This window comes from Drosophila subobscura, chromosome O (assembly GCF_008121235.1).
Source record: "Drosophila subobscura isolate 14011-0131.10 chromosome O, UCBerk_Dsub_1.0, whole genome shotgun sequence".
Classification (NCBI taxonomy): Eukaryota; Metazoa; Arthropoda; class Insecta; order Diptera; family Drosophilidae; genus Drosophila; species Drosophila subobscura.
In genome coordinates, this window is record NC_048533.1 from 10,802,095 (window position 1) to 10,946,273 (window position 144,179).

Below are 144,179 nucleotides of genomic sequence, written 5' to 3' on the forward strand. Positions count from 1 at the left end.
CCACAGGCAATGGGAGTGGCAGGCAGGCAGCATGCGGCATGCGGCAGCATCTCAACTTTGACATATGACAGGAGGAATCTCTAACGAGTGGGAGACGGAGCAGAGGCAGAGATGGAATCTCTAACGAAATCTCAAGCTAAGAGGCAGAGAGCGAGAGATCTGTCTCCAGGGCTCATTAGGAGCAGGAGCCTGCTTTGCGCCGCTTAATTACTCTTCCAGGAACTCTACAGTTTCAAGGATTGTGTTGCCAGGACACCGCGGTAGAAGTTCTAATTGGGATTTAAGGACACGACGGGCACTGGCTTGGGCACTGCCCAGCTCACTCCCCCTGACAAATAATTTCAATTTAATCGCTGCGAAAACTTTTACCTAATTGTTAAATCAATGAAAAGCCAAAAGGGAAAGCGGGTGAAAATTCAACAATACAAAGCAATACACTAATTACCGAAAAGTTCTACACAACAGTGGGGGGAGGAGTAGGGGCCGGAGCACGCTAATTAGAGGATAACAAAATAACGAGGAAATCAATACCCAACGGAGGCGCCCCACCAGTGTGGACCGGGGGCAGCACATGCTCTGGGCAGGAACTGAGCAAAAGTCCTTGGCACTTTCAAGTGGGTTTCAATCAAAAGAAAAGTCCTGCCTGGCTGTCCCCCTGCTGGAGCCACTGCTTAAACTCAATCTGAGTCTCTCTCTCTCTCTCTGCTGTCGGGGAGTCAAATCAAACTGATATCCGAGTGAGAGAGAGAGAGAGTGAGGGCAAAACAAAAGCTGTGAAATAAACAATCGGTGGAGCAACAAATAAAATAAACAACACATGGATGCAGGGCAGGAAAAGGGACAGGGAGGGACAGCAAGGGAAATCCTGCGAAATGCGAAACAAACAGAGTTGCCAGGCAAACACAAGAAACAAATAGACAGACAGACGGCAGCAGATGGCAGGGGAAGAGAGCAGGAAACTGAGACACGGCAAGACAGACAGAGCCAATAAAAAATCAACGCCAAGCAGCTGCCAAGTGAGAGACAGAGAGAGAGAGAGAGAGAGCTGCCAAAACCAAAGCAAAATCTTGGGGATCTACGAGCCAAGACAGGCGCAAAAAAGAGTCAAGACTTTGCTTTGTGTTTTTGTGCGACACCTTGGACAGCTACTGCGACTCTACCCACTGTTTGTACACGCCAAAAGACTCTTTTGGTACCCCACAAAACCCTCTCTGCTGATGCGAGGTGTCTGCCTTTTGCGTCTAGAAATTACACCGAAATCCACAAAAATCCACAATGAAATGTCATGTAATTTATTTATTAGTGATTGCGGGATAAGAGAAGCAGAGCAAGGGAGTAAGGGAAGTGGAGGAAGAGGGAGTGAGAGAAGTAGAAGAAGACAGAGCGAAGGGAAGCACAATGACAGCAGCAGAATGACCGAAGCAGACTCGGAAACAGAGAGAGCAGGGGAAAGGCCAAGGCTACTTACAGCCAAACAAAAAATGTATTAACTAATTGCTTACATTCAAGGTCATTCGAGAGGTGCCGCCACACCAATCCGCAAGCAGTTCCCCCCCGCTGCCCTGCCTGAAACATTCCCAAAATCTGATTCTCGAGGGCATCGCCACTGCCACTGCCACTGCCGTGTCCTGCCTGTCTGTCTCTCTTGCTGATAAATGAGAATATTTCACTACCAAAACAAACAAACAAAAAAAACAACAACCCACAAAACTTGGCCAAAAATGATTTGAGGCTTCGCTCTGTGTGTGTGTGTGTGTCTGTGTGGCTTCTGATTATCTTTTGGCCCAAGCGAAGGCACCTAATGACCACTTGGAGTGGGCCGAAAGGAAGGGTGAAGAGCGGAACGGCGCTGGCAAGAGACTAACTTAAATATTAATATTTGTTTTTTGCTTGAATCAAGGGCAAGGGCATGGGAAATGGTTAATGGATAGTTTTGTGGCATATTACATATTTGCTGGGGATTTTCCATTATGTACACATGAAAAATGAAACAATAATTAAAGCTCGCTTTTGGTTTTGAGAGCGAAGAAAAATTGTGGCTTAAATGGGTGGGAAAATGTAATGGAAATTATACAATAATTAGATCTTTGAAAGCACATTGGAGAATGATTTTTGAAGCTGGAAGATTTTTTATTTGGCATAATTGTTGTACACTTTTGCCCTCCGTTTTCTCTTTTTGTTGTACGAAAATTTAAACAAATATTTCAAGTAATTCTTCGTAATATTTTTGGCGTATTAAATATTGATTTAATGTGTGGGAAAATTCCCGGAAATTATTTGTTAGGAGCTGTCAAAAAATGACACTTTGGCAGGCATTTTGATATGAAGGATGTTCAATCTCTTTGCCATTTTCGCCTAATGGCGTATTTATTAGTGTGAATTAAGAGGAGAGCAAATGGAAAGCATAATTAGGGCTCTCATTAGCATATTTTCAGCGGGGAAACAGTGCTGAAATATTAGTGAAAATGCGCGACATTTGCAGAATGAAATTAAATTTAATATGGGCTTCAATTTCAAAAGGGTTTTCCGCTGAAGTTTTCTAAATTAAACCAAGGAAACCCACACGATGTTGTGGGCTAAGCTAAAGTATTTTTGGCTAATATTTATTCCTGTGAATAATCCATGGAAGAGCCTCATGAATTATCAATGAATTACTGAATAATTTGCCTGCGCAAATATTTACTTTTAACTAAAAGAAAATGGAAATAGATTTCCGTGAATGAAGGGGCTGAATCAATAATTAAATTCCCCTGCTAAAGTTTCATCTGTTTCAGCTCTGTGTGTGTGTGTGTGGCATGCAACGTTTACTGTTGCTTCACTGTTGCTGTTGCATTTGAAAGTCATTTAGTTATGCCATGCAACGCCCGTTCTCCCTCCTGCGGGGAGAATGCCCCCAAGGACAGAGTCTTCGGATTGCCAGTGACATATTGAAATTTGATCCCGCATACGCCTCCCCTCGGTGTGTGTGCTCCCCCGTGTCCCCTGTGGCATTACATTTTATCAAAGTCTCAACGCTCGCTTTGTGGCCGCCGCTGCTGCGTGTGGCTGCTGCGTAGGTGTGTGGCAAGCTGTAATTTGATCCGTTGCATGGCGGACACTGTTACAAAGGCTTTTTTCTGCACCGCTTTTTGCCTCTCTCCCTCTCCCTCTCTCTCTCGTGTCTCTGCGGGGCGTCTCTGAGCCGTTGCCTCGTGCTGGTATTATAAATCAAAGTCAGGTGTGTGGCATGCGGCAGCATCCTTTTAATTTTTCGCCTACGTGGAAATTAGTTGCGTAAATCCCAACACGAGAACGCACTCCGGCACTCGGCACACTCGACTCTCTCGACGCACTCGTCGTCGTCGTCGTTTCTCTAGGCAACAAATTAGGCAAAAAGCTTATGTAAGCATGTGGCAAGAGTGTGTGTCTGTGTGTGTGTGTGTGGGGCAGTGGCAGGGGCATAAAAATGAAAGCGGCAGATGGTAAACTATCCGCTTAATAGTGCGGCAGGCAAAGGCAGGGGGCAGGGGCCAGGCGGCAGGCGGCAGTCGTTGTGCAATAAACCAACACAGAAAAAGAGCCCCAGAAATAAGTCCCCGAAGGCGGGGGGAAGGACATACCTACAGAAAGAGAGGCAGACAGGGAGGAGGGGAAGCAGCCAAAAAGAGGGACACACACACACGATCGGTGTTGAGGGGTGGGTTGGGGGGTGGCTACCGTCTTTGGGGAAATTAAAGCGTGGCAAAAAAGTGCCCAGGCTTCATGTTAATTTTCATTAAAATTATATTAACTTGTAACGTGGCTCTGCCACTGGCACTGCCACCTCTGCTGCTGCTGCTGCAAAGGATGGTGCATGCACGAGCGAAAGAGAGGCACAGAGGTGGCTAGAGACAGACAGAGAGAGAGAGAGAGAGAGAGAGCGAGCGAGAGACAGACGCAGAGGAGCCTAGAGTGAGGCAGCGGCACACACATGGATGGAAAATGCGACCAAGCGACTAATTTTTAGTGTCCTTGCAAGTTTATCCATGAAGAGGAGATGGGAAGGAGCAAAGGGGCAGCAGGTTGCAGGGATGAAGATGAAGAAGGGGCGGACCATAGCGAATGAAAAGGGTGGTTGGAAAAGGCGGGCTTTCGGGGGCGTGTGTACCAGCATATCCTGCGGGACACTTAAAATATTTAAATGCGCAAAATAATAAATTAGAAGAGTTTTTTTTATATATTTTTTTTGGGCAGAAGCTATGGAATTTTTCGCCTTTTGTGTGTGGGTTTTTGGAAGGTTAAGCAGGACAGAAGGAAAGGTGAGAGTAGAGGAGGGTAAGCCGTGGGAGACCTTGCCCCGTGTTCATGTACAGGACTCTCCTGACACCTAACATGACAGGCGCCGCTGCCACTGCCGCTGCACGGTGTGAGGTTGAAAGGAGACTGGCAAGTGGGTGTGGGGCTTGGGATACAGCAGGAGGGTTAAGCGTGTGAGATGAGGTGAGACGGCCACCAACTGGGTCACTCGGTTACTAGCAGAAGGATACAGCGAAGTGGAACCGGACACAAGTTAAATAATGAAACTACAACTTAAATAATGAAAATGCTCACGAGTGGGACAGAAAAATAGTCTCCTGAATGTGTCAGGAAATGCGAAATGGGAATACAATTTAATGAGTCCATAAATATATATTTAGCTTATTTTATTTGTTATTAATTATGGATGCAACTTAATGAGAAAATAAATTCTGATGCAAGGAGGGGGAAAGATGAATGTGGGAACGGCTAACCTAAAGGTGGAACTTTCGCATTTAATTCATGAATAACTCAAACCCCAAACCCTGAGGCACATATACTTTCAATCTGCCTTTAAACATTCTTCCACTGCCACACACCACAGGGTGGCCGCTTTTTCTGTGTCTCTTCTGGCCATTGTTTGGCCAACACAAACAACGAGCAGAACGGATAACGGATAACCCGCTAAACATTTATTTATACTTGAAGCGCGGGGCGAGGCGCCTGCAACTCCCTGTAAACGTTGGACACATCTGTCATTATTGTAATTGTCAAGTGCCCGAACCGCAGCTACACAGATACAGATACAAAAGTTACCCAGATACATTCAGGCTCTCCGAGATACATAAACCATTATGAGTTCTCTTTTGGCCCCATAATAATGTCGATGCGAATGGGTCTGATGGGGAAATGGTTCGGGGAAATGGTTGGAAAATGCCATGGTGGTTCGTGGGGGGTGTGCTTGGGGGAATGTCTAGGTGTGCGCTTTACGAGGAGTCAGTGAGCGGCGGCCATTTATTATGTTGCCACATAAACAATATTTTATTTAACATCATTACCAACAAAGCACATACACATACACATGTGTGTGTGTGTGCATCTGTGTGTGTTTGTGTGTCCATAAAAATTGTCAGCTTCTGTGGGTCTTCTTGGCTGCTGGAATTATTTCACGCTTTGCTTTATTATAAAACACTTTTATGTTTATGTCTTCATATAACCGCCCCCCGAAAAACATTTTGAGTGTGCCACACACACACACACACACCCGTACACACATGCCACGTATCAGCAGCAGCAGCAGCAGCAGCATCCCACTTCCGTTTCCGTTTTGGCATTGTTTCTGGCTTTTCATTGCGCCTCCCACTTGTGCTGTAAACATAAATTTCACGCCACAAGCAAGCAAGGGAGGACGCTACACAGGGATACACAGCCACAGATACTGCCGTATGCCACGTCTCGGAACTCTGCGACTTCGCGTGTGACAATAAAGCGCATCATAATCACACACAAAGGGGGGGACAGGAGGCAGCAGGCTGAAGCAGTGACTGAATCATCGACTGGGGCTTGCTTTTCCCTTTGCTGAGAGTAAAGCCTAGAAGTCACACCCCACACACACGCACACACCCGCACTTCCCCCGTCTGTCAGCTGTAAAAATTCGCTTCAGTTAATTAAAACAAAACATTTTGCAATTACAAAAAGCAAGCAACAAAAAAAGAGAGTAAAAATGTTATAGGAAAAGCAACGAAAGGCAACGTTAAAAGGGACATGGCTGGCGGCATGACTGCAGCTGCTGCTGTTGCATAGACACACACAGACACACAGTCTGACTTATGTGTGTGTGTGTGTGCGTGTGTGGCAGCATTATAGTGATGCAGCTTTGCTCTCTGTTTGCCATAGGTGTGTGTGTGCTCATATCTCTGTCTCTCTCTCTGTCTGTGTGTGGCCAACACTGCCAGGAGTTATTGTCATTGCAGCTGTTGCTCTTTCTGCCTGCCTGCCGCCTGCCACCTGCCACGCCAGCCTGCATTTTATTATTATTGCTGCTGGATGCTGCTGCACCTCTTGTCAACGAGGCAGCCAAGCATCATGAATATATTATAAATAATATATAAAATTATGTGTGTGGGAAGTGCTGGGCTGTGTGTGGCGCTGTGGATGTTTTCTTTAAAGGCATCCGCTCTGGATGCGGCTCTAATTTGTGATGCACAATGAGGAGAGCTTAAAGGCAAAAAGAACTTACACTAAAGCAAAGAGGATAGGATTTACACGCTTAAGGATTTTTTGTGTATTTTGTTTTTAGATGCTGCTGACCGAAAGTATTTAGAAATAAAAATACTTCGATAAATATGGGAAATAAACGATACTTGATGGATAAAGCAACAGATACCTCATCCCAGGTGTTTCTCATTGCATTTTACTCAAACAAATTCCTCAGAAAAAGCTTCCCAACAGATTAACAAAACATTTTCATACTAAAACGTGTCTCAAAATTATTTAAAATAATTTTCTAATCATTTGTACACCCATAAATGTCCGTTTAGACATGCAGAAAAATCTATAAATATTACGGATTTATATATCTAATTAAAACAGCTTTCTAGAGCACAAAATTACCAGCTTTTTTCTTAGCAAACATTTGCCAAGCGACCATAAATGCCCTTCCTAAAAGATAGCGCCCTTTCCGGCTGCCAAGACACAAATCCAAGTCCCTTTCCTCCTCTATGCTTTGCTGTCTCACATGTCTCATGAGCCATGCAATCAATCAATCAATCAATCAGTGGTCACACAATCAACATGATTAGACGACCCCGCAACGTGCCGTTTAATTAGTCTCCAAGTCTCCTCCGCTGCTGCCGCTGCCGCTGCCGCCGCGTGGAAAAGTGTGGAAAAGCGTGAAAAAGTTGTTAACACCATTTTGAGCTGTGGCTGGTGTGGCTGCCACACGCGGCAATTGTGCTGTTTGTGCCGTGTCCAAAATGGTTTTAGATTAATGGTTTTTGTGCCTCTCTGTGCCGCCGCACTCTGTGAGGTCCCTTCGTGTCTGAGTCTCTGTGTTCCCTTCGTGTCTTAGGCAGGGTGGCGGGGAAGGGCAGCAGAATTAGGTCATATTCCATTGGGGCATGTGCATGTGGCTTATCACAGCAACAGTCCTGGAGCGGAGTCTCAATTTCTTTATTAAAAAATGAAACTAAATTTCATAATTTACATTTTCCGTGGAAGCGGCCAGCAAAAGGGGAATCGGGAAAGAGAGGTAGGGAAATTCCCACCAAAAATAGAAAGGGAGCGTCGGAATTCCCTGGCAAGTGGATGGAGGTTGGAGAATTTAGCTACCAAAAAAAGAAGCGACATAAATAGCCTCCAAGTGCCCGCCCCGCCATAGATAAGCCCTGAGCCAGACAGGGGGTTTCCGGCGGGCCTCAGGGCACCCCCCATGGCTGTTACACTCCCCCCTCTAGCACACACTCTTCTAGGGTTTTTTCTGTGTGTCTGTGTGTGTTTGTGTGTGTGTGGCAAAGACGCAGACAAATTATGGACAAATTATGTCGACCTGGAAATGAGCAAAAGCGGCGGCTGCTCGGGCCGTAGAGTGGGAGCGAGCCTCATTATGTAGCTACCTCTCCCACTACTGCTACCCCCGCTGCCAGGCTGTACCTCTGTCTCTCCTCCCACCCCCCTCTGCTATTTGCATGCGTTGTCCTTTGGCTTTGGGGCTTGGGTACACGCTGCGGCTAGGCCGCATATTTAAATCGCAGGAAGTCAGCAGCAACAGCGGGCCGTAGGTTTATCCTATGGGCAGTAGTGCCCCATCCCCCCATGCATACGAGTGTGTCTGTGTGCGCGTGTGTGTGTGTGTGTGTGTGGCTACTTCCGGTCGTTTGTCGCCATTTTCCACCATAATGTGTCGTCTGCCGTTTGGCAGCCGCGGGGCATTTGTTGATTTAGTTTTTTCCTTCGCCTCCTCCGCCCCTCGTCTCTATTTGCTGTTGCCTGGCTCTTTTTTTATGTTTCATTCTTTTAATTTAACAGCATGGCAAATATTTAGGTCGCTCTGCGCCTCGCTCCCTGCCCCTGCTGAGAGCCGCTGCTCAATATTAAAAATGCAACAGAAATTCGTGCAATTTTTTGGTTTTTTTTTTTTTTTTTGTGTGTGAAGTAGTCGACAGCGGACGCTGCACAATTTTTGTTGTATTATTTAGTAAAAAGTTCACTTGGGCGTGTAGTGGAAATGAAAGCGTGGGGCAGGGGGCAGGCCCAGAGGCGTAGGCACAGGCTGCAGGATGGGGCAAGGATAAGCCGTGTCGGCAGTTTTGCCGGAAATTGAGGCTGTGCCACGAAAAAATAAAAGCTAAAGAAATTGTTGCAGTGTTGCAGGTGCAAAAGTGTATGCCCCCATCCCCCTCCCTCGCTCGTAGATTCTTGGGTGGCAGCAGCCTCCCCCTCCCCGCACCCACTGCTGCTGCTGTAAAATATAAACCATGAAATATGCAACAGACAGGGAGGACGGGCCGAGGAGGCTTTTAAAATATTGCTTAAATTTTGATGCGATGCCCCGGGCAGCCAGAGGGGCGGCAGGGGGTGTCCATGGGGGGCTGCAGCTGGCAGCAGGACTTAATTGAAATGTGGCAGCCACCCCGCACGAAATAAAAAGGGTTTCACATCTACTACCAACCCATCCTTCGACCCCGCTGCTATCCGATCTTTAAATTAATTTTCATTTAGTCAATCAATTTGCATTTCCCTTTCCTCTCTTCCATTCTGCACCATTTTGTGTCCCTTCTGCTATGTCAAATAATGTCAAATCATCTGACAAATGCAGATGGTTATACGGATACGGATAACGGATAGCGGATAGCGGATAAATATCCAACTCGTGGTGGGTTGGGGGCGCTGAATCGCGAATGGGAGCTTCGAGAATTGAATGCAAATCAAATTTCGAATGTCTGCAAAAACAATGGCAGCGGGAAACAGCGAAAAAGGGGCAGAAAGGGCAAAGCGGAATGCGGGCAGTAAATGAAGTGAGGGTGAGGCTAAGGGGAGAGTAGGGGGAACTCAACCGTTTGTGTCAGTTATGTTGGAACGGAGCATGTCAAGCGACTAAATTACCTTCCACATTTCCACTCACTAAAACAAGAAAAGAAAAGGAAACAAAACAAAACGAAACGAAACACAACTCCGCCGCGCGCTCTCTCCCTTCCCCTTCCACCCTGCCTTTTGCTTCCTTCTCTTTTTCCACATATCTTGTCGTAGAAATCTTTAACTCTTTTTTCAGCTCTTGCTCTTGTTTTTCCTGTAGCTCTTTCGCTCCTACTTTTGCGCCTTCTTTCTCTGTGTTGTTTCTTGCTCTCTCTCTCCCACTTCCTCTGTTGTTGCTTGCTCTTTCGCACCCTCTTTCCCTGTGTTGCTTTTACCTCCTTCCTTTGTTTATTGATTTGCCTGTGAGACAGTTTGGTCCGCGCTGCATAAACTTTCCCCGCCAGCTCCTGCTCTGTGGCTTTCTGCTTCCTGCCTTTCAGGTGACTCTTTTTTTGCCTGCAACCGCAAATTCATTTCAATTGCCACAAGTGTGTTTAAGTGTGTGTGTGTGTGTGTGTTTGTGTGTGCTGCACTTCCGGTTCAGCGGGGGGCATGGCGGGAGGTACTGTCATTCCGGGCCCCTTCCCCTGGGCACACTGCTGCTCGCAAATTTAATGTGATTTACAATTTAGACGATGTGCAGACATAAACGATGCAGAAGGAGACGGCAAAGCAGTGGGAAATGTTAGCCAGCAGGAGAGGGCAACACAGAGGGGAGCCGGGGAGGGGCGAACAACTGCCTCAAGGGTCATGGAACTAAGTTTATTGTGCACATTTAAACGAAATTGCTGCGCTCAATTTATGCGCTAAACGCCAAAAGGCATTGGCCCAGGCCCAACACACAGGTACAACAAAAAATAAACACAACAAAAAAGTGAAGAAAAAAGAACAGCAGCGGCAGGGCGGTGGAAAAACTATCATTCCATGGGGCATAAAAACATTCACACAGTTGAAAACTGCAACTCCAACTCCAACTCGAAACTGCACTCCGTACTCCACTGTAGTTTGTACAGTAAAAACTCCGCCCCCCTGCCCCAGCGCTGCCCATCGCTTATTCATTTCATTTCGTTTGGTTTTTGCATTTTGTTGACTTTTTTGTTCCGTGCTGGGGATACTCTATGCTGGGGAGGAGCTCTGTGGCTTTGAAGAGCTGTTTGGAGAGCATCAAGGAGGATAGGATTTGTGATTACTTAAATATGTGGCATTAAGAGAGTGTATAGAAGAGGATTGACAGGCTTTGATAAGAGCAGGAATATCAGGAATTGAGTTTTCATTGATAACAAAAATCCGCAAAATCAGTGGGAATTATTTCGTTGTCTCTTAATCTCTTTTCTGTATTATTTTTCCATCATTATTTTGTTTTCTAACAATTAAAGCCTTTTAAATTCATGATTGAATGCCTTTTAGCAGAGTTTTTTGTTAATAAAATAGTAAAAAAAATGAATTTAATTTTTTGCACTAATTATTATTATTTTGATGTATGCATTTATATTTCTATTAATTGTTTTTCCACTTATTATTATTGTATGTATTTATTTGTATTTTTATCCACTATTTTTTTTTAAATTTAAAACACAGAAAAATGCTTCAAATTTTAATTAAAAGTGCATTCAATATTCCACCTGCAGCAATGGCCAGTTCTACCATTTATTATTGTTTCCAGCATGAGCCCTGGCTATAGTTTTATGGCAGAATGGTATCCTCAATGTCCTTGCCCACTCCTGCCGCTTGCTGGCAACGTTTTATGAAATGTGGTGCATATTGTTGGCATAATTGACTGGGTTTTTGTCATAGGTTTTTGCTAGACATTTTTTGTTGTTTTTGTGTCTTTTTGTGTGTGCTTTCATTTCCGTTTGCCTGTTCTGCCATCCGCCCATCCGCCATCTAATGTGCCATTTGTTGACTGTTTGTTGCCATAGGCATTTGCCATTTGCCATTTGCCAGCTGCCACATTCTGCAGGCTGCCTGCAACCAAATGGGTTCACTGGCTACACAAGTGACTTGGAATTTGTCGAAGAGCACGCGGGGACACACGACTTATGACTAGATCAATATCTCCTCGCAGCGAATGAGGAGCAAATGTATTTGTTCCCCCTTAATTTGGCCCCCCTCTTTCTTTTCCCAACCACTTTGTGGGTGAGTTTGGTGCTTGGTCTTTGTCTCTGTTAAGTTTTAGTTACCTCTTCGAAGTTTAGTATTTGAGCGCAGAGGCGGAGGGGGAAGCCACCGCGCTCAATCTCTCAATAAACACTTGCCACACACACACACAAACACAGCTCTTAATTACCTTCAATGCAAAAAGTTCTTAGAGCAGGCAGCAGCAGCAGCAGCAGACCTTGCCCCAGTCGTAGGCAGTGACCTGCCACACACCTTGGCAGCTTGCAGCCACTTCCGGTTAGCTGCTCTGCTCCTTCCTGCTCCTCCTGTTTTTTTTTCTACTTGCTCTTCACTTCAGTGGCTGTCATATGAAAGTTTTTGTCAGGCTGCTGGCGGACAGAGGGGAGCAGGGAGCTTGTTCTGGCTGCGTGTTAAACAACAACAAAAACGTGTGCCAACAACTTTGCAGTCAAAGTTTTCATGACTCTTTTGTCAATTACCGTTAGTTAGGCAGTGGTTGTGGTGGGCGGGGCAGGCAGGGGGTGCTAATGGGGTGTAGGGAAGGGTGAGGACGCTACCTGCAGAGGCGGAAGAATGTGGCAAACATTGACAAGTCGATTTGGTGTGGGTGTGGGAGAAAGCGCAAGAAACTTTCACTTTTTCTCTCTTTTTTTTCCCTTCCTCTCTTTACTGTCACCCCAAAAATTAATGCCGCAAACAAAAGTTTCGGCTATTCATTTGCCTAAGACAGGCAGACAGTCGAATAGGAAGACATTCGGATAGGTGGACACAGCACGGGGCATTCCTGCTCTACATGCTCCCTCGTGTAGCCCTCGCTCTCACGTGTGTGTGTCGTGGCCTAATCTATCATTATTGATTGGCATTAAGTTGTTGGCAAGGATGAGGCCTCTGTGTCTGTGCGTGTGTGTGTGTGGCGGCATTAGGTAATGGCCTTCAAATTAATGAGCATTTATTTATGGCAGAAGCGACGAAGAGAGCCCTGTAAGCCCCCAAAAACCACAGCGGCGGCTACCAGCGAGGAGAGTGGCTTAGTGGCCCGTGCAAATATGCGAGCAAATTGTAATTAAAACTCAACTAAAATGTAGGAATCCTTATAGTACACAGTCCCTTCCTTTAGTCAGGGTTTAAGCCACATTCCCTTTTGCTGTTTAAGCCTGTCCCCTCTTTAGCCTCCTTTTTGTCTCTTTTATGTGCCCACAAACTAATTCCACAATTCCCACTCACTCTTCCTTCTCTCTCTCTGTAATTGCAGTTATCACAGGAGCGGACAACAGGATGTGAGCAGATGTGGATAAAAAAGGATTTGAAATTACATTTTTAATGCTTGCAGCAGGCAGCGGGGGGCCAAGCCACCAAATGAGCAACACGTGCGCGTTTTATGTTAAATATTTATAAAAACAAAAGCAGCACACGCAGCAGAGAGAGAGAGAGAGAGAGAGAGAGAGAGAGAGAGTACAGCCACGTCGAAATTCTATTAAATATTCATCTTAACGGTTATGCGAGGGAGGACTTGTTCTTGTTCAAACAGCGGCTAAAAAATGGATGTTTGTTAATATTAAAATGAATTTATGTGCCAGTGCCAGGCGCCCGAAAGTTTTTAATTAAGTGAAAAGCCAGCAAAAAAAACAAAACCACAAACAACAAAAAACGAAACGGCAGAGAGAGCTGAAAGAGTGAGCGTGAGTGCGGAGAAGTGAGTGACACCGAAAAACGTGAAATGTTTGAACAGAAAGCCGCAACAATTTATTTGCATATTCAATGCTCATGCCATAAGCTGGTGTCAAAGTGAGCTTAGAATATTCGTCAGCGCTTAGAAAGCGACACTAGGATCAAGCAGGGCAGGATCAGCTATCAGCGGAAGGAGCAGCAGCAACAACAGCCAGCAATCATGACTCTGACACTGATGCTCTGCCTGATTGTGGCGGGCGCCCTGCACCCCACGGACTGCCACGAGCATGCCGATGGTTTTAAACCAGGTGAGTTTTATTCTTTAACAAAAATTAAGAGAATTCAACACCTAAAAATATGTGTTACAACATATTTTCTGGCAAATTGTTCCTTTTATTTTTGAGTAACCAAAGCGAGAAGATTTTTTTTATATAAAATATTAATGAGGAGCAAAAACCTTTACGGTGCAAACTTTTAGGAATGCAAACGAATATTATTTAGTGTCACGAAACGGGGGATCCCGTTCCTGCTGCTCTCTGTTGTATCCATTTGGTTGATAATTCACACTGTTTGGCTGCGCCCAGCCACCGACCCCAAAAACATTTTAATTACAAAATTATTTATTTAAAATGTGTTGAAATCTGTTTCGCCTTATTTTGTAATTTTTTTTCCGTTTCGTCTGTGCTTTTTCGAGTGCAAATATTATTTATTACTGGTGGATGGATTCTTTGCCCTGCCATTTGCTGTATTTGCTCGCACCGAGCGGCATTTCATTTTCATTTTCATTTGTGTTTGCTCCGAAGGAAAAAGCGCTCCGATGCCACATTCGTTTTTTCCAAGTTGTGTTGTGAAGACAAATAAAATTTAATTATGCATCCAAAAAAAGTTATACACACTTTTAATTAGTCATTTGTTAGCTTTTGTTTTGAAAAGCGTTTATGGCGCAGAGTCACGAGAGGGGAGAAAAGTCTGGCAAGAGATAAGGTTTATTATATGGCTAATTAGGCGGGAAAACGAATAACGACGGGAATATTTTTGCCAGCAAAGAAGAAAATTATTATGGAATAAAATTATGCAATCAATTGGAGTTGGAAAAGGAGCGCCGGGTACTTCCTTGGGACTTCGTTCGGTGAATTTTTAGAGATTTTTTTCTTGCTTGAATTTCTTTTGGGAATATTTTCTTGTGCATATTTATGTAGAAATATTCAAAATAGCAATGGGGTCTTGTTTTTGATGGAACATTTAATGGAAAGAAAGTCAACTTGGAAGCAGAATTTCTCAATAAAATTTAAAAGAATTTCCTCTGCTTATATTCCCCCCTACAAACTTTGAGGCAATGTTCTCCTATAATCTGCCTGAACTTTTTTATGTACGAATATTTCGTTAATATTCTCTCGTGTCATTTTGCTTCTTTATTGAACATTTACTGAGCCATTTTTTGTGCGCTGACCGAAACATTTAAAAGTGTGGTTAAACAATTTTTTGTCCATGCCATCCAGATATTGTTTGCATAAATGAAGAAAAGTTTAACAAGAGGGGGAGCGGGTGGTAGAAAGAAGAGAAATAAAATTATGCAATTTTATACAACTTCATTATGGGGACATGTGCGGCTGCTACAACCGTCCCTGCCCCTCCCCACGCCCACTCCCCTTTTGTAATAAACGCCAATGTTGGCCACAAATCCACAAAAGCGTCACCTGTGTCACCGGTGTGTCCGCTCCTGCCACCGCCGCAGCCAACCCCCCCCTGCCAGTCCCTACGGCGTCTACTTGCCAGCACCGAAAAAATGCATAAATTCTCATTTTTATGTGTCTGCTGTTTGGACTTTACATTAGCTTTACCTCCGCCTGTGCCCCGCCCCTGATGCTGCCCCCTCCCGGATCATCCCCAGAGAGCTATAAAAATATACACACACACACACATCTTACATATATTTACTACATAAACTGATGTTGTGCCACAGCGCAGAATGTGTGTACAAATATCCACATTTTGCTGTCCATTTTGGGTTGCGGGTGGCCGAGTGGGAATTTGCAAGCGGCGAAAATTGAGTTAAAACTGGAATATTATCAGGCAGAGTGGGTGGGCTTGGAGTGTGGCATTTAAACTGAAGGTTAACTATACTTTATGTGTGGCACACAGTTCATATCTAAACGGGTTATAAATTATCGATCACGAAGCAATAGGGAAATGTTGAGCACACAGCTGCCACACATAAATTATGGAGCAGCAGCAGCGGCAGCATTAGACAGAGGGTGGGGCATGCCCCACTTTAGCAAACGCTTTAATTTCATTAGCAAAAAAACACTTGATGCCGGGCAGGAGCAGGCAGCTTGAGGAGAAAGCGCTCGTCCGCTTACATAATAATTAGTAAAATAAATTTCACCTAAATACACAGAGCGTAAAGAGGGTAGGGAGAGGGGGGGGGGATGCAGGGAGAGGCAGCGATAGCCAGGTGAATTTTCACAGGGAAAACGCACGTAGCACTTACTCTTTGGCGCTGCTTCAAGGCGACAATGGCAGGCGGGCAACCCCCAAAAGGCTGGCAGGCAGGACAGCATCGTTGACGGTTCCACGTCCACGTCGCATGTCCTCGTTGTCCTCGTTGTCGTCCTCTTCCTGGGTTGTCGTTGGCAAATTATTTCCCATCATTTTTCACGCAAAAAGCGCAAAAATGTTTGCCATTGCCCCAACACAGAGTGGGGGAAAAAGAGCTGCAGAAACGGGTAGCTAGAGAGGGATAAAAAGCGAGTGAGAGAGAGAGCGAGCGAGAGGAGTGTCCTAGTCAGACAGCAACGCAGTTGTCAACGTCGAGCACGGCGTGGCCTGGCCTGCCATTGCGTTCGTGCCGCTGGTGTCGATGTCCATAGACAGGGACAGGGACAGGACACCCAGCAGACAGGCAGGCGGAAGAGACAACTAGCAGCAGCAGCAGCAGCAGCGAGAGCAGTTGCAAGAGGGGACCTGCCATGAAAGAACGCTGTCATCCTCCAAATGAAATCTAATTAAAGCGTGCAGCAAACGTGCAACAGCAGCAGCCATCTCTCAGTGCCGTTAACGGGTTGCATCGACGGGTCCCGCCGTGCCGCCCAAAAATGCATCTGCAACAATGATGGAATATTTTGGTAAGCAAAGCGGTCTTTTATGGCTGCCAAAACGTGAGCCATTGATGTCGCGGCCGAATGGCGGGTTTAGGAGGTCGTTTTTGGGATTTAAGAACCAAAACTTTAACTGAATAAAAGCGATGAGAGGCTCTTGCTGGGGGTTCTGGAAGGCTGCTTAAAACTTTTGTGGGCTGTGGTGTGGGTTAGAAAAGGAATTTAAGACGGAATTCTTTGGGATATTTCATCAGTTTAAAGCAGTGAATATCTGCACCTCTTTTGACAATATTTCCCCTGTAAATATCTGCTATTTACTCACATTTAAATGCCAAGTATATTCATGGAAACTATAAAGCAATCGTAAGGGTTTTTTGGGGAGTTTTTGGGGTATACAAAGTTGACTTTTCTCTTTGAGTCTTTCAGCTCCAGTGAGCGGCTCCCAGGAGCAGCTGAAACACCTGGAAAATATAACCAATTAAAATCAAAATGACACATAAAATTAGTATTTATTGTGATCCCTTCCTGCTGTCTTCCGCTCTGTCATTAAAAGCCCCGTCTGCGGAAAACAGCAATTAACATGCCGCCACCAGCAGCAGTAGGCAATGATTTTTTAACGAAGTGAATCCCCGAAAATGTCCCGACACAACGCTCGAGCGTTCTTCTAATTCAATTTCTGTGACAGACACATAAATAAAAGATACAGATAGGTTTTTAAAGCACAAAGCAGTAGGAAAAAAAAGCAAAAGAAATAGTAGAGAAAAATAAAAAGAGAAGCCAAAAGCAAAAGCAAACCAACCAAAAAAAAAGAAATACTGTAAAAGCAATTCCTTGACAAGAAGAGAAATAAAACAAGTGGAAAAGGGCGCCGCACAAATGTCAGTTTTCCCATCAGCAGCAACTACTGAGGAGCTGTGGAACTACAGCCAGAATGTAGCTGTGTATCTTTGTGTCTGTGTATCTTTGAGTGGTGGCAGGCACTACAACATTTCGTCGAATCGTTTACCAATTTTCTGTGACTGCTGCAAATCAAAAAGAAAACCCAACCTCGCCCCACAGCCCGCCCTGCAAAACTTTTTAAATTAACTAAAAAAAAAGAAGAGAATAAAACGAAATGAAAGATGGCCCAGGAAAGAGGCGGAAAGGGCGAGTGTAGAACACGTTGTTGTGTCGCTGGTGTTGGCATTCGGTTTGAGTGTATTTTAGAGGCAAAGTGGAAAACTTTTAGTGGCATGTTTACAAAATAAACTTGCCTCGGCTTGGGCCTGTGCCCGTTGCCAAAACGGCCAAAAACGAAATAAAGAAAAATGCTGATTGCCCCGGCGCACAGGAGCAGCTCAGCACCACCTAAAAAAAAGATGATTATGATGCGTGGGTGGTGGGACAGTGGCAGTGGCAGTGTCGCTCAGCTGACACACATTTTTCGGCAACATTTTTTTTGGGGGCAAGGTAAGAGAAATACACCGAAAAACTTTCGTTTTGTTCGCTTTTCTCTGCCTGTCTCTCTCTCGCCTGAACTTTTGTTTGGTTTGTTGTCACTCTCTGTCACTACCCCAACACAAAATACTAAAACAGTTTTTTACACCCATTTTTTTATACCCTCCAGATGAAAGGGAGAACGAGGGTGGCTTGATTGAAGGGAATTCTTTGGAATAGAGTTAGGACTTGGCACGAATTTCGATCAATAGTTTTGGGAGAGTGTTTCTGTATCAACGGCCACTGGCGATCTAAATTGTAACTAAATTTTGATTAGGTTTATGGCTGAGAAAAAGCTGCATGAGTTCGTCAAAAGTTTTGAGTTTATTTCCCTTTAAATTGACAGATTTATAACCATGTAAAATATTTATTCGGGAACTATGACTGCATACTTATAAATCCCCCTTAATACTTACTGGGTATCATCACTGTCTCTTCTCTAAGTTCTCTAAATTTTCAGCCAGTTTTCCATTTTTTGTCCGTTTTGTTGTTACTGTTGTTGCCTGCCGTTGTCTGTGGTGTGGCTGTGGCTGTGTTGTGCCTGGCGCTGCTTTTTCTGCTGACAGTTGGGCAAACAAAGCATAATTTTTAATCTGGCCCAAGCAAACATTGTTACATATGCCGCACACATGCTCAAACATGGAGAGTGCAGAGAGTGGAGAGTGGAGTGTCGTGTGTCGGGGGCCCTGCTCTACCACCTGAAACGTGGCTTTTAGCTTGATTGTTGATGGCAGCGACAGCAGCACAAAAAAGAACTCCTCGCAGCAGCAGAAATTATGTTTATTTGGCTTTGGGCACCCGTCCCGCGCTTTGTGTGTGTGTTGCGCATACGCAGCGTATGCTGCACGTACGTGACAATATCATCGGAAACGCAATCAAAGTAATATTCGCCAGCGCTTTGTTGACTTAAGCCTGTCTGTCCGGGTATCACAGCGGAACTCTAATTAACAATCATTCAAAATCGATTTACCTCGAGGGAGATTCTTCTCTTTTTTTTGTTTGCAATTTTCCATCAAACAAATTTTGACAATTATGAGCAACAATTTTGCGAAGGGTTTATTAATGCGTGTGTGTGAGTGTGTGTGTCTGTGGCATTGAGTTGCCATGCGGCTGACATTTAATGACCACACAACCTGCTATTTTGCGGTAGGGAAAATGGCTATGGCTTGCCATTTAAAATTCAAGTTCAGGACTGACAGCAGAACAGCAGCTGCCACTGACAGGTGGCCACACACACATCAGACACACATGTGTGTTCGTGTGTGTGCCGACCCTCGTCTAGACTTTGCCACTGCCTCTGCGCCTCTGCGCCTCTTGCCTCTTTGACTCGCTTTAAAAATGCCCAATCAGGCATGACAAATGTGCAGCAGAGAGTGGAGCGGAGAGCCCTGCAGGAGCTGCTGCTGTTTGCAAATTTCTTAGCACGAAATTAGTCGCCATAAACAAATGGCAAACACTAGGCTGGGGGCATGCTTCCCAGACAGTTAGCTGCTCTAATCGAAAGCAAATAAAATGCATGCCACATACCTGCATGCCATAAACTGTCACTTGCACAAAGACACAGATAGATAGAGGGGGCCAGAGGGCGATGGCTGGAGTCAGACATGCCACAGAGAGACCAACAGACAGGCAGTGGCAGTGGCAGTGGCAGTGCCAGTTGCCTCGTTGCCTCGTTGCATGCCAAGTCCTCGTTTTGCTGTACGTTTCTGTATGTTTTAGCATAATTTGCCACCAGCTTGTGTGTCTGCCCCTCAGGCTCTTTATCGGAATGCAAATGCAAAATGAAAAAAAGGACTTGCAGCTGGAAATTAAAATTGTTTACGCAAAATGAAATTAATGTGCCCCGCGCTAAACCTTGTAAAATATTTACAACGAATCGCTTTTAGTGGCTGTGCCCCAAAGTAATTGTGTGGCAACAAGGCAACATTCTAATTGCCACACAGCAGAGCAGAGTTTGTGGGCCAAATGAGCAAAACAATTCACAAAATCAAAAGGAAAAAATGACAAATGCATTGGAAAAAGTTTCGCTTTTGCGTACATTTGAGCTGCAAAAAAATATATGGAAAAAGCGGGAGGGAGGGAGAGAGCTGTAGAGTGTGGAAATAATTGAAAAGGTTTTGTGTGCACACACACACACACACCCATAAATAACAACACACACACTCGGAGAGACAAACAGAAGGATCTGGCGCTAATCCTAGGGCTGTGCGGCAGTGGCCGTGGCAAGTGTCGGTGCCAAAAAGGGGTGCCGCTGCCTGCTGTTCGAAAAAGGTAGAATGAATCGCAGAATCCCGTGCCAGAATTTCATCCCGGAATCCCCTCACAGAATCCCTGTGTCAGAGTCAGAGTTGGTAGCTGAATTTTTGGTGTCGTTTACATTGTCAGCGCATGTCGCGCTTTAAATGCTTTGATTTCATTTTTCATTTCGCCTGTCACACACACACAAGAGCTGCACACACACCTGACAGGGAACGATGGGCAGGAAGCTCTTACATAGGTAAAAGATTGGGTTCTGGGCTGCTGCTGCTCCTTCTGGCTCAATTCAATCACAAGCTACTTACAGGCAAAGCCATTACTCCTGGTTCCATGTATTCTCGTAGCTCCTGTAATGAATTTCCACGTGTGTGTAGCAGGCATCCCCTGGAATGTGTGTGTGCGTGTGTGTTGTTATTGTTGCCATAAATAATCCAATTGAACTGCAGACTTTTGGGAGAGAGACAAAGCCACACACATCTCAGGACACGGGGTCTATAAATAAAGAGCGAGCGGCTCGTCGTGACTCCATTTTGTGTGGTTGCAAAATAAGCAGGATTAAGGATGCTTAAAAGCAAAGACTCTCTCTCTCTCTGCACATTGTTTGCTCTCGTGCTATGATTACAGAAATTAAACGAAAAACGAACGACACTCAACGCGCAGACTTCACCTTGAGCAAAAAGGTGCGGACCTGCCCCAAAATGTGAATGGCAGTGCGTGAAGGCGTCGCAAAATAAACCAACAAACTGTAAACATGCAGGGGCAAGGCTCTCGACGACCTGTCTGTGCTTTAAGGAAAAATCAACGAGAGCGGGCAGCGTGGCACTGGCCAAAAATCGTTTATTTAGTTAGTGATTTTCCTAGGCGAAGGGAGCTCCTGAGAGCCCGCCCTGGGGTTACAGTTGGGGTTCTGAGGAACAAACAACAGGCACAAATTGTCGTTTCGCGCTTCAGTTGAGCAGCAAGCAGGCAGCAGGCAGCAGGCAGGCAGCTTAAAGCCCAAAACGAGTCAGCCCACAGAGCTGCTCCAAGTGCTGGCATTCCTCGAAGCCCACAAAAAACGAAGAACAAAAATCCCCACACATTAAATTGTGTAAATTTTTCCTCATGCCCGAGAAGAGCGCAAAACAAACCAAAGAAAATGAAGCAGGAAAAGCTGAAGAACAAAAAGGAAAACACTAAGCTTCTGAGGCATTTTTTCGGGCTTTTTTTTTAAAGCTGTGCCCTTGCCTTTCATATCTTTGCCTCACATTTTTTTACCTTTTCAAATTGTTTTCGGGTTTTTATGTTATTTTATTTATTTACTTGTGTGTTCAAAGACACAGAGAGAGAGAGAGAGAGGCCGAGAGATGGAGTGGGAGTGGCTGAGCGGTTCCTGCTGGCTGATTGAATTTTCCAAGCGAGTAATTTTTAAATTGTGCTCTGGTCAGAAGGGAAGATAATTCAATTTTAGTGTTTAGGTTTCTATTACCAGAAGCACTCGCTGAAAAAGTTTCCGTGGCTTGTGGCTTTCCCTTTTTGGACAAAGATAAAGAGAGAGACAGAGAGAGAGAGGGAGAGAGGGAGTGTGAGTCCATTTACATTGCAACTTTATGAACCGCTGCTGGTTTTTTGGTGTAGAATTTTTCACAGGGTGAGCAAACAATTGGCTGTAAAATCGTGGAGTACTTTTTTGCCTTTGAGGGGTTTCAAGTACATAAATGTGTGCATAAATGTACATAAATACCGTTAAATATGCTTCAAACTACCCTTCAAATATCATTTCATAAAACTTATCAATTGTCTCTGGTAATTTCTATTATTTGTATAACGTTTATCGAGCCTTCTTTTTGGGTAGTTGAGTTTTTCTTCTAATAATATTTCTTGGATTTTTGTTGCCGAGTTTTTCCTGCTTTTTCAATGTTCTAGTATTATTTTTGCAGCACCCTTACGGTGGTGGTAGCGGTACTTGTACCTGTCATAAAGTACACCCCACCCACCGCTGGGCCCCTCTGCATCCACACAGTGCACTTCACGCTTGCAGCCCAGCCCAACCTTATCGCATGGCCAATCGTTAAATGTCATGTTCAATGCCACGCCTTTGCCTTTGCCTTTGCCCCCAAAAGCATACAGCAGCAGCAGCAGCAGCCGGCAGGCAGCAGATCTGCAGCAGAGCATGCGAATGCGAACTGCGAGCAAAATGCCACAATTTGTATGCATTATGCTTGCTACGAGTAACAGATACTGCCACACATATCGTGTGGCAGCCACACACAGAAAGAGAGAAAGAGAGAGAGAGAGTGAACGAGAGACAGAGGCTGCTTGGAGCTGCAGGCAGCAGAAACTAAGCCAAAAATGCCACAAAACATTTACCATATATCATGCATTTTTACGTACACATTTTCGAGGGCCACTTGTGTGTGTGTCTGTCTCCCACTATCTCTCGCAGTCTGCTCTTATCCCTCTCTCTCTCTCGCTCTCTCTCTCTTTCTCTTTCTCTTTTCTCTGTCGTAATTTACACATGTACTCGTAGCACGACTCTTGTGGTTTGCTGTTGCCTCTGTTGCATGCAGCCGTCCATGGCATTCCGCTTTTATCTGCGAAAAGCTCTGCGGGTTAGCTCCTGGCTTCAACTCACTTTCCAACCATTCTCTGTGACTATCTCTCTCGCTCTCTCTCTCTCTCTCTCGCTCTCTCTCTTTCCATTTATCTCCTTCTTTATGCTGTCAGCTATAAAGTTCTTTACTTTGGTTGTTGGAGTACCCTATTTTGGCTTTTTTTGTTGCCTGTTTTTCCTATTTTCTCTCTTTTGATTGTTGTTACCTGTTTTATTTTTGTGGGCTTTGGTAGCGGATTAAAGATTTATTGATTTATCTGTGCTTTTGTTCAGCAGCTTCATTACTGCTCCCCCATCCCCCCTGTGTCTGTGTGAGTTAAGCCGTTTATGCTCCTCGGCTACTATTGTCCTCCAGCCTTGGTGTATTTTTTGGGCCCTTCAGTTGTACTATTCGGCAAACAAATCCAAACAAATTTAGTGCCAAAATAAAACCAAAATACACATTTATTTTTGTGTGTTTGTGTTTTTTCCTGCTTTTTCGTAACTTTTTCCGGGTTTTTTCTCCGCTTTTGCCTGTTTTTGTCGCTGCTTTTGCCCAGCTTTTGCAGTTCTTTCTTTTGCTTCTGCCTTTTCTATTTATATACATTTTTTTCTATTCTTTTGTAGACGACAGCTGAGCCGCAGCTTAGGATTTTCTGTGTATTTTCCTGCTATTTTTGCCTAGAATATTGATCCGCAGGCTGGGCTCTATTTTTTGCATCTTAAAGCAGCGCAAAAACCTTTAAGACAAAGCATTTTCATTAGCACACTGTTTCCCCCAGTGCAGTGCTAATGACTGAAGTCTAGGAAGCAAATGGGACTACGCCTTTCCACTCTTCACTCCCTTTCGCTTTTTGCCAAATGCCACTTGTGGCCCCTCCTCAACATCCATCTCCATCTCCATCTCCATCTCTGTGGCAAGTGCAAGCACAAACGACTCTGAGCCCTGGCCAACACTTTATTGCCATTCCAGCCAAGGTTTCTACACACATTCTTGAGCTCTCTGCCCAGGACTAGGACTTTTTTCAGTGCTTGTAATTTACACTCGAGTGACATTTAGTCGTCATCAGCTTCAGGCGGGGAAGGACTCGGCCTGCAGCAGGCAGGAGCAGGGACTGAAGTCTCTTCTATCTGCTGACTTTATCTACTGCTGCGAGTATTTTCTTATACACTAATGTGTGTCCTGTGTCTGAGTCCTGTGTGTCTGTGCCCACCCTCCCGCCATGTCCTTTGGCTTCTACTTTGCCTGACAATTGCCTGCCATATATCTCTCGCTGGCTATCTCTCCGGTCTTGTCCTTTCTTTCTTGGCTTTACCTTGGCAGGGAGTGGAGTGGAGTCCTCCCCTGCCTTGGCTTTTGCCAGACATATCAATTTGACCTCGACTAAATACTCAGCATGTGACGAGAGCCACAAAGGCCAAGGACCACGAACTGAGAGCTCAGGTAATGCACCTCCCAACTCCGACCCCTCCCCCGACCAACTGTAATATCTTAGGCGAATTTTTAATGATTTTTCTCTTGGGGGTTTGTCCTTGCCTTTTGTTGGCCAAACATTTTTCTTGTCGTACACTTTAAGCCGGCGTTCCCATTATTAAAATGCCTGATAACAGTTTTTGGCTGCAAGCCCAAAGGCAAACACACAGGACGCCCTCACACACACACATACGCATGCCTTATGGCTGTCTGGACATGTCCTTTCTGGTGCGTTGAACTTGTCCTTTGCATAGTCCTTTTCCCCCGGCTTGACTTTTGCGCCGCGTTGGCAGAAAATTCTCGGCGAAATCTTTGGGAAATTTCTCTCTCCATCTTTGTGCCTTTTGCAAGGTCAGCCTTTGGGGTGGCATTCTGCTGCTCTGGCAGACCACAAAAACGTGATAAAGTCAATAACTAAACCAATTTTTTATAGCAAAATATCTAGAGCCGGAAAAACATTACACAGAATAGAAAATAAATCTTTTGACACACAGCAATTGGCGGTCAATTAAAATGTTTGGCAGACTGATTGAAATTCAAGGCCCACCCACTGAGGGTTGTTCTGCGGGGCGTATGAGTAATGTGCTGATTGCTTTGGATGATTTTTTTCATGGTTTTTCTCTCTTTTTTTGGAGTCTCCTGTGCCGCCCCATCCCACCCACAACCACAACAAAGTGTTAGAGCCAGGTTAATTGATTCACAGACACCGCAGAGCAGACACCACTCACACCTCGCCCCTGCCCCGTGGCACCTTCGATAAGCCCTCTTGCCTCCCCTGCCACCGGCCACATGCCATGCGTGTGCGTGGAACCTTTTGAAATATTCATGAAATCAATTTTGAGGCAAGTCCCGGGCCCCAAAGGCTGACTAATCTCGCGATGGATCGTGGAATATCGCGGGATATACACATACACATATGAGTGTGTGTGTGTGTGTGAGTGTGTGTGTGTGTGTGCCTGTGTGTGTTGGCGATTATATCAAAATATGGCTATGGTTATTACTCGAAATGGCTCTGTTTCCCTGCACTTTGACTTTTCGGCTGCGAAATTTATTTTAATTGGAATACAGAAATTTCCTTCGGTCTTGGCTTCGGAAAGTTTTACTTGGGATTAATATTGTGTGCAATTTAAAGATATTTTTGGGTGCCTTTCGGGAGGAGAACTTTAGGGGAAAACTTCGCTGCTTTGGGTATCAATTTCTGCAGTTCTTTGAGAAGTTTCTCTGGCGGGAAGCAATATGGGAATCTGGATGGAATATTTATAGAATTTTTGTAGATACATTTCAACGGCTTTTATTTTATTTATATTTTGTAATATTTTTCATTGTTTTTCTTGGGGTTAAAATTAGATTTCTTCAAGCATTTATTAGAGCAACATTTTTTGATGAAGTTGCCAAGCAAAAGTTGGTCCATAAATTATTTAAAATGTATCTAAAAATATCTAAAATAATATTTAATGTGTCACCAGCCATTTGGAAGCCAAAAAGCTTACGAATTTAAGGAGTTTATTTATATAAGCTGCTTTAAAGTGCCGCTCAAAGTGTGGTCTATCTTTAGAATTGTCCTCTAGCCTATTTACGGACTACTCTCCCTCATGAACTGGCTTTTTGTTTGCCTTTCGTCGGCTCTGCGGCTCTAACCCTTCCATCAATTTCGATGCCATTCAATATTACACCTTTTTTTTGTGCCCCAGCAATTAATCAAAGAAAAGGGCACACACACACACACATGGCAGTGGCCGTACAACATCTGTTGCCACATTAGCCACAAGTCGAGAACCATTTGCCACATGCCTCATGGATGCTTGCAACCTTTTGAAAGTAGCCTCAGAGTCGCTCTCAGCTGCTGCTGCTGCTGCTGCTGCTGTGGCTAAGCGCAAAATTAAGCAAATTAAAAGCCGCACCGAGAGGAGAGTCGGAGCTGCATAACTCATGTGTGTGTGTGTGTGTGTGGCATGTCCTTTCTATGCCAGGGGCTAACGTGCAACAAGAACAGCAACAACTGAAACCGCAGCGGCAGCCACACAGCCCTCTGTTTGCCCCCCAGCGTCAGGGTCACCTACAGAAAAATTTCCAACCAAAGCGGGTACAAAAAATAAAATAAAACTGGTGCAAAAAAAAAACTCGGGCAAAATGCCATTGAAAAATGTTCGCTTTTGCCGGCCATTTTCAGATTTTTCATCAAGCTCAGGTTTGTGCCCGCCCCGCTTGCCCCACACCGCCCACCGACACATACAAAATCAGCGCATAAAAGCCACCAGTCCCCCCAACCCCACAGCCCTCTCTCTGCATGTGGCATGGGTGGCGGCTGCTGCTGCTGCTGCTGCTGCTGCTGCTGCTGGTGTGTGGGTTGATGTTTGTGTTGGTGAAACGCTGCGAAAAGGCTGCCAAAAACATTTAAATTAAAATTTCTCTATATATATACGGGGCACACTCTCGCTCGATATATATAAAGCGGGTTTAAATATATATATTTATGCGATTCAGGGGCAGCAACAAAGGCGGCAGCAACAGCAGCGGCAGCGGCAGCGCATGAAAAAAATACGAAACGAAATTTCATGGCCTGGCCTCAACCGCTCTGCTCCGGCATTAACTGTTCTGTTGGTGAGGGGGCTATAATGCCTAAAGGGGGGGCGGCGTTTCGCCTTTGTGGGCGTGGCCATGTAAGCCGTTTAGCGCTCTTTGATGGGGCGCACAGCAAAAATTTATAGCATGCTTTTAGGCCGGAGGGCCATCAGCAAAATGAATCGCAGAGGAAGGAGAGGAGTCGGCCACAATCGGAGACAATTGGGCAATAACCAGAAATGCACGGCCACAGCACACACAACAAATGACAGTTTAAAGTGTCTGTGGAACAACGCACACCACACACACGACACACACACACATGAAAGTGTGTGCTAGCCACTAGTTTTCCCGCTGCTGCTGCTGCTGCTGCTGCTGCTGCTGGTGGGGTGCTTAGGGGAAACACTTTGGTTGCATGTTTAATGGCATTTGTTGCTAATCAATGAATAATTTATGTGCCAAGGTTTTGCTGCTGCTGCGACACACACACACACACAGGCATACGCATATGCAAAGCACTCATACACTCATACATGTGTGTGTGTGGGCTGTAAAGTGGTTGCTGTTTCGGCTCTGTGCTGCGCTGTTTTCTCTATGTGCGTGTGTGATGTGTTTTTGCTACTGCACTACAACTAAAAGAAGGGTACAGCTCCACAGAGCAGGCGCTGGAACCGTATGCAGAGGCAGCAGAAGCACTTCAATAAAGTTTCAAAAACAAAATCGAAAAAGTTTTCTGGTGAAGAATTTTTATGGTATACAAATTATGTCTGTTTCAGGCAACAATTTATTATTATTTATAAACATTTTAATTTGTAATTAATTTGTTGCTACAATTTGTCATTTATGGCATTGGAAACTGTGGCGGCAATGAGCAACAGCAGCATTAAGACCCAATCATGTAGTTTTGGGGTTTATTAGAGTTTGGTCTATCGATTTTTGCAGCTGAATTTTGTTATAAAACATCCATGAAAAGGAGTATATGATGATGATTAATGATTAATGATTCTTTCAACGATGAGTACTGCACATTAGCATAGAAATTGCTTGAGTTGTATAATAATTAAAAAATGTTCTCACATAGATAGGAAACTGGGAGCTACTCCCATTTTTACTGCGATTGGTAGACATTTCTGTACTCTCCGAGTTGATCATCTACTACATTTTACCTAAATCTGTAGATGATTTTCAATGGAATACCGAATGATAGTTTCCATAAATTAATTCAATTTCTTTATTTACACATTGTAAGATAACATTTTGCTTGCTTTTTGGGAACTATTGGGAACACTTCTTTTGATTTCAAAGAACTTAATTAAGTACTTCAAATATATTTTATAACTTTTTTGTTGCTTAAATGCATAAATGCGCATAAATGTGATCTTTCAGAGTATTCCCAACTTCGTTTCACAAATATCTTCAGCGTGCCTTTCCTGAGTGCCTTGTAGCAGTAGCTTGTGTGTGTTTGTGTGTGTGTGTGTGTTGCATGTGGCACCGTCTAAGCCTAAAATGTTGTTACTGCCCGTGTGCCGTTACATACATTCCCGCCTGCCACTTGTTTCGCGTAACGGGTGCTGGCCGCTGCCGCTGCCGCTGCAGGTTGCAGCTTGATGTTGTACTCGTGTCGCATTTAATATGCAACTTTTAATAGCGCAATTATTATTTGCATGTTGTAATAGGGTTTTCCTCTTGTTGCTGCTGTTACACTTTACCCCCCAGAGCGAGGCTGTTGCCTTAAGGACCTCGGGAATTCTAGGAAAAAGCGACAGCAACTTTTCATTCGAATAATGAAATGTCGTAAAGAGCATATCGATCGATCGTTGTGGCCAAAAAGGAACTATTTAAACAGGCCACTAAAATATTTAACAAAAAAAAGAACAGGCAGCGGAAGGAGACAAAGGCCCAGCCCCCCCGAAAGTGTCGCTGCGGGGGGTGGGGGCAGCGTACGAGTACGATTTTCCAGCAATTAATCTTGATACAAGACTCTTTTCAGGCAAGGCAATAAACACGGCCATAAGCATAACTAACGCAGAGCAGAGAGACAGAGACTGAGACCCGAAAATGCTTACATTTTGGCAGGCCAAAAACTTTGAGACAATAGAAAGAGAATAGAGGCAGAGCCACAGAGCCACAGAGCCATGTGTGTGGCTCTGTCGGGGGAGTGGGTGGCATTTAACCATTAGATAAATGTTGACGAGGTCAATGGGCGACAAGCGGAAGTTATGGCCCTGTGGAAGAGGGCCAGCGGGGCGACACGTACAAATAAACTCCACTCGAAGGAAGGAAGCTGCAAGGAGCAGCAGCAGGAGCAGGAAGGAAGTTGCAGGCAGGCAGGAAGAAGCTGCCAGTCAACTTTGGCCCATTAGCAAAAAAAAGGAGCAGCAGCAGCAGGAGAGTAAAGCAGGAGGCGTGTCCGCAGGGAGTGGGTGTGGGGGGAGCCGCGCAACTTTAGCTGCATTACGTGCCCGGCCAATAATCTCTGTCAACATCAATTTGCTCAACAGCCTCAGTCGCTGCCTCAACGGTGGCCCAGCAGCCCAACAGGAAACTAATTAAATGGTGTCCCATAAATTGCACATTAAAGTGAATTTATTGCAAAGGCCGCGCTGCCGAAACACACGAAATCGAAATTATTGCCAAAGTCGCGTGATAGAGAGAGAGAGAGGGAGAGGGAGAGGGAGAGAGACGTTTAATAAACTTTGTGTGGCAGGCAGAGAGGCAAGCGGCAAGCGGCAAGCGGCAGAACGTGTCGCGATCGTGAGGCCATGTGCAGCGCGACATCAATTGTGATTTATTTGAAGACTTTGCAGGGGCGGAGTAGCAGAGGGAGTAGCAGAGGGAGCGGCAGTGCCGTAATGGCTTTTGGCTGCAGGTAAATTTAATCAAGCAAACTTTTGGTAAACGTTTTCAGAGCGGGGGCAGGAAAGGTGTGGGAAAGCGTGTTGCCCATAATCCTACTGCTACCATAAGCTGCTGCTGCATATAGGAAAACCCTATTAGGAATACGTATTCATGGGATATTAATGATCAACACTGATAACAAATAAACCTGATGGAAGAGGCAGAGTAGCGGCAGGAGTGGCAGTGGTACTAGGAGGAGTCCAACCAGTGATAACTCATCAATATCACTGGCATCTAACACCTAAATTATGGCTGTAAACATGTGAAGTAAATACAAAAAAGCACAAACTTGCGTCTGTCATGGTTCACATGATTTTTTCTGTATATCTAAATCCAATAAAGTCGCTGAGCGTTTTAAGTTTGAAATATTAGATAGACATTCGATGATTATCTATGCTATTTGTGTGTCTGCCATTTAGCCAGAGAAGCAACTCAATAAATCAGCTAAAAGCTGTACCCAGATCTAAATCCTGCCTTTGCACCCATGAAAAGTCTTAAAAATTATTTCAAATTCCATTTAAATGGTGAAAAATTGATGAACATTTCCCAAAAAAAAAACATAATATTATTTTTATTGTATTAAATAAATTACATAAAGCATCATCAATGTGCGCAGAGGAAGTAATTATTGTTGCTCTGTTGCAAAAGCAGAAATTCCCAGCAAGTCTCTGCATTTTCTTAGCTTCTCATTGCAGTAGAGTTTCGCTCATATTTTACCCTTTTGCTTATAGAGATTTAGCGGCATTATCTTCCTACCTTTTCGCCTTAAACTTAGTAGCAAATACTAACTAGCAGCAGGCAGTCAGTCAGTCAGCAGCTGGCAGCATTCTTTGAACTTAATTTCGCTTGACTTCCCTGCGATTTTCTCATTCATTTTCTGGCTGTTGCCTTTCCTTTTGACTTGAGGTCTGAACCTGCTCGTTACCTTTCCTCGCTGCTCTCTCCTTTTGGTTTTTGTTGTGCAGCAACAATTTGTGCTAACGATGTCCGTGAGCAATGAAGGAATAATACGAGCCAAAGCAGCCACCGCACTCGCAGCAGCCACAAAATTCACCAAAGTCCTCGGAGCAGCACGTGTCTGCAGTGATCCATAAATGGAAGTCTCGCATTCCGTTTCCCATTCCCATTCCGAGGCGGAGTGTAAAAGTAAAAGTATGGCAATGCGGTTGAGGGTTTCTCTTCGCTTTTTTTTCTCGGTTGCCTTTGGGCGTTTACATGTAACCCACACACATGTGTGTGTCTCTCTCTCACGCTCGCTCTTTGTCTCTCCTGCGGCTTTTATGCATTTCTGATTTTTGCAATACTTTTGCTGATTTTGTATGCTGCCCAAAGATATTAATTTGTTCCGAAAACACAGACAGAGAGACACAGAGGAAGAAGCTTGTTCATATTATCGCTGGCAAAAAGTGCAGGCAGGACTGCCTTCAATTATCGGGATAGTTGACAGGAGCAGCAGCACAGCTGCCACTGCACCACACACTCCCCTCCCTCCCCTCCCTCTGCTCTCTGTCAGCTTTTTCTTTGTTATTCCTGCGGCTGGCTGGCTCTGTGTGTGTCTGTGTGTTATTTTAGCTGTTGTTCCCGTGTCTTGTTATTCGATTTAACGAAGTGCACTGACATGTGCCACAATTCCCATGCACTGTTTTGCCTCTGTCTGCACTCCGCCCTGGCAAAACAGCAGCTTAAATCCAAAGGGAAACCCAAAAGGTAACTGGAAGATAATTTAGCTGGCAGGGCGAAACTTGAAGGTTGTTTGCTGCCAGAATGTGCTGTACTTAAAGACATTTCCCCACTTGCAGCGTTGCAACTTTAACCGCAGGAGGTGCACCTCCAGTTCTTGCCTGCCTGCAGCTCCATTCGCTCCTTAATCAATCGTTATCCTGGCCATCCATTATCTCTGGGCCAAGCGGGGCGCTGTCTTGGTTTTGCCCATCTGCCAGTTGTCCTGTGACTGCTGCTCACAGCTTGCCACGCTGCCAGTGTTGCGGTTGCCATTCTGCGAATGTGGCAAATGCGACACAAAGTTGCCTGCCAGCTGCCTCACACACTGTCTGTGGCACCCGCACCCTCAGTAATGTCTGGCATTCAAACGGAATACTTCCAGCTACTCCCTCTCCTCAACCAGTACTCCCCTCTGTTCCCCGTTCTTTCTTTTGCGAGAGAGGGAGAAAACATTGTCACGTGGTTTTTGTATTTAGTTGTGTCGCCTACGCCTGCCCCTGCCACCGCTCCTCCTCCTGCCCGTCCGTTGCCAAGGACTCCACCACTTCTGCCACTGTGCCACTCCACATGCCACTGTGCTACCTGTGCGGCAAAACTCCTGCAGCTTTTTCTTTGCGGTGACTGCAACCACTAGGATTCGTGGCGCCCACCCGCCTGGCCCCCTCCTTTCATTGTTAATGTGCGGGGGGACGCTGCTTTTCATTGTCCTACAACTTGCTTCAGTTTCCATTTGTTTGTTTGCTGCCTGCCTGCCTGCCACTGTAGTGTCTCTGTGTCTGTGTGCCCCATTGTTTCGTTTGTGTTTGTGTGGTGCTGCCTGCCTGCTGGCTGGCTGCTTCTTTGCTTCTTTTGTTGTTAGGGAAATTGAAATAAATGTATGTGTAAATGCGTCAAAATTAAGTTTATTTCTTCTCCTACTCCTTCTTGTTGTTGTTTTTATACCCGGTACTCGAAGAGTAAATAGGGTATATTGTATTTGTGCACATAACGGTTGTATGTAACGCACAGAAGGAAACGTTTCCGACCCCATAAAGTATATATATTCTTGATCAGCATCAATAGCCGAGTCTCTGTCTGTCTGTCTGTCTGTCCGTCTGTCCGTCTGTCCGTCCTGATGAGCGCCTAGTACTCAGAGACTATAAGAGCTAGAGCCACCAAATTTTGCATCCAGACTTCTGTATGCTCACACTGTTACAAGTGTATTTCAAAATGAGCCACGCCCCTTCCGCCTCCGCAAAGGGCGAAAACCTCCCAAATCTACAATTTTGAAGATAGCAGAAAACTAAAAACGCCATTCCGTAGGGAATGACCATATCTATCAGATCACCAAATTGGGATACGATTGGATCATTATTATAGCCACAATGAAGAAATTAATTTGCAGTAGCCAAACCCACCCCGTCCCGCAGCATTCACAATCTGCTTCGCGCTGTTTATGGCCTGGCCCCTGACACGTCACTGCCTCTGCCTCTGCCGCTGCCTCTGCCGCTTCCTCTGCCGCTGACTCTGCCGCGACTCTGCAGTGTGTGTCTATAGGGGAGGGTGGCGAGCTAAAGGAGCGTGTTGGCGTGAGTAGTGTTGTTGATGTAGATGACAGATGAAGAAAAAATGTAAAATTTGACAAATAACCGCTAAGTTGCAGATGTAGTACTGAGTGCCGGGTATAAAAGTTGTGACGCGTAAGAAGCGTCTCACACGTCCCTTCTCGTTTTATTTGTGTTTTTTGCTTAAATGTCTTTGCCAGTGACAAGTGTCAATTAGAAAAAAGTTCAATTACATTAAAGGCAAAGGGGGGGCGAGAAACTACAACAAGGGGAAGGCTGTGTGGCTGTGTGGCAGTGTGGCAGTGGCATTGTTATGGCAGGGGGCTGCTGGCATCATCATGAAGGATCATTGTCAGTGCCGTGGCTGTAGCTCTGCCGCTTTTGTCTGTAGGCAAAACAATGCGATGAGAATTGTGGCTGGAGATGTGACTATAATTGGACTATAACTTTGTTTTTTTTCCCCTGTTTTTTGGGTGTAAGCAGCGGCATGACTCTTGAGCACATAATTAAGGACTCAAAGGAATGTGCGCGAGGAGAGAGAGACAGAGAACTATGAACGGGTAGGGAGATAAAGAGATGTGGAGGGACTCTCATATGTTGGCATGTAAATATGGCAAAAGTTAAGCAGTTAATGGCGTACACAAGTGGCTTTTAGGAGGTTGTTTTGGAGGCAGAGAGGCGGCTCCTTCCTGGTGCTGCCTTCCTGTAAATTGTGTCTCCAGCCCGTGGACTCTGTGGCTCTGACTGTGGCGCTGACTGTGACTCCGATCTAGTGCTCTGGCTGTTGCTGTGCTGCTGCACATGACATTGGCATTTCCTGACCCAACTCCTAATGAAATAAAATATTAATTAAGCAAATGCAGAGACGCCCACAGACAGCAGGCAGATCCAGCCAGAGAGACACTCCGTCTGTCCCTCCGCCTGTCTGTCATCAACATTTTGGACACTGCGTCGCCCCCTCCTTGTAATGTTTGGCATGCAATTAAGCAAAATGATGAATGATTCAATGCGTTTGAATGAATCATGCCCCATGTCTGGAGACGAGACGCCTCCTCCTTCGTCGGCTAACCCTGGCGTCTGGGCAATAATTTAGTTTAGGAGCAAACATTGGCGGGGGCAGACGACACTCGCTGGCATTTATAATTTGATCATTATTTATATTTAAATAGGTCTCGTACCCCACTCCCCCCTGCTGTCAATCCGCCCTAAAACACATCTGTTGGCTGCTTATTTGTTGTGGGGTTTTTTTTTGCTGTTGCTGCCGTTGCTGGGCCCCTGTTTTGGCCCTGGCTAACAACAAATTGAAGGGAAATGATTCCATTTCATGCTAGATTAAACATGTGTCCACATAATTTATCGATTATTTATCATGTGGTCTCCTCTGTCGCCTGTGTGTGGGTGCGCTTAGCTTTGCTTTTGTCGTCGACACAAAGTGGAAGTGTAGCCTCAGGACTCCAGCTCCTCCTCCTCCCTGTCTCTCCCTCTCTGTGGTGTGCTATCGGGGGGCTACGTGTGTAGGCCTTTTGCGGCCACATTGCGCACACAAGTGCAAAATTAGAAACAAAAGCTCTGCCAAAGGCGTTTACCATCCACTGGGATGAGGCTGAGGCTGAGGCCGAGTAGTGGAGGTGCCGAAGGAGCAAACGTGACGCTGGCTATTGCTGCCATTTGTGGCACTTGTCGCTGGCTGTTGGTCGACTGAAAGTACCCCAAGGAGCGAAGCCAGAGAATGGCATGGGGCAGGGGAATGTGTGTAGCCAGCAGCAGAAATCAGGAAGGAGCAAAACAGAGGCAGAGCGGCCAGAACTCATAGTTGAAGCAGCTGCCTCTTGCTCGCTACTATTCGTGTGCATTTTCCCAGGAAAAACTTGCCCTATTTAGTAATTTTTCAACAGTGGCAGGCCATTGGATATATTTTTGTATGCTGATTAGTGTCAGATTTTCGAATGTTCCTTTTGCTTCCATATCGAATATTCCCTTTCCCTCGCTCATCCTTTAGGGGCTTCCCTCGCTCTATGATTATATTTCTAATTTAAGCTCCTCCCTAACGGCTCTCCCCTTTAACACCATCGCCGCATTATAGGAGCTTCCCTGGGTTCATCATTTCGCTATATTTTTAGCATCGCTCGTATTTGCTTCTGCCTGCTGGCAGCCTGCCTCGCTGTGATTTTTTCCATGCCACACGCATTTGCCATTGCATTTTTACCGCATAAACACACACACACACATACACACGGAGACGGGGAAAGGACCAGTGTTGGCCACCAGGAGCATAACACGAAAATGGCGGCCATTTTGTAATCCGCATGTGGCTGGGTAATCACCCCTAAGCCTCGCTTTGCCACTAACCCCTGGCCATCACTCTTCAGCCAGCACTCGGCACTTGCAACGTGTGGCAGCTTTTGCCGGGTTTTGCCTGTAACATTTTTTGTTTGCTGCTGTTTTGTTTTTGCAGCATTATGCGGTGGTCGCTCCCGTTCCAGCGCCAGCTCCAGCTCCAGCTCTCTGTTCATCTCTCACTCTAACTAACTGCCCCTCTCCCTCTCTAATTCCCTTCAGCTGGCTCTGCTCCCTGCCCATTGCTGCTCCGATTTTGTTATACGATTTTTGGGCTATTTGTGGATTTCATTTTTAGCCAGCCGCAGATCGATCGATATTTTAAAGCTTAGCCAAATGCCAGTGCGAATGCAGCGAACTTGGTCAGATTTTGGGCTAATTAGAGACAGGGATAGGACGGCTAAAAGGGGCAGCTGGTATCCCCCCACCACTATGTTGGGTTAGCCAAAAGGCTTTGCCACATTTTGTGCCCCGCGTTGACTGGCTGCCAGAAAATAAGAAAATATTTCATACTAAATCTTTCTCCAACTTCATAACTGTGGCCGCTGTGGGCGTGGCTGTGGGTACACTTTATTTTTCTATTTTGACAAATTGCTGCGGCAGCCACTTGAAAATCAATTTGCCAGCACAAAAATTGACTTCTCCTCGTTGCCAGCCAAGAGCCAAAAGTAAATCGAGTTTTCGCTCAACTTTCGCTCAACTCGTTTCTCATTCTCTCCTTTCTCTGCTCTTTTCAGATGGAGAAATTCTGCGTGTGCTGGTGAACAGCTCGGCGGAAATCAAATGCGATGTGGGCTCCAGTCTGCCCGATGACAAAGTCCTTCTGGTTGTTTGGTACAAGAATAATTTACCCATTTACAGGTAGGGTCGCAGCGCCACAAGAAGCAGTTCCTTTGGCATCTCTGTATCTCCATCCTTTTCTTTGTTTTGGACAGCTATGACACACGTGGCGCCCACGCGGGCACACCGTCGCATTGGCGCGACGAGGAGGTCCTCGAGAATCGGGCCGTCTTTCGCACGCACAAGGAGCCAGCGGAATTGACTATAAATCCGGTTAAGGTAAGTCGTCCACCCCGTTGCTGCGCGCCGGATGAAAGTGTCAACCTCATTGAATTTTATAATTTAAATTTTCTACGCTCTGCGTTTCCCTTTTTTGCAGGAGAAGGATGCGGGCAACTTTCGCTGTCGCGTGGACTTTAAGCTATCGCAGACCCGCAACAGCAATGTCAATTTGGAGGTTGTCGGTGCGTACAAACGAAATAAACAGCAAGAAACCAGGGATGACACATTTGCACAGCGATTTTAAGTCGATTTAGCGATGGAAATTGAGGAAAATATTTATTTTTAACATAACAATTCGGACATTTATTTTTAGGCAGCTGCCGAAATCAAACTTTAAACTTTGATCAATTAATTTTCCTTTCCATCGATAGATAATTTTAAAAAAGTGTTGGCCTGAGCTTTTGTCATAAATTATATAATATAATTTAGATATTTTAACAATGAGGGAAATGATTTTATCAAGTTTTAGATACACTTTTCGCTTAGAGACTCATTTAATCGATTACAATCGATATTTCTATAGAAATTTATTGTAATTAGACGTTTGTGATCGATAACTTGATCGTAAACCATAATGTGTGAAATTCCACAGCTGATTTATTGATTCAATCCAAACTCTTAGTCAGATACAAGAACAACTTCATGAGCTTAAAAAAGTTCAAAGTTCGCTTCAGCCTTTGCGGCGTCTCTGTATCGCAATCAAACAATTTTCCACTTGAAAAAACAGCCGCATTAATGCGAACGAAATATGTGTATAAATAAATAAATATGTGTACATGTATTTTGCAGCCAGAAACGATTATAAAAGCAATTAATATTTTGTTTTTGTAAGGGTAGAGAGAGCGAAAGCGAAAGCAAACACGCGCTGAACATAAATTAGCTGAAATGATTTTCTGGTTAGCCGCAAAACTTACAATTTATTATTCGAATATGCCCATAAAAAGCATATTAATACATATATAAATATATTTATATATAATGTATGTACACATATATGGCAGAACCCTTTGACAGTTCAGTTTTGTTTGTGCAATTGAAAAATCTGAGTGCAAATTGTTTCCGATTTGCGGCTGGCCGAATGTCAGAAATCATTGCAACTAAATTCGAAAAATGTGATTCCCTTTGACGCTCTCTGCTGTTAAATGTTTGTTAATTAAACTAATTAAACGCGTTCACTTCTCTCTCTCTCTTTTTGTGCAGTGCCACCGATGCAGCCGAATATCTTTAATGAACGCCGCATGAGAATCGATTCGAGGGCAGGGCCCTACGAGGAGGGCGGCAGCCTGGAGGTCACCTGCGTGGTCTACGGAGGTAAGAAGTCCTTTAAATGTTCGTGCGTGGGTGTTGGCTCCTTCCTTCCTCATAGGATGTGGCACCATTAATAATTAAACTTTTACAAGTGGCTGTAAAATAATAAAATATAAATAGAGAGCACACAAACAACAGGCACAACAGGCACGCGAATATTATCAGGGAATTTTGAATCCAAGAAAAACAATTGAATGGGAAATGCCACAGTGGAGAGCGGGGGGCAGGGGCCAAAGGAAAAGCCAAACCCCCTAAGGCCAAGAGGCATAAATAACAAACAATAAATAAAAAGTTAAGCAAAGAAAAGTAAAGGTTCAATTGTTAAGAAAAGCGAACACAAAAGTCACTGAAAACAGAAGCCAATTGAAAGGGAAGTAGGGGGAGGAGTGGGGTGGGGTGGAAAGTGTAGTGGGTGGAGGGGTGGGGCGAAGGCCAAGTCAATTTCTCAAATGTGTCGCCTTACAAAAGGATTAAAAATGGCTGCAAAGGAAAAGCGAAAGCAGAGAGGCAGGGAAGCAGCGATAAAGAGAGAGAAAAATGAGTGGGCGAAAGAGAAAGATTGTGGGCGTGCGAGAGGAGTGGCTGGGAGGAGACCAAACAGTCAACAGGCTTTGTTATCGATGATGATTCCTCATCAAGCCTTTGGCGAACAGGGCGACAAGCCAAACACTGAAAGAAAAAGTCAGAAAAAGGGGGAAAACTTACACCAAAATATGCTCAAGTCGAATACAAATATCTTCGCTTATATGCATTCCCTTTGCATATATTTTCCCTTAGTGTTCAGTCTCATTTTCTTAGTTTTTTCCTCACATATTCCACAGTGTACCCACACATTACGCATACAAGTTCAAGCGCTGCTTTCACCCACTTGCAATGCCCGGAGTCAATTGCCGTTAATGAAAACCAAAACAAAGATTGAATGAAAGAATAAAATGACAGTCAGCCCCACAAACAAGCAGCAAAAAGAAGCCCAAAAAGCAAGAGAAATGCGAGGCTGGCAAGGCAGAAACGAAAGAGTCCGAACGAGGTACAGGAAGAGCAGCAACAACAGTGCCTGACATAAGTATGTCACAGCAATCGCGTGCTTTATCGCTGCTGCTGCTGCTGCTGCTGCTGCGTACTCTTTTTGTTTCCTTCTCGCGTGGGGGGAGTTCTTTTTATTCGGGGGTTAAACGGAAGCGAAACCACTTTGAATGGTTTGACATGTCAACGTTGACATAAAATAAATCACCGAGCGACCAAGCGAGTGAGGGAGCGACGGAGGAGCTCGACAGTCAGGAAACTGCACTTGAAACTGCCTTGGCAAACTGTTAACTGCTTCTGCTGCTGGCCAGCTGTACTAGTTGCCTGGGCGTTCACAAGTGGGAGTGACTGTGTGTGGAGCAGGGCAGGGCAGAGCAGAACGGGCCAAAATTGGGCACTCAAAATGTTGTATGTGCCAATTAAATGGGGACAAGGCAAGTGCAGGGCAGGGCGAAGGGGAAATGTTGCAAATGTACAAATGTGAATACATGCTACATGCGGCAGTCCTCAAGTCGTTGACAAGCTGCAAAAAAGAAAGAGGAAGTCCGATCCATTGAGCGTGGGGGAAATGTAAAGGGAAAAGCAATTGGAATTGTTCTAGGGGAGTGCGGGGGAGTGCTGGTCAGAGCTGACATTTGGAAGGGAACAAATTGAGGAGCATTTCCCAGAGCCCCTGCCCAGCAGAGTAAAGTGAATGTTGAGCCCTGTTTTTCGTGGCTAACGCCCTCCCCCCCCCCCTGTGATATCTCAATTACTGTACATGTCTCGATGGCTTAATGCCCAAACTGCTGTAAAATTGGTAAATTGAAGAGGGGTAAAATCTTAAACCGAAGGGGGACATAAATTACCAGCAAATGCCTGACATTATGCCTAAGTTTGTGGCTTTGGACTGGCTCTGGCTCCGGCTCTGGCTCTCTGTGGTCCCTGGTCTTTGGGCATTCAACATGCAATGTCCATTACAGAGAGTGCAATTCTGTGGCCAAAACAAAGCCAAAAGACAGCGACAGACCCACAAAGTGCTGCAAAAAGTTGCCACTTAAACAAGTGCAATCAGCAGAAAGTAAGTCAAAAAGGAGGCAGCAGGCAGGCAGCTGGGAGGCGACAGCCGACAGCCGAGTGCTGCACGACAGATGGAAATGGCCCAAGAATTGTAGCTGCTGGAATGGGCCTTAAGAGTGTGCCAAAATCGGCCAAGGAGCTGTAAATTTTATTGGCGGTTTTCTGTTGCAAATGAACGCGACACGCCAGCATGCCCCGCCGAAAGACGGAGCTGGAGAGCAGAAATAAAGTTATAAACCAAGCAGCAAAGAGCCAAGAGGCAGCTGCAGCCACAGTCTGTGTGGGTTATAAAAATTACCAATCTACCGAAGGACTCTCGCTCTGCACCCTTCCTGCCGTCCTAAATCATAAAGAATATACATTTAGGGTGGGGGAACTCTTGGGGGACAGCCCATTGTGCGGTGGCATTGGCTGTTGTCGGGGGTTCAGTTCGTGTTTTGGCCTGGGGCCTGGGGCATGAGGCATGGGTGGCTGCCTTTATGTGGCCACTAATGCATAATATTCAACGTTGCCTTCTTTTGCACGTCATGAATTTTACACGCGGCTTCTTCCACGGGATACTGGAACCCATTCTGCCATTTGTTCCTTCGCTTCTTCGCGCTCCCTGGAGCATATACTGCGAGTGCTCCAAAGCACTAAAGGGAGAGAGGGGAGGTCGCCAGCAGGGAAAACATTAAAGAAATAGAGTGGCTAAGGGGTGGGGAAAACGTTTTTTGTTTAGATTGTGAAGGTACCCCTTGGTATGGGGATATTTATTGGTTGTTTGGCTTTTGTTTTGGCGATTAAATCAATTGAAAATGTAATCAAAGAGTTGGTTTGTTTTGTACATGCAAGAAAATGTATTTTAAGAGAAAAACCTATCCATAATTAATGCACAATAATCTCAATAATATGACAATCAATAAGGAGGAGATATTCCTAAGTGTAGAAGGAACGTTTTCCTCCCAATCTTCAGTCAAAAACCCAGCATACCCTCTTAATCCCATCGCGAATGTCCTGCCAAGCAAAAGTGTGCTAAAAATGGCTTCCACTTCCCCTTCTCCACCACTCCCTCTGCATCACGTCCTCACCCACCATAAGTGTGTGTGGCAAACGGAAGTGCAGGCGTTTTCCGCTTTTGGCCCAAGCTGAACGTTGGCCATATTGTTATGGCTGTTGCTGTTGCAGGCAGGTTTGCCGGCTACAAAATTGTGTGCATTTTTATATGAAAAAAACACATTTCTCGCGCTCTTCTACCCTACCCTACACTTTTTATTCGCCTCTTGTTATTATTATTATTATTATTATTATTATTTTTACCCCTCTTGCTGTTGTTGTGGCTGTTGTTGTGGCACATTTTGGAGCACGGAAGTGCAACAATAAGGGGGAGTCCAGCAACACAAGTTATTTACCACAAGAATAGGAAAAACTATGGAAAAAGTGGTGAGAGTAGCAGAAACGGAGGGGGAGAAAGGAGTGAGCAGCTAGGAAAGTGGCTTCAGCAAGGTGGGGCAACAGTGGCAGCAGTGGTGGAAGGGGGATATTTGGTAAAGTGGCAAGACTCCTATGCCACAGCATTTCGCATAATTCCGAGCTCATTTATATTTCATTTATGACCACATTGCCATCAACTGGCATTTTGCTGTGTGGCAGGCACTTTTAAAGAATGAAATGAATGAAAATTACGGCAGGAGGTAAAGGATTTTCACAGCAAAGAAAATGATGAAAAATCTACTTATTATGGCCGAACCTTTTAGCGCTATTTTTGGGTAATTTCAACACAGCTTTTGCTGGGTTTCTTATGATTATTTGGAGATATTCCTTAGAGCCTTAAAACTTTCAAATAATAAATTTCAACTGAAAACTTCTATCTGCTAGGTGTCGCCTGGCTCCTTGTGGCCTTTTGCTCTCTTTAGGAAGCAACAACAAATGACAATTGAGTGGAGTCTCCGCCCAGCCCCAGTGGAGCTGCAATTTCTGTTCCTTAAAGTCAGATCGAGCTTTAAATTTATTTAACAACTTCCTCAACGAACAAAAGGCCAAATGCCAAAACAGCAGACACAGAAGAGAAGGAGAGAAGGAGGGAGCGAGGAGCAGACACTGCGTGACACAGAGAGAAGGAGACAGCCGCTGAAAAAGAGAAGCAAACACCCACTGAAGGAGGGAAGAAGAGAGGGAAACAGAAGGAGGGAGAGAGGAAGCGGTGCAGAGTGTGGGAGAGAGCGTAGCTGAGCAAACAGAAAGTGTAGCTACAAAGACAGCAACAAAAAACATAAAAAATATTTATGTGGCATGGCAGATAGAGAGTGGGTTTTCCCCTTGCTACTTTTATTTTTATTTTTATTTATTTTTGTATGTGTAACTATCACGAGCAGCAGCAGCATGCAGCATGCAGCATGTAGCATGCAGCAGCAGCATTCCCGAAATGGTTGGTTGTTGCTGCTTTCTCCATCTATTTCTTAAGTGCTTTGTTTGCTGCGCCACACCCTCGGTCTACCCCCTTTTGTTTCGGGTACAGGGTATGCATGCCAAAAATCCAAAGCAAAAGCCAAAAGCAGATGCACAGAGTGCGACTGGGAAAGAGATGCAGAAAAGATATGCAAAACTAAACAAGCAAATGCGAGTATTTCAGCATTGCATAACTAAGCCAGAAGTTCCACTTTCTGTGTACACACGGCTGTGTGTGTGTGTGTGTGTCTCTTTTTATACATGTGTGTGCAAGCTGAACAATAAGCAACAAGAAATAGGGACTCTGCTAGAGAGAATAAGAGTCCTGGAAACCCTGGCAACGTTGTGTGCAAGAGCACATAAGTGAGTGCCCGCCACACAGCAAGGCAGGACTGTGGAATGGATACGTAGATAAAGGATAAAGTAGAGAGTCAGCACATGTGATTTTTGCTTGTCCATAATTTGTAAGAGGCTAGAAATTACTTAAAATTCAAGGAGCAGCACCTCTAACAGAGCAGCAGCGGTAAGCAGCAGCGGCTCTAACAGCTCAGCAGCTCCAACAACATAGCAACAGTTCTGTTAACATTCCACGCTAACTCCCTGTTATCGCTGACGGGCACCTCTCTCCGTTAACAGCATGTGGCCGCTGCCACTGTTACAGCGTTCTGTTAGCGCTCTCTCTGTTGGCGCTCTGACTGTTAACGTTCTCGGAGAGCGCTGTTACGATCCACAGCTACCTGCGCTTGTAAGCTAGCATTAATTACGTTCCAACCGCCCGATTTATTTGATTAGAAAATCTTAAGAAATACAAACTACTTGCAGAAACCAAAAAGGAACAAAATTAATGTTCATTAGGAGTAAGGCCTAATTAGGTTCAACAAAAATATTAAAATTTCTGCCAAAAGAATTACTAAAACAGTCCCATTGTGCCGTGCAGAACGAGTATCAGAGTACGAGAAATAGGCGGCGAGGCTTGCTTTAAGGCTGGCAGCTGCTTTTGCTTAAAAGAAAAGCGCTAAAAACTGGCACGCAGTTGAATGCTGCTGCTGCTGCTGCTCATTAGGAGCCGGGGGTGCGGAAAGGATTGTTGGCTGTGGACTGTAGACCGGTGGGTTTTCCCTCATGCCTGGACAGGTGGCAAAGAAATGCTAATGTCGCTCTCTTGCATCCTTCTCTTCCTCTTTCTGTGGCACAAAAACCCGTTTTTTGATGCCTGCTCTAAAAACGGCGAAGCACTCAACAAAAATACAGCAAAAAGAAAAAAAGAAGAAGCTAAGAAGAAAAGGAAGGACAGCAAAAAAAAATAACTAGTGCAAACTTTAAGTGTATGCGTGTGGGTGTGTATGACTGCAGCTGCACATGTGTGTGTGTGTGTTTGTGTGTTGACATTAAAAGAAAAGAAAAAACGGAAGAAAAGAGAGGAGACCCGCAACAAGACTCCTTGGCCAGCAGAAACTTCGAGCGGAGGCTTTAAAAACGAAAGCGAAAAAGAGTTGACCAAAACTTTGGACTCGAAGAAAGTTTAAAGCGGAAAAGTATTGAGAAGAAAAGTACTCCTAACAGGCACTTCAAGCTGCAGTTAAAAGCTGCATTTAATGACCTTATTATGAAGACATTTTAAGGCAAAAATAAGATAGATTTTGTATAGCTAAGAGGCTAGGAAAATGCTACCAGCTACAATTTCTTTAAAGTACAGAGAAGCATAGAAAATGCATTGCCAAATTCTAAATTTGCATCTGGCTTAACCCCTGGCTAACCCTCCTCCCTCAGACCTTGATCACCCTCTGCTGTGTCTGTGTCTTTTCTCTATGTTTTTTTTGTATGCATTGTTTTGCCTTTAGCAGGGCAAGGCTAATAAATCACAGGCAACCATTAAGCCGCCTTGCTACACATGCGCTAATCTACTCCAACAAAACGCACACACGAACACGGATAGAGGAGAGAGTGGGATAGAAAGAGAGAGTAGCAATTTCTGTGTGTTCGCTTGCGGAGTATGTGAAATATTTTCATAAACAACATAAAACTCAACCGAAATGGCAGTGTTATTAATCAAAGTAATGTGTGCTGTGGCTCCTACCTAAAACTGAATTTATATTTGTGCATGTGTGTGTGTGTGTGTGTGTGTGTGTGACACAAATCAAGTGCAGTTTTTGGGAACAGCAAATCCTAGAGTTGGCAGACCCCGTCGTGGCTTTAGTTGAATTCTCTCTTGTGTGTATTTATTTTTTCGCAGGTGGATTTAATGGCACTTGTGTTTGTTTGATGGCCGCTCATCAAGCATTTGGCTGCGGCAATAACTATTATATAATAATACTCGCAGAACACAAAATACACCCACACACACGATATTTGTGTCACACACTTGAGCAAATACTAGAGCCAGAAGTGACACAGAAATCATGCCTTGCGGTGCCATTTCTTGTAGTGTATTTATTTGCTTTTTGCCCCTCTCTGTTTGAGAGAGAGTGAATAACGCGGCGGACCACCCGTTGCGATTAAATTAATGTGCGCTCATATACGCACACAAAAGCTAATTTCAGCGCTTGATTAAGTTGAAGTCGTTAAAAGCGGCCAAGTGCTGCCGCTGCTGCCACTGCTGCTGCCGCCACACGCTGCGTATGAGTAATGTGTGCTGCCCGATTGTACATAGAAAAGAGGGAAAGAGTGTGGAAGTGCGTGTGTGTGCGGGGTGAGCCTCTTGACTCACTCACTCACTCGAGCAGCGAGTGCAATGCCATGGAAGGTGCTCGCCGCTCTAACAAATCAGTTAACAAGCGTGTAGTCAGTCAGACTTAATTAGTAGCTTGCATTAAGTGGCGCAATGGATACATGCGTGAGCTGTGGCAAGTGCAAGATGTTAGCTGAAGGTTGTGTCTACTTGGGAGAAGGCAGTCAAGGCTAAAGAAGGGTTCAATTGAAAGCTTTAAAGTGTCTATAAATAAATTTAAAATTTAGTTTTAAGTGTTGCACAAATACGACTATAAACATTAACAATTACTTAAAACAATCAACGAAAGTTTGTTTCTCACCCAAACATTGCATTTGTTACATGATAACTGCAACAGAGATTAAGTTTCAACAGCCAAACGATTACAGAAAACACTCTAAAATGTGAGGATTGCAGGCACCTAAAGATGATTAAGGATTGGAAATTTAAGGCAATTTATTCCCACAATTATGAGCAATTATTTATACAGAAACGCAGGCCTTAACTTGTAATTCATTTCTAAGTTCTCAACCAACTTTAAGCAGCTTTAATAATCACTCCCACTCTGCTCTGCTTTGTAGGTTCACCTCCACCCACTGTCACATGGCTGATGAATGGGCAGCTGCAGAACAGCGTTGTCGATTACACCTACGATGGCACCATCAACAGCAAACTGGTGGTCCGCAACCTGTCACGCATCCACCAGCATGCGGTCTACACCTGCCAGGCGAGCAATTTCCACAAGAAATTTGTGGCCACCAATATAACCATTGAGCTCTACCGTAAGTATATCCTTCAAGCAGTTTCCTTTCTGCCTTTGCTTTCGATTTTTCATCAAATATTTTTACGTTTATAAACATATATTTCGGGGGGTTGTCGGAATTGCGTTTCCCCCTGCGAAATATGGTGCTAAAAACGTTTTGGGCAAACAGATTATTTCACTTTTGTTTTTTTGTTGAAGGGTTTCGCGGGGGTTGGCGGAAAGCGGATACTCTTTGTTGTTTTGCTGTTCTTTTTTTGGGTTTTAAGCGTTGCCGATAAAAGTTTTAACAAATAGCTGCGCAGATAAAAACGAAAAACGCAGCCACCCACACAAACAGAGAGAGAGAGAGAGAAAAACAGAGAGAAAGGAAGTAGAAGCGAAAGTGGGTTGAAACAAAAAATAGATAATAAAATGGCTTATGCAAATATAACAAAATGCAACAGAAAGAGTGGGTGAAAGAGCGGGGTAGAGCGAGAGGGGTGAGGCGCATACAATACACAAAAATAATTGGCAAAATGGGAAAATAGAACATTTTGGTGCGTAACTTTTTGCAACCTGCCTGCACCTACACGCTGTGACCCCTGAACCGACACACATATTGTTCGAACACTGCTGCCCCTCCCCAGCCCCAAATGCCACCCACCCTTGCGCTGGGTTAGCGGAGTTAACCCATGCCCTGCCGGCGCCTCACAGCCCGAATGGATTTATTATTTTGTGACAATTTTTTAAACGCCGCTAGTGCCCAACCCACTGCCACACGGTGCATGCCACGCGTTGCGATGGCCATGCAAATTGTTAAATTGAATTAAATTGTTGCCAATTCCAGGCAGCCGAAAGGGGGGAGGCTGTGCCGGCAAACGGTTAAGAGATTTGTGTCAGGGCAAGCTGTTTGCAGCGAGAGTTTATTTGGAATGACAAATATGCCATGAAAAATAGTCTCGCATCCCATCAACTTTATTAGTTTTAAAAGTCACGGAACAGGGACAGGGGGGTGGCGCATTTTCAGGGCTTTGCATTCCATAAAATCATATAAAAAACATAGCTGAAAAATCGGGCAAAAGCTGCTGCCGCCCCTTAAGCGGAATGATTGGGGATTATTTTGGGGATGTTTTGTGAAATATTTTCTGACTATTTGTGCACTAAATAAAAGGAATGAAAACATTAGCTATGGGGTTAAAGTTTTGCCTGAATGGGAAGTAGTTTTTAGATATATTTTGGACACACTTTTCTGTGGTTTTAGGAACTTTTTAATCTCTCCTGAGAGATGTTCCTTAGATTATCTCTGCTGCTGTTCTTCAAGCAATTTTCTGTGTACCCAAAAGTGATCCCAACAACTTCTCTTCCTCTCGCTGTCCCCCTAAACATATAAATATTTGTTGTTGCTACTTGATTATTAGGCCCAAGGCATTGGCGCTAACATCCAAAGATTGGCCATAGAATTTTATGGCACTTTCGGCGCGTCTGTCATGGCTCTCAAAATGCCAAAGCAATTGATGTCAATTCCTACTTAGGAGAGGCCTCCTGTGTGCCCCAAAAAGCGGCAAGAATAAATGTTCAAAATGTTCCTGCGACAGCAGCAGCAGCAGCAGCAGCTGGTGATGCGCATATTTGATATTATTGCTCAGAGGCGACAGATACGTACGGACATCCGTGGCATGTGTGGCAATTGCGCTGGGGCATAAAAGTTAACACGTCAATAATGAAGGCCGGGCAGGAGTGGGAGGAGCTGGCGGGAGCCCTGCCACGCATTGACTTGGTCAATTAATGTGCACAAAGTTCACTAAAGACATTACACCATGAGGCCACCAGCCTTATTAGCGGCATGTGCAATAGCTGACCCTGAAAAAGGGGAGCAAAAAATGAGAGAGAATCGGAGAAGGTGGGTTTACGCTTTGCGTGAATGGAAAATTCGCTGTGCGTGTAATGCTCCTAGAGAATAAAGCGAGGGAGAGAGGGAGAGCCCGGGAGTCAGCGCCAGGCAGAAGTTAGTTGAATAATAAGTATGACCTTAATTAGTTAATTTGATGGCCACTAACAATTAGATTACGGCCGTCACGATACCCAGCACCACCAGCGCCACACACTTGAATCTACTGGCGGGGGCTGAGCCACAATTATGAGGTAGGATAGGCCTCATTAGCACACACTTTAAGGATTCTCCCACGAACAACAATAATAATAATGGAAGTTATTTTTTGGGAATTATTTTTGGTATTATATTTAAAGTGGATTTTATTTGCGTGTTCCTGGGGCATGCCTTTGCGCCTTTCAGTGGCTTTTTATTTGTGTTTTTGGGATACTCTTTGGGCTGACTAAATGTCGTTAGAGATGCATCAAAGTAAACCTGGATGCCTGTGGCAGCTGTAGCACTTAGTCATGGATTTTTCAATGTTTTATTTTAAATCCTGAAAAGAGGCTCCTGGCTCCATGCCTTGTAGATTTCTAACTACCTCACCGTACCCTTTTGTTGCTCTTCTGTGGGCCACAAAGGAGGCTCAAAAGTGTACAAAAATCACTCATAGATCTCGTTGCCAGCTTACACCAGTGTAATCCGGCATTGCCCTTGCAGCTGTGTCTACTTTACTCGTTGATTTGTTGCAAGCATTTTTTGTTAAACAATTGAACAATTTAATATGCTCGTTTGCATAATTGGACACTGTTTGGGCGCCCTTCTTTTGGGTGCGTTATATACATATTCTATGCTATGTCTGTCGCTCGGTGTAGTGCGTTTAATTAAACATTTAAACGATTTTCCAATGCAAACGTGCATAATTAATTTAATTACAATAAAACGCTGCAGCAGCAACACCAAAAACAACAACACAAAACCTGTTCAATGGCGAAACAAAAACAAATGCAATAATATTGTAATATATGCAAGTAAAATATATAAATGCTGCAACAGCATCAGCACCATCAAGAGAAATAAAATAAAATAAAATAAAAAATAAAAAAACACACACAACGAATGAATTGGCATAAATAAAATGGTAGATAGTTTGCGCTCTGTCTCCTTCCCTCTCCCTCTCTGCCGCCCTTTACTTTTTATCATCGCATTTGGGCTTAACTGAAATGTCACGCCTTTAAATTAACGCACAAAATGCGCGGCCAACCGCAGTAAATGTTGCAACAACAACAACAACAGTGGGCTCTGCCTTGGTTCTTTCGGTGTAAAAAAAAAGGGGAAGGCGTGAGAAGAGAAAGGAAATTTTTGTACCCAGCTGATTGTATCAATAATGCGGTGAAAGCGGTTTAGTTGGCAGCTGAAATAATTCGAAAGAATCATAAATGATTTATTCATGGCACGGTTTAGAGAACAATGAAATAAAGCGATGTTTGTGGTTAAGTGTGTTTAATTGAAGCCTCGATGCACAGCAGCGACAACAAACCCACAAAGGAATCAAAGCTGCAACTGACTTAAGAAACTCTCACACAAAACTCTCCCGGAATGAGTTCTTCCCTGTAAAGAAAAGATATCTCCCGCTTGCAGAGACATTTTCTCCCTTTCATTCAACCCATTGGCGAATGCCTTTAATTTATTGTTCAAAGCCTTTAATAAAGCACTTAAAATTTGCATAAATTAGTACATAACCGAAATGGAAACTACACAATTAAAGAGCTGCTTAAATGCCCTTTATATATTCATATTTCATATGTGAACTCGCAGCCAATAATCTACACAACAAATCTGCTCAAAACAAACGTTAAACAACTGCACAAACATTTGATTTTGCGCAAATGATTTTGTCCACCCCAGCAACAAATGCCATTTAAATATTTAAAATAATTTTCAAATTGAAAACCAAAGGAGTAAAATTGTAACTGAATGCAGCAAGCAGCAGAAAAAAGGTAGAAATAACGCAAATATACAAATACATACAAATAATAATAATAATGATAACGATAACGATGCTGAAAAATGGTAGAAAATTGTGTAATGCTGATAATGAACCTGCATCAAAATCCGCTACGTGATATTTGTGTTTGCACAAGGGGAGAGTGCAGAGAAAAAAATAGCCCCCGATATTCCTGATAAATGAATGAATATTTGCAGCTTTCCGTTTATTTGTTTTGTTTTTGTGTGGGGGACTGGCTGGCAGTTTTTCAATTTGGTGGGTAAACAAATTGCTGTCAGCATATGAATATTAACAAATATTCAAATTACAACATAAATGATAATTGCATGAATATTTATTGGCCATTGGCCTGGCCATTGGCTGCTGCTGCTGCTGCTGCTGCTGCTGCTGCTGCTGCTGCTGCCCCCAAAAAGGATTGCCAATTGTCGGGACATATGGCAACTATTAATTGAATAGACAGACAGACTGCCGGCCACAGATTCGTCATTAAAGTTGATCCTTAAACCTTTTTGGATCCTTTTGCACAATTATAATGGGATTTTCCTGCCCCACGCTTGATTAACTTTTCATTTTATTTTCTTGTGGATTTTCTCTGTTGCTTATTTTAATTGGTATTTTGTGCGCTGATATTTTTGCCTGACATTTGGCTTGGCTTCGGCTTTTTGTAGTACTTTCCACCGGCATTTATCATAGCGTTTATGCAACCCTTTTGTGCCATGCCCCACATTGTTGCCACACATTTGCCTTGATTTTTGTAGCTGCTGTTGCCATGGGAGAGAGAATCGTAATTTGTTGCAATTAATTTTAATTGCATTGCCTGTCATTTTCATTTTCCATTTCCATTTCCATTTCGTTTTCGATTTTTCACACACAATTTGAATAAATCAACAAAAAGCTGCGCTGCACCGAACCAAAAAGTGAAAGAGAAAAAATAAATAAAAACGCAAACCTTAAATGGCATTTAAGCAAATAAATTAACTATGGAAATGAATGCCCAGCGCTCATAAACAAACTGTTTGCCTTTGCCTTTGCTCTTGCAGTGCGTCCCCTTTTGGTGGAAATCAGCTTCAACAATCAGCCCATGTCCGCGGACCGCAAATACGAGATTGAGTGCCAGGCCATCGGCTCACGGCCACCCGCCAAGATCACCTGGTGGATGGGCAATCTGGAGCTGCACGGACACAGTCAGAAGGTAAAGCGGACAAGAGAGAGTGACTGTGAGAAGGTCTCATATATATTTCCTGTTTCTTTGTAGGTCTCGGAGGATGGCAATGTCAGCACTTCCGTGCTATCGATTACCCCGACGAGGGAGGACCACGGCAAGGCCCTGTCCTGCCGCGCCACCAACGAATTGGTGCGCAATGGCATACGGGAGACGGCCATGAAGCTGAATGTGTTCTGTAAGTATGCAATAAATACAACTTTCAACTATACATTACATTAAGCTTAAATTCAACTTTAACTCAAAGTAAAATTAAACTGGAAACAACCTAAAGTGGTGGCCGAAAAGTGTCTGTAAAACAGAAGCTAAAGTTAGTTTCAGAACTAAAGAAATTCTTTGCCCTTTTAGCAGATTTTAAAGTCGTTCTTTAAGGGGTATAAACCGCCGCCTGCTGCTTCAACTTCGTGTAGATAAATCGAACAAAAATAGAAACAGCAGACACAGCGCTTACCCTGCAGCAATTTGATTTTATTTTCTATATTTAACCCATTTAGAAGCTTTCGGAAAGTAAAGATAAATCATCGAAGCCTATTAGCCATGAACTCTTATTTATTTCAACCAATTCTCATTCGAATTTCAAGCAGCAAAGAGTGAAATAATTAGCTACAAATATTTAGAGCCTTCCCTGCTTAAAGTACATGCCCCTTCCCTTAATATTTCCACCCCCTCTTAGCACTAATAACACCCCCATGACCCCTCCTGACATAACATATGCCACTGGCTTTATGAGTGGTGCGCCCATAAACCATCAATGGACCTCAGTTCTGGTTCTGTTTCTGTTTCCGTTTCTGTTTCCATTCGATGCCATAAACTATGTCAACCGCTTATCGCCCATGTCACTCCGCCCTCTCCTTTGCCCTATTTGCTGGGGAGTGGAATCAATATTCATTTGCATACCAATGGGCCTGGACGCCTACTCCATACTGACAGACAGATGGAGGGAGACTGAGTTTTGTGCCAAATGTTTTTTTGGAGGCCAAAAACACTCGTATGTCAATCGTTTGTTTTATGCACGCGGGCTGCGGCAGGGGCAAAAGTTTTTTAATAAAATTGCTATGCTAAAAACGAGGGAGAGCGAGAGCGAGGGCGGGAAAGCTCACTTTCCAGCAGCTAAAGCACACACTCCCGCCCCTTACGGGTAGCTGCTTAATGTTTCAATAGCCTCGAAGAGAGTCCTGGCAAGGAAAGGGGTGGCGCTGTCGCTGTCGCTGTCTTGGGCAAACAGTTGCCACGTTGCTATTATCTAAAAAGCTTGCCGCATCGTTCCGTGCCGTTCCCCAATGCCATTGAAACTTTTACTCCTTTCGGCTGGGGGGCGACGACGGTGGAATGCTGCTGCCTGCCACTGTAGGATGCTGCTGGCTGGGACTGGGACTGCTGGATGCTGCTGACTGCTGCCTGCCTGCCTCTTGCCGCTGCAGGATGCTGCTGGCAGAAGCTTCTTCCTCGCGTCTCGCTGATATAAAAAATTAGATAACAATTTCAATTTCCATGCTCATTTACATGTTTATAGCGTGCTTAAAATATTTTGCCCTCCCACTTCCTGAGATTTCATATTTCCAGTAGCTCCACGGACCCTCCCCCCGATCCTCTTGCCTTCGCAACAATTTTGTGTCTTTTTTAAGAACGTTCTTTGTTTGCCTTTTCCTTTTCGGGGGAAAATTGAAAAGTTGATGCAATGATGATGGAAAGGGGGAAGGGGAAGAGGGAGTGGGAGCAGGGCATGGGGCAGGGGCAAAGGCTGAGTGGATGGGCTGCCAATAATTTTCTCATTATATCACAGGAGGCCATAAAAGCGCGTTATCTGCAATAAATCTTAATTCGCTGTCTCTCCCCCGCTCTCACTCATTTTCCACACAATCAGCCACAGGGAAAACCTCTTACCTGCGCTTGGGGCACAAATTAAAATCATATTCCAGCATTCACCCAATGACAAGGCAGGAAAATGCTGCAGGAAAAGCTTGTGCCCCAAACTATATTTGCAATTAATTGTGCGGGTCGTAAGCCAATTTTGTGCAGTGAAAAATGGCAGAGAGGAAAGCGGAAAATCGAAACTTTGGAAAACATAATGTAATTTATAAGGCAGGCAGGACAGAGGACAGACAGGAGGCAGGACAGCTTGGGGAATCAATTTAAGGGTCTGCTAACGAGAACTTGTACAAGTTTTGTGCAATAGACAATGACGGGGGGCAAACGCACACACACACAGATACACACAGATACACAGCAGCAGCAGTGGCAGTTGCAGCTGCAACATAATGTGGCAGTAGTGGCACTGGCAGTGGCACTCAAAAGTCGTTACGTTAAGCTGCAGTTTTGGGTTTCTTTTTATTCGGACTTTGCTCTTGCGGCGCGTCTCTCTCGCTCTCTCTGGCTCTGGCTCTGGCGCTGTGTGGAACCATAAAATGCATTAGCCAGGACGCAGTAGTTGGCCAGCTTTTGCGTCCAGTGACAGTTATTACCACTTAAGCCCATCCTAACCGCAACAGTGTGGCCAGCCAGCAGAGTCCAGCCACTTTCCAGTTTGGCCTCTCAGACGTGTACCCTCGGGGCATGGGGCTGCAGCCTCAGCTCTGGCGCTGCCCCCGGAGAATGGTCTGTAGCTTGCTCCTTGTCATTGTGTGTGTCTGTGTGTGTGTCCTTGGTTTTTCCAGAGTTTCCACTGGGCTTAAAGTCATCGCTAATGAACTTGTTGAGCGGACAGCGGCAGAGCCTGGGAAAAGGCTTTAAATTATGCAAACTGCTTTGACTCCTTCTTCCTGTCGCTCATTGTGCCTCCCACTCCATCTTCTCCATTCTCTCTGTATCTGTGTGTGTGTGTGTGTGTGTGTTAAGGCAAGCACTTTTCATTTTCATTAACAAGTCTTTGCAAAAGACGAAATCGGCTTAAAGGAAACTTGGCCATAGCAGAAGAAGAACCCCCTGCAGGGTGGAGTGGGAAAGGATCCAAAGATTCGACCAAAAACTACGAGCTGGCAGGGAGAAAAGTCGCCAAAAACAATGTGGAAAATAATAATAAACAAAAGGGGAAGAAGGAGAGTGGGAGCGACAGGAGAGTGGAAAGAGAACACAGATAGAAAAGTGGCAAAAGAAGGCGAAGCGACACTAATCACAGATAAGCCTAGATTAACCCCCTTCCCAGTGCCCCCATCCCCACACACACACAGAGCAACGGGCACTTGGGTTGGGGCACGGGTTGAAGGATTGTCCAAGACAGCAAATTACAGCCGATAGCAGGAGCTGGAGGAGCAGCAGGACTAGCCTAAGAACAAGAGTTCTTCCAATCTTAAGCTCTTGCTGGAGGAAGCTCTTGCAAAATGCAAATGAAAACAATGCTCATCCCTCGTATTTCGTTTTCTTCCACCTCTCACTTTCTATTTCTCTTTCTCTTTCTCGTTCTCGTTCTTTTGCAGTCATACCCACATTGCAGCTGGACCTGGGCTCCAATCTAAATCCGGAGGATATCGAGGAGGGCGATGATGTCTATTTCGAGTGTAAAGTGCATGCAAATCCCGCTGCTTATAAAGTTGTATGGAAGCATAATGTGAGTAACAAACAGCCAAAAAAATAAACTTTTATTCCGGTGAAATATTTATAAACTGTACGAGGGAGAGAGAGATACACGGAGAGGGTGCGAGAGAGAGATAAATAGCTAGATGAATGGCACATCAACTTTCGGGGGTCCGAAAAGTTTTATTCCGTGTACGGGGCCACTGCTGACTGCTGACCTTCAAACGTACTTCAAACGATGCATCAGCACTCAAGGCAATTGAGCGTACAGGTCGGACGGACCGGTCCGTTGGTCGTTCGTCCCGTAACGGAACTTCCGGCAATTCCCCAAAGATTGGCGTGAGACGCACACACACGAACGAGACACGAGAGCAGGAGAGAGCGTGGAGTAGTGGCCTCTCTCTCTCTCTCTCTCTCTGCTGGTAAATTATTATGAAACCAAAATTAAGTGGTCATTTTTACTGAATTATTGGCCAATTATTTTAAGGCAATTGAGTCAAGTGGCGGCAGCCCAAGAGCAGCCAAAGTAAGACACTGCCCAGGCCCTGGCATTGGCACTAGGGATGGGTTCTCTTCCGCTTCGGCTTGGACTGTTTTATGGGGTTGGGTGGCCACCATACAAGTTTACAAGGCAAATTATTTGTTTATTAGTTGTAAAAGAGGCAGGCAGCACAAAGAACTCGAACTTGAACAACGGCAACAATGGCAGAGGGCAGGCGGCCGGGGCAGGGCAAATAAATGTTATTCAATGTTGAGCACACAGGAGAGCGGAATGTTAGATGGGAGAGGGTGTGGAAGCAGTTAATACCCTTGCTTGCGGATGAGCTAAATGCACGCCAACGGCAGAGCAACAGCCACTGGGAACGTGACAGAGCGAGAGCGAGCGCGAGCCACGTTCAGAGAGTGATAACGGCGAGCTGTGAACGGATTTGGCTGTTAGTGGTGAGCGCTAACAGTGTGCTGTAACTGGATCGGCTGTTAACGGAGAGCTCTAACAGTGCGCTGTAAACGGTAGAGGCCGCAGGCTGTGAGCGTTTAAAAGCTGGGAACGGCTACGACTGTTAACGGACGGCAGTAAGAGGCAGTTAACTTGAAGCATTAACAGAGCTGTTGCTCGGTTCGAACTGCTGCTTTGAACATCTACCATTGATCTTTGCCACTGCTTTATACAAAGGTGAATGATAATTTCAAGCAGTAACAAATAGAAGAACACACTAAATGCTGTCCAAGATGGTTTAAGATGCTTCCAACTGTCATATGTATATACCCTCCTCTCCACACAGGGTAGTACCTTAACAAGACCGAAAAACGTACGACCGAACGACGAATCAAGGGTATGAATAATATGAATGCTAATTGAATTCATTCACAATGCCAGCAACAACAATAACAACAACAACACAATGAAGTACATGGGCAAACAAGAAGCTAAGCTAAGCAACAACAACAACAACAACAAATAACCACGAACAAGCAGATGAACAACACACAACAAAACAGAACAGAAGAAGAACAGAACAGAAGAAGAACTTAACTTGGTCATAACTTTCACCGAAAATAACAACAACAAAACAAATACTCGTCCCGCTTGTCGTCCCCCCACCCTCTCTACTACACTCGAAGATGCCCAAAAAGTTTCGTCAGTGTGGGGTGGGGGGCGTAATTTGAGTACAAAAGAAAAGGGGTGGGGGTGCGGCGTGCTTAGGATAAGAGGGGCAGGGGAATTGAACATAAAGGTAGATAAAAACTTTATATGAAATAATAATTTGTACAAAAAGAGAAAAGGCAAAGAGGCAAAAAAACTGCAAAGCAAATATCTAAGAGATAGATTTGTGGGGAGATTATCCTATAAATGTAGGTAAATATTAAAAAGAAAAGGCAAAAGCAAAGGATTAGATACTAGACAGGGAACCAATGGGAAGGTGTGCACTGTACCAAAAATGTATTTCCAATTATTATAAGAACTCCAAGAAACAGTCGTGTGATGCTTAGATTTCTAGCAGCAGCTCTCAAAATGCCAACCAATGGCTGCTGCTGCATGACGCGTGACGCGTTTCAAGTGCCTCGTTCTGCCCGCTGAGCAAAAGCAGCCATGAACACGCTGAATCCTTGCTTACTCGTTATCTAACATTGAACCAAAATGCTAATTATATAAGCGAAAGACCAAGAGAGGGAGAGCGAGAGGGAGAGAGACAATCAATGAGCTTTAGAAGTCAATGTTAAATGCAAATGAACTGCCAACAAAGCAACAAAAACGGTGCCAGAGCGGGGGGCAAAAAGTGTGTGCGTACGAGTGGGCTAACAAGCAGGCGACAGGCAACAGAGCCGTAGCCGTAGCCGTAGCCGTAGCCATACAGTTAGTTAGTCGTCGGCAATCGTCACTTACATTAGACTACGAGCAGCAGCAGCACCCAGCACTTTGAGGCGCCTCCCCCCTGCTGCCACTAGTGCGAGTGTCATAACAATAAAAGTTGACTACAGCACCGTACACAGAAATGGAAATGAAAATGAAAATGAAATGGAAATGGAAACGAAACTAAGCCAAAAAGCAGAGCAAAGAATGGCAGAGAGTGTGCGGCAGTGTGTGGCAGGGACAGGCTTAGACAGACAGACAGACAGACAGGGCGACACTCAGCGTACCGAGTGGTAAGTGCCGCACCCCAACCAGCACACATGTGCGGCGTGTGCGTAATGAGTTCAAGGCTAAGGCGCAAAATTGCAAGTGTCTTTTGGCCACAAGCAAAAGTGAAGCCAAGTCAAGACGAAGCCAAGTCAAAGTCAACGCTCGGTGCAAGGCAAAGTAGCACGGGGCAAGGGGCAAGTGGCAGGGGGGTGGCGGCCTTCATTAAAAGTCAATTGTTAATTGGGAAAAACGGAGGGGCAGCTGCAGCTGCCACAAATGCAATTAAAAGTCCAATCAAATTAAAATAAACTCGCTTGCATTTGGCATTCAGTTAACAAGTAAATTAATTTTTGTATTTCCATTAGAGGGAACTAGAACCAATCCCCCCACCAGTTGGCATCGATTCCAAGTCAAGAAAGGGTGGGACTATGGGTGCTGTAAGCTGTGGGTGCTGTGGAGGGAGACCTTGTCATTTCTCTGTGTTATTATTCAATTATACATGCTGACAATTAACGACGAGCTGGCAAATTAAATTAACAATTAGTTTTATTAAACTTGCGCACACAGACACACATGGTGGGGGGGAAAGTTTTATGCTACATGTGTGTGTGTGTGTGTGTGTCTATGTGTTTGTGTGGAAAACTTTTGCATGCTCATTAACAACAACAAGAAACAGTGAAGAAAGTGGAAGGCAACAAACGAAGACTAAGACGAAGACGAAGACCGAACTGCGGTGCCTGCTGGCGGCATAAACTTTGATGGTAAAACGTTGCCAGCGCAACTGGGGAGTTCAAGCTTCAAGTCAATTCTTACTGCCAGTAAAAGTTATTTAACCCACACACATGAAGCACACACAGACGCACATGTAACCGCAGAAAATAGCAGAAAACATAACCAGAAAATTTGATTAGAAAACTCAAGTCAGTGGAAACGTCTTTAAAAGTTTCTTTAGAGAAGAGCAGAAGAGAACTTGCTTGAGTTGAAATATTTATTCAAATTGAATATGCAAATGTGCTGATGAATGGATAGTGGAAGTGGAAATAGGAAATACAGATGAGGAATAGGTTTTGGGGCAAAACTATGGCATGCGAGTGTGAAAGAGAGCCCTAGGATAGGGCACACATATAGTTGATGAATCAATTTTGTATGCAATATGGGAAACTAGAAGTTTAACACACAAAAATGCTGCCTAAATAGGAGTATTTATTGATTAATACATATGTACATAAACATACATTATTCATATGTACATACATACATAAACCTACCAACCTTTCACAACATTTATTAATAATTTTTTACTTTTATTCTCCCAACCTCTAACAACCTATCGACAAGTGTGCTATTAATTGCGATTAAATAACAAAATTGCACAGTAAAAGAATATAATTGTATTTATTTTCTCTCTTGTTAAAGTCAAAATTCATAGATTTATTTTATAGATTTTTTACTCTTAAGTTAAAAGTATTTTTAGGGATATTTTCTGCACTTATTCGAACCTTAGACTTGCTAAAGTCCATCATCATTTAACGATATTTTGTTTATAGTTATTATTAATTTTAAATCTTTATTTTGCAAGGCTTCCTTCAGTTCATTTTTTTGCTGCAAGCAAAACTCAACCTTAAGGCACACAAAACTTGGCCCAAAACGGACTGACAAAGGAAGAAACGTAACAGAAACGAAATGGAAGGAAAACGAAAATGGCACGGGAATGTAGCATAAAGCAAATCCACCTCAATCAGTCAAAGCCATCAGATAAATTACCAACACTAATTGGGTATTTATAGTCGAAACAAACATCAATGACAGACCATCACAAGTGGCGGGGCAGGAAGGAGGCAAGGCGGATAGGCAGTGGCATGGGCAGGGAGGGATGGGCAAGCTCTTCAGAGAGGAGTGGCTCTGCCTGCCAGCCTGCCTGTGGACGAGCAAACATGTCAGACAAGGAGACAGACAGACAGAAATGGCAACGCATAAAATGCGCCATTAGCATTGAGGGGCTGTGCCCCAAAGGGTTGTGCAGACATCATCAACGTGAGGCAGAGAGAGAGACAGGATTGAGGGTGGTAAAGGTGCCAGAACCCAGGGACAATGAGCCAACGTGGCGGAAAAGCTGCAGCGGATGTGCCCCCAAACTATTTGGAAAAATACTCGGGCCTTTTTTTTGTTTTCTTACCTAACCAACATTATTTCTCCTTCATTTTTTCTGCCTCTCTTTATTTTCTTTTTTGAGGCATTTTATTGTCTCACACAACCTTGAACTTTGTTTACTTTTTTGTCGTATGCGCCTGGCGACATTTTTATTTGTTTTATGACAACAAGGTCGCTGAGCCCCCAGGAGCAGCTTCGCTCTGCCTCTGCCTGTGCCTCTGCCTCTCTTTCCTCCTCCCTTTTTTGGCCATTTAAGCCCCCGAAAACCCCATGGGAATTGAGGCTGTAATGGGTTTGGGGGCCGAACTAGGCCCTTGGGGGGTGTGTGCTCTACTCTGGTGCGCTTTAAGTAGGTCTTTAAAAATTTGTAGAGTGTAATGCAAATATACGGGAGAGTAGAGTCCCCCGGCTGTAGGTAGATCCATCCACATGTATTCCCCGTATCTCTTGGCTGTAGCTGTATCTGCGCTATCAATTTCGTCGTCCAACCAACAATGGGGCATATCAATCATTGTCTGATTGCGTATTGAATAGCCCGAATGTCACTCAAATACAAATATTGTTTGGGGTCAGGAATTCCAGTGCTCCGGCGCTGCCTGCCACTGCCTGTGCTTCCTCGCTGTCTCAGCCACTGTCTATCCAGCTATATAATTGTTGACATCCATATAATGGAAAGGGCACACAAATAGCAGTGGCAGCCAAACAAAAGACGGGATTTACCGCCAGGAGGAGGCTCCTTCGCCTGCCCCTGCCACCCGCTGCATTATAGTCTGCTGGCGCTCGCCTTTCGCTTGGCCTACATCCGATGAGAGTTCAGAGTTCACAGATGCTCGTACTCGCATTCTACCAAAGTGTTGCATTGTTTCTATTTGCACACAACACACCGAGAGTGTGCACTGTACAGTGTGTACTGTCTACGAGTGTTTTTGCTACTCGTTTTTATGCTAAGGTCATCGAAGGCTTTGTTCTGGCTCTGACTTTTGTCCGTTCATATTTATGCACATTTTTATTTCTATTTCTATTTCTATTTATTTCAGTGCTCTTATTGTTGCCTCATCCCACACTCCTCTCTGTGTGTATTTGTTGTTGCTTTCTGTGGGCAAAGTGCGAATTTGTTTTGCTGCTAAATGGCACAAGGCTCTGGGGAAATGCGTCAAAATGTTGTCGAGTGTCGGGGCGTTAGGCCCAATGGGGAGAAAAAGGCTACAAAAAGCCAAAAGGCAAACCGACGCACGAGGAGCAGCAGCTTCGAGATGGAGGGCGGTCGTGGCATTATTTCAAAATGAGAGCAAGCGAAAGTGGCAGGCCGCCTTCGCCCAAGAAGAAGGTCAAGCACTGCCGCTACAAGTATTGGGTGGGGTGTGAAAGATTCGCCATGGATGGTAGTACGTGTAGTGTGTGTGTGCGGTGGAAAACTTAAAGTAAATATTGGCTGATTTGCCGGCATCGGCAGGCACACTCAAAGATGCCAAACACGTAGCTTAGCGCCTGGCGCCTGGCGCTGGCGACTCTCTAATGAAGCTGCCCTGCCGCTCACTCATGTGTGCACATTTATGAGTGCTACGTACAGAAGGTGGCACAAAAATGTGTGACCTTGTGGCTGAGAAATGCTTACTAAGAGCAAAAGAGCGCGGCGAGAAAGTAAGCGAAAGGGAATGGTCTTCAAAGCTGCAGATGGGAGTGGCTAAAGTCTTCGAGAAAGTAGATTTTTAAAGCATAGAATTAAACTACTGAAATGACAAGAAAGGCACCAAGAAAAGAGCGCTTTAAATGCAGAAATTTGAGCTATGTTTGAGGTAATTTGTGGTACCTTTTCCGACTTCCCGCTTACCATTTTAATTACTTAATAATTCCATTAATTTTTTCTTTATTTGTTCCCACCCAAAAGCTCCCCTTATATTTATGATTATCTTTTTAGCAGCACACAAAACGTCAGCTCAACAATACAGAAAGAAAACTACAGGGAAAACTGCAGAGAGAACTGCAGGATAAAACTTATGTGAATGGGTTGAAAGGAGCTTTGGCATTGTCCTCGAAAGCAGCTCAAAGCGTGCATCTCCCTCTCGCTCTCTCTCTCTGTCTTTGTGCCCTTTTGTGCAGAGTACTTAATATGCTTAACTAGCGCTAATTAAGTGAACATTTTTGTGTAGAGAGCACAGTGCATTCACTTCAGCTCCCTATGACTCTCTCTCTCTCTCTGATGACAAAACAAAAGCTGATTAGAGGGCTTAAAAGTTCCCCTTTCTCTCTCTGCATGTCTCTCGCTTTTTTGTCTAATTATAAGCGTTTTAAATACGAATTAATGTTGATGCCCCATTTACCATTTCCTATTTGCAGCATCAAATCATTCAGCACAATCAGCGCGCGGGTGTCATCGTCAGCAGCGGCGACTTGGCCCTCCAGGGAGTGACCCGACATCAGGCGGGGAATTACACCTGCACGGCCTCGAATGTCGAGGGCGATGGCGACTCAAATGTTGTCGAGCTGAAAGTGATGTGTAAGTATGCCGGGGTCCACATACTGGATGGGTTAGGGTTTGTTTGCTCTGTGAATAGGTTGATTTGTGACCCCCACTCGATGCCACACACGATTTCGATTGGATTTGGTGTGCGGTGTGGGCGGTGTGTGTGGGGTGTGTGTGGGGGGTGTGCGGTGTGCTGGTATTGTGTGACACATAAAAAAATATAAAACCCAACTGCAGCGCTCCTTCTCGCTCGCTTTTAGGGCCATTAACAAACGGCTGCGGGCTCGGACTGTGAACGCTTAAATAGAAAATCGAATCGTGGCTTTTACTCATGGAGCAGATTGCCATTCAAAGCACGCCCACTCGTAGCCTTCGACAGTGGGGTTGCTGCTGCTCCTGCTACTCCTCTTGCTGTTTGGTTTCTCGAGTGAACCTTTGACACACAAAAACGAGCATTATTGAGTGTTCGAGTGTGGCTGGCCAGCGATGAGAGCGACTGCGAGGACGAGAATGGAAGCGTGAAGGAGTAGGCAGTGGCAGGCATTGTGCGGCGGTGGCCTCTTGCAGTTTTATTGCGTATGCGCCCCCCTACTGTGTCCCTCGAAACCTGTTCGGCTTCTCTATTGTGTATGTTGAGGGTTCCTTCTGTGGACACTGCAGCGCTGAGCCTTCATTCACGCGGCTCAAGTGGGAAAGCAGCGGGAAGGGCATCCCAAATACCCTTTCTGAAGGGGCAATCTATGCCCTTTCTGTCACTCGAAGACACTTCCTGGCGATGCTTTGCTGGCAGACCTTTTCGGATGGTGCAAAAACCGCAAATCTTCTGCTCAATTTGTGTTTGTCCGAGCACCGAGGCAGGAGGCCGAAACGAGGCCAAAAGTTTGGTTAATTAGTTTGCCCTTTTGCGAGCAATTTAGCACGGTCGAGGGGCAGGGCAGAGGGCACAGGGCACAGCCCCACCCCACAATCATCTTCGTCCGCTGGCTGCATGCCCCCTGCTGTTGTCCCGCTGCCTTGTGCTTTGGCTTTTCCGGTGCCATTTCCCTTCTATCACTTGTACTTTTCTCTGTGTTTCATTTTTTTTTTTGCTGCTTTGTTTTGGCTTTTGTTTTAAGCACAACTTCCGCTTTGGCCACAAAACTCTCACTTCCATCACACTCGCTGTGTGTGGCGCCACAACTTCCGCTCCTTCCTCTGTGCAGCTGTGGGTTAGCCTAGCAATATCGACGGTTGTCATCGGAATGCGGCACACAATAAATTCAACCTGCAGCAGGGGCGCAGCGACGGTTGGAAACATTTGACTGGCGCAAAGGATTAGAAAATTGAATTTTACTTTGGCCACAGCTTTCGGTGCTGAAACTTTTACCAAAGTTTTTGTTTTACTTAACGGTTGGACGGGGGCCTATTCCAGCAATACACTAACCCACACAGCCTCCAGCTCTATCCTTTCCTTAGTCCTACCCTAGCACCAATTTTCCTACACTTTTTTTGTGCATTTTCTGTGCTCCTGCCTCTTGTTTCTGTTTCGGTTTTGCTCTGTTGCACTGCTGCTTTGTGTTTCCTCTGTTTAGTTAGCCGCTTGAATGGGCAACAAGGAAGCCGAAAAGGCCAAGTCCCAAAAATCCCGCACACACACACACACTGAGGGCAAAGTTTTCTACTTAGAAGATGATGCCAGTGGAAAGGCATGCAAAAAACAAAGCAGCCGCTCAATGCCCAATCCTGCAGGCTCCACTGATGCGATTATCGATTATTCTGCCATTCTCTCCGCCGCTGCCTGAGCTGCTGCTGCAACAGCAAAATGCACTACAAACATCAAGGAAACTTTTGCTAACAGACTTTCCCGCTCTCCGTCTCTCTCTCTTCCTTTTGCAGATAAACCAATTTGCCGGCCCGATCAAAAGAAAATCTACGGCGTGGCGCGCAATGAGGCCGCTGAAATTGTGTGCGAAGTGGATGCCTTTCCGCCGCCGGAGAACTTCAAGTGGTCCTTCAATAACACAGCCGAAACCTTCGACATGCCACAGAGCGGCTTCCGGCCACACTCGGCGCAGGGCTCGACACTCACCTATACACCAGTGAAGGTAAGTCCAAGCAAGGTCCAAGGAGGAAGTGGGAGCAGCCACTGACAAATGTCAAATGTGAGTGCGTGACCCCAAAAGGCACAGCCACAACTAAATGCTAAACACCCCGCGACATTTTGTGGTGTGGCTGACTGCCTGCTGCCTGCCTGCCAGCCTGCCTGCTGCCTGATGAATTTTTCATTTCATATTTGGCTGGTCGCTCGTTTTAATGTGGAAATTGTTATTGACACATTTGACATTTGGGCTGGCAGGCAGAGGCAGAGGCATTTTTGTATGTGTTATTGAATAGCAAAAATTTTAATTAATAGGCGGCAACATGGTCGCTGTTTTGGCCTGTGTGCGTGTCATGTTGTCAGTGAGTACAAAAAGCACAAAAACAATGCTCCCCCCTGTTAGACAGAGAGAGAGAGAGAGGCGTGTCCCGGCAGTCAAGCAATTTTAATTAAAAATTCTATTAGCACTGCTTTCTAATTAAAAAATCCAATGCCACGCAGGCACAGCCAGCAGGCAGCAGGCAGCAAGCAGCATGCCACATCATCATCATCGAACAACAGCACAAAATGTCAAAGGTTATAGAACAAAATGGAGAGTAGCAAGTGGCAGAGGAGAGCCAAAGTTATTGGGTAGTAAATGGCATTTGCCATTGACTTTAATACGAGTAGTTATCAGGCGGGGGGACCGAGCAAATCAAGCAGATAAAGGACGATGAGTATCGCTCGCTCCCTGTCGCCCGTTTTGTCTTTCTCTCTACATTCTCCCCGGCAAACATTAATAGCCAAAAATGTCCATTGGCCATTGGCGATTGAGATTGCAAGTTTGGACGCTCCTCCCCGGCAATTGGCCAAGCAAATTGGCCCTCAATGAGGCTGTGCATTCAGCCACTGCCAGCAGTGTGTGGCAATTTCTGTGCAGTTTTTGCATCCGCATAGCCACACAAACACAAACACACACAAATATCATCCATGTATTTGCTACTCATGATGGCCATCATCATCTGCCAAGAGACAGAGACACAGTCAGCAAGCGTGTCTGCTGCTCCTTCTCCTATTTTTTTGGGTGTGTAAACTTTTATGTTCTGCCAAAACAAAGTCCAATGTGCAACTGCAAATGGCAAGAGTCTGCTGCTGCTGCTGCTGCTGCTGCTGCTGCTGCTGCTGCTACTGGCTACTCGTAGGTGATCAAATTAAGAAGCCATTCTACGAAATTGGAGCCAAGTGTTTTGTGTTATGGCAAGGGAAAAGCAGAGGAGCGTTGGAGCATACCAGGAAGCGGCATTCAATGGCTTTTCCTGGGTCATTTCGTACCAGTTTTAGTCGGCAGAAGTTTGTTTTTAGCTGCTTTTTGACATTCGTTTAATACTCAGCACAATTGTGAGACTTATTCGTAACTTACTGATATCTTTTCCCACATTTTAATATCTGTACTCTCCAATCCGAACCCTGCAACTGCTTTCTTTTTGTCGCACAAATCCAATTCAATGTTTTTTTGCGCTGTCCAAACCTGTCCACTGATTCGTTCCAAAGCCACTCGAGCAGATCTTTCATTTGGGGCCTTCATTTGTAGCTGCTGCCTCGCCACCTAAAACATTTTCAGCAAACGTTTCAATGTCTGACCACAAACGTGTTAAGTCTTTTCGGGACTGCAACTGGGACGGGAACGGGAGCGGGAGCGGGGACTGTGGTGTGTCTGTGTCGCTTGTAAGCCAACATGGCTGCCCCAAAAGAGCTGCAACGACAGCGAGTAGATGCTGCAAATGGAGGCAGGCAGTCACGAGGCAACAGCCAGCGAGAGAGGCACTCAACACAGTTGTTCAAGTTGCATTGCACCCCAGATGGGGTTTGGGTTTGGGTTTTTGGTTAGACTTCTCTCTCCCTCTCTCTCTCTCTTTATTTCTCTGGTTCCTTTTTTCATTTTGCTGACCCAGTTTAAAATGTTGCGGCTTCTTCTGCTGCTTTTACTTCCTTCCTATTGCCTGTTTTTATTTGGTTCCTGTGGCATGGGGAACTAATCAAACTGGCGACGACAGCTACAGCTGCACAGAGGCTCGCATTTCGGCGATCAAACGAACGAACCAAAGTCCCAGTCAAACGGAATTCAAATGAGTTCCGTTCACAAACACTCCGATGACGATGACGACAAGGAGAACTGATTGGATGAACACACAGACACAGACACAGTCACAGACACAGTCACAGATACATGCATACACATGGATGTACATCACATAACATCACATAAATCATTTAGCTCAATTGAATATGAAAAATCCCATCCGTTCTGTTGTCATATATGCTGTTTCCGGCTTCCGCAACCGCAGCTCAAACATCGCTCGGTCCTTTGCTCCTTTTGGGGCGGTTTTTTCCTCCATTCTGCCTTGCCCCATTTCGTTGCCCAACTTTTAGCTGGCTTGTGTGTGTGATTTGCTCAAAGACCGTCGACAGAGCCAAGTTCTCATTAATTTTGTTTTGTGCACGAGCATTTTTCTGTCTTTTTCCCGCTTAGATGAGAAGTGGGTGGAGCTGTAAGGACATTCTTTTTATTTAATCGTATGTGTTAGTTTCCCCAACGCTTATTTTAATTTATTTCTTAATTTATCAATTTAGTTTCCCTCATTATTGATTATATTTACACATTTTTATTTATTTCTTAATTTTCCTTATTTTATTTCTTTATTTTTACCTGGCAAAATAATTCAATTTGACAGGCAGACTGTTCCAAATCATTTTGGTTCTTCAGAAACACCAAGAACAATGCCTGTTAGGCGGTGGTCAATTTTTCCGAACCGTTTCAACAGTCGGCCGCATTTCATGTCAAGCAATTTCCGCTGCTGACATAAACATAAATTTCTCAAACTATTTCCCGCACATTTCAGTGCCTTACTCCACCTCTCTGTGTTGAACATAAAAAATCATATTAAAATGTCACTTAAACGTTTAAATTTTTAATTAAAATGCATAAATAATTGTATTTGTGCCACAGAGAATGCAATGTCTTGTCAGAGCTGTCCCCAAAACTTTAGATTCTTAGCCAGCACGCAGACACGTACATATACATATGCACAGATTTATGTGTGTGTGTGTGTGTGTGTGTATACCCGAGTATATTTCTCATATTTTATGGATTTTGTTTGTGTTTCTACTGCTGCTGCTGCTACGCTTGACAACTGCAACAATATTTACCCTTTTCTGGCTGCTGCTGCTGCTGCTGGCGCTGCAACATTAAAACAATATAAACAAAATAAAATAATCATAATAAATAGATGGGGCATAAATTTGCAGGCTCTCGGTGTCCTCGGCTTCAGGCAAAAATTATCACAAGGATTGTCGGGTGTTGACAGTTGCACCAGGGAAAGAGAGAGTGAGAGAGAGTGAGAGAGAGTTCTGGAAAGCATTTGCCAAAACACAGTGGCCCCAAAAAGTGTGCTATGCTTTTTGCCACATTGATTATTACTTAAAATTCTATGCATTGCTGTGCGTGTGTGTGTGTGTGTGTGTGTGTGTGTGTTGCTGTGCCTTGTGGCCCTGGCAGCTCTATTATTATATTGCCATATTCTGTCTCTCTCTCTATATTTCCCCAGTCGCTCGTTGTTTGTTGGTGTTGATGCACAGTGTTGGCAGCTGCCATGTTGGCGCCTTTGTGCCAACACTTTTACACACAGCAGCAACAATAACCAGAAGAACACAACCACAACACACACTAGACACAGACACACATACAGGCACAGCCACAGACACACAGACAGAAATACGGGGAGTGGAGTATATTTTAATTTTCATAAATTTGTCATAAATTTGCATAAATACTTTTGCCCCCAAGTGCTCGCTTCAACGTGGCTTCAACACGTTGAATTGTTGTTGAGGAATACACGCCAAGGACTTGCACAGAGATACGCACACGGGAATGTTACTTTGGGGCAAGGACATAAGATAATTGTAAAGGTTTTTCCTATGTTATGTGGCTTTTAATTAGCAGACAAACCTGCTGGGAAGTCAGCAAAGGAAGGGTAGGCTTAGGTCTTGATACACTTTGTCTAAAAGGAAAATCAATCAGCGCTTCAACTTTGAAGATTTCCCTTTCTTTTGTCGCATGATTAAAGTCTCTTCCTCCTCCCTAAAAAGAAACTTTCTAAAAGAAACATTTAAAGCCAAATCCCTGCTCGTTCCCGCTATCTGCCCCGTATCTGCGTGTAATTTTTCACTGTTTTTCCTCTTGTGGCCCTAATTAAAATGACAACCGCGCACCCAGCACAAAAGCAACAAGAAAAAAACGGCACACAAGTAGCAAACGAGTGGGTGGTGGGCCGGGCCAAAGGGCAGCGCTCATGAAACGCGTGCCGACTGATAAATAAGCTGCAATTTGCGTTGACATTTTGCTGTGCACCGAAAGTGATTTCAATTTTTAATGAGTTCATGTCGCCTGAAGTTGATTAAGTGCGTTGATACTTTGCCAGGGAAACAGAAACCGAAACAGAAACAAAGCCAGCAACAAACCGTAAGCCCAAACGACAAAGGGGAGACAAAGGTAAACATTCAAGAGATACACAGATACGTACGTGGGCTGGTGACATGTGCCTCCTCCGTAAAGCAAATCAATTGTTGCGAATGCTTAGGCCACTCTACAGCAGAAGGGTATACAAATTATGGGCAGAGGTTTGTGTTGTATTATAGATGGAAATGTGTCTATCAATCTGCAGAGAGTATCCAAAAGTGTTTCCTTATTTTCGTGGTGTGTGCACTTGACCGTTTGTGGGAAGGATTTCATTAGCACAACATTTGACAAAATGCAAACAAATAAACGACAAGGAGACAAACAATAGAGCGACAGACCGCAGGCGGCCACTTAGCACAGAAATAGACAGGATACACAGGATGTCTATAGACAGGCAGAGGGAGGGAGAGCGAGACACGCAGGGAGGCAGCAGCATTAAAGCCATGTTAACATTGTTTCCCTTTTGTCTTACTTACATGCGATATACATATACATATACATGTACATGTATGTATGTATGTATATGTATGTTTGTGTGCATGTTTGGCACACACACAAAATGCTTCATTTGTTTTTACTGCCGTTGCCATTTCTCCGCCTTTCTTGGACGGTAAAAGCATTCCGTCTGCCGTTCGCCGTCTTCCGGCTCCACATTCTTCGACCACCAAGTGGGTGGGGGGGAGTGCTGCCCCACTGAGCGTATTGACCCGACATGAAATTATATTAATGAAAAACTTATTGACAGCGGCGATCAATCAGTGCGTGGGCAGCGGCACACTTGACACCCCTAAAATACACTGATATTGATTTAATGAATTAAGTTCATACTGATGTTTGTCCTCACTGCCTGCAAGAGATGTCCATTGAGAGATTGAGGGGGCTGCAAATGCTTTGTCTTTTCTGTTGAATGAAAGTGTTTTGCAAGTTACATTATTCCTTTCAGCGGTGGGAAATATAATAATATAAAATAATATTAAAAAAGATCGAAATAAATAATAAATACTAAAAGAAAAGTCTCCCAAATCTCCACCGAGAACTATTTCATTTGTTGCCACCGCATAAATCGTTTGACAGATTGACGAACTGAACTGAAACCCAACCCTCACACCTTCTCATCAATAATCCGCCTGTTCAAACTGCTGTTTCAACCACTTTTTGCTGACTTGTTCTTGGTTTCTTTTTGTTGTTGCAGGAAATGGACTTTGGCACCATCATGTGCTGGGCGGACAACAATGTGGGTCAGCAGAAGGAGCCCTGTGTGTTCCATTTGATAGCCGCTGGCAAACCGGAAGCGCCCACCAACTGCACGGTGGTCAATCAGACGTCCGACTCCCTGGAGGTCTACTGCATCGAAGGTGAGTTATCCACACAGATACACACAGAGCCATGGAGCGGCAGTCGTACATCAAATTGCCTGGCAATTTGTTGGCCCTTTTCTTTTTTTTTCTTGTTGTATTTTTTATGTTGCGTTCTTGTTCCAATAATTGTTGATGAGCCAATCAATGGCCGAAAAAAGGCAACCGAGAGAGAGAGCCAATGGTCAAGAGGGAAAGAGGGCAGTGGAGGGGGAGGGGCACATCCTTTTTCCTGGATAAAGCAGAAATGTTGCGTTGTATATTTTGTATGTTGAGTTTCCTGCAACGCTTTTCAGACTCATTTAAAATACATGAGCAACTTAAGTGCACTTTGGCAGCGCATCTACGAGAATGTCTATGCACACAGAGAGCACACACAGATACACACAGATACACACAGATACAGCTATGCCACACACAGACAGACAAATAATAATAAAAATGCAATGAAAGCATAAAACTAGAAAGGAAACAGCAGAGCAGCAGCCGGAGAACAGCAGAAATAATGTTGCTCAAATTTGCAGTTCAGTTTCCAGCTTAAACATTTCTGAGTCCAGTAATAAATAAAATAAAAGCAGCAAGCGATGAACTGCCAGTGGAGTAAGAGCTGGAAGATGGAGAGAGAACGAACTCAGGAGGCAGTGCAGTGGCAGCAAAGTTAAGCGCAAATTTGTACATACAAAATGTTTTGGCTTGTTATGCAAGTTGCTGCCAAAGAGGGAACAAGACGAATGCCAAAGACTACAGGAGCAGAGCCAAAGCCAAAGCCGGGGATAACTCTCGAGTGGGAGAGTGGGGAGCGAAAAAGCGATGTGAAAACTTTAAATACAAATTCAATTCGCATATTTTATGCGCAAAATGCAAAGACAGAAAAATGCCAGCAAAGCGCAAAATAAGCAGCAAGCAGCAACACAAATTGCAGCAGAGCAGAAAGCAGCAAGAAGCACAGTTCAAAGTTCGCGCGGGGAGAGAGAGAGAGAGAGAGAGAGAGTGAGAGAGGAGCGAGAAATGTCCTCGCAAATTGCAGGGCAACTCGCAGGGCATCAGCTTATGATGCATTTATGCAGCCCTTGAGTGCTGCTGCTGTTGCTGCTACGCGATAGAGAGAGAGTCGCAGTAGTCGCGGAGTCGCGGAGTCGCAGAGTAGTCCCCGGCAAATCAAAGTGCAGCATAACGAGGCGGCTGCCAGCAAAGTGCAACAAAAAGCGCATAATAACTGCATACTTAATGGCGCTCTTTCCCGCTTACTGTTTGTGGCAATCTCTTCGCTTTCCCCCCGTCTACTATCAAGTCATTTCCCCATTAACCCCCTCCGTCTGCAGTGGCTTTAAATCGCTCAAAATGTTTTCCAGCAATTGCTGCGGCCAATTGTTTTGCTAAATGTTTGTCTCAAGTGGGTTTGCAGTGCCTCTTGGATTAACCCCCTCGATGGCTGCTGCTGCTGCTGTACAACATTGCGTCTGCTTAATGTGCAATTAAATTAAACGGCAGCCGGCAGCAGTGGCAAAAGGTAACGTATACCCAAAGCAGAGGTCCTGGCCGGTGGCTTAATTTTGTTTAAAAACTGCTTAAAATAGGGGGTGGAAAATGCATTAGAAAAGGTGGAAATTCGTGGGCCTGTAAATTAGTTTAATATTGAAATATTTTCCACTAAAAGAAATCTTCATTTAACCCTGTAAAATCCCCTCTTAAAACCTTAATTTTGTTCCCCATGCCACGCATCTTTCTCCAGAGCTTCTTCTCTGATCACCCAAAGCGCGCACACGTATACAGTGCGTATACTTGATGGCCAAAACTATGGCCAACATTACGTATGCAATGTGCACTGTGGCAGACTTTAAGCTGCCGCCCTATCTACCTCTCACTCTCTCTCCCTTTGTGTCTCCCTCTCTCTGCCATTGTTCGCCTTATTACCGCATCAGCAGCACCCGCACCCGCACCACCCGCCCCCGCTGGCTGCTAATTTAGTGGCTGCACATTATTATCATAGTCATCAGCATCATTAAAACTTTAACGCAAGTTGTTTAAGCACAACACAAGAGCAGCAGCAGCAGGGGCAGGGGCAGGAGCAACGGGGGCAGTGGCAGCGGCGTTGGGCGAGCGCACAATGCGATACTTTTTATATTGCACTTTACATTAAGGCAAACGACTGCTGATGTGCCACACCCCCCCACACACACACACACACTCACAGTCCATCCACAGTCCGCCCACTGCCCGCTATGGCACCTCCCCATTCTCCATTTTAGTTGTAGCCATCAGCCCTGCCCCTGCCCCTGCCCCTTGCCCACAGTCAGTGCTCTGTGCTGCGAGGGGTGCTCGTTTGGCCTTTTGTTGTACTCTTTTTTAGAGAGGGTTATCATGGCTGCAGGCAGAGGTTTGCTGTGAGAAGATGGAAGCTCTAGAAAATATATTAAAAAATGTTTAGGCTATAGATTTGTGTATGAAATTATAATTATAAATTACAATAAATCATTATCGTATACAGTTTCCCAAAGCACAAGCAAGTCCCAAAACAATTTCCAATTTATTTCTTAATTTTTGTTGCATTTATTTCTGTCTCTGCAGAATCTTACAAACTTCCTTCGACTTTCTTTAACGCCCTTAACCCTTAAGTTAGCTGAATCGAATTTCTGCTTTAACCTTTCTCAGAAATCTCAGACATCTTCCAGTGTATCTTGCACTTCGTCTAAGTCGCTCAGCTTTTGCTTTATTTTTTTTTTATAATAACTCAACTTTAGCTGTGCTGCGGTCGGTGCACGTTTCGACTTTAATAAGCCAGCACGCAACTCTTGGCCAACTCAACTCGACAAGGCCCCGTCGCCTCAACTCAAACTGCAGAGCTGAAAAACTGCAAAAACCCCGAGCCAGAGACCCCAGAACCCCACTGGACTCGAATTGAATTCAATGTGCGGGCGGCAGCGGCGCTTCTGGCTGCGGAACTTGGGCTGAAAGCTAAAGACAACTTCGGTCGCTGCTGCCACTACCTCTGCCTCTGCTACTCTCTGTTTCTCTCTCTCTCTCTCTCTCTCTCCCTGCTTGAGTCGGTGGAAAACAACAACTAACCAAACTCATCAAGCGTCGGTTTAATATAATAAAATTTCAGTTTATAACATTTTGCTTGGCCCTAAGACTCTCCTCCACTTTCCGCTGGGGTTTTCCACCGGTTTTTCCCTCTGCTGCTGTTGCTCCTTTCTGTTGCTTTATTATTTTTACTCCACTGTTGCTGTTGCCATTGTTGCCGCTGCTGCCTCTGCCACTGCCGCTGCTGGTAGCAGACGAGTAAATAAAATTAACCCATTACAATGAAGTTTTTTTTTGTTGCTGTTGTTGAGCAAAATTTCATTAGCTAAACGTTTTAAAGTGCGCACAAAATGGCCGCCAACGACAAGGATACAGCAGGACAGAGAGAGACAGAGAGAGTCCCCTAAAAAAGGGATAAAGGGAAAGCAGAATGGACAGCGAACAATGACGGGAGAGAGAGAGCGCAGCCTTTGAAGCAAAAGGCCAAGCCGCATTCTTTTCACTCTCTTTCCTGGGCGGCCCCTTTTTCCTTTGTGACGCAAGAGGCTCCACGGCTAAATTCATAGCCAACATATAAAACATTTGCCCCCACAACAATTTCCCCTTCCTTCTTATGGGGGTGTCCTGCCTCAAGTAGTTCCAGCCGCCACTTGGGGCATAAGCAGGGGAAAACCTTTTCAGTGGCCGCCGCCGCCTGACCGTCCTTTATTACAAAATATTTTAACATTTCGCAAGTGTTTTAAGTCGGCTTTTGTGTCTACAATGAAGTGCCATTTGAGCAGTCAAAAAAGCTAAGCAAAAGGCGAGCAGCCAGCAGTCAGCAGCCAGGATATTAGCCTGCTCTTTGGCATAAGGCTGTGGCTCTCCTCTCGAGCCATACCCAAAAATAAGGCAAACCCTCCTCAGCCCACCTCCTAGAGAGTGCTGGGTGGAAGTTCTTTTGTGGCGTTATTAAATGGCATTTAAAATGTAACTTTAGATTACTTTAAATACACACACAAACACACACACACACACACACACACACAGAGAGAGTCTGTGTATTTTTTTGGGTCTGTGAGGTCAAGGGTTAAAGGCACTTCAATTACGAGTGGAGTACTTCATGGGCTCGGGGCAAGAGTCGTAGTGCCTAAACACTTGATGACGCTGTTGGTAGTTTCTTTTTTTTGCTGGGTGAAAGTTGTGAAAGGAGGCTGGAAATTTGAGCAGAGCTTTGAAATTAATGTGGGGAATAGGAAAAGGTTAAGGAACGGTTTTTAGGTAGTGAAATATTTAGTTAAATGTTGTCAAGAGAACCTTTTACTGTGCGCTTAATTTGTTGCAAGAATTAGTTGTTAGTGGGGAATTTAATACATCGAGTACACAGCGAGCATACGATCTGCCAGAGCTCTCAGAGAGCGTTAACAGCAAGTTAATGAAGTAACAGCCGAGCGATAACAGTGTGCTGTTACAGCAGCAGCGGCCAAAGGCTGTTAACGAAAAACGCAGCGGTAACATGCAACGACTGTTAACGTATGCTGTTAACAGCGCCACGACTCTGTAAGAGCATCCGCCAACCCAAATGTGTCAAAGACATAACAATATCTTCTATGAAAATTAATCTGTGAACTTCCGTACAAGTCGGTAGCTTCATTAAGCAAACAATTAACTCAATAAACAAATAAAAAAAATAAAATATATAAATAAAGGCCTTCGTAAGAACAGGTTATCTCTGCTTAAAATTTAACCCGCTGCAGATACATTTCCTCCTACAAATCCAACGGTCATTATATATTCATTTCATATTAAACAATCCATCGAATGAATGATAATAAACACGCCATAACAAACCCCTCTGAAGCTTCCCAAATCTTCGAAAACTTGTTTCACTTTTTCAGTCAAATCGCGAGCTTAAAAAGTTGTTTCACAATAACTTTTGTCCGTAATGTAATTCCATATTATCAAAGTCGAAAGCCAGCAGCAAGTCCTGCAGAGTCATAAATAAATCTTTACCTTTGCGGAATCCCCGAGCACAAAAACAATCAGCGGAATCGGAATAGGCCACAGTCAAAGCCACAGAGAGGACAAAACAGTCAATTCCCGGCAACTACTTAATAAACCCCCACTCCCTGCCACCCCGCAAATCCTCGGTTAATATGCTAAATAATCCGCAGTTCGTGCCAAGTTATGCAATCAGCGTGTCTGAGTGTCTCACTGTTCTGTTTTTCCTTTCTCTTTGCAGGCTTCGATGGGGGCATGCGTCAGTGGTTCCTCATGGAGATCTACGATCAGCACAGCGGGCAGCTGCAGGCCAACATCAGTGCCAAGTTTGCGGCTTTGGCTGTGACGGGCCTGGATGCGGGTCGTCTATTCCGGATCTATGTCTATGCGGTGAATGGACGTGGCCGCAGCGAGGCGGTGGCACTCGATGGCTACACCCTCAAGGCCGCTGAAAAGCAGACGGGTGAGTGCCAAAGAAAAATATATATGTAACCCCCCACCGTCCGCTTTGCTATGAATTTTTAATGCATTCTGTGCGGCGCGTGCGTTTTGCTTTTTATGCATTTTTTATGTTAATAATTTCGGTCCGTTCGCCCGCTCATAAATTGCATAACTTTGCTGTCCGGCTGTCCCCGTATCAGTTTCGCTTCTCTCTTTATGATTATTATGCCACCTCGCCATTTAATTACGCTAAACTGCTCAATGAATTGTAAATTCTGCGACACAAAACTTCACTCGCTGCCTGCAGTTTAACGCAGGAAAAGGCACGGAAAAATAAAAGAGAAAAAGTAAAAGTAAAATGCAAAAGCGTCGAAAATTTTATGCACAAAAAACAGCAAAAAGTAGCGAAAAAAATCTGAAATGATTAGCATTAATGAATTGGTTTTTTTTTTGTGGGTGGGCAGGGCAGGGGTGGAGAGAATCTCTGCCACATTTTGGAAGAAAGCAAATTGTAATGCTAATTAGCCAAAGCGGCAGCAGGAAGGCAGACAAGAGTTTTATTTTCCTTTTTCTTGTATTTCTTTTGCTGTTGCTTTTCCTTGGACGGAAAAGGTTGTGGAAGCAGAGTCACATTTTGTGTAAACAACTTGAGCCGACATTTCAATTTTTCATAAAGTCACAGGACGCAGCAGAAGGCGGCAGACGGACAGACAGACAGACGGACAGAAAAGTGCAAAGCAAACAACAGACAGGCAGAAGGCAGCAGGGCAGTACAGGCGGAAGGGCAGGCAGGAAAGACAGAGGGAGGACAGTGGAAAGGCAATGAGAAGACACAGAGAAAACGAAGAGCTGGCAAGATGGAAATGTCAAAAGGAATGAAATCTGTCTCTTGGCAAAAAGAAAGTCAAAGTTTAAATGTCCTGACCAAAAAGGATAAATGCTGAAAATTAATGCCGAAAGTATTGGCCTTTTGGGAATAATACGCAGGGATTTGATTGGTATTGATTGCAGGCAGAGGCAGGGAGGAAGTGAGAGCTTATAAAAGCTGAGAAGAGAAAGAGTAAAACAGCCGTAGAGGCAGAGACTGAGATTCAAAGCAGAGAGCGGGAGGCATGGGCTCGCTAGTGCTATGTTAGTTTGTATGTTAGCTAAAGGTTAGTTTTATATGCGAATGTTAAGCATGATGTTATGTTAATGAGGTGATAGTTGTCGCTGATAATTTCAGCCTAATGTTAAGATAGCAATTCACAGGCGAACATGCTCGACGGAACTTGTTGAATTTGTACTGCGGCATAGAACCTGTTCGATCTTTCGTGTGTTCGATGTTCGACGAGCACATTGACCGAGCATGTTCGCCTGTGGATGGCAACATTAAAGTCACATTATGTTGATAATTGCACACAATAATGCTACACATAATGCTCTGCTGATTGTTCCCATCGCCCATCCATATAACTCATTAATTTCCTCTTTTTTCTCCATAATTTCTCTCTTACAGTTGCCCTCACCTCGTACAAAGGCAGCGCCCAGAGCCCGGATAACTTTGAACTCACACCGATCCTCTCGATTGGCATCTTTGTGGGCATTCTGGTGGCCATCGTTTGCATTGGCATCGGCACGATTGCCGCACTGAAGCTGCGCTCGCACAAGCACCAACAGCAGCAGAAATTTGTACATCCGAATGCGAAATTCTCACGTCCCGGCAATTTACAAATTAAGGATAAAATCTCATTGCCATTGAGTCACTCGGAGGAGATGTACGATGAGAAGAATCCCGATGTGGTGCCCTACAATGAGGGTACGTTTGGGGCACTCAAGATGAATGTGTCTGGGCCCTGCGACGACTTCTGTTTGCAATTTATGGACCCTGGCTTAAGGCTGCTCCTGCTGCTGCTACTGCTGCTGGCAACCCTTTATGCAAATGCATTTGACAGGCCCAAAACAAACAGGGAACACACGGGACATGCACACACACACTCCTGAAGGACTGCCCCTGCTGCTGCCTGCACATTTTTGTGCTGCATTGCTGCTGTTTTGCCAGTGTTGAAATATTTAAATGACAGCTAATTGCTGTCATGCCTCCGTGCCAAACGGTTAGGGCTGACTCTGCTTGTTTGCTCACGTGTCTGCAGTCGAGTGCAGGTCCTGCTCCAGCTCCAGCTCCTCCTGCTGCTTGCCTTAAAGCGGCTTCATCTTAATGATGGCATGATGGGCTGAGACCTGGGGGCTGCTTAAAGGGCAGCAGCAGAATTTCACTCACTGCACGTTTTGCTCCTCCTTTTTTGGTTCTTGATTAATGGCAATCAAGAAATCAAGCGGCAGCCGAAGCGAAGCTCAACTACAGAAGCAGGCAGCAGGCAGCAGGCAGCAAGCAGCATCCAGGCAGCAGCAGCACAACAATTTAATCAATTTTCCAAACGTAAAGCAATTTCATGGCCAGCAGAAAAAAAATGAACAAGCAGTGGGGGTAATGCCAACAAAATTGAACCTAAAGGAAGATGGAAAACTTGCTGCCGAAAATCACCAAAAAGATTTGAGCGGGACGGACGGAGGCCAACGGATCGGCCATGCGTCCGACCAAAAACTTTTCCCTTGCTACTTAACAACAGCAACAAGAAGGGGGAAAGGGGGGAAGAGGGGAAGAGGGGGATGGGAGCTCAAACTTTTTGAACTAACCAACCGTTCGTCGTTGCTCTGTATCTCTCTCTCTTACACACTCTCTCGCTCTCTCTCCGTTTCCTCTTCCAGTGGATGGTGAGTATAAACAAAAATCAGCAACACAAACGCCATCGGGACATCTTTCGACAACCAGCGAGGTGGAAATCAGCTGCAAGCCAGGCTCAACATCCGGTGGCACTGGCAACGTTGGCGGCGGCGCCTCCACCAGTGCCAACAACTCCAACGACAGTGGCACCTATCAGAGCAGCAAGGTAAGCGCAGGGCAGGGCATGGTCTGGGGCGGGGCGGGGCTGTTGACAGCGCAAAACTGTCATCATCAAAAGTTTTCGGCCACGAAAAGTTTTAATTACAGTCGAACTACTCTATGACGAACTCTTGCGCCCCGCGCCGTGGCCAGAAGTTGAAAAGGGAAAAGGGAAAACATTGCCATGACAAATGCTTTGATTTTCTTGGAGCGGTTTGGATTGGGGGTTAAATCTTCTCCTTGATTATTGCTTAACAAAATGATTACCTGGGCCACGCAGGCAGGGACACTTTTGCGGGTCAGCAGTTTGGCCCCCACCCACACAGATAGGGTTCAAAGTTCGGGGATAAAGTGAAATTTTTGTGTCAACTTTTCAAGTGGCTTTTCAATGGAAATTCTTGGGCAGAATCTTGCAGTTTCTGGCAGTTTTCTCGGGTAGTTTCGACTGTACTTTGGCCTGAAATCTTCACTTATAAAATTCATGAAAAATCTTCACGTTTTTCTTCACTCCCGCAGGACGATGAGCTGCACTATGCGGAGCTGTCGCTGAATCAGTTGCCTGCCACCAGCAATGCCAAGAAGGGCCAGCCATGTGCCACACAGCAGCAGGGGCAGCAAGGGCAACATCAGGGGCAGGGGCAGGGACAGGGCATTCTGGGCGGCACTCTGCCGCACGGCTCCAGCATGCGCAAGCTGTTGCCCAGCATTCCGGCAACGGCGACGTTGCAGCGTCACAAACCGAATGCGGGCGGCATGCAGCATCCGCATCAGCACGCACCGCCGCCCACATACGACTACGATTACTTTGAGGAGCCAACGATATACGCGCAGATCGACGCATACAAGACACGCGGCGGAGGCGGAGGCGGAGGCGCCACAGTCGGAAGTGACAGGCAGATGCAAATGCAGGTGGACACTGCAACTGGAGGTGGCATCGCCTTTCCGCCGTGCATCTCATCGCCGGGATCGCATGGCACACCATCAACCGTGTCGCCGGGCACGGTGCAAATGTATACGCTACCCTCCCATCCCGGTGGCTATCACACTCTGCCACACAATCATCATCCACAGCAGCAGCAGCAGGGGGCCCCCCAGAACTCCGCTTCGATGATGCAAATGATGCAGCAGCAGCAACAGTTGCAGCAGCAGCAGCAGCAGCAGCAGCATCATCATCCTGCTGGCAATATGCCCATGCCGCCATCCTACCAGCAGCACCAGCAACAGCAGCAGCAGCAGTTGGTCCATGGCCAGATGCTCGTCTCGAGCAACAGCAGCGGACTGGCATCCACAACGGCGGCGGTGGCCAGTCCCAGTAGTTCGCTCTCAGGACTCTCTGGTGTGGGTGGCAAGTCCTATTCGCGTGAGATAGTCACAGTGCGCACACCGCTCATGTATTCGCAGCAGGAGAGCTGTGTTTAAGCAGATGTAAGCCCCATATCCCCCTCACCCACTCCTTTCCACCCCCCCTCAATGATAGTTGTTTAAGTCTTGAGCTCTTTGTGGTTTGTGTCTAGGCTTAAGCGTTGCCAAAACGAATTGAATTACAAGAATTGCAATTGAATTGAACCAAAGACGAAAAGAAAACAGAAACAGCAGGCCCGAAAACACCGTGGCCAGCGAGTCAGAGAGTTTATAATTACTTTTGGAAGAATGCAGCGCAATAATATTAATGTGTGGCATTAAACAAACAAACAGACAGCAATATAAATAAATCAAAATTGATTAACGAAAAAGAGTAACAACAGAGCAGCGCATAATTAATGGCAATTCATTTTCGATTCCACACCATAAATTGCACAGCACAACACAAATTTGTCGAAAGAAAGATAAGAAAGAAAAAAGAACGCAAAGCTGCTGGGCGATAGCTTTAACGCGAGAAAGAGAGAGCGGAGATTTAAGAGCAGAGATCGGCAGCGTCGTTATGCACTGTGCATAGAAAAAATGTCGTTCAGCGCAGACGGGCGACGGGCAGCGTTAAAACTTCGTGCGCCTTCGGCCTATGCACAGAGATTGGCCGTAGCGGCAGAGACAAGGGCAGAGAAAAAAGTTCGGCATATAGCCCATGCACATTTGCTCTACTGCCGGCAGCGGCAGAGAAGCAAGAAACGTTTTTGGACTTCGTGTCGTCTGCTGTCTTTGCATGCAAACGCACAACAAAAATGTGAGTGGTTGTCCGACGAGCCCCGTTATGATGCACAGTTAATTTGTATGCACTTTTGTTGATGAAAGTCAAAGTCAACCAGCAATGTTTCAAAAGTGACTGTCAAAGGTGCGCCCTTGCTGTCTAAGTTCTCGTTTAACAGCAGCTTTTTCAACTTTACTTTTGGGCAAATAAAATAATGACAGATGCAGCTGGCAGTCAGGCAGCAGAAGAATGTTCCTTCCTTACAGTAAGTACTCGAAATGAACAAACAGTTCATTCCATACACACAACATATGTATGTACATCAACATAAATACATACATATATCCAAACTGATCTGAGAACTTTCCAGCTACAATTTTGTAAATGTTTTGTAAATGTAAATGTAAGGAGTGGGACGTAGTCGGTCAAACAATTTCTAGCAATTAGTCTCAAAAGAATGCATAAATCTAGTATAAATACTAACTAAATAATAGACTTACACACACACACACAAAGACAGAGGAAAGCTTACAGGCATTCAAGCATTAAGGGAGCGGAGGAGCCGCAACAAATTCTTGGCAATTATATTGAAAATAAATTACATTATTCGACTCTAATGGTTAAAACAACACACTCAAACACACACAGACAGACCCAGACACAAATTAGCTGCAAATTAGCTTAGTGCATAAAATGAGAGAGAGAAATACCAAGTATTAAATCGTGTAAATAGACAAAAGCAACAAGAACACAAATCGTAAATCAAATTTATAGGTATATAAATGGTGTATGTATATTTTACAAAATCAAACCGCAAAATGAATGTAAATTAGCAGGCACATTCAGCAAAGGACTCCACTCCCAGAAAATAATAATAATAATACAAAAAAAGACTATAAATATTTCGTTGGAATGTGAAAGAAAGCTAAAATAATATAAATATAAAAACTGTTGTTTGTAAATTGCATTTATAAGTGTAATATATCAAATATGTATTTGTGTATATTTCATTTTGTTCTTTGTCTCCTTCAAATGTGTATAAATCAATGTTGCAACCGAAGAATAAATGAGTGCACCTTGTAAATTATTGTTACATTTTAATGTTTAACGAAAACAAATGTTAAAACTGTAAAACGAAAAGGTCAAATGCAATTTCAAATTCTAGCAAAAATAAAAGTGATTTCTCTTACATCAATTAAAAAATGGAAAAACAAAAAAGAAAACAAAATAAAAATATATTTATGACACATAAGGAAAATCCATCTACATTTACGCGTAAATTTCTGCATGTAAGTGTACTCAAAAAAACAAAGAAAAAACCCAAAAAATTATATGAAACTATCGATTAAGCGTAGCTAATTCTAGCATCTAAAAAACAACATAAAGATTAAAAACACACATAAAGATAATTGTAAAATATATTAAAGATTTAGTTTTAAAAACAAACAAGCATATACTCGATAAATGAATTATAAATGTATGTTACGATTAAGCACTCGAAAAGAACCCCAAATACCCTGAATATCCCCAAAGAAGAAATCCAAAGAGAAATACAAGGAATACAATAAAAAAGAGAAAAAAGAAAGAAAAAAACTGAATGAACAACAACAACTGAATGAACTCAACCAAATAAAATCCATACAAAAATTTCAATGAAAACTAAAGACAAGTCTTTTTTTTTAAATAAATTAAACAGGTGGAATGGGACTTTCAAGTTTTTCAATGCACACGTTTTTCACACGACCAGCGAATATGGCAGCATCAAACAAGTTCGATCGTGTCACCATTCCCTGACTTGGCGATCGAACTTCTCCTTGTGCCTTCGCGGGGGGGTACATGTTTTAGACACTTACGAATTTGAATGAGAAGGGACGTGAGAGACGCTTCTTACGCGTCACAACTTTTATACCCGGCACTCAGTACTACATCTGCACCTTAGCGGTGTTTTGTCAAATTTTACATTTTTCCTTCATCTGTCATCTACATCTACAACGCTTCTCACACCAACACGCTCCTTTAGCTCGCCCCCCTTCCCTAGACCCGCACACTGCAGACCCGCGGCAGAGGCAGAGGCCGCATACTGCAGAAGCAGAGTGTGAATGAGAGAATGTGAAAAAAACAACAAAAACTGCGGGACGGGGTGGGTTTAGCCACTGCAAATTAATTTCTTCATTCTGGCTATAATAATGGTCCAATCGGGTATAAATTCACAGAGTGTTCAAAAAATTGAACCTTGAAGTATGCTTCAAAATTTTTCTAAATTTTAAGACAAATTCTGTTGCATACTTCAAGGTTCAATATTTTTAGGACAAAAAAAATGGAACCTTGAAGTATGCTTTAAATTTTTTCTAAATTTTAAGACAAATTCTGTTGCATACTTCAAGGTTCAATATTTTTAGGAAAAAAAAATGGAACCTTGAAGTATGCTTCAAATTTTTTTAAGACAAATTCTGTTGCATACTTCAAGGTTTAGGACATTTTTAGGACAAAAAATTGAACCTTGAAGTATGCTTCAAAATTTTTCTAAATTTTAAGACAAATTCTGTTGCATACTTCAAGGTTCAATATTTTTAGGACAAAAAAATGGAACCTTGAAGTATGCTTCAAATTTTTTAAGACAAATTCTGTTGCATACTTCAAGGTTTAGGACATTTTTAGGACAAAAAATTGAACCTTGAAGTATGCTTCAAAATTTTTCTAAATTTATGGACAAATTCTGTTGCATACATCAAGGTTCAATATTTTTAGGACAAAAAAATTGAACCTTGAAGTATGCTTCAAAATTTTTCTAAATTTTAAGACAAATTCTGTTGCATACTTCAATGTTCAATATTTTTAGGACAAAAAAATGGACAAATTCTGTTGCATACTTCAAGGTTCAATATTTTTAGGACAAAAAAATTGAACCTTGAAGTATGCTTCAAAATTTTTCTAAATTTTAAGACAAATTCTGCTGCATACTTCAAGGTTCAATATTTTTAGGACAAAAAAATGGAACCTTGAAGTATGCTTCAAATTTTTTCAAAATTTTAAGACAAATTCTGTTGCATACTTCAAGGTTCAATATTTTTAGGACAAAAAAATTGAACCTTGAAGTATGCTTCAAAATTTTTCTAAATTTATGGACAAATTCTGTTGCATACATCAATGTTCAATATTTTTAGGACAAAAAAATTGAACCTTGAAGTATGCTTCAAAATTGTTTTAAATTTTAAGACAAATTCTGTTGCATACTTCAATGTTCAATATTTTTAGGACAAAAAAATGGACAAATTCTGTTGCATACTTCAAGGCTCAATATTTTTAGGACAAAAAAATTGAACCTTGAAGTATGCTTCAAAATTTTTCTAAATTTTAAGACAAATTCTGTTGCATACTTCAAGGTTCAATATTTTTAGGACAAAAAAATGGAACCTTGAAGTAGGCTTCAACATTTATTCATTCTGGCTATAATAATGATTCAATCGGATCCCAATTCGGTGATCTGATAGATATGGTCCTTCCCTACAGAATGGCGTTTTTAGATTTCTTTTATCTTAAAATTGAAAGATTTGGGAGGTTTTCGCTCTTTTGCGGGGGCGGAAGGGGGCGGTGCTAATTTTTGAAATACACTGGTTTCAGTGTGAGCATACAGCAGTCTGGAGCCAAAATTTGGTGGCTCTAGCTCTTATAGTCTCTGAGAACTAACCGACAAACAAGACGGACAGTCGGACAGACGGACGGACGGACAGACAGACATGGCTCAATCGACTCGGCTATTGATGCTGATCAAGAATATATATACTTTATGGGGTCGGAAACGTTTCCTTCTGGGCGTTACATGCAACCGTTATTCCCGACAAATACAATATGCCATATTTACTCTTCGAGTACGGGGTATAAAAATCCTGTTGATAAAAGGCTAAAAAAAAATGCGTAAGAGGACATCTTTCAGGGGCAATCTTTCCTGTACATTTCACTGCACTGCTTGGTATCCTGGTTGTAGCTGCAGTGTCAGCCCCATTAGCGACAAGGCTGTCCATTTACTGCTGCTGCAATTTTGCAACAATTTTAATGCACACACACAAATAAAGACACAAAACATAGAGACACAGAGGCAGAGACATTGACAATGCAATGCCCCCAAGGCACTTCCACTTCCCCGAGAAGGCAAGTAGCCCTTTCAAATTGTGCACTCAAATGGACACAGACACAGCCCCAAGAGCAGGACAAGCGACGACAGGACTATATGAGTTACGTATACTTGTGTGTGTGACTGTGTGTGTTCTTTTTCTTATTTTTCCTCTTTTTTTTGGCAAACGTTTGCATGTGCAGCGAAGCGTAGATCTAAGAGAAATAAGAAGGCAGCGAGAGACAGGCAAGGCATGCAGGCAGGCAGCGACATTACATGGATTTGTGGCTTGGCAATGGCAATGGTCATGTTTGACAAGGACTCCCAGTCGGGCTCTCTCTCTGGCTTATACAAAGTATTTGCGTTACTTTGTTTCGCTGGCTACAAAATTAAAAAGCACAAACACACACACAGAGGACACAGAAAAAGGAAATCGGAGGAAAAGAAGCGAAAAGAAAGCGAGACAGGCAGCAAATGAAGCTGCGACGCGACGACCCCATGGCAGGCAGGCATTGCAGCGCTCACAAAAATATAACGAGGAGACCCCAAAGCTTCCAGTTGTCGGTTTTTGGACGCTGGGCTCATATGTCACTTTGTAGTCGTGACAGCAGGAGGGAGAGTGAGGGAGGAGTTTCTGCCTCGGTCTTGCCCTCCTTCCGGAGTAATTTATGTGGCCGCCCAGCTGTCCTGTCTCTGGCTGTTATGTCTCCTCTCGTTTTGGCTGACAGATTTGCCAAAATTAAAAATTGTATAAGTCTACGCTCAATTAAACATCTTTCTCGGAGTGTGCCTGGAGGGGGTGTGTAACTTTGATGACTGTTTCAAGTTTTCTTTTGCCAGAACTTTAAGTCAAATTCATGTGGAATACAGAGAGCAACAGCAGAGTCTGTAATGTTAACAGAGACAATAACAGAATCGAAATAACAGCGCGAGAGACAACAAGCGGCCGTCGAACCGATCCAAGCCTCAACACGATCGATGCCATTTTCATATATTTAATTCAATTTAAAGCACATCGAACAATGTAGACTCAATATAATATGGTCCTGCAAGGAAATGTAGGTACATATTTACAGTTTTATGTGTATGTTTTATAGAAATCGCTCTCCATCATATAAAGCTTCATCGATTCATTCGCAACTCAATCAAACTTTTCTCTCACTCTGTGTGCCACTGGCAGACTGGCACTTGAACAACCCTTCAGAACAGAACTGAACCCTTCCCTACGCTTCCCTCTCTCTCGTTCCAATGCTTTTGTTATACACCATCTCATCCATTGTTATCTGCTGGCCATTTGTTACGCAGCAGCAGCAGCAGCAGCAGCGGAAGGCAGGTAGCTGTTCGCTGTTCGTTCGATCCAACCAGGTCAACCAGGAGAGAACATTCTCCAATCTGCAGTTCTCAAGAGAGCGTGAGGGAGTGGGACAACGGAACGTACGCTGTTGGACGACACATTCATCAGCATCGAGGCGCATAATGCAGGCATATTTATAACATTTGACAGAGCATTCACAAAGCAAACGCATCGAGGCTTGAAGCTTAATCGCAGTGACTCTGACTGACTGACAGACAGGCTCCTCCTCTCCTGTCTCTGGAGCACTATTTATAATTATTGCTCTTGGGACAAGCGGGGACAAACGTTCGTTCCCTTTAACAATCTCTTTTCCATGTGTGTGCCTCAACAATCTCTTTACCATGTGTGTGTGTGTGTGTGTGTGCAGGGAGAGAGTGGCAAGCAAAACAATCTCATTACCATTATTTTTTAGCTGCTTCAAACTTTCAATCAATTTCCCCAGCAATATCCGCTCGGGAAACGTCGAAGGACGTCGAGGAACAACTTGAAGGAACTTGGGGTGCAAGTCTCAGTCTCAAGCAGGCACTCCTATGGCTTTCATGGCCTTTTTTATGCAGTGCTGCTGCTGCTGCTGCTGCTGTTGCTGTTCCCATCGCCCTGCCTGATGGGACGCCCAAGTGACAGCATTGTTTTGCGCCATGACGCAGCTGATGCTCCAGGAATTGCTTTGCTTTGAAGTAAACAAGCAATTTTAGCAAAAGAAAAGCAGCCAGCAACCCTGTCGGGAGTACCAGTCCCAGCCCCCCACACACACTAACAGAGCCCAAGACATCCACACACATACTTTCGTGTACTCGTACTCGTATGCATAACTTGGAGCCTCTGCTGCTGCTCAGCCTCTTTGCTGTCAGCTGTCAATGCACTCGACGCGTCTGCTCTTGTTCGCAGCAGCAGTGCAGTCTCTCTGTCCCTTTCCCCTGCTCACACATCCACAGTCATTTCCACTTCCTTCCCAATGCTGCATTTTTTATGCTGCATTGCACTTTGACTTCCTTGGGCTTTTGTTTGCTCGCTCGCTCGATACTCTTCGTCGTTGTCGTTGTCGTTGCCTGCCTGCCTTATCAGTCGAGAGTTGTAATACCTCTTGAAAACGATTGTTGTGTGCATGGGCTGTACTCTACTTGTGGTGCGGTTTGTTAGAAAGAGAGAAAGGTGATCTAGTTCGATGCAATTCAGCGTGCAGCAGCAGCTGCGTTCGTGCTTGAGCTGCGAAGATCAAACATGCTCGAGCTAGCAGTCGCTGTTGTTTACGATCTAATTGCTAGCTTCGTGTGTGCTTGAGACGCAACTTAACGAAGGCGTACGAACTTTCGGGCTGCTCGAAAGCGAATTGATCAGTTTCGAAGCAGCGCTTGCATGTGTGCATTGTTTGGGTATTGCAGGCATATTTATTTTCTCATTATCTTCCACCGGCTACCTGCTTCTAGCATTGCACTGGCTTAGCAATGGGTAACCAGTAGTCGTAATGCCCACCCTAAAGTCAATGTTTTTTTGCTCTCTTTTTTTTTCGCCTCGTTCCGCTTCTACTGCCGCTGCTTCCTCTGCCGCTGCTGCTGACAACATTGTCATCAACATAATCATCAGCGTTAAAGTTTTGGCAGTCTCTCTTTTCTCTTTCCGTTGCACTCCACTCCCTTTCGATATTAAAATGTCTTTGAAGTTGCTGTCGTTCTTTCTTCCTTCCCCTACTGAAGCATACATAATTAACAAATATTTCACATGAGACAAGAGCGGGAGAGAGGAGCAGACAGAACAGACAGCGTACACATTCGAGAGATCTTGTAGTTAAGATGACAAATGTTTGCCAATAAATTACAGTTACGCCTGCAATAAATATTCAAATACCAGAGCGGAGCGAACGTAGAACGGAACCCCAAAAATGGTCATAGTCAGGCAGAGAGCAGGAGCAGCAGTCGCAGCACAACTGCTAACTAATGATCTATTAGCCAAGGACTTGTGTGTGCGTCCTCTGTTCTGCCTGCCTCGCTCGCTCTCTCCTACAAATATGTGTGTGTGTTTTGGTTCTGGTTTGTTTCTCATATCCGGTGGCTCGTCTTATTAGTTCACAAAAGCGACCACGTTTGACTTTTATTACAGCCCCAAAACTGTATGCCACTGTGGCAGTGGTAGTTTTCCCCTGCCTGAGCATACATTTATCTTGCTTTTGGGGCATGCCACTCCACCCCGCACCGGATGTTGACCAACTTACAAATGAGCTTCACATTCAATTTGTCTAAACTGATGCAAATATGATTGAACAAATTTATTTTCACTGCGAAACGAAACGAAACCATTCTCTGGATGGAAGTCAATTTCAAGTCCAGCAAAAAGGGCTTTGCATAAGATGGAGGAAAAACCCTAAACCCAAAAACCCTACTCCCTAATCCTTCTTAGAGCACTCTTTGGCAGTCAAATCTTTCGTTGGCATTATGAAGTGTTGCCGAAGGGGGTGGCTGGGGTGGACTGGGGATCAATTGTGTTGCTGCTGCTGCTGCTCATCATCAAAATCTTTCAAAGAGCAATTGCTGCTTGCCACCTTTTGCCGAAAAACTTTCCTTTTTGGACAACCCCCGGAAAAACTTCAACTGCCAGCTGGCTGTCATTTATCGCTGTGTGGCACGACGAGCCATGGCACCCTTCCCCCCCAGTGTCTAATGCGCATTTTGGGCGACACTTTTGCCGAGTGGTGGGCGGGTGGCTGGACAATGCGAAACAAAACTGCAAATCTAACTAAAAACTCAACAGCAATAGAGGGAAAAGGAAAAGCATTTTTCGACCGAAAGAAAACTTCCCTTGGAAGCTGGGAAAGCTGGGAAAACAAAAGTTTCGTGCAGAGCGCGCACAAAACATTTTATTGCACTCTCAAGCAAAAAACTACACTGCGCTACATACAACAATATTACGTGGGCAGAGGCAAAGCCAAAGCCAAGACTCCCAAAGCCAGCGTAAAATATGAAATATATTTCAACTTTTACACTGGGAATAACAAAAACAAAAACAAAAACACACACACAGAGTGATACAGATACAGCAACGAAATATGTGCGGCATTTTGTGCTGTGCTGGGTGGCAGCTACTGGGGAAAATATGCGGCCAAGCCAAGTCGCCTGGCTGCCTGGCTGCTTGGCTGCTTGGCGGGTTGCAACAAGCCTTAAACATCTGGGGCATGCTACAAACGAGAAGAAAGAATGCAACCCTCTCCGGCAATCCTGCTCGCTGCTATGCCATGACACAAATACGCGCCGCATGACCCAACCAGGTGGAAAAGTTGGCTATGGCATCCAGAGTCCAAGTCCGAGTACAGCTAAAACTATTTCCACAATGGGGTGTGGGGTGGAGTGGCGAGGGGAGTGCGTTGCAGCGGCTGGCATTTCAAGGCCATTTTCTACTGGCCAAATGGAAAATTATTTGCTCTCTGTCATTATTTTTCCCCCAGCTCAGCTTAGCTTAGTCTTGGTTCTGGCTCGTGGCTCTGGTTTGCTGGTTCCTGGCCATGTCCCTCGCCCGGGCTCTGACTCTGAGTGCATTCCCTGTGTCAGTTGTGCCGGGTCCAAGGTCCATCTGATTATGGTTATATATTTGACTTTATATATTTTTTCTAAATTTTATTTTATACATTGGCAAACTCTTGTGTGTGTGCGCTGGCAACCTCTCTCAGGGAGCTGTCGGATTAGTTTTGGACCAAACAAACTGCACGGCGAATCCTTGAGAGTGCTACGCTTATTTATGGAGGTGTTAGGAAGGACAGCAGAAAAAAGTTAACGGGAACTAATGAAGAAGAAATAAAAAGGAACAGCTTTGCCTTTGTGGAAGCATGGCAGCGTCAATCGAACCGTTCAATGCAACTCAAGAGAACTCTTTCGCTTGCAGTTTCGCTTCTGGCTACGATCAAACGACAGCGAACATGCTCCAGACAACATTCCCCGTTCGCCTGCAGCTTCGCTTTGCCTGCGATCAAACTGCAACCGAACATGCTCGTTGCAACATTCCATTCCCCTTTTTAAACCCACTGAAAAAGTTGTTACTGCCACACCACATTTCACATGATAAATGACTCTTCAAACTGAAATTAAGTTATCAATAAACTCTACCGTATGCACTCGACAAAAACTTTCAACAATTTTGCGACAGCTAATCGATAACATAATTCCGCACTATGCACCCTAACCCCCCTACGCCCCTCCGCCGCCAACCAACCACAATCCATCGCATTGCTCGCTTTCTGTTTATTACCCACACACACACACACTTTTGGGCATGGAAATATGTATAATTTTGCTTGGAAACTCATGTTTAACATTTATGAGCTGTCACGCCCCGAAACATGCCACACACACAGACACACAGAGAGATGGCAACAGTGCGTATGCGTAACTTGGCCATAACTTCCGTGGATTCACATTGTTTCTGTGGCAAATGCACTTTTAGCCACATGCAGCAGCAGCAGCAGCAACACCACTTGCAGTTTTGGTGCAATGTTTAATTAATTATCAATTAATGTGTTACAAACCGCAAAAGGCATTAATTTCATATGCCGCGTTGCACATCCTGCGTGGCAACAACCGCGCGAGGCAATCACGGATGGGCATGGGGCATGGGGCATGCCAATGCGAATGGCATGTGGGCTGGGCAGGCATGTGGGTGGGAATTCTGTGTATGTAAAGCTGTCATAGCTTTGATTATTATCGATTTCTTATTAAGCTTAACGGGTTTGTCAGTTGCCACACAGTGTGCGAGTGTGCGAGTGTGTGTGTGTGTGGCATATATGTATTATTATTATGTCTGTGAGGTTGCACTTAAGCCATCAGCAAATAGCCCCAAAATTGTTGGGGCATAAATATTTGGGTCGGGCCAATGGCTCCAATGGTCAGCCACTCCATTCTACGGCATTTGCCCAAAGCAAATCCACACACACACACAGCAATCGAAGGCACATTAGCAAGATACACACACGCAAGCACAACAGCGGGCAGAGGGGGAGTTGTGGGATGTTCTATATCTGATTAAACGTTGGCAACATTTAGCCTCAGTTGTTGGGTTTTCTGATCGTTAAATGTTCATGTTCTACAAATAGATTTGCCTCTAGGCTCATTCTGCAACCCTTAAGGCACACTCTAGGCACAACTCCTAGATCTTGATATTTATGAACTCCCAAAGACACACAGACAGAGCCACACAAAGCTCCCTGTGCTCTGTGCTCTTTTTCTCCGCTTTCTTGCCATTTTCTTTCGTTGTTTTCACTCAAAGTCAACTCATTTTTCCTCATCTAATGCACGCTGGGGATCAATTTGCCATGTTAACAATTTATTGACTCTTTTGTTTAGTGCGCTTTTGGGATACTTTCGGCCCCCCACAACAAAAGTTTTCGCTTCTGCGCGTAAGCAAAACTAACAAAAAGGGCCACAATTTTCGCCACAAGTTTTGTGGATGGGAAAGGTCTATTTTGCTGTTTTCTTTAAAGCGTGTGAACGAAAAAATTCATTAGCAAATTTTGAAGCTGGATTGGGGGGAGCGTCGTGTTAATTAAGGTACCGGAGAACCAGTGCCTGAGCCTGAGCCCCTGACCACAGCCCTGCAAAGCCTCCAATTAATTTTAATTACAGTTCGGCAGCGAGCGAAAAAAAACCCCAAGGAAAGAGATGATCCGAGAGGCAAAAGAAGTGCCAGTAAAGATGCAGCAAAGGTAGGAAAAAAAGCAGAAACAGCTAGAGGAAAACTGTTTGTATTTTCACACCTTTTGGACAGCAAATGCGCTGTGAAGCAGCAACAGCAGCAACAGCACCTTGGAGGGGACAAGAGAGTCATAGAGAGAGAGACATCATCCCGTTGGCCTGGCCGCAAAAACTTTGTGGCACGGTTTTTTTTTCTTACTTTGGCATCGCATACTCTTTATATTATTATTATTATTTTTGTTGCTTCTGCCTTTGCCTCAGCTTGTTATTATATTTTGCTGCCTGCTTCTTCTCCATGGGTTTTCTTGTTACTTTGGCCAAGCTTTCTTTGGTGGATTTGTACAGGGTATTGGGTAAGGTAGTAGAGGGTATGCTGGGAAAGTGTTTAAAAAATTCCACAACAATTATAGATATTCACAGTCTGAATTTGAAGTCATTTCAGCTTTGGGAATGTGGCAAATTCTCTTAGTTATATCTTTCTCCTTTTCTTTCCCCTCTGCCACAATTTTCGTCCAAAATTTTCCCCCAATAAACCCCATTAAAAGGTATTCCTAAGTCTCAAAACTGCTTTCTTCCTTCATCGCATTTTATCTTGGCGCATGACCTGTCTAAGATTTCCTTCTTTCTTTCGTTCGTTTTCTACGTTTGCTCTTGCACTAATTATGACCCGCAGGTAGGTGTCGGTGGTCTAGCATGACTGTCACTGTGCATGTAATTAGTGGTTAAATTGCCGCCCAGAGGTCAGTCGCAAAGACTATACACCCAGCCACCCACACACCCACACACCGGTGGCAACGATTGGGCTCTGTGGCCGTGTGGCCCTGTGTGGGTGTTTTCGCTGGCTAAAGTTGGGTGTTTAGCAGCAGCCCTTGGCGTCAAGGTGTCATGCTCATTATCAAGTGGTTTACATTTCGCAATGGGCCAGAGAGCTTGGCGCTCAAAGAGCTTCGAGCGAGGCAAGGCGAGGCCAAAGCAATGCAATGACAAGCAGCCGCCAGCGGATTAATTTTCCCTTGCCCACCCACCCACTCACTCCCTCTCTCTGTGTCTCTCTCTGTCCTTTGCGCGCGCTAATTAGAAAGTGAGTTTAAGGATTGCAAGAACCATTTTCAAATGTTCTCAAATTATCAGTTAGTGCCTTGATATGGCAGCAGCACAGATTGCGGAGGGTGCACTGGAGACTGCGACTGCGACGGCGACTCGAACAGGACATCATAAGGCACATTTTAATTCATAAGCTGACATTTGTCTCTGGCCAACGGCTGACTGGCTGCCTGGCTGCCCGACTCAAATGGAAAAGATATTTCAGGCTCATTTACATGAAATTTTCATTATGCGCGCGCTCCAACCCACCCGCAAAACGCTGAAACTTATGCAATGGCTGAGGCGCGGATACGGATTTGGCCCAAAGAGAGAGAGAGAGAGAGAGAGGAAAAGACAGAAAGCCAACAACAAAATCACGTTCGTTTATCATCGCCCGTCGCCCCTGACAACGACTACGACTACGACTACCACTACGACTATGATGATGTTGATGAGCATACAGACTGACGAGGACAAGGCAGCGCAGGAGACGACGCAGGATGCGGCGGCGAATGAAGCTGCTGAACTGATGCTGATGCTGATGCTGACGACGCGACGGACAAAGCGTGTGACAGCATTTTGCATACGCTGATGAATCCATCATCTTTACTCAACGTCACATCATCAAATCCGTGGCGCTTAGTTATACTTTGTGGGTGAGCAGAGAGAGCGAGAGCGAGAGAGAGTGTTGGCAGCGCGAGAGGCAGCCATGCCACACAGCCCGCGTTGCACGGCTGCAACCCGCACTCAGCCGCAGACACATCCGCACGGGCATGGATATATGCAAATATACGGGTTACGGCATCAAACACTCATCATCAGACAATGCACAATTCGCAGTCCGCAGTCCGCAGTCCGTACCTATGATCCAACCTTTTGATTTCAGCCAAAGGCTCGGGGGCACACTCCGCCTCCCTCCCTCATTGTCTACGCGTCGTATACGTAATGGCATTTATTATTTTTCTTTTTTTTTTTGTATTTCAAGTGCATTCCTTTAATTGTTTAACGCAGACTCTGCTGTGTTGCTGTTCGGTGGCTGTCTGTGTTGACAAAGTGGCCCCTCATGCAACCCACACCCTCTCCTTCTTTCGTTCTTTCTTTCTGCACCCCTGCACGTACACTCGTTGGCACTTAAGGGGATTTGTTTAATTGAAACGAATGCAAGGGCCAAAGGCGCGGGGGGCCCCAAAGAAAATGACAAAACGAAAGACAAACTGGCGTTGGGCAGCGGAAACAGAGAGCAAAGCAAAGCGGAAGGAAGGCAGGGCTAAGACGGCAGAGAGAGGAAGGACTAAGACATCAGTGGGTGGAGAGGCTAAGATCTGACAGCAGCTTACAGTCTAACAAATAAACAAAAAATGCACTTGCCTTCTGGAATTCGTTACCAAATGTTGCTGTCCAATGCCAAAAGTTGTCACTCTGAAGTGATGTGATGTGTGTGGGCCCGGCCTTAACAGCTGTAACAATAAATGGCCATTTGGCTAATTAGAAAACGCTCTCACTCATTCTCTCTCTCTGTGCTCTCATCGTCTGCTTTGGGGCCCAAGGTCGAGGCCTCAAAGCAGATCTTTTCTCTTGGCATAATAATGGAACCTTTGACTGTCGTTTGAACTTGACAGGCAATTGGATTGGTCCCTGGGTAAAGGTCAGGACAGGCTCCAGAGAGCAACAAGGGAATTCTTTTGGTGGGAAGAGATTAAAGGAAAATGAAGGCTCGAAAATTGTTGAGCCAAAGTTAAGACAAATAATGGAAATGATAACGATTTTGTATTGTATTTATCGTGCAAGTTTTGAATATATTTTGATATTATGTTCAGTAGCTGTTCTCTGGTAATTGTTCCATTCTCTAGTTTCTCTTGATCCCCTCAAAAATAATCTTTAAATATAACCCGCCCACCCCTTCTGCCATTTACTTTCTACCCACAGAAACCCAAAGCCCAATTACTTGAGGTTGATCTCTTTTTCGCATTCCTCACTCTCTCGAGGGTCAGGGCAGCACGACAACTGTCATGGGGACTAATTCAATGTAAATTAAAATGTCAACGAAAGCATCCACTGGACAGCAGTGTAGTAGGCCACTTATTGCGGATTGGGGAATAACCCAAAAGGGAAAACGGAAATACAGAGACAGACCAGAGCGACAAGCGACAACAAAACAGTAAACAGTCCACTTGATGACTGCAAAATTGAAATTGAAACTGTAAGACGAGACGCAGGACAAATGGTAGGAAGGAAAAGGAATCAAGCAAATGGTCAGAGTTTAGTCACTTGGTCAGCAGGATGGCTGGATGGCAGGCAAAGTGTGCAATGGGGGAAAGGGGAATGACAAAGGGAATGGTCTTTAATTAAATTACGACCAGTCAAAAGCAACTTTGATCCCTTTTTACATTCGCCTCTTTCTCTCTCTCTTTCTCTATTGCAGTAGCTTCCATCGCTCAACCTCTGTCTCTTTCTGTATCTTCGGCCTAGTGAAAAACTTGACTTGTGTTTGTAATTGCGTTTCTTTTTCAGTTGCCAAGGAAAGCAACTGCCTTTCCAGCATCGTTCGACCTTTTGCTGAGTTCTGTTGCTTCTGGTACACGCTACCCTTTAAGAGGGGAAGTGAATAGCGGATGGTCGATCTCTGTATCATAAGCAAACAGCCACATCGATGTAACCCAATGTTATTTGCGATTTTGTAATTATTTCGCTATTTTGTATTTTTCTGGTATTTTTTCTAGTATTTTAATGATATTTTTAGTATTTATATGGTATTTTTCCAGTATTTTCTAGCGTTTAGTGAATTCTGTATGTATTTGAGATATTTCTAGAGTTTTCCGTTACTTTTAAATAATTTTTTTGTATTTTTCTAGTATTTTCTGGTACTTTTCGAGCTGTTCATATGGTATTTTCCAGTATTTTCCTGGTAATATTTCTTCTACTTTGTGGAAATATTTCTGGCATCCCATAAACCTTCCATTTAGGGTACTTGCCCACTCGGTCTCCTGCAGTTCTCTGATTTTTCTAGTAGCTGCTTTCGTTTGCTTTGGGTTGGCTTTTCATTACTTTTCCGTTCCGTTCAGTCTTGTTTTTCTTATTTTTTTGTTTTAACTTTTGCCCAACGTTTCGTTTCGTTTGGTTCGTTTATGACAAACACAAAACTTTTGCCTGCTGCCTGCTGACTGCCTGCCTGACTGCCTGACGTGTGCAGCCTTCAAGAAAAGTGCCCAGGACTAAGTGCAAGTTTTTGAGCTGTGTGGCCCCGGCAAAAAGGGAAAGTCAAACGGCATAAGTAAACACAGGGCCAGGCCAGGCCAGGCCTCAGTGGAAAGTGGAAAGTGGACTTCTCGGTCTTGGAAAGTGTCGCACGGGTCCGGGGTGCCGAGTCCCAATTAAACTTGCAATGCTAATTAATAACCTGCAATCGTGTAGAAGAAAATATGAAAATATGAAAATTACAGCCCACCTTTGAAGGAGAGACAGACAGAGCCCGACAGGATAGACATTTGAATAATTTTCCTTTTCCGTTTTTGCTATTTTTGGGCTGCTTTTTTGCATACAATTAAAATAATTTCTTACAGCAATTAAACAGAGCATAAATATGAGCGAACGCAAGAAAACTTGGAGTTTCTTTTGAGGGGAAACCTCTCACTCTCTTGCAGCTTTCACCTCTCTGTCTCAGTGTCGATGAAGAATAAATAAAAGTAAAAGTAGAAACGCTTAAAAAGCTTTCAATTTAATTGAGGCAATTCTTATGGTTCCCTCTCGTTCATTTCTCTAGGTTTTAATTGCCCCAAAAAAAAGCCGAAAAACTTTTCAGAGGCAGTTTCTTATTAATGCAACACACAGAACACAGCACAAGCGCAAGACGGAAACAAAGAGCCATTAATTGCTCAAGTTTGTGGCACGTTGGATCGGGAACGTCCTTCGATTTCATACGAATCTGCTGCGTCGATAAGGCAAAAGTTATTTTTATGATGCGCTCCCGCCTTTGATGCGGTCATAAAAATGTCGGAAAAAGCAGCAGCAGCGGCAGCAGAAGTGTGCCACAGGGCGTGTGATTAACATAAAGCCAAGCAAGCGGCAGCAGGAGCAGCCGAGATCCCGGCCCAGACACAGACAGTGCAAAGTAGCAGCAGGCTCAAAAAGCAAAGCTGATTGCAGCATTAAATGGGATTTTGAGGCAACAAGCAGCAGGAGCAACACAAGCTGCAGATTTCAGGAGGAGCAGAAGGAGTTGCAGCCACCAGAGTCAGATGATATCCTGCAGCAAAAGAAGTGCAAATCGAAGTGCAGATGTTCGTAGAGCCTGACTCTGGCGCTGGGCAAAAAGGCAGCCAAATGGACATTAACCACATGCACAACTCATTGATTCTCCGCTCCCTTAGTCTTTCCTTTTCTCCTCCTCTCTCTTACCTCTTTGCTGGCTTCCCCTGTTGCTTGTACTTAGTCTTCGGCCAGGCCTTTGCTGCCATTTTATTTCATTTCGCCCTTGCCTTTGGTTGCATTTATTACCACTGAGTCCAGGATCAACTTATTTGTGCAATGAAATACACTGAAAAAAAACACAAATGAAAAAAGGGTATTAAAGTATTTGGCATGTCCATTGATATTTTATATTTAAATATTGTTAATTATTTCCTTTAAGCTTTCAGCTTTTCTCTGCGCAAAAAAGAACATTTCCCAGTCGTTGCTTTAGCCTCCATTTGCCCCCTTTGAAACACGTTTTAATTTGCCAATTTTCAATTGCAGTCAGAGCCCACTGCCTGCCTGCACTTGCAACGTCTGTCTTGCCACACCCCGCACCGCACCCTGCCGCACAGCATTAAAGGTAAGCATGCACTTAAAGTTAAACAAGTGGGTGGTGCTGGTGCTGGTGTTGCATGCAACATGGATGGGGGATCAGAAATGCCTGCGGTAAATGCAGAGGCAAAGAAAATTTAAATAAAGCAAAGTGGAAAAAAGCTGCACACACAGATACACACACAGACACACGCATACAGATACACTCGTGGCATAAAAGGCACATAAATCGAAATCTGTCACAAAGAACATGCGCAGCCAATAAATTTCCTTATCTCAATAGCAGCGACAAGTGCCAAGAAGGAGCAGGAGGTGGCTGCCTGGCCCCCAGCAGGCCGAGAATGGCGAGGCTGCAGCAAGGAGAAAGGCAAGCGGAATGGGGTGCATGGGCAATGCGAATGCGGCTTGAAGGCGTGTCCATTGCAAGCAGTCGAACATGTTGCATATGCAATGCGGACACTACTTTCGCCTCTCGGCCGCTCCCTCCCTCTCTCTCTCACTCTCTTTGCCTGCAGTCTGCCTATCCGTGTGAATGTCTGCACTGTGTGTGTGTGTGTGTGTGTGAGTCTTTCTGTGCTTTTGCCTTTCATCTGCCTTGCTATTTCTTTGCTCTTGTTGTTGCCGCCTGTCACATTGCTGCGTAAATTGAAATTATTGCGGCAAGAGGCCGCATCAACAGCAGCAGCAGCCCCAGCCCCAACAGCAGCCATCCAGCCACAGCATCCTCCGAAGAATTGTGATTAATATTTCTTTTTATACACATTTAATTTGTTGTTTTCATTTATTCGCTGCTCGGCTCTGGCTGCCTTTTGACGGGCCATTGCGAAATATGAGAAGAAATATTTGCATTTAAAAAACGGAATTTCGAAGATGCGTGAAATCATTTTCATTGGAACACCCACAGCTTATTGATTGGAAGTAGAGTCAGACCTCTGGGCGGTAGCCACAGGGTTATTGAGAGCATGAATACTCATGCCAGTAGAGACTCTCGCGGTTCTTTCACTTACTTTCCCCTCACATGAGAGCTGCCTAATTGAACGCAAGAATCGTCAAAATTCACTTCTCCCCAATACATTGTAGACAGAAATTCACTTCTCCCCACAACAGTAGCTCGAAATGATCGTCAATACTGATTTGGCGCGTGCTTACAGAAACACACAAACAACCCCCACACTTTATGCGACTGACTCCAATGACGAAGAGTCGGAGAGAGCAAAACTGTGCAAACTTGTTGTTGCAAATTACAGTTGGTTTCTGCATGCGACGAAGCTGATCTGTCGAAGCTGATGAACCTTTTGCGCAGGTAGAAATGCAAGCAAGCCCAACGACACGTTGTTGTTGTTGCTGTATTGCGCTCTCGTGCTCTCAATAGCGGTTCCGCTGCTGGCTGTCGTTCGCTCGCGTTCGTCGTGAGTTGAAACGGTGACTGCGCTGCCTAGTTGATCAAGCGCCGCAGACAAGCGACTGCGAGACGTTGCTAAAAATAGAAGCTGGATTAATTGCTGAGCGGCGACCGTCGCTTAAGAGCGCAGCGGGCAGTGGGTGGCTAAATTCTACAGAGTGCTGGAGGGTATATGCGGTTGTGTGTTCATGATGCACGGTGTATTAATATAAAATTATTAAAACTCAACAAAAATGGACATTGCCCTTTAAACGATGGAATGTCAGAACTAATACAGCGTTATAAAACTTCTAAAAGATAATTTCCTACATAAAAATCTAGCATAATCCTCCGCATGCTCCACATAAAGTGTTTATCCTTAATGAACCAACTCAAACTCAAACTAGAATTGAAAAAAAGGGTTGGCAGGTTAACTCGACTTTGAACTCTTATATTTGCGGAACCATTCTCACCACAAAGACGAAACAAGTTTAAAGCTGCCGCCGGGTCCCCTTTCTATCTAATTATAGTAGGAAGCCAAAGCCAAAGCCAACTTTTCAGTTGCCAACAAAACTAACAGAACTAAACAAGCCACAAAACTATACAAACACACACAAAAGGAGGCAAGGCAAGAGAGAGAGCGAGAGAGAGAGAGAGGAACTTTGGGGGGACTTGCATATTAAGTATACAGTTTTAAATCCATAAATCACACATATAATTATGCAAATCGCAAAAATATGGCCCAGACCAAGTTGTAGGCACACGAGAACGAAGCCCAAACCCCAAATCCAAAACACAGTGCTTAGCCAAGGACTCGCTCCTCCTCCTCCTCCACCTCCTCATCATCATCATCATCATCAACATCCTGGAAACAGACAAAAATAGAAGCGAGTAGTGAAACCGAAACTCAAGTTTGAAATGCGGGCACGTGTTTGGCTTGCTGAAATCTACATAAGCCGGGGGTCTGCCTTCGTTCCCCTTTATCCACTCTCCCCCTGTCTTACCCTGTCTTGCTGGCTGGCAGCCAATTTGGTAAGGGACTAACTAGCCATCCAGTCAGCCATCCAGCTGGCCAAGAAATCTCTCGACTGAAAAAAAAGCAGCACTGAAAAAATAGGTGGTTAAAAATCTGTTTTGCCAACATTTGCATGGAATGCGTTGGTACTTTCTGGCCATAGTTTTTTGCATAACTTTCGGTCACAGATAGACACACCGAGAGAGAGAGAGAGAGAAAGAGAGAGAGAGAGGGGGAGATAGGGAGACACACACTGATCCGAATGGAAATATATATCCAACTTTTTGGTTCGTTGAGTTTGCTGTTTTTCTGTGATTTTGACAGCCACGTGGGGCCAACTAGACATTTGAAAATATGCATAAATTTGTACGGGAAATAGCAGATAACAGCACACAAAAAATACAAAAAAAAATAAATAGAAAGCCTCTACAAAAATATGCTCCAAATGCATGACAACTTTTCAATATTCCCCCAAAAAAATTGGACAGAGAAGGAGCTGGGGGTAAAGCATTTTAATGTGGTCAAGTGTGCTTAAGAATTCGTTCAAAGTGCGGCCTCGCTGGCAGCTCCTTTTGTTTATTACATTTGCATATTATTTATTATTTATATACATTACCATATACATACATAAGATCTATAAGAAGTTCTTTTATGACTTCCTCTCACGGGGCACTCACAGCTTGAAAATATGACCACCCCTCAAGGCAGCTCCTGCTCTTCTTTTTTTTAGGCTGTGGGTGTCCGTTCTTCTCACGAGCTGCTCTGACGGCCCCTCTCCAACATCTTTGAGTTGTCCAATTGACATTGCGCTGCTTATTTCATTAGCAATTCTCTTCAAAAGAAACGAAATATACAAAATATATTTGTTAAAAAAGAGACACAACAGAGATGTAACGAAGAGGCGGATACTCTCTAAAGCAGAAGGTCTCTCTGAGAGATTTTTGATACTCTTAACAATCGAAAAAATACGCTACTCCTGTCATAATTTGTGCCTTTAATGTTCCTTCGATGTCAACGATTTTTTGGTACCCACTAGAATTAATATTTTCCCACAAAATCTGCGCTTACAGATTTCTCTCTGCCTTCGCAGCATAAATTCCCAAAGAATCATTGCAGAAGAGTATCAAAAGCTGAAAATATGCTAAGAAAAGCGGCGAACGAGCGTGAGTGAGAGAGAAATCGTTGGCAGCGCTTTAACTACCGGAAATTCCTTTGTGCTCTACTTCTTTTTACATTTTTTTCTCGTTTTTTTGCTGCTGCTGCTTTTCTGCTCATTTGTAGGGCGACAGAAGACCGAAGACCACGCCCACGCGCCCTCTCACGCCCGCACAATTTTTCGCTGTTGACAATTTTGGCGGTTGTTGTGGCAACACGTGACTTGCAAGCCAAAAGCGTGAAAGAACGAGCAGCAGGAGCGCCACAACGAGGGAGCGGCCAGAGGGCGGGAAAAGTTACTTCGGAATGCGCGCAGAATGTTTGCTCTCGAGCAGCAGGCGGAGACTTTACTTTAAACTGGGGGACACGGCAGCCATGGAGCCGCCACACTGATCACATTGAAATCAGTTTCAAAATAATTTGCTGTTGAAATTCAATTTGTTATTTCCACTTTCTGGCAATCTGCGACACAACTCTCCCACTCCCAATTCGCTGACTCTCATTTGCGGGCCCCATTAATGCCTGAATGGCTTTATTGGCAGAAACATTTTTATTTAGCCCCCCAGCCAAAAAAATATATAAAGTAAATTATGTCATTAGAGTCCTCATTTTACTCATGAATGCAACGAGCAAAAAGGAGATTCCACACACACACGCCTGTCGTATACGCAATTGTCTTGAGTGGCGACAGAGGCACTCAAGGAAGCTCTAAACTGAGATTGAAGTGTGCTAAAGCGAGAAGGAGCAGATGGAGCTAGAGAGAGAGACCGAAGAGCTTTAGAACTATGGAGCTGCGAGGAGTGAGCTAGTTGAGCAATTCAACGTTTGAAAGTAGTTTAAACTCCACTCCAAGACTTCCTTTCAAGTACAATTTGACAATTTTTAACCACTTTTCTTTCTGCAGAAAATTCTTTAAAAATAAGAGCTTTGTTTTGGACATATATCAATATTAGTTCTCCGCTTAAGACAGTATTTTCCAAGCCAAAATCAAATGTCAAACAAAAGCACAAACCCCGCCGAAATGCTACTCCCAATCCCCTTGAGCCTTATCCTGCTTATCCTCATTGAAACTGCCGCCACTCAAGGTCACACTCGTCGGCTATGATACCTTGAACTCTTTTGTATTTATGGGCCATTTTTCATCAATTGCCACCTGCTGGGACGCCAGTGCTGCTCTTTGATTAACATGTGCCACACGCAACATCATCGTCAGGCAGCATCCAAAACAGCATCAGACTTTGGTCTGTCATGCCACTGTCTAGACGGGAGTTAGACTTTCTGCCTTTCGGCTGGGATTGGTTTGTTTTCCCTCTGTTTTTGCTTCGCTTTATTTATTATATCGAGACATTTGCATTTTGCAAAAAACCTACAGCACAGTCTGAGGTTAGCCGTCTGTGCATTGAACCAGATTTTTACGCTCCAAAATCGAAAGCCAAATCGTTTATCAAATCCAAAAAGGGGCGGAGTGCCAGGCGGAGTGGAGAGCAATTCAAACTTTGCCTGCGTTGACTGTACTTTGGGGGCCGGCAATTTGACGAGCTGCCAGCTGAGCAGAGCAGCAGAGCAGAGACAGCTCCGATGTACGCATAATTTATGGCCGCCAATTGTGCGTCGGTCGGTCGTTCGGTCTGCTGCTGTTGCTGCTTCTACAGATAACGAGCCACGTCAATTTTCGCTAATAAACTCAAGAAGGATTAATTTTGTGATTTATGATGCGTAGCAGAGACAGCGACAGAGAGACAGAGAGACAGAGCGTGTTCTATGCCCCAAGGAGTTGCTGCTTGACCAAGCGACCAACGAGAACGCTCTCCATAGATGGTCTGCAGTCTAGACTGTAGCATACTTTACAGCGCTTTGTCCCCTGCGCGTCGCTTGAAGTGGCATTAGCACTTCATGAGAATTATATTAATTAATGTGCCTCCTTTTTAACGTTTCCATCTAGACAAGTGAAGGCATTTTAATTGGTCATGTGATACTTTATTAAATTTGTATTTCACGGGGAGAAATAATTGTGTATTTAATGAGTAGAATCCAAACTATAAGTGGAGAGACAAATTTTGTATAGCTTGTTGGATAGGGTAGATATTCTTAGGTGTAGAAAATTATGTCTTGGATATTTTTTACAAAATTCTGAATACTAAATTTCCTTAAATAAATAAATATAAAATAGAAATATAAATAAATATATGTTTGGCTTAAAAATGTTTTAAAAATCAAAACAAAAACGTAAGTCTTAGAAGCATAAGAGTATAGATGAGAGATTTATGATAAAAATGTCCAAATGTATAAAAAATAATTGAAATTTTCATATTTTCTCTAAATTTGTTGACAATTTTTGTCGGTAAGAATTTTGTGTCATATAAAATATTGAAAATGGAAACTCAAATAATTGAATCTTAATATTGATATAATATATTTTGTTGTTTTAAAGTGAAATTGTTATTTACCATCAAATGTATTTAATTATGTATTCCAATCTCCAAAAATAATTCCCCACACAGAATCTCCCAACACAAACGAAACTCAAAACCCGCTCAAAAACAGATAATCAACATTGAAGCCTAAACACTTGATTTAATTTGCATGCAGCCTCTATCAATTCTCCATTTTCCACAACAGCAAAAAAATCTTCTAAATTGCAGGCACACAAACTTGCAACTAGCGACTTGCAACTTGCAACTGCAACTGCAATTTCGAAACTCAATCAAGAGAGAATGATAAATTCCTTTGCAAATCCATAAACTTTTATTTTTCATGAATTAAATCTCTCTATTTCTTGTGTGGAACTTTGAAGTGGAAGGCAGAACAGAAGCTGCAGTCAGCTCCAAGGATCTCTCTCTTCCTCTGCCCCTCTTGAGTTTCAGTTTATTTATTTACTGGGAGTTTATATTTTTTCTTTTTTTGAAAGTCAATAACTTGCAGTGCGAACAGAATAGAAAGCGAACGAGCTGCGGCTGCTGCTGCTTAAAAGGGGTCCTTGGTCTCTTCTTGCTTACAACTTTTGCCGCCCACTCCCCATTTATGCCAGCCATGTATGAAATGGTTAGCACACCCTACTCTGGGGCTATAACCCATATATGAACGGTTATTTGTATTATGAAAGAAGCCACAAAACAAGCTGTTAAAACAGCTGCCAGCAGGCAGCCCCAAGACTTCTTACTGACTTGACTATAAAAATTGTTTGCTGAGGCATTAAATTGAATGAAAATTTATGATCTTTTTCATATTTGCCTACAGAAAAGGAACTGCTGCTGCTGCTGCTGCTGCTGCTGCTGCCTGTCTGCCGGCGGCTAAAAACCTGCATGAAGTCGCAGGCTACTCCGCCCCTCAACCACACATATGATTGTGTGTCTGTGTCTGTGTGTGTGTGTGTGGTGTATCTGTGTGATATATATTTAAACAAGCAGCAGCTTTAAAGTGGCACACACGTCGCTCTGGCATGCTCTGTGTGTGCTGCAAATCAAACAAATTTACGCCCAGTGTCAATAGACCATCAATCAAAATTGAGCAACGCTCAGCGACAGCAGCAGCAGCAGCAGCAGGCAGCGCATATTTGCAATATATCCAATAACTGACCTATGACCCCCGGCTGCACGAACAGCAAAAGCAGCAGCAGCAGCAGGCAATTTATCATCACAAATGGCAAACAAAATGGACCGTGTGACAAAGAATCAAAGGAAAACCAAGGGAAGAGCGAAAAAGAAGAGGAAAAGCAGGGTAAAGGGAGTGGAAAAGCAGGAAAAAACCTCCTCTGTCTGGTCGCAGTGCCATGCTAATCATTTTGGCTAACAATGAAGAGATTTTTGCTTTTGTTTTTTTGTTTATACACTCCAAAGGGAGTTACCCCCCACAGCGAGCAGGTGACAAAGAATGTTCCCCCCCTTTGGAACGCCATAAGGAATTTTTTGGGGACAGCTTCGCGTGAGGCCTAAAACAACAGCACGTCTCGGGCTCTCTTGCTCTTACTCTCTGCTTTGGACACTCTTTGTTTCTCTCTCTCTTTGGCTGCTTTATATACCCTCAATTTCTCTGCTTTGAGGTGAGCAAGATTAATGATCTCACTGGCTATGCCGGAGCGCATTAAACATGGACAATTTGTAGTTTATCTTTTTGGTGTTTTTGGACAGCATAACGAGGATGAACTCCACGGAATTATGGCAAAAAATGCCACCAAAAATAATGCAGAAAAGACAGCAACAAAGGAAGTTTATTTCAGGGAAAGGTTTTTGCTTAATAAATTTTAAGGTAAAGAATGAGAGAATTATGAGTTTAGGGTTAGAATTTTCCTTACAGAAAGACATTTTTAGTATAGAAAACAAGGGGAAAAAGTAGATCATGGTGGAAGTTACCTAAATTTATGTCTTAAAAATAAAAAATAAAACTATTTGAATGCACAAAATGTTTCTTCAAATATTAGCGACAAAAAACAAAATCTTCTCTGCCGAAAATCTACTCTCAAAATGTGATTTCCAATTCCCTTTTTATTTTGTAATGGTTTTTCCATGATTTTTCGCATAAATGTTGCTTTTGATTATGCAAAACAATATTGATTTGTGGCAGTCGCAGCATCAGCCAAAATGAGCGACACTGTGTCATGTGACGCACTCTCTTGACATGAAATTGACTTTCCAGTTTTGAGACTGGAAAATGGTTGATAAGTTCGTGCCACTCTGCTTGCCATGTAGACATTCGTGGAGGCTGTGGGGTACATGCATAAATTTTGAGTAATTTAAGCAGCCAGCGCAAATGTCTCAAGTTATCCCACACACACACACACACACACAGGCACATAGCCCACAGCCCACAAACAAGTAAATGGCCTGCATAACTTCCATCTTTCATTCTCTCTCCCACTCTGGGTGCTCTGTGGGTGTGTGTGTGTGTGTGTGTGTGGCCTCGAAGCGTTTCTGTGTGTCATGTTGGACATGTTAGTGGAATCTGCTGCTCGCATATCCCGCATATTGCATGAATGGCTGGCTCTGCTCGGCTTGGCTTTAGCTTTGGCTTGGGCTCCGACTCTGTCTCTGTCTCCGTCTCCGTCTCTCTTTCTGTAGGTCCTGTGCATGTTCACTTGTCAAAATACGTTTGTTGCATGTAACTCAATGTCGGTTTAGAGGGAACATCCAGGCAGGCGGTAGCAGGCAGCAGGAGGCAGCTGCTTTATGCGCTCGCTGACACAAATGCACTGGGACTGCTACTGGGACATGAAAGACAAGCGCAATGTCAAGCGAAATAATAGCAAAAGACATGAGCGACGACGACTAGAGCGACGATGCAGCAGCAGCAGCAGCAGTACCAGAGGCACAAGCAGAAGCAGAGACAAAAGCTGCACCAGAGGCTGAAGCAGCAGCAGCAGGCAAAAGCGTTGGTGAGGGAGGGGCGCATCAGAAGCTAAAGAAATGCCCCACAGTGATTTATTGTAGCACTCAGGCAGCTGGCGAGGCAGCAACATGACTAAAGCTCCAGTTCCCCTGCCTCCGCTACCCCTTTGTCCTAGCTGTGTGCTGGCAGTAGCAGCTGCCGCTGCCACGTCAAACAAATGCGCGCGAGAGCTTGTAACTTGATCATCAGCCTGGAGAGAAGATATCAGCCCACCTCTTACTAGCAGCTCTACAGGCGCTCCACCTCCATCATTGTGCCTCATCTTCTAGGTAATTGCAAGCATCTATGTGGAAGCGAAGGAGCAGCCGTTCAGTGGAAAAGCCACTCATTGGACGCTTAACTCTTAATCATCGACAATTGTTCAGGCACTCAGGGCACTTCTTGCTGAGTTTCTTGCTGCAAACTTTTTCAGCATCGCATTGAATGCACTCGGAGAAAAAGACCAAAACCAAAGCAAAGTCAGATGAATGTTAAGTCGAATATACTCTCAGTGGTGCTGGGTAAACGGTGTCTACGATCAATTGGGTTGAACTGCTCACGCAGTGAACGAAATTAAAGCTGCTCAAAAGACAACAAGCGAGAGATAGAGAGAGAGAGAGAGAGCGAGAAAGGCAAGCAATAGCCGAGCTTTTGTCTTTGCTTTGCATTTCTACCTGCTTGAAATATTGAGCAGCAGACCAAGTGCAGAAATCAATGTGTAAATTGCAACAACACTTTTTCGGAGTCTCTTTTCACCGTCACCTTCGCCATTCGAACATGCAAGGCATTGCAATAACAATTTATTGCCTTTTGAGTACATGCAAGAGCTTGACAGGCAGAAGCAGACAATAAACACACCAGTCTCTCTGGCTGGCTCTCTTTACAAGTGCGCTTAATTTTGGGTAACTTTTTCTTCCGCGTTCTCTTATATTTTTTGGCACTGCCCCACATGACCCACCACATTCTGCCCAAGTGGGAATATATTTTCAAGGCTCTCTCTGTCCTCTCGTGCCTTCCTTTTGCATATGACAACTAATATGGAAAATATGGCAAAGTTTTCCATTTGCTGCGTCAGCGTACATTAAATTTTCCCAAAAACTAAAAAACTTTATGGCCATTGCAGCGGGAATTTTATATTATGGATTTGCTGGCAGAGGCAAACGAATAATTTGGGTTGGGAGGAGGAAATATCAATTTTCCTACCCACATTTCTCTACCCTTTCCTTCCTAAACTCTGCCCATTTTCGACTTTTCGTCTGTGGTAATCAACAGCATTTCATCAGCGTAAATTTTAATTAAAATAAATTACAACAAACTGACGGGTAGGCGCAAGGGGCGAGGGGCAGAGAAAAAAATGTATTTTGGACGCCACTAAAAGGGTTTTTCGGCTGAAAAGGCAGGTGGCAAATGCCGGCTAATCATATTTCAAGGCTTTTCTGGCAGGCAACAAAACAACAAAAATGTTGCCCGAAAAATTGTGAGTAACGTTGGGTGGGAGTGGGGGAGAGAGCAGGGGGGAGGAAGCCTTCCTCTATTATTAGCAATGTCATAATTTCATTACTGTCAACGACCGCGACGACATGGCTGCTACTCTATCCATCTCCCTCTGATACTCTCCCAGGATGGTGTCCCTCTCGTCTGTCTCGTCTAAATTACACACGCGTGGCAGGTCTATTTATTACCGTTAGCGGTAATCCTAAGCCACGGCGGCGGCATCAAAAGACAAAGGCAGCAGCAAAGAGCTAGAAATGGCTGAGCCACTTTGCTACCCTCGAAGTGGGCCAGAAGTTTCTGGCGGTTGGCCAGTTTTTCTGAGAAATTGTTGATAGAAAAGTTTGGCAGCAAAAGAAAAGTGGCTGAAAAGGAGCCTAATTTGGGGAGCAGGAAATTGGGCTCTAAATTTGATTTTTGGCTGAAATGTAATTAATGTTAAAACCATTAGGAAAATATAAGGGAAATTGGGAGTGGGCTGCTAAAAGATATTCAAGGGCATAGTTAAAGTCCTTTAACAAATTTAAGAGAAATTCTAAAATATAAATAAAATCATAATTAAATCTCACCATAAATACCCTTAATTCAGATCACACAAATTAGTCCCATTCCTCACTTTTTACTCCCCAAAATATTCCCCTAAATCAAATACAAATCTTTGCTCCGCTCTGCCCAAAATTTAATATTTGCCAGCCAGCAATCATCTCTCAAAACTGAATCGCATTTGTTATTAAAGACCAACAATCTGTAACCTCACAGCAGTGCGAGAGGCGAGAACCAATATGCCTGGCATATCCATCTTTTTTCATTTTATTTTTATTCTTTTTTTCTAACTAAAAGCAAGTTCTACCCCTGAAAAGTTCTTCCTTTTTCTTTTGTTGGAGCTGGATGGCTGCTGTCGCGCAAAATTTTTCACAGCCAATATATCATTATAATTTGCATATCCGGCGTTGAGTATCCTAGGGGATGGGGCAGGGTGTAGGGGCAACAGACAGCAGGCTGTGGCAGTGGCAGTGGCAATGGCAGTGGAGAATCTGAGAATGAGAGAGGAATCCCTTTCGCTGGCAGCTGTTGCCGCCGCCGCCGCCACACAAATGTCTCAAGTGGCAATCAAGGCGCTTCCATTCAAATTTACGTCGCAACAAATTACCGCTCATTTGTCAACTTGCCACGCCTCCAGCCCCCTTTGGGACTTCCTTCACATGGTAGTGTGAAAAATCTATGCTCTGGCTGCCAAATGTTCCACGAAATGTGACCAGGAAAAGCTTTCCTCCCGTTCACTTGATACGAATTTTTACGAAACGCCGAAAAAGTGTTGACAGACAACAAATCGCCTTTGACTCCTGGAGTTCTCCAACGTAAATTAGTTAATTAGAAGATGAGAAAGGGGAAATAATTAGGCATCAGCCTTAATTGAGGGTGCATAAAGGCCTTAAGAGATTATTGTAGATCTCTAAAAAACAGCCCTTAAAGGGTTACTTTGTTTATCCAAAAATGTATTCAAGAATACGTATGTGCCACAACAAAGTTCGTAAGTATTTTCCATCATTTGCGGGGGGGGCAGTTTTTAAGCATCTCAAGGAGCAGGACTCCCTGCCCTCCGCAAGGCAACAAAATAGCAACAAAGGATGGGAAAACTCAAAAGAACAAACACTGTAATTTCTCACCTATTTATGGGCGTAATAAACGTTTATGATGATATCCTGGGGCGCCTCAGCCTCATGCCTCAGGCCAAAGGTTAGATTATGCCCCTGCAACAAAGTCGAGGAATACAGAAAACTTTCAACATTTCTGCCGAGTTCTTGGTGGTGCACATATGCTGGGGCTTCCGGTTACCAATTACACTGAGGAAAATACTTGAAAAACTCTGAGAAACCCAGGGGTTTGAGGGATTTCTTATTCATTTTCCCCAGTGTATTCTCCTCTGCAGAAAGTTTATTCTGAGATAAACCAAAATAAGACCAAGAAAGTACGAATTTTCCTTCCAAATGCAGCAAAATTCTTTGGATTTTACTCTACCAATCGATTGCTGCATAGAGTCCACATCAAACACAAGAAATTCCTCAATATAAACCCACATAATTATGAACTCAAAATTGCATTCAAAACTGCCATAGAATGTTGCCTGCTAAGAGCCAATATCATTGAAGTATTTTCGTGTTGAGCCCAAAGAAAATGACAATTTTAATTATGTGCCTGCCATGAAAGGGCAGACATCTACAGGACACAGGATACAGATACAGAAAACTCATTAACTCGAAAGTTATGCTGCCACAGGCTGCAAGGAAAATCAAAATATGCTTAACCGCTGATGGGCAAACATTTCAGGTTGGTCAGTCTCTGGCTGTAACCATCAATATGTATGTATGCCCCGATCCCCCCCACATATCCACAGAATATACTCATAGAATATGTCATCCAACATGCAACATTGTGGTTAATGCACATTACGTGAGAGTTGGACACAAACAAATCTTTAATTAATTAAAATTCATTGCAGTCTCTGCTATGTCTGATGTCTGAGTCCGAGTCCGAGTCCTCTTCAGCCTCAGCCTCAGCCTCATTCAAATGGCATATTAACTCACTTAGACAAGCATGAGGAGCCGGACAGCAGACCTCAGCCCTATATGTTTGCTCAGTTATTACGACAATACCCTGAAGGATTGAGGCAGAGTCTAATGATATTTTAGACATGTTTGCAATGCAAAGAAGGCAGCAACGAGGGGAGCATGAACGCTAGAGAGATCAATAGAAAGGGATACGAGTGCTGCATAGATTGATATTCTGTACTCTCGTCTTGCATTCTAAAAGTACGCAGAAAAAACTGTGAATGATTACTCATTCTGTCGACAATATTGAACCAATTGCAATACAATTTGGCAACCTGGCAGACAGAATTATTCTTTATGCTTTCTAAGTACTTTGAAGGGCATCAACATCTTCGTCTTTAAATACCCAACACTCGCCTTGCTGCTTGTTATTATTATTCCTGTTGGTTGGGTTCTTGGGCTCATGGTTTTGATGGCAACTGACTGGCCTGAAACAATGTTGAGGTACCGCAGACGGACACACACATAATATTTGCACAGAGCGACCTGAGAGACAATCCCTATGACATTCCCACACACGAGTTGCCAAGGCACTGGACAGCATTGGATTATTATTTGATTTGTCTTAAACGTTATGGAAATTTTCCCAGAGTAAAACATGAAATGAGTTTAGTTATTTGAAGTGCGGGGGTGCGGAGATATCAGTTCAAATGCAGCAACTGCTGCTGTCAATATGAAACTACAAGGGAAATCTATCAAAATTGGAGGAGAGCAGAGTGCGGGAGAGCGAGAGCGAGAGAGCAGGAGAGCGAGAAACCTGAGGGAAGCGAGAGAAGTTCTACATGAATCAAATGCAGAAGTGGAAGCTGAGTTTGAGTTGCCCGCCAGTCACAAAGATTTATGGGTTGCCCCTGCCACTCCCCACATGGAGCCAGGTCCTTGGAAAGTATGCAAATGCCAGGGAGTCCTGCTATATTGGTTCTGCTGCTGCTGCTGCTGCTTCTGCTTCTGCCACTAAATGGTTGAAATATTACTTGTAGCTATATTTTATGCGCAGATTTGCATGGCGCAAAAAAATACAGAAAAGGGCGGAGAACAGGCAGCGAAGCATGAAGAAAAAGCGTAGTCAAAGAAGCTAAATAAAAACCAAAATTATGTGGCCTATATGTGAGTGTATTGTGGCGCTGCTCCACGCTCCTTAAGTGGTTTTCAATGTTCTTCTGTCGCACACTCGCAAATTGATGTACATTTTATTCAATCTACTGCATGGGGGTTTGCATTATTGATTGGCCGCAGAGCGTCTCCTACCCTCACTAACTTCTTCTCATTTCAGTTTTAGTTTACAGTTTTTTAAATTTACTTTTCCTCTCTGGCCGAACAATGGCCAATCAGTAAAATTCTCTCTCGCTGGCTGTAACACAATTTGCGGGGCAGAGGCCCACAGAATAAAATTGATCAATCAGTATGTAAACATTATTTACGGTTTCTCGCCCCACAGAGAGAGAAAGAACGCTGGAGCCGAACCAGGCCTAACAAAATGAAATTCTCTGTTGAAATATGTTTTAACAATAATTAAAATTGAATATGCTAATCAATTGCCTGTGTCTGTGTGTGTGTGTGCCTCGGCTCTCTCCTTTTCCCTTTGGAAGTAAACCAAAATTTTGCATTTGCGGTTTTCAACGCAATTTGTTACACAGAACAACAACAGCAACAACAACCACTGACATATCAACACACAACTCAAGGCCCTACCCGACTGAAAACCCAAACACAGCGCAGAACATGGAAGAAAGAAAGTATACATAGCGAAAGTCGACGCATTAGATACCCTGGGTGCCATGGTGGAGAGAGTTTTAATGGGAATTTGGCCTGAGATTAGGGGTGTTAAGTGGGAATATTATAATTTGTATGTGCGGAGTACTAGTTTTAAACAAATATTCAATCATTTCAATCAATAGTACATTACAGAGCCACAAATGTTAGAGCAGCCTAATAAACACTCAAGCACACTTGGTACTCGGCTGCGACGATCAGCGCGTCGAAGTTTTTGCGTTCCTTCATCCTCCCCACAAGCACTCAACGCGGCTGAGCTTCGCATGTAGACAAAGCGAGACAGCAATACAAAAACAAAATAACTGTGCTGGTTTGCATTTCTACCTGCAGCCGGCAGATCTGTCGAGTGCCGAAATCTGTGGTAAATTACAGCAACACTTTTGCATGGGCAGCTTTGCTCTCTTCGAAGCTTTGCTCTCTTCGGTTCTTCTCTCTTTAAGTCTTCGCAACTTAAGCATCTTGCATGTAGCGGAATAGCCAAGTGTGAGTTTTGTCTCCTTCATTTCTCTTCGCGCAAGACCCAACCAGTAATTAAGATAAATTCTCCTTCCAATTTCTCTATTCACCGAAAATTTCAATCGACTTTTGCTGATCCTAATCAGCAATCAGCTTCCTTCCGCTCTTGCCCATAATACCCGCTTTCCGTATTTTCGTGAGTGTGCAAACAAGGTAATTTTATTAAAACACAACAACAACATTCAATGATATGCAACATTCATTTCAATAATATCCAGCAACAACAACGTTCCCCTCCCTATCCCCTCCTCCGCCTGACATTTATTTTCATTTCCACTCAACCGTAAAATGACCCAAAAAACAAAACAATATGAAAACCCAAAAAGCAGAGCAAAACAACAACAAGCGTACAGAAGCGAAGAAAGGCAGGCAAGAGGAAGAGGGGAAAAAGGAAATAAAATTCTAAAACAAAACTAAATATCGACAGTGCCCCACAAAAAGCAAAATAGGCCAAAAATTGTTTTATTTCAACTCTAATTTGGGCAAAATTTTAATGATGATTGGCCCCGGCCTCGCCCCTTTTCCGATTCCCTGCTCAAATAGCACAAAAGCCCTTACCCTTTACCCTTTTTTGTGGTGTCTATGACCCCCCTATCCCGCTTGTTGATTATCCTGCAACCAAAAAGGGGCACGGCAGTGGGCCACACATACAGACACCAAACAAACCGATTTTCTGTGTGATTTTCAAGTGGAAAATTTTAATTATTTATGCAGCTGTTTTGCCAGCTCTCTGGCAATTAATAACTTGCCTAAAACAAATCTTTCAGCATTGCTTTGGTGGGGGCACAGGGTACGGGACACGAGGGTACATGGCATGGGGGTTCCTGGAATACCTTAACCAGTTGATTGCGACACTTTGGAACCCTCGCTCATGCTCTTCTTGTTGCCCCATAAATTGTCAGAGGCGAAAGTTTTCAGCATGCGGCTGCTGCGGTTGCCCCAACCCAAAAAAAATGGGAAAAAGGGCAAGGGTGAGGCGGAAGGGTTGTCGTTGCCGTGTATTCAACATTTATGAGCAATATGGGGCAGGCAACTGTTGAAAATGCCAAAGCACAAGACGTGCCACACAGCCTCAACTCAACCTCACATCACCTCTTGCCTGTGTCCCTTCGCCTCTCACGCAAGTCAAGTCAACGTTTGACATGTGATTGAAAACTTTCGACTTTGTTGCATGTGTGGTTGAACAGAACAAAGAGGCGCCACCAAGAGCACAAAAAAAGGGAAAAACAACAAGAAAATAAGGGAAGTTGCGGGCTGACATAAACGAAGTTTTGGATACCCTGTGAAGGGTATTTATGGATTTATTTTAATAAATATTAAACAAAATGCAGCTGAAGGCAGGACAGGGCAAAGTTTCAAGGTCACTTTTTTGTGGCAAACTCCTTCAAAATATCTTCATACCCCACTCACTTCTAAGCGATATCGAAGGGGTATCTGAAACAAGTAAAACATAATATGTGGGATGCCTTGGTGACAGAAAGCAACAAAAGAGAGAGAGGTAAGAGCGGCGTCCTCCGTTTTTAATAAAAAACCGCTACGCTTCTTCGTCTTATGACAAATTCCTGGTTTTAGTTGCTGCCACAAAGTTATAGCGACGAAAGGGAGAGAGAGTCACCTGGTGCTGCTGCAACGTGGAGTGCAATATAAGAAATATTTGAAATATTTTTAGTGCCGCTAAACGACAAAATGGCAATATAAAAACTAAGGCAATTAACGGAGCAACCTTTTTTTGGGATATGAAACGCAATCTCCACTCCTTTTGTTGCATTTCAATCTCTAGCTGTATGTTTTAAATCAATTTTGAAATCATGAATTTACCTCCCCGTTCGCGTTGTTCTCGTAAATCGAATACTTTTCCTGTAATTTGTTCCCTAGATCAATCTCTCTTTTGTGTTGTTGGGCCGTAATTTGCCTGTTTTTCCATGTCACAGAGGCTTGTAAATCCGTTTTGCCACTGAAAAGATGAATCAATTTATTATAATATAAAACACATAAAACAAAAGCCGATCACAATTTGTGTCAGCGACTTTGGTCAGCAGAAGGATTTAAATGGAAATAAATCTGAGCAATAAAAACTAAAGGTCGAAGCTGGAAATACACTTTTAGAAGTGTTACTTATTTTTTAATTTATTTTCTAAATTTTTAATTTATTAAATATTAGTTCTAAGGGATGGTTGGAGCATCTAGAATATTTCCTGTAGACCTTTACGGGATCGCACTCTTTATTTTTTCTCAGAAATATAATTTTCACATAATTTTTTAAGCCATAACCTGCGCCTTGAAGTTAGTTTTTTAATATTATTGTTAAATTCTTTGGATTTCTTCTCATATTCCAAGTGTTAGGCCCTCTATTAATGCTCAAATGTTAATCAAAAATTGTCACTCTGTTTTTCCTGATTTTTCAGAGCATAAATAAGTAAATCTGTACACAAAAACCAAATGAGTTTTCGCGGCATATCAAAAATTATTACAAATAAAAATAATGTCGAAAAAAAAGAGCAGAAGGGACAACTCTCTTGAACAAAAAGGGATAGAGTGAGTGAGAGAGAGAAAGAGAATTGTGTAATTACAATAAATGCGACATTTAAATGCCTTGCGCTTATCGGACGCGCAATTACAATGACAACAACGACAAGGACAAGCAGAGCGTTGAAGCAGGGGGAGAGGTGTGACAGAGGAGTGTGGCCGTGGCGCTGACCAACGGAAGAAGAGCGGAAAGCAAGCGAATCAAAAAGGGAAGCTGCCGGGATATGTGAACGGGCTGATAGGTTGGCAGACAGCGGAGAGAATGATTCAGCGGTCGGTCGGTCGGTCGGTCGGTCGGTCGGTCCAAACCGGGCAAAACCGATTCACATTAATGCGCATAAATATGAAATCATGCGTTAAGATCAACAATTCAACAATTAAAACTTAATTGCATTAACATGAAATGTGCATCATCAACAATGCGAATGAATGAACGGAACGGAATGAGAGGAGAGGAGCGGCGCGAACGCAACGAACGAATAAGCGAAACGAACGAAACGAAATGAATGACAGAAGAGCGGGAACGGGAGGGCGGGAGAGCGAGAACGGGAGAGCGAGAACGGGAGAGCGAGCACGGGAGAGCGAGAACGGGAGAGCTATGGCTGCAGCAACAGCTTCAGCTCTAGCGGCTGTTCATGGTCATGTCAGTGTTAAGGTTTCAGTGATTTCATAGAAGAAAATACTCTCTCGAGAGATCTTTACCTTAAAGATTTTTAAATATTTTCCAGATCTCCAAGGAGGTTTACATAGACATATCAAAGCTTAGCTTTCACTTTCTTTATTTTTAGAGATACATAAATATTTGCATAACTTTTCTAGTTCTGCTAGTGTACTTTCCCCTTTCCCCTGTTCATCTCTTGCCTTTCAGTTCAATTTATGGAAAATTGTTTTGAAATAATGGCAAAGTTTTCCTTTCTTTTCAGTTTTCTGTATTTGTTTTGGGCATGGTAACATGCATTAAAAACGGATCAACGGCACACACACATACTCGTGCACCCAGTAAAAGATATTTGGCTTTCATGCACCACCCCCTGGAGCCGTGTGAAGCCATTAAATGGTTAGGAGACTCCTTCTGCTCCCCTACCCCATCGTGCCACTCTCAGAGTCCTTGTACCCCGGGCAACCTCAAAATGCTTAAATGGCTTTTTTGTTACACGTAGGAAAATACTTTGTTGTCTGTTGCCCCCACCCCGCCCCACAAGGGTCTTGCAGGGGGTAGATTGAAAGGGGTGGGAGGGGAGGTGGCAGTGTTCCCTTTTGTGCGTTGTTGTCGGGGAGTGTGAATTTATATTACAAACTATTACTGTCAAAAAACACGTTTACATGGCACAAATATACCAAAAGCCACACACACACACACACGCTTCGTTCTCTCCCTGTCTCTCCTTTGCTTCACATTTGTTGTCTTCTCACTCACCCACATGCCCAGACAGCGTGGCTACCCCCTTGGGGACCTGCCACTGTCTTAGCCTTTCCATTCCTTTGCCGCCTTTGGGGTTTTTTGGGGTAGGTGGCAGCATCTTGCCCGTGGGCAAAACACACACAGCGAGAACGTAAATGCTGTAAAAGAGATGGAGAGAGAATGAGAGTCAGAGAGTTATGGACTATAAAATACTCAGTAATTGAATGGAGGAGTCTTTTGTGTAGAACAATGGAGAATTTTTGTCAGGTGAAGATTGTAAAGGAATTAAGGTTAAGATAAATGTCAATGCATGAGAGCTGCAAAATTAATGATTGATAGAATAATGATTGATACTTGCATGTTGTATTGTTTCTCATTAAGTATTTAGTATTTTTGGTGATTTAAGCATTTTCTTATATTTTTTTTAGGTGTATAATTAATATTTTATTCTTGTTGCTGTGATATTAAGTATCTATTTTTAGTCTCTAGCTATTTTTTTGTTGTCCTAGTATTTTTATATATTTTATTAATTCATTATTATTATTTTATTACTCTATTTTTATCTATCATTTTATTAATATTTTATTAAAAGTATATTCAGTTTTTTATCTTAATTCATTTTTTCATTTAAAGATTTTATTAAATTAGGAGATTCTTAGCACATTTATTCTAATCTATTTAAATATTTTAACTATTAATTTTATAGTTTAGTATTATTATTCTTTATTATTCGCTCTTTAGCATATTTTTTCGTACAATTTCTAATTCATAATCTCCATAAAAATGTTCAAAGCGAACTCTTCTCCTAGCCATGGCCACCCTTTTTGCCCTCTTCGCTTGTTACAGGGCATCAAAAATTGCTTTGCTGACACAGTTTGTGGGAAATGGCTCTGAGCTTTGGCATTAGAGGCAAGCAAACTTTGGACGTGGCTGCCAGGCTGCCAGGCTGCCTGCTGCTACAAGGTGTTAACGGGCGGGGCCTTATGGACTTGTCCATAAGCTCATGTCTAAGACTGTCTCTCCGTCTGTCTGTCTACATACAAACACACTGCATATCGCTCTCTTTCGCTCTCTTTCACTCTCTTTCCCTCTCTTTCTCTTTGTTTTTTTCTGAGACGCCGCATCAGCATTAGTTTTAATGCCTCGTCCTCGCCGGCTGGCAACCCGGAGGCTCTCGAGGGCAACAAACTGCTGCCAAGTGCACCACCCCCCAGAAACATGTCCTGTGTCCCCTTTTTGTAGGCGCTGGCAGGACAATTATTTACATAAATTTCATTAGAAAACACACAAAAAAACATGTAGGGACTAGGGCCTGAAATTGTTGCCTAATTTATGGCTTGTTTTTGCAATTTTTCAACAATTCGATTTGAAAGAAAACAATAAAAGAAAGGGAGAAATAAAGGAAAGGAATGGAAGGGAAAAGTAAAGCACGAGCAGAGTTTTTTTGGCAAATGAAATTAAATGCTGAAACGGAGACCCAAATGAGGACTAGGCTGAGGCCTCGTTTTCGGACTAGGACTTGCCATCCTCCCACACTTTTCTGTTTGCTGCGTGTCAACGCTCAACGCTTTCAGTGTCACGCCCCCCATTTTAGCCCTCCCTCTTTCATTCTCCCTCTCTTTCCAGTCTGCACTTGACTCGCCTCTTGGCTTTAGCCTCTTTAACTAGTTTGTCCCTTGTTTGTGGCTCTCCACCTCCTTTACAGCTCTGCATATCCATGTATTATGTATCTTTGTGTCCGTGTATTTGTGTGTATCTTTGTATCTGTATCCCTGTATCTGTGTATCTGTGTCGCATGCAATTTTTCGTGCATGTCTGCCCCCCCAACAGCACAAAAACGTATTTACCTCATATTTAATTAAATTGCCAGTCAGCCAACACAACTGAAATTTCAATGCTTTATTTGCATAGTTAAATATTCCAAGGGCCACTGTGGCTGTGGGTGTGTGTGTGGCACGCTACCCTACAGAGAGGCAGGGCAGCTATGGCTGCAGGATTGCCAATTGGTGGCAAGTGGAGAGCAACTCTGGGCTGAGAGAGGATAGGTTTAGGGGAAGGATATACATATATTCAGGAAATTCCCTCTACATTTTATCTGTACCGCCAGCCGATATTTTCCTCTCTTGCTTCTCAGGAAGATTTATAATTAAAAGCAATTTAGTGACAGGAATTTTTGGGAAGAGTTTGGTAAGTATTTATTTATTTATTTAAGGTTTACAATTATCTGCTATAAGATAGGAGATAAGATGAGAAATGGGTGAAATTGTCCGTTGAAATAGATGGAGAATTCGATTGGTAGCTGGATTCACGGTTCTAGACACATTTTAGACGGTTAAAGCATGTCGAAAAATATAAAAAATATTAAGAAAAAATCAATTTAAAATTATGAAAATTAAGTGTTACAAATTTTTAGCAATTTTATATTGTGCAGCTACAGCTGCGTTGTCGCATTTCAAACCCTCTCCTTGTATGCTTAATTCTTTTAAAAGTCTTCTATTACTCCATTAATAGTCTTTCCATTGCAACTAAAAATATTCAAAAATCATGGAACAATTTTTTTCCTGAGCAAGAAAACTATTTGTTTGTTTCGGGAATTTTTGTAAATGTATTTACATATTTTTTAAGCTCCCCCCGCAGCTCCAGATTCCCACAACTCATTTGTAAAGTTGTTGGCTAATTTACGTGATGCTGCCATTCGACGCACACACAAAGTACACACCAAAATAAAAGCTAAAACCTATTCCCCTCCCCCCCAACTTACATATACAACAAAATGTTAGTGCCGTGTTCTTTGAACTTTTGAACCCACTCTGTGCCGTGGAATTTATGTGCACGTATACGTAATTTATTTATTAACCCCTTCAACGATGTGTAAGTCGGAAGGCCGGGAACCCAGAAATGTTTCCTCGCTGCTGAGCCCTGTCACTGCGGCATCTTGAAATAAATTTAAATTAGTTTTAACACATTAAGGAGGAGCAGCAGCAGGGGGAGGTTGAGGGAGAGGGAGAGAGCTCAGCAATCGACATTATGCCCTTCCCGTTGCTCCCTGCCCCGGAAAAACTGTTGCCAAAACATACGCAAACATAAACTTTAATGAATTTTCAGCCAAAAACTAAATATGCGTACAGCACACACACACATAGAGAGTGTGTGTGTGTGTGTGTGTGTGTGTGTGTGCTTTTGTTGAAGCATATGAAGTTATTTTGCTAACCTTTCGCCGTCGTTTTGTGCCAGGCGCCCAAAGCGTGGAAACCCAAATATTTGCATGGGGAGAGCGGGGAGCGCAACCCTCCAGCGACTTGACTAGCAAAAAGAGAAAACAATTTTAGTTTTGGGTGAGAAAATTCAACGCACACTCACACACACACACACACACACACACACACACAGATAACTACAGTTATATTTTTCTGGTTTGGAGCCTTCAAAAATTGCAACTTTTTGGCACTTGAAAAAAAAAAACACTTTACACTTTCCCGCACCCAAAACAGCCACGAAAACGAGCCGAGACGATGGCATTGCCTCTTGTGGAAGTTGCAGAAGCCGCAGGGCCCGCAAGTGGCAAGTGGCTGTTAGGGTGTGGGGCGGGGGTGGAGCAGAGGCTGAGCCTTTTTTGGGGGCAACATTACGCATAAATTTTGCACTTTACAAATTTGCCACGCACACGTTTGTGGCACATTTTCGTACAACATTTACACAGACATCTAGCAGGGGGAATGGCACTGGCAGAGGCAGTGGGAATGGCTAGAGAGGGTCTCGGAGTTTTCTAGCGAGAAATTAGGAGGGTTTGCCGTGGAGTTAACTACATATGTAAAACGTGCGACGTTTGTCAGGGCAGGGCACACACCAAACAGCCACCCAAACACAACCCCCAGCCACAGACACAGATACACGGCCTACAACTAAACAGAACTACTAAACGTAAACCTAAGCCCAAAATGGCAGCCAGACAGTCAGGGATATGCCTGGACCAGGGCATGCTCTTTCCTGTGCATAAACTACGAGTAGAGACTTAACCATCTTTGGGTTGGTTACAATCCAGGGCAACTTTTGACTGCTACTCGCTGGCAGGTTAGAGCATGGCAGCGCGAAAAACTTCACACACCACACGCGGCATAGGCATTGCCTGACTGCTGCTACACTGACAGAAAAGAAGGTTTTTAAGAGCAACATTTACAGAAAAATAAACATTCTTATTTAAGTTCAAAGATAAAATAAAGAATAGCTCAATAATATGAATGAATATTTGAACATTTATCGTAGAAGATAATTTAAATATTTTTATATTGATGCCAAAATCTTTTTTATTAATATCTATATTTCAGGAGCCGAAGGCCTCCATGCTGGCGCTTCACATACCTAGATTTAATGTTATTTTCCAATGTAATCAAGTGAATTTGAATAATAAATAATATTTCCAGGCTCTGAGCTTTGTTTTTTCTGTGGATGAAGTTTTATCCAGAAGTTCAGTAGATAAAATGATTTTTTTGGTTGGCTTTCAAACCACTTATTTTGCTCGTACTTCTCTCGATTTTCGCCCAGTGCCAACAACAAATTAGAATTGCTTCTCCCCCCTGCCAGCAGCAAACCTTCTCCCTCCACGCGGCGTATGCGTAATGTTGTTGCCACTTGTGGGCCGCGCATCGCGCCGCGTCGCTTGTAAAACTTGTAGTCCTGTCAAAATGTCAAAATTGTTGCCACCACCCTCTGCCCCACCCCTGCCACCACTTTCTGCATTTCCCTGCGCGTTAAAAAATACCGTTAGCCAAGGGTGTAATTGGGCGTTCGCTGCGGGTTAATAGAGGTTGCTGCTGCTGCTGCCGCTGCTCCAGAGATCTTTTCGGCAAGGATGTGCCGGCGCCCCGCCACTTAGTTTTAATTAGTGGCTTACATTTCAGGCCAAAAGATATGACAGAAATTGGTTATCCGAAATGGGGGCAGGTCGCAGGCCCTAAGGGGCTGGCAGGTGAAGGCTTTGGGGTGTTTCGGCTGCCGTTGATTGGATGCCGTCGCTGAGGCACGTGTGTGTGTGTGTCGCGGATATGTCATTGCACAATTAATTTGTCATAAGCTCTGTCTCTCTGCCGCTCTCTCCTTGCACCTTTGACCTGCTTAGGCACAGAGCTTTAGGGGTCAGCTCCCTGGCAGTGGGGTTATAGGCACAAAAGTGAATTATGGCCGCGAATTTGGGCACAATTATTGGGGCTTAGAGGGCATAAATAATTTATAGATTTAAGCCCCTGCCGTTGCCTCTCTTGCCACATTTTCAACTCAACAAAAAGACAGCTCCAACCACGTAGCATCAACCCACAAATACACGTGTAATTACGAGCCATTCATGCGAGTGTTAAAAAAAGGTTTATTAACAATTAAAAAGCGACAATTACAAAAAATCTCTAGAAGAAAAATCTCAACAAGAAAACGCGGAGAAGGAAAACCCCCGAAGAGCCACCCAGCAGCTGCGGCTATTACTTAGAGACAGTCTTTCGCTTTCCTTACCTTTCCCTGCGACTGTCATTTAAATTGTCGTGGCAAGAGGGGAGCGCCTAGCAGCAGGCTGAAAGGATAATGTCTGCTTGAGGAGGGAAGTTACAAAAAAATTGTATAACAGCAGTGACAATGGGCGGGGGGCACACAACATATTTACACCTTGTTGCCGGTTGCCGGTTGCCAGGAGCTGCCGTTTGCCGCGGAGGCGGCATATGCTTAATGAGCAAAAAGGCGCCAGATAAAGCAGGAGAAAAGGGAAGCTACACCCACTCGTGCACCCCCTGCAATTGTAATTTTTGTTAAATTAACACGTTGCCAACTGTTGCCAGACAGGAGTCCTGTGCTGGCTGTCTGCAGTCTGTCTTTTGTGTTCCATCTTTTCGCAGGAAGTTGTCAAGTGGCTTTGGCATAAATTCAATTAGCAAAGTGCCCTCCAAAAATACACAATGTCCTGTGCTCCAGCGAGGACTACTTTAAGCAGGGCAATATATTATCCTTGGCTGACATTTTTGGTTATTCCTTTAGCCGCTCTCTCTCTCGCTCACAATCAGCGCAGTGAAGCGCACATCCTGTCAGCCTGAATGATTGTCGACAATGATAGGAGCAGAGGCTGGGGTGCTGGGGAGCTGCTGCCTTGATTTAAACCGAAACTGAAATGCACACAAATGGATTCCGAACTTGACCCCCAAGCCTCAACCCTCATCCCGCTTTCCGACTGTTTCTTTTATATATTTTTGGTGTCTTTTTATTTGCCTTTTTTATGTTTCTTTTGCTCAAGTCAATTTCGGTTTACTTTTCCATGATTTGATGCGTGTGTCGGGGGGGAGATTGTGACTCTCATTTGTGTCCCCCATTGGCCGACAACATCTTTCGATTTGCACCTGCAATAGCCGCGCTGCGCCCGCGGCTTGGCAGCCACCAAAATGTGTCGCTAAATGCTATCCAGCTAAAGCAGCCCCAGCAGCAGCAATCACAAAGTGCACTCTGCACTCTCTCCGTGGCAATCACCTGCAAGCACCCGCAGCCACCCACTGAAGCAATCAACCAAACAAAACTCAACAATGCCACAGGCAGCGCTTGGAACGCGCTGGCAGTAGGGTATTTATGAACGGAATATTGGCTATGATGGGTGGCTTGCTTCTAAGACTATTGCCCCTTCATTTTACACTGCTTCTACGACTCCAAAAAGAATTAACTGTTGTTAAGACAGATGCCAGTGGCTCCCACAGTTAGTTGACAGTACTTCAGTGCTTCCTAGACTGTTTTTTTGTGTGTTTCAAAACCCGATCCCAGTCTTGCTAAAAAGAAGGCCACAGCTTTAAATATGAACTTTCTTTCCATGCATTAACCAATGCTTCTAAAACGTTTACCAGTGCTTCTAAAGTGTAAGTGTGCATTGCTGCATCTGGAACTGTGTTCTCCGCCTCAAAGACTGAACCCAGTGCTGCTAAGACTTTTCACACTTTCATTGACAGTCTTGAAGTTTCGAAGTCTTCCAAGACTGATCGACTTCTTACATTTATTGAAGCTGTTCCAAGACTGTGACGCGTGATTCCTAAACTGTCTTTGAGTGTTAAAACTGTAAGCAATGCTACTGAAACTGTGTGCGTGTGCCCAGTGCTGCTAAAACTGCATGCAATGCATCTAAAACGGTATATAATAATTATTAAAACTGATCTGAAGGCATCCCAAATTATTTCACTCCTTCAAACACGGATTCCCAGGACTTTTCCAAGCGTTTCTGTGTGCTTCTAAAACTATAATACTTTTAATAAAACTGTACTACGTTTTCTGCTGCTGTACTGCTGTACTGTTGCTTCTAAGACTGCGCTTTGACAGCAGCTGGGCAGCGTTTTGGTTCAAAAAATGATTTACAGTAGTATTTCTCTCCCATTAAGGCTCCGTCCTGTACATTTAGGGTACTCCACCATTCGTTGTTCTGCCGCTCAGCAGCAGCATCTCTTGGCACCGCGCTCCTGTGCTCTCCTCTTAGTTAGTTATGCATTTGTTAAGCTCGCGAAAAGAAAGCCAGAAATTGCAGGCTCTCTCAGCTCACATTTCTTGCTCCTCCAACCACGCGAGCCGCCCCCAAGAGCGTGGGGCGTGGCAGCTGCCTTGCGACGACGACTACTGCTACAAGGCAGTAATTGCCAACCTGGAACCTGCCTCCGCCCCACACGCATTTGCATTTGCTTTGCATACAGGAGTGGCAGGGGGGCAGGGCGCGGCAGGGGCAGTGAAGCAGCGCAGGCAGCCACTAAAAACAACCGCAACACAAAACTATTTTGTTCACGCAATGCGAAAATGTTGCTCGTTGCCAGTTGGCGTTTTGCCGCTTGCCGCTGGCATTTGGCTGTGTTACGTATACGCAACGTATGCCAGCAGAGCAACGCAGCAGCGGCAGAGGCGGCAGCATCGGCAGCAGAGCAACGCAATTTGCATTTGTATGCAGACATTGTTGTTGTTATTATTGTTGTTGCTGTTAGTGGGGCGGCTCTTGGTTTTCGCATGTAATTGCTTCAAAACGTCATCATCACATCACAGCAGCCAGCTCCATGGCACTCCCTCCGCGCCTCTCTGTCCCGCCTCACTGCCATTCACCCCCGCCGCATTGTGGCATTGTTGTTTGTGCACTTTGCTCTCTGTAGTTTATTAATTTTCACTTTGATTTAGCAATCAATATTCAATTTAGTTACAGTTTCAGTTACAATTTCAGTCTCTAAACTTTCGACAATTGTTTTGGCATTTGGCATAATAAAATTTTCCAAGTCCACTAAGCAGATTAAACATATTCTTCGCCCTCCAACCCCTTAAACATGAGCAAACATTCAAAAGCTACACAAAATGCGCAAATTCGTCATTTGAGGCGAAGGATTGCCATATGCAAGCGCAGCTACAGGGACAATCAAGCGACGCTGCTGCGACTGCAGCTGAGAATTTTCATCAAGAAAACTGTGATAAAGGAGTTGGAGAAGCGACTGCTGGCAGGGCATTTGGAGAGGCAATAAAACATTGAAAACTTGAGGTACATTGTGAGATCTTTCCAGGCAGCATCAGGAGTCTATAGAACTGAGCAGAAGGCTTGTCTGCAGGGGAAACATTGAAGAATCTCTACGGGAAGTTGTGTACAAAAGCTCTGGGAAAAACAGAAGTCTACAGAGCTGAAAAGCGGAGTTTTCTGTACGAGAAACATCGTCAGCAGGCTGGGAATTGTCGAACAGCAGGGACAACTTTTCTGGCAGAAGAATCTCAAAGTGAGAGAAGAAAGGGAACTTTATCCAGCAGCTAAGGAGCTTCTAAGGAGAATTCTTCCGTCAACAAAATGCCTTAAAATAATCAAGAAATCTCTTCAGAGTTACTGGAAAGTAATTAGAACTAAATTCGAATATAAAATCTGACCAAAATTGATTGAAGAACCTTTGGAAAACCTCTCCAAAATGTACTGAATACCTACAGAGCAGAACGTAGCTCCTTCGAGGACTTCCATCAAGCAGTTTTGAACTCCATGATCTAGCTAGAACATGTCTAAAAAAAAACCACAAATCAGTAGGAGCAAAGTAGCAAACCTGCTCCAAAGCTGCCCCATCAAAGCCTTTTTAGTTAGCTACCACGAAGCCCGTTCTAAATCAATTCCGCTGTTGGTCCTGCATTGAAGTTTTTCTTCAAAATAAACTACTAAAAACAAAATCAAGCCAAAGACGCACAAGACTACGAGAGAGTTTCCGTTGCTGCTCAATAAAAATCAAAGCAACTGAAGCAAAGTATCCTTTATCCTTTATCCATGTCTGTGAATGGAAAGTTTTTCTTTCCACAACATTAATAAATATTTACAGGCACGTCGCGTCCAGCGATTGACCAAGTCTGCCGTCTCTTCATTGCTGGGCAATGAAATCAAATCAAATATGCGCGCCTGACGCTTCATATAACCCAAGACAGAGTCCCACCAAGCCCTCCTCCCCCTCTCTGCTGATGTGCGCACAAGAATTTAAATCATTCCGACGACTTACATGCTACTTACAAGCGCCGAAAGTGCCTGTACGAGCGGCTGTGTGTGTGCCATAAAAAAGGAGAGCAACAGCAAAAGGATGTGTGCTGGTCTCTGGCGAGCAGTTTTGTTGGACAACGCAGAAGTTCTGCTGGATGGATAGATAGATGGATGGTCCAGCCCGCTTTTGCCACGTTTTGGGGCAAGGTTATTATTCGTTGGTGCTGCTCCTCCTTTTTATATGCACACGGAATTTTTATGAGTTAATTTAATTTATAGTTTTATTATTATGTTCAAGGCATAATAATGGCGTGGCTAGAACAGGCATAGAAGGGAGGACCCTTCCCTGCACTTTTTTTCAAGTGTGAATCTGCTCTCTCTTGGCCTTTTCTTTTAGGCCAAGCCAACAACTTGTAAACAACTGGAAATGGCGCATAAATTTAATTTAAACGCAAAGACAGAGCTCGGACACAGACAGTGCCTGAAGAAAGTATTTCTACGATTTTTGCACTGTTGATTTATACGCTAATAAAAGCAATTTCACTGAATGCCAAATGAAAGCGGCAGAGTGGGAGAGCGGGAGAGCGGGCAGGCAGCAGGAGCAGCTCCTCCCACAGCTTCTGGCTTCAGTTTCAGCGCTTCAGAATTGGAGTAACTGACAGACAGTTGCGGGGTGTGGCAGTTGGCGGTGGGAACACGTTGGGGGCATCCTGCCTTTGACATTGTAGACAAGCGGCAGCTCTCAGCTCTCAGCTCAGCTCGTTCCTTCAAGTGTTTTTCCGCTTCTTGTGGAAGCCATTTGGGCGGCCACTTACAACTTTTTGCCTCTTCTTTTTATTTACGCAGCAAATTTAATTATTTACTTTGGCTGCGCCTTTTGCCGTTTAATGGATTGACCTTTCCACGGCGCCACAGATTATGAGTGAATGATTAAAGAACTTTACAATTTGCGAGCAACATTTTAGGCAACAATTTTCAGCGGAAATCCCGCTGCTCCTTGCTGCTCTTCTAATGTTGTTTTACATTTAAATAACATGAATTTTAGCATTAATTTTAACATGTTTAACAAACAGTTTTCACACACTTTTATTCAGTGTTTGAAACACACAAATACACACACGCACACACACGCACATGTGTACATTTTTTTTTGGCTGCTAATACAGAATGACTTTCGAAGTGTTTTGTTTTGTTGTCGCTTAAAGGCTGCAGGAGAACATTGTTTCCCAAACAAATTGAGAGTAGAGTAGAGCGCCTGAATATTTCACCTGTTTTTTTCCACAGAGAGACACACAAAGAGAGAGTGGGAGAAAGAGAGCGAGAGAGTGCGGCACACTCATGCCTTTGGGCATTAAGCTTTAATGAAGCAATAAATTTAAAATCCTCCTTTTTTATTATGACAAAAAGAAAGCAAGAAGACAAAAAGACAGAGAGAAAGCGAAACAGAAAACAGCAATGAAAATGCAAACTCATTGTGAGGGAAGTAGAGAAAGCGGGGGAGGTAGAGGTAGAAGGAGAAAGTGAAAGAGAGGGAAGTTTCTCGTTTCTCTTTCGCATAAATACATAAACCTTTTTAAGCTGTCGAGTGATATGTCAAAATTGATATCCAAGTCATTTCAAATGCATGCAAATACGTGTGCGAGTATGTGTGTGTGTGTGTGTGGCGCATCGACTAAAAACTCAGCCCCATTCACGAAATAAGCAAAGGAGCTGTGAGGTAGAGTGAGAGAGCTGAAACGAAGCTGAAGTTATCCTGCACAAAACTAGCACAAAATCTATTAATGGCAAATAAAAGTTTTTCCGATCTAAAACCCAAACCACAAAATGCGCTTCCAACTTGCTTGCTCGTCTCCCCGCTGCAGCAAACAGTCACACAAAATATCCCAACATTCCCATTCCAGGGTACAAAAACACATGTCAAACTCATTCATATGTGTACCAAAAAGAGCGAAGAGTGCGAAGAGGAGTAAGAGAAAAAGAAGCAGCGCAGTCGTCGTTGGTTAGTGGACAAGCCAAAGAGAAGAACCCCCCCCCTCCAACAGCAGCGAGCAAAGGCAGCCGCCAAAGCAAAAGCTCGCAACACATTTGCATAAATACGTTTATGTAATGTGAAATGTCAGCGACAGAGATGTCAAGAAGTACACACAAAAAAAAACACAAACACGCAAAGACAGATACAGAGAGAGAGAGGGAGTCAAAGAGATTGGAGAGTGCTCTTCGCTCTGCTTTGCTCTGCTCTGCTCTGCTTTGCTCTGCTCTGCTTTGCTCTGCTTTGCTTTGCTCTGCTTTGCTCTGCTCTGCTGTGTGCTGCCCATTCCACACGCTTCACAAAAACGCACTCCGATGGCACACACACCCACTGCAAAGGCTTCAATTTTTCGTTCCCATTTTTTTTTTCGTCGTTGCATTTTTTTCGCAGTTCAATATTTTCCCCCTGTCTCTTCTGGTTTTTTTTTACTGTTGGCCAATGCATTGAAATTCATAACACATCTGATGCATAAGCGCCCCTTGGGGGCCAGGGCTATGGAAATTTTACGCATTTTATTAACACCGCAGGGGGGCGTGGCCCTGACACTAACAGCAGCGGCGCCAGCAGCAGCAGCAGAGGGAGGGTGGCAAAAGCGTGGGAAAGGGCAGCAGCAGCAGCGGCGAAGGGCAAACGCAGCAGGAGCATAATGATGGATTTATTAATTACAAATTCACTTTAATGTTTGCGTAGCGAAAAATTATTATTGATTGTGGGTTTGGCAGTCAGTCAGTAAGGGCTGTCAATTCTTAAAGAGAGAGTTTTTGGTTCGGAGTTTACGTTTGGCACAGGGGAACTTAACTACTGCCGAAGCTTACACTTTAATTTTCATTATAGAATTATATTTTCTTTATGTTGTAAATCAATTATATCTATTTACAATTTTTATGTAATTTCTATGAATTTTTTATAAACTTTAAATATTTTTCAATATTTTATTCAGCATCTTCAAAGCGCTGCAAACATTCTATGGAGCATTAAAAAACTCATTTATGGCTCTTTTGGTATTTTGTTTGAAGTTTTAAAGTATTTATGAAATAATTAGAATATTTTTTGGATACATTTTTACGTTTTTAAAGCAGCAGATTGATTTCTGAGAAATTATTTCCCTCTGGCAGCAACTTGCAGTCTTTCACCCTTTCTATTTTCCAACTATTTAGCACTAAAACTATAACTTTTGCCCTAAAATATTTTACTTCTTCTACCCTGTAATAATTTGAAAGGTTTTTCCTTTCCTGATGCATTCTTACTGAGTTTTTGTACACATTTTATATATTTTAAAAGAATTTCAAAACATTAATTATAGTTTTCCAAACCTAAATTTAAATTTTCAACAAATATTTGACATGTAAAACATTTGCATGAATTTGTTACCTTTTTACTATCCTTAGTTTTCATCTGAATTCATCTCTATAAAACTTCAAGAAGTCCATCACCCAGTCGTTGCTCTGTGATTGCCTTTCGCATTCGCATTCGCATTATCCTTTAGCTCTGACTTTTTTTTTTCAGTTCGAAAAGCTGCTTCTCTGATGCCTCTTCTCCTCCTCTCGTAAATCCTTCTACTCCACTTAATCTGCAGATCAGTTGCGAAACTCGCACACCGACAGACAAAACATATTCATGTCTTTGCACTTGACTTCATTTTTACTGGCATTTCCACTGGCTTTTCCACTGGCAATGCTACTCGAACGGCTGCCACTGCTGCACCTACGGCTGCAAATCCTTCTCCTGCTGCTGGTGCCACTCCTTCTCGTACTCCTCCTGCTGCTAGTGCCACTCCTTCTCCTACGGCTGCTGCTGTTGCAACCTCATTTGCTTCTTCATCTTTCACATTACGCCTGGGGGGCGCCATGTACACTCCATCCTTGTCAGTGTCGGTCCATATGTCCGTCCGTTCGTCTCTCTGTCGCTGTCTCTGTCTCTGTCTGTCTGCCTCTGTCTGGCGGCAACATCTGCAGGAGGCACGATGGCTGCTGCCACGTATTGTTTCTCTGCTGGCTGCATTTTTGGGGCAACACACACGCCGCGGCGCGTGCAAAACGTTGATGCATTACTTTCAACTTAACGCGTTTATTGTGCAATATAACGCGGCAGCAAAGGCAAAGAGAGAGGCACGAAGAGAGCTGAAAAGATAGAGGAAGCGGCGGGGAGGGGCAAATGTTCTGCCATTGCAAAATGTTGCTTATGAATTATTATGAGCTGAGTCCCCAATGCCACCACGCCACGCCTCGCATTTTGCATTTTCTGTCTGTGTCTGTGCAACATTTTACGGCCAACAGCAAATGCAGCAACAGAGAGCCTGTGGTCGGGGTGGGGTGTGTGGTGTGTTGCCACCATTTTATGAGTGATTTCCATTTCCAATTTGGCTGCCGCAGAGCTCCAAACTTATTTCCAAGTGCATAATTCATTGTTTCGCCCACATTATTTTCATGTCATAAGTTTTTGTTGCTTTCGTTCCCTCGCTCTCCATCTGCAGCAAATTGGCTGCAAGGCATATGGAATTAGTTCTAAAAATGCTGCAACTTTAGCTGCCACACTGTGACTGCGACTGCGACTGTGACTGTGACTGTCACTGGCAATGCGACTGTCAAAGTGAATGCAACTTTCTTTCGCGGCATGCAGTTGAAATATAATTTCGCTGTGAATTTAATTGAATTTTCTGCAGCAGATAAAAAGTGCGCAGTAGAGACAGGGCCATTATGCCATTAGAAGAGTCTACACAAGGCGGTGACAGGTAAACACGGGGTGGAGTGGGGGCTAAGGGTGTTGAAAACTAAAAGAAGCAGCAAAAGGCCAAGAAAGGTAGAGGAGGTGCGGGGTGCGGTACTTAAGCTAGAAGATTTTTTGTGTTAAGAGTTTTTAAGGATTTTAGGGAGTTTCTTTAATTTATTTTTTTGCTTTTATTATTTTTATTTGTTATTTTATTTTAGAAAAAAAATAGTTTTTTTGTTTATTCATGGTATTATTTATTTTTTTGTCGTATTTATTCATTAGCTTTAAGAAATACTTTTTTTTGCTTTTTTTAAGGTTTTTTTATTTTTTTAATTGGTTTTTTATTATTATATTTTATTTTTTACTACTTAAATACATTTTGTTTTATTTATTTGTATATTCTAAATTATTTTAGGAGCTTTAGTCGCCTTTAATCCTCTTTTTTCCCCACAAGAAATATTCTCACTGCATTCTATATTTTCTGGAGGTTCCCCCCCTTTGTTCTCTCTCTCTGAAGAACAGCTGCAGCGCCGCGTTCTCTCTCCAAAGCGCATTCCCACTTCGTTCACTCTCCATAGATCATCCCTCACCTTGTTTCCCCTCTGCAAAGCGTGTCTCCACATCGTTCTCTCTCCCTTCAAGGTGCATCTGCTGTTCAGCAGTTAAATGCATTTTTTTATGCTGTCTTGTTTTTACTTACGCTTAATGCATTTGGCAAATCTAGTTAGTTGCTGTTTCTGCCACACTGCTGCTCCACTGCTCCTTGCCGCCACTTGCACCTTTCTCCCTTTTGTCAGCTAAATTCAGAGAAAGGATCACAGAGAGGGAGGGAGGTCCTCCAGCAGCAGCACTCGCTTTTGGTGCACCTTTAAGCAAATTCAAACTCGATTTGCACTCAAACTAAATGTGTTTACTTTTCACTCGCAGGCAAAAACTATTTACTACTACACGACTCCGCTCCCTCCTCCCAGTTGTGGGTCCGCTGCTGCTGCTGCTGCTGGATGCTGCATGCAACCTTGCCAGCGGCTTAGTTATTTACATTTAGCAAAAAGGGCGGGAACATCTCCTCCACTCAATTATCAACAAATGTGCGCCATTTCGTGCACTTTTCAGCGCTGCCAGGCATCGTGGCAGTTACACAGTAAAAAAATATATTTCTGTGAGGGGAAAAGGCATCAATCGGCAGCAAGCAAAACCCGTAACTTGCAGCTGATTGTTTTGTGCATCTTCCACCTGCCAGGCAAAAATTTCCATTGTAAATAAAACTGCAAAATAGAAGGGAAAACTGTTCCTTGCAGAGCACAGAAGTCTTCAATTAAATCGATTAATTTGAGTTACAGACAAAAGAAGGGAAAACTTTGGCATTGCACAGCGCTCTCCCTTTCCCTCTCCCTCTCGCTTGTGCTCACCACCCAAAAAATAAAACAGAAAAACTCGAGAGATAAATGGCAGCCGTTTGGGTCTCTCACTGGTCGTTGATTAGCAATCGAAGGCCTGGGCCTTCAGAACAGCACAGAGAACGGAGAACAGTGAAGAGTAAATTTTAAATGTTGTTTTTCTTCTAAAGAAAACGAGTAGTTTTCCCATTGTCTGTCCGTCCATCTGTCCTGTCCTGTCTGTCACTTTGTTTGTCTTGTGCAAAAGTTTGTTTATTTAGCAAAATTGGAAGTTCCAATGGGCATAGCATTGGAAGAGAGCGAGAGGGAGAAGCAGAGAAGTGCAGTTGTTTAATTGCCATTGAGCGTGAGCAGTGACAGGGCATTTGCTCCAAGGAAATTGATATCAAGATAACACTGCAATGCTGCTGCTGCTGCTGCTGCTTCTGCCACCCCCACCACTCTGCCTGCCAATGATTGCAATCGGGAACACACTTCTCTTGGCTTCAAGATGTAACATGGTAGAATTACTAATAGGTAACGTCGTCAGCTGAGTGCAGGCCCATAAGCTTATTCACCACGCTCTCTCAGCTCTCAGAGAGGCAAGCTATCTCTCTCTAGCAGATAGCAAACGTTTTACGTTCTGCACTCTTCGTTTTTAATGTTTCTGCTGACAGCAAAGAAAAGGTGTTCGATAATAAATGAGCTAAATAATGGAGCTAAAATACTTCCATGCAAAGTTTTGGATCGGCACAGCAAACAATATTTTGCAGACATTTTCATTTCTAAAAATAAAAAATACATCCAAAATAAAAAAGTGCTTGCATGTACAGTACTTAATTTCATTGTCTTCCGCTTACGCCTTCATTCGTAAGCAATGAAGAAAAAGAAGAAGAAGACAATGAAAAAATTCGTGCGCTACACAACCTCTTTCGTCGACGTTTGGCAAACGACTGACAAGATTTACCGGCCTCGAATGAGAAGCACTGTGGTGAATCCGTTACCTATTAGTAATTCTACCATGAGATGTAACAGCAGCAGAAAAGTTCTTAAAATTCAATGAGGTGCGAGGTATCATGGGTATATCGGCTAACCAACAGCAGCAGTTGCTGTAAAGACTTGTGGAGAATGAACGCTGAGCAGAGTATACCCTCGTTGACACTCGGTACTCTTCGGCTGCGACGATCACTTGCTTGGGCAGCGCTGCGACGCACTTTTCGCATTCCTCCATTATCCCACTCAAGCGACAACAACAACAGCAAACTTCTACCTGCTTGCATATTCCACAGCAAGAGATCAGCCGACTGCAGATATCCATGTGTGAATTGCAACAGCAAATTTTGTAAAGTTTTTGCGCTCTCTTTCTCTTCGACGTTCGATTCGGCGACATGCATGGACTTGCAAGGCGGCGGAGTACAAAGCTAGAGCAGTAATTAATATAATTTCTCGCTCGTATCATTTCAAGTGTCTTTCACTCAGACAATTGTCAACCCATTTTGTCGCTTCTTATTAGTAGTAAAGTTTCTTTTAAGTTAGTCTCGGGGCCATAAGTCTGTTTATTGTTTTATATAATGCCAATTAAATATCTTCCCCCAACAATAGTCTCCGGCTAATTATCTTGTTAATCGAAACAAGAAAACTCTTGAGCGACTCTCTCTCCCTCTCTCTCTTTCCGTGTTAAAATTGAAGCGCACTTCAATTACAAATCAAGCTTTAATTCATTTTCAATTGCAAATAACTACCATGCCATTGATTCCAATGCCTGGCATTGGTTTTAGGGCCCCCTCCCGAAATTCATTGTCCCACTGTAAGTGAAAAACCTGGCATGGTGCGGTGGGTGGGTGTTGGATTAGGAGCGGTGCTTGGGAGTGTGTCGTTTCGTTTCGTTTCGTTTATGTTTCGGTGCCTGGTCAGAGCAATAAATATTTTATGCATTGACACTTTTTTGGCACTAAGCCAATAATACGCACACACACATGGACAATGACTCATTGTTGTCGTTGTTGTTGCTTGTTGTACGCTGTGTTGCACACTGCAAATAAATTAAATGCAGTATTGCAGCGCATTGTTGCAAGAATTATTGTTATTGTTGTTGCTTTCGTTGTTGCCTGTGTATGTGTAACAAATGACAGTGTTGCAATTTGTAAAAGCTAATCACAGATGGGTTTCGGGGTTGGAGCGTTACGGTGGGGAGGGCTGGGGTCTGTAGAGAGATTGGAGACTCACGATGGCGGGGCAATAATCAAAAGCTTTCATGCGCATTACCAATACAATTAGCCGCATTCAAAGCCTGCAATTGTATTAGTGTGTCAGTGTGTAAGCGTGTGCGGTGGAGCAGAGGGGGTGGTGGTGGAGTGGAGTTTGGAGGCATTCACATCGATGGGAAAGTTTTAAGTGGCGCCACATTGGCAAGCGCATTTCGGGTGGGGGTTTTGCGGGTCAACATTTTCCTATACAAATCGCAGTCGAGCGCCACAGCAGTGCCCCAGCAAATGCAGTTAATTTTGCATTTTGTTTGCCACAAATTGTTCTTCCAGTTGTGTGTGTGTGCGAGAGAGGGATAGATAGAGTGTATGTGGCACGAGGCAGATAGCCTACTTTGACTGTTAATCTGTTGGGGCACTTGCAAATTTATGGCAATTGCTTTGATAAATGCCCCCAAAGCAGCGAGCGAAAATTGTCAGATAGAACGGGGAGAGAGAGTGTGGAGCCATGGAGAGTACACAGAACAAGTGAAAGCAATATAAATTGACAAATGTGCCGAGGACACGAGCACACAGAGCAAGGACAACAGTCACGCCGCTCTCTCTCTCACTCTCTTTCGCTAACTCTCTGATAGATTATACTCCTGCCAATCTCTTTGGTCTCCACTTTTAATTAAAATGAAACACATTTTCCTCCGTCGGAGAATGCATCTAATTAAAATGCTTATAATTATAAAAAGATAAAAAGATGAAGTAGAAATAAGAGAAAGTCCTTTTGGGTTGCTCCTCTTCTACCGCACACACACACACACACACAGAGAGGAGCACATTTCAATTTACTTAAATGGCACAAATAACCCAAAGAACAAATGTGGCCGACAGCCCATCCCCACCCACAACAGCAAAGAGCCCGAAAATAAAATGAAAATTTGTAGCTCTCACATGTGAAAACCTCTCAAACAACAGAAAAAACAAAAAAAAAAGACGAAAAGGAAAACCGAAAAAAGGTAAAATCATGCAGCCCAACATAATTTAGATTCAAGTTCATTGGCCTGTTGGGTGGGTGGCGGTGTGTAGCTTGTTTTTGGGGCTGGAACAAGCACTAATCTCATCTTTAACCCACAAATGAAAACGAAATTCGAGGCGGTTTGTAGTTGGTTTTAGAAATTTGAGGATTCGAACGAATACGGGATGCACTATGGCAGGGGTATAAGGAAGTTCGGGGGAAATAAATGCTTTTAGACAATACTCAAATGAATTTTTCGGTCGGCTTAGGCTTAGGAAACGATTCCAACTCCACTTCTTTGTTGTTTTGTTTCCCGAAGCAAACATGTTCTCTGTTGTTCGGTGATGTTTCATACTCAGACGATGAAGGTTGCTTCGAGCATGCTTGATCGATAAGCATCTCGCTTCGTGGGAGAAGCAGCTCGAACGCAACTTTTGCGCCGTACCGCAGTTGATCGAGCCTTTGAGCAGGTTGCATCAGGTTCCAACAGCTCCAAGCGGGCTCCCTCGGGTTCGTTCATACAAAATGCAGTTTTCTGGCGCTCCTTCTCCTTACCACTCATAGTAAAGTCTAACTAATAGGATTTTCCGTGCATCAACTTTCCACCACTCGTCTGCTGTCCAATGTTTGCACTTGCCACTCTCTCACGCGTCGAGTCAACCTCTTGCAAGCTCAATCAACTAACCAATAAGCTCGACGAAAATTGAATTGTTTCAGACCAACTGGGGTTGGGGGTCACAGTGGGTACACAGCAGAGCACAGCAGAGCACAGCAAATACATGCACATAAGTATATAAAATTTATGAAATAAGACCCATTAAATCACCTCCAGTCGAAATAACAACAAATATGGCATAAAGCTTGTTTGTTAGACACACAGCACAGTACCCGACAGCAGAAGAAAATAAAAGTATGCCAGCATAAAAAATCAACAAGAAAAACCCCAAAGAGAGAAGGCTAACACACACACATGCCACGCCTCTTTTAGCTGGCAGCAGGAGTGCCAAGCCACAGCTGCTGTGTGGCAGTGAAAGTGGGAAAACGTGGCAAAGAAAATCTTTTGGCACACACCACACGAAAACTACTACAAAACTTGACCCGAAAACTACAATGAAGGCCAGCACACACACATTCGGACACACACACACACACACACACGCACACATAATCCTTGTGGCGGGACGGGTTCATATTTTATGCGGCATAGCCAAGTGGCAGGCGGACAGGGGGCACATGTTTAAATTAACATAAAGCGAAATTGAGCGACCCAAAAAGTTGACATTAGGCAGGGGACTTCGGTATGCTACACAGATTCGTTCCCTCTCTCTCACTCTCTGCTTCCCCCCCCCCCCAGGACTCAAAAATTGTAGCCACAAAAAAAAGTTGAATTTTATATGTCAAAATTCGGAGGGTCCAAGAGATTTTCTCTGCTGCAAGAAAAACATGGAAAAGGATTTGCCGTGGCGGCCTTTTTACATACATTTATTTTTTTCCATCTTTTTTTTTTTGCTGTTCGGGGCCACATAACTGTGCATGGCATAATAATGATGCGTGCCCCCGACTCTGCGACTCAACCGCAGACGGACTGACGAATGGAAGCTGGGCTTGGGGTTGGGGCTGGCCGCACCTGCCTGCTGTCCACATAATGTCCTTTCGGACGCTCAAATAAAGTGGAAAGTCGATAAAAGAGAACGAGAGAGAGAGAGAGAGAGAGAGCGAGAGCGAGAGAAAATCAAGGCGGGTGTGTGGCACGGAAATCCGATTGGAAATGCATATCCCACTCAAAGGGAAAAGATTTCTGCGAGCAGAGAGGCGGAGGAGGAGGAGGAGGAGCGAAGTGAATGTGGAATGAATAATCTGGATGATTCACACTGAGAGAAGTTGCGATTTAAAATTGGATTTAAGAGAGCGAAAAGAAATACTCTTTGAGTACATTGAATCATGATATGGCTACGGCTGAATAACGTGCATAAAACTGAATTAAAGTGAGTGAAAAATATACATTCCCCTGCCCTTGCCACATGCCAACACTCGCAGCTGCTGATTTATTCACTGGCTTCAATCATCGACTGCGCCCTGTGACTGTCCCTGACCTTTGGGCTTGGGTCATGTCCCTGCCATAGACAGCTATAATGCCAGGCAAAGTCTTATTACATTGCCTGCACCCTCCCTCTACCCTTCCTGGCACATAATTTGAAAATAGCCCAAAAAAAAGACGCAACTGCTGCGACATGACCTACACAGAGAATTCGTCTTAGCCGCAGACAGTCAGCGTCGCTCTGTCACAGTATTTGTGTGTGTCTCTCTTTATCTGTATTTGTGTGCCGAAAAATTTCTCTTTTGATTAGCAGCGCTTGAGCGACGTTCGCCCAGCCAGCCATCGTTATTCGTTACGAATTTTGCCCAATTTCCTGAGGCCCCTCAATAATGAGTAAAAATTTGCGGATAATTTTGGGTTTGGTGTGTCCTTTTTTTCTGTGCGCTTTGCGCTTCATTGAGCTTTGCGAGTCTTCTCTCATTTGTAATTCACTTTCACTGCTTGAAAACCAAAGTGAAATGACTTTGATTTGAGTGCCTAAAAATCATCAGCCTCTCCACAAATGATTGGGAATTTCCCTGCACAACAGAGGCGGCGGGGAATACAGTTTGCCCCTCCACAAAAGTGACGGCAGAAATGCCGGACACATGAGTGGGGGAAGCAAAAAAAATCCCATAAATGTTAATTGCATTGTTCATCGTCGCTCTCTGATCTGTTGGCCGAGAGCGACAGCTGCTGCCCCGGAATGAGGTCGACAATTACAACCCCCCCCCACACACACACACACATATGTGACAATAACTGAGAGGAGGGAAGTGTGGCCCAAAAAGTTGAGGGCCAAAGAATTTTTCGGCCAGGACATCAAATTCATTAGAAACTGAGAGCTTCACACAGAGTCCTGGCTGAGGCTGTGTCTGCTGCTGCTGTTGCTGCTGCTACTTTCTGGCTTCTGCATGCAAAACGATGTTTTAATATGAAATTAGTTGAGTCCTTTGGTTTTTGGGGTAGCGTACGGTGCGTGCAGCAGGACTTCAGGAGTCTCTGCTTCACTGGCAAAAGTAAAACAAATACAAATTGCTTGCCATGTACTTATTTGGTCAACAAATGGCAGGACATTCACAACGTAGAACGTAGCAGGAGACACAGGGAGAGACAGAAGGAACGTATGGGCAACATTAACACAACATTTGCCAGGACGACGACGACTGTCGACTGTTGACTTACGCAACACAAGAAACAGTTACAGAGACTGCCAAACTGCTTCAAATGTAACAAGCAGCAGGGAAGAGGGGGAACACTGTAACTGTAACTAAAACTAAAACTAAGGCTGGAAGCCGGCAGCTGGAGACGCTCTTTGGGGGCCCATTGAAGATGGAAAGCTTTTGTTGTTGTTGTTTCTGTTGGTTGGTGGCTAAGGGGGAGGCGGCACAACAATTAAGACAAAGTGCAAATGTTTGTTTCATTGACTTTTTAAATGGAAATGGGGAGCAGACTTAAGCTTAGATTTTCTGCTCAAAGCGGAGGAATGGGCACGAAAAATGCCCAGAGATTCGTCAGGAATCAAAGAAAGTTGTGGGAAAATATATATTTAGAAGATACATATATAAGGAATAATCTTAAGTAAAACTTTGCAGAGATGTGGCAAGCGAATAAGGACTTCCCTGATACGCCACACTGTGAAAGAAAGGGAGTGAAAAGAGCTGGGAAATATACATATGTTTAAAAGTTGGTAATCAAAAACAATTTTTTGGGCTCATTACTTAAAAAAAACCTTTCATTTAATTGCCTGCTGCTTAATTTTTAAAATGCTTTTATTATTGCAAACGATTCTCTTTAGAAAATTCACCAATTCAGCCAATTTGGGGCACACACCCCATGTACACCACCCCTTCCCTCTTCGACAGTCTGCAATGATTTGACAAGCGGCGGCAATGGCGTGGCTGCCTGCCTGGTAACTTTTTCAACTGTCAATTAAAACCGAAACTAATTAAACTTTGCAACACTGGCGCAGACGAGAGAGACGCGTAATTAATCGACACATACAATATCCACTGCGGCCAGGCGAGGCAGGCCGCAACAAACGCCCACGAAAACGCTCTTCGCAAAACGGCAAAAAGCGAACAGCAAGAGAGGGAGAGCGAGAGTGGGAGAGCGAGAGCGAGAGCTGTGTATAGGCAATGCTAATGCAACAAACGCTTAAAGTTTAATTAAACTTTGGCTACACACAAAACAAAAGAGTCATGGCGCCCGCCGCCAATGCCACGATGACGACAATTATTAATCAATTTTGGTGATTTTGTTAAGCAACGACAAAAAACAAGAACAAAAAACAAAATAAAGGATTTAATCAACACAAAAACTTCCGTGTGGCAAACAAAATTACGAGTATTTCCGTTTCCTTTTGTTGTGCAGTCGAAAAATCCGAAAATCCACAAAAATTAAGGAAGAAGAAACACAAAGCACATTGTCATCATTTGGGGGTGGGGCAGAGAGCAGAGGAAGTAAATGACACAAAAAATAACGAATGGATGTAGGTACAGCGGCTGGCTATGATGCGACAGAAGGATACTTATTAATTGGATGTGAATCGTTTGAGATTTACTGGAAAAATACGCATAAATATTCATAATTATTTCTCAATATTATTGTTATTGTTCTCATTCCAAAATGGAAGAAACAATAGCATACCTAGTGGGGCGGATAATACCTGCATAAACCTAGCAAGCCCATGCATGTTCGTTCAGGTCTCAAAAGGCGAGAAATTGTTATTGCAATTCCGCCAACGCTGATCTGTCCCTGCGCTGGGGGACCGCAATTCCTCTGCCTTGCATTCGCTTGCTTGCTCGAAGCGCGAAGGTGACGGTGAAAAGAGACAATGAAAAAGTGTTGTTGCAGTTTACATTTCGCTTCTGCGCAGCGACTGATCTGGCAGCTGATGTTTGCAGGCAGAACATGTTGCGCAGGTAGAAATGCAAAAGCAGCAGAAGCTGTCTCTGCAGCGAAGCTTGCTGTGCCGTTCCGCGAGAGGGAGAGAAGGAAGGCATGATATAAAACGAAAACTGCGCTGCCTGATCGTAGTGCCTGAGTGCCGCGTGTCGGGAAGAGTATATTCGGCTTTTAGTTTGACAAGTGACATTTGATATTTTTTAGAGATGAATTATAAATTTGCATTCAATATGACATGTGTCTACACATGTCTACACAAACACAATACACATATACCCCTTGGACGCATTGATTACCCTGTACTAAAAAAAAGCGCGAAAGCCCTAAAAACAATACGGCGTCACTTCCGGTATTCGCGTATTAGCAGCAGCAGCTTCAGAGCGCAGGCAGACTGGCAGGCAGGCAGGCAGGCAGAGAGGCAGTCGGAGGTATCAATGCATTGTCATGGAAGAGACGTGCCAGAGAGCGAGAGCTTAGTGGCCGGGTCTCTCTTTCCATCTCTTTGTCACTGCTGATTCCCATTGTCTGGGCGTCATCATCATTAACGGCAACGCAGAGGAGGTGGGGCAATGATTTGATCGATACACACACCTTGGCCATAAGTCAGACATGGAAACATTTTAAATTTTTGCTAAGCCTATGGCCCAACGGGGGACCACCCAAACGCCCACAGAAAATTAGATTAATGACCGAACGGGGGCGGCCCTGCTGCTAAGCAGGGGGTGGGGTGGGAGAGTGCTGCTTCGACCGAGCAGTGGAGTTGTTCAACACTCATTATGCGCCGCACGAGTTCGATTTGATGCTCATTTACTTGTTTGTCTGTTGGCGGCGCCCCATGATTTTTCTTTTTAGCTGTGGAGATTTTTCTTTCTGCCAGTCCCCCCTCTGACCGTCTCTTCGGGCTCACCGCAATAATTGGAAAAGTTTTCATTTGAACGCCATCAACGACAGCGGCGGCCAACAACAAGAACAATGGGGCGTGTGACTACAACAAGAAAATTGCGGTTCCAACAACAGCAGGAGGAGGAGCAGCAGAAGGAGCATCAGCAGCAGCAGCAGCAAAAAGTCATCAAAAGGCTACTAAAGGTTGACGCAGGCAATGGCCATTGTCCCCCCGCTTGGACCCTATCAACCCCATCATCGTGCAGGTCCCACGTCCAAGGCCCATCTTCAAACGCCGCAGCAGCATCATTCTCATTTTCTCTGTCCGGCAAGTTTTTGCGGGCATCGCACGCTCTCATAGATTTGGCACGCAACGGACCACGAAAACGAAACGAAAACACTTTACCCCCAGAGAGAGAGAAGGAGAGGGGCACAGAAGAGGGACTTGTCCCCGTTCCCTGGACAGGTCATGCTGAGGCAGCGGCAGATGCCTTTCCTGCTCTATCCTGTCCTGTCCGTGGCATTGCAGTTTGCCTACAATGATTCAAGTTTTCATTATCAGGTCCCCGGCACTTTGCACCACTCTTCACCGGCGAAGTTTTCGACTGGCTCCGCCGACAGACATTGCAACTAGCGAGAGCAGGAGTTGCAGCAGCAGCAGCAGCAGGAGCCCGACCAGCCGTAGCACCAGTTAAATGTGAAAAGTTCCATTTCGTCTGGATTACGTCGTTTATCCTGGCAAACACAGGGCGGGCAGGAGGCACGGGGACAGGGTCCACTCTCGCAGGCAGGCAGTGAGACAAACACTTTACACAGGATAATCATCCAGGCAGGGGAATGGGTAGCCTTTTTCGCCACTCCCCCGCCGCTTTCGATCGCTCGCCAAATGCATTTTCGACGCGCTTCAAATGCGGCGCCAGCAACCGATGCCACATTCTCCTCCATTCTCTGCCCACACTCCTCCCACGCCGCGCTGCCTTTCGACCAAGAAAACCAATGAAAATGTTTGTCCAGGCTATCCGCAATGCACTTGCTTTTGGCCGACTCCACTGCTACGTAGTACGATGGTCATGTGCGTGTGGGCGTGGCATTTGTTATAGCAAATGCTAATGAAAAGTTGCTCGTTACCAGTTTGCTCTCTCCACTCCCTCCTTTCTCGCACTGCGTCTGTGGCTTTCGGGATTTCTGGGTTTAGTTTTTTCCGCTGCCATGAAAAAAGATGAAGTTTCCGCATTTGAATTTTCCCCAGCAGCAATCGCACTGGGGCTAATTTTTCGGGTGCACAAAGGGAGACAGAGAGAGATAGCGAACGCTTTTGCTGATTAACAAGTTCTGGCAGCTTGTGGGTAGCCGCCAATATGAAATCCCAGGCAAAAGATAAAACAACTTCAACAGTTGCCAGCAAAAGGTATGGAAATCTGATTAAGTGGATGTACAAAAGCGTTTATTTGTGGTGCGTTTGCTATGATACAAAGAGAAATGTTAAGAAAGGATTGAACATAATAATACAGCAGTTTCGACCTAACTTAGCTGTCTCGCGTCTACGGGATTTCTAAAGCATTTAAGCTTCGACCATGTTTGAACCGGCTTTATTTTTCAGCTTCGGCTTTGCTTCCGATCAAACCTTGCGTTCGTTCATGCTGCTATATGCAACGCCTCAGACATGTTCGAAACGTTTGACGGCAACGATCAAGCTTGGATTTCTAGCATTCGTGTCTGTGAGAGGCAACGAAAGGGACGGTTTTTTTCTGACTAATGGAATCTAAGGCGAGCGAACACACACAACAAACTCGAGCCTGCATGTCGAACCTGCACTAAACGATAAAACCGCTTGAACCACTTATCGCCCAATTTAACGCTTAATTTGGAAAATTGCTTTAATCAAAATCCCATACAGCAAGATTAATCATCTCTAAGCTCCACTTCCGCTCTCTTTATGTGTGATGTTTCCAACAGCTTTGCATGGCCAAAAACCCAAAGGGGAAAAGGCAAAAAGGGAAATGTAGACCACACAATGCCTTGTTTTAATTCTCTTCCAACTCATTTGTTTCCATTCGCTGCCGTTCCATTCCGTTCCGTTCGTCTATTATCTTTCACCACTCAACGTCTAGTTGCACAGACATCCAGCCCCCACCCCAACACATTACAGCTGGAAAATGTTGCACCAATAAGCCCGCTGGCTGGCTGGCTGCTACGACTCCTGAGCTACTTCTGAATGGGCATTGGCATGTTGCAGGAGCGGAAGGGTGCCAGAGGGTTGCAGCAGGAGGAAGCAGCTATGTAGAGCTCTCCTGTAGATTTGCTTACAGCTGCAATGCCATGCAATTTAGTTGAATTACCAAGTGAAACAATGGCGTCTGTTAATTGGTTTCCTTTGTCCTCCTCGGCCCTTTGGTAATGCTGGGTTGTGCATCCGTTCTGCCCACAATGCCAACGCCAATGCCAACGCCAACGCCCACCCCTTGCCCGAGCGGCCCTGGGCTGTGGCTCTGTGGCTGCTGTTTGCTCCAATTGCTAGAAGAATTTAAAATTGTCTTTTGGCCAAGGCACCCGAAATTTATTAAACAAACAAAACCCCAAAAGCCAAGGGAATCCCAGGAACCCGAGCAACTTCAAAATGAAGGGCAGACCTGGCACCAAGAAGACGCAGAATCTCGAGCCTTGAAGCCATGAGAAGTGCTCTGCTGCTACTGCAGCCATGTAAAATTTGCATTTTTGCACTAACTAACCAAAAAGGACCAACAGACCGATGGACCGACGTCCAAATGGATGACAGCTGACAGCATTTGGCCGCCCCCTCAGTGCTAATGAATGCCAAGAAGGGAGCTTATTCCATCTGCTCCTCCCACTGCTCCTCCTGCGGCAGAGAGAGAGACTTATCCTACGCTTGCTTATCTTTATGACGGCAGAGCGAACCGAGAGCGCATAACTAAATGGCCAATCAGTGGCACTGCAGCTGACAAATGATTGTCTTGACGGCGCCTGCACCCTGCACCCTGCCCCCTGTAACCCCCACACCCAGCAGCCACTTCTAACTCTTCCAAGTTCCTGGCGCTTGTCCCATGATTTTTGTTGTTTTTGGTAAGCTTGAAGCATTCAACAGGAATTAGCTCGTTGTTTGGCTTTCCTCTCCTAACACCGGAATTGACTTAATTGTTCTCGAATTTCTTCTCGGTTGCATTTCTACTTGCTGCTCTGGGGTCTCAGTTCTCTGGGGAGGTTTTGGGACAGTTTTGGAATAGCTTTAATTTATTTTATATTTATTGAAGTTTTATTTTGAATTTATTCTTTATTTCTGCCTTTAAAATCTAAAAATCTCTTGTCATTGCTCCACATTCAAATTTCCATTCTTTACTCTACAATTCGTGAATATTTCTCAATCTCTGTCCCACATTTTCCATTCCCGAATTCTCCAAACTTCCTCCCCCCCAAGCCACCCAAAAACTCTTCTCTTTTCAATTCAAATCCATCAGCAAATCCCACTATTCCGCCATATCAATATTGCAATTGATTTTAAACAGTTGTTAAATGCACACAACGGGAGCCACGGGTGGGTGGCGGTGGGTGGTGGCATTGCCATTGTAAAACTTTTGCCATTGAATGCTGGAAATATTTGCATACACTCCGCATTACT

At 44.1% G+C, this 144,179-nt stretch overlaps 1 protein-coding gene across 2 annotated transcripts; it reads left to right on the forward strand.

Moving 5' to 3' along the window:
- Positions 1-12,879: 12,879 nt before the first annotated feature.
- LOC117897596 (hemicentin-1) lies at positions 12,880-80,526 on the forward strand. Of its 2 annotated transcripts, XM_034806554.1 has the most exons (17): positions 12,881-13,422; positions 35,791-35,914; positions 35,989-36,112; positions 36,213-36,297; positions 37,316-37,426; positions 45,221-45,421; positions 50,300-50,451; positions 50,515-50,659; positions 53,895-54,025; positions 61,103-61,262; positions 63,105-63,313; positions 68,994-69,156; positions 74,402-74,623; positions 76,100-76,399; positions 77,350-77,531; positions 78,041-78,115; positions 78,665-80,526. In XM_034806554.1, the coding sequence occupies exons 1-17, from the start codon at positions 13,335-13,337 to the stop codon at positions 78,941-78,943; spliced, it is 2,751 nt and encodes a 916-aa protein (XP_034662445.1). In that variant the 5' UTR covers positions 12,881-13,334; the 3' UTR covers positions 78,944-80,526. The 2 variants fall into 2 exon arrangements, with proteins under 2 accessions (XP_034662443.1, XP_034662445.1); XM_034806552.1 differs by having other exon boundaries at positions 12,880-13,422; positions 78,041-80,526.
- Positions 80,527-144,179: the final 63,653 nt, after the last annotated feature.

Bases quoted from the DNA above. Each gene is read 5' to 3' on its own strand.
- LOC117897596 (XM_034806552.1), top strand. From the start codon at position 13,335: ATGACTCTGACACTGATGCTCTGCCTGATTGTGGCGGGCGCCCTGCAC. The intron at 54,026-61,102 runs GTGAGTAACAAA...TCCTATTTGCAG, and splicing joins AAGTTGTATGGAAGCATAAT to CATCAAATCATTCAGCACAA. The intron at 63,314-68,993 runs GTAAGTCCAAGC...TTGTTGTTGCAG, and splicing joins TCACCTATACACCAGTGAAG to GAAATGGACTTTGGCACCAT.